The 130,257-nt window shown below is 43.9% G+C and overlaps 2 protein-coding genes, 1 non-coding gene and 1 pseudogene across 4 annotated transcripts; 2 read left to right on the plus strand and 2 right to left on the minus strand.

Annotated features, from left to right (window-relative positions):
* Positions 1-8,320: 8,320 nt before the first annotated feature.
* Zyg11b (zyg-11 family member B, cell cycle regulator) lies at positions 8,321-71,982 on the minus strand. Of its 2 annotated transcripts, XM_069987212.1 has the most exons (14): positions 71,789-71,982; positions 61,578-61,743; positions 54,806-55,560; positions 49,742-49,882; positions 44,814-44,990; positions 37,534-37,598; positions 33,450-33,549; positions 32,838-32,888; positions 24,756-24,917; positions 24,603-24,650; positions 21,794-21,991; positions 21,605-21,657; positions 18,520-18,617; positions 8,321-14,676 (listed from the first exon to the last, which is right to left on the minus strand). In XM_069987212.1, exons 1-14 carry the CDS (start codon positions 71,789-71,791, stop codon positions 14,486-14,488), a joined length of 2,208 nt encoding a protein of 735 aa, XP_069843313.1. In that variant the 5' UTR covers positions 71,792-71,982; the 3' UTR covers positions 8,321-14,485. The 2 variants fall into 2 exon arrangements, with proteins under 2 accessions (XP_069843313.1, XP_069843314.1); XM_069987213.1 differs by lacking the exon at positions 24,756-24,917 and having other exon boundaries at positions 71,789-71,939.
* Positions 71,983-108,674: 36,692 nt separating this feature from the next.
* On the minus strand, positions 108,675-117,256 carry LOC138803523 (cold shock domain-containing protein E1 pseudogene; annotated as a pseudogene).
* Positions 117,257-117,414: 158 nt separating this feature from the next.
* Positions 117,415-125,807, plus strand: Coa7 (cytochrome c oxidase assembly factor 7). The gene is made up of 3 exons (XM_069987053.1): positions 117,415-117,564; positions 119,268-119,408; positions 124,520-125,807. Exons 1-3 carry the CDS (start codon positions 117,459-117,461, stop codon positions 124,966-124,968), a joined length of 696 nt encoding a protein of 231 aa, XP_069843154.1. The 5' UTR covers positions 117,415-117,458; the 3' UTR covers positions 124,969-125,807.
* An 834-nt stretch (positions 125,808-126,641) lies between these two features.
* On the plus strand, positions 126,642-126,800 carry LOC138803532 (U1 spliceosomal RNA). Its single transcript, XR_011364951.1, has one exon. It is a non-coding gene; the product is annotated as a U1 spliceosomal RNA (small nuclear RNA).
* Positions 126,801-130,257: the final 3,457 nt, after the last annotated feature.

The raw sequence follows: 130,257 nt of genomic DNA on the forward strand, positions 1-130,257 counted from the left end.
CTCAGCCCAACGATTCACCTGAACCCCTACTCACCCCTTGGAGACCAGTCCTCGTCCCAACCACACCGCAGCGCTGTAGGTTGCTCCCCTCGGGGGCATTTCTAAGTATGGACTCTTGAGATTGGGGAACACATTTTGATTTTTCACTGCAGTGTTAAGCATCGATGCCGGGCCTTGTACATGGTAGGCAAGCGCTTTACTACCAAGCTTCTTTAGTCCTAGATACTTATGTAGTAGGTGCCCGTCCTGGGCTAGAACTTTTAAGGTCTGGGTACTGTCCCTTATCTATCCTTAAGTAAGAAAACTCAGGGACAATGCCCAGGGCCTGAGTTCAAGCCCTAGGACCCGCACAAAAAATAAATAACAATTAAAACAATGCAAAGTTGGAGGGAAATGGCTCAAGTAGTCGAGGGCTTTGCTTAGCAAGTGTGAGACCTTTAGTTCAAACCCAACTTCTTGGAATTTTTTATGCTCTACATTCAAATTTGACAATCATATTGGAAGTATACAGTTATAAACATGCCTGTTATAATATGTATTAGTGAAAAGTGAGTATAGGTAAGGAGTTGCTGTTCTTAGATCATAGATTTATATCCCGTTCTGGGACAGACACTCTGCAAATGCTGTCCTTTGAGTTACTGCAAAATTAGTTTTGTTTATTGAGGCAGGGCTTCAATCTGTAACCAGGTGAGATTCTCCTGCCTCAGCTTTAGTAGTGCTAGAATGCAAGTTTGCCCAACTCTAAATATTTTTGTTTTCGAATGATTTTAAATTTCTAAATGTTGAGTACAAGAAGCATTCATCTGCAACATCTGGCCACTGGTGCCATCTCCCCAAGCCCACTCCAAAAGGTTGCACTTGGAAGCTGATAGTTCTTACGTTATGACCTGCTGTTTTTGCGTTTGTTTTTTGGTGCTGGTCCTGGGGCTTGAACCCAGGACCTGGACAGTCCCTGAGCTTAAAGCTAGTGTTCTAGCACTTGAGCAAGCCACAGCTCCACTTCTGGCTTTTTTGGGGGGTTAGTTTATTGGAGGTAATATCTCAAGGCCATTCTTGCCCCAGTAGACCTGCTCTTTTATAGTCTGGAATCTATATAAAGGCCGTTTAGAAACTGAATTAGAAATCTGTAATTATGAGACAAAAAGATTGCATTCCTGGTGTCTGTGCATTGGCTTCCTTTTCTTAGTAGGAGACTTTTTTAGACTTCTATTATGCAGATTGAGGAAGCTGGAGGGTAGGGTAGAATAGACCAAGTTAATCATCATAACAAAAGCTGAAAGTTGAGGTAGAAGACCAGGTGAATACTTGTGTTATTTTACTTCTTTTCTTTTTCTTTCTTCTTTATTGCTTTTCTTTCTTACTCTTTCTATGGCTATTTACAATCAACAAGCTGGTTAAAAATTACTCTAAGAAATTTATCTTTCTGGGGCTGGGAAGGTGGCTCTGTAGAGTGATTGCTTTGCATGCTTGAGGCCCTGGGTTCCATTCCTCAGCACCACATAAACAGAAAAGGCGGGAAGTGGCACTGTGGCTCAAGTGGTAGAGCACTAGCTTTGAGCTGAAGAGCTAAGGGACAGTGCCCAGGCTCAGAGTTCAAGCCCCACAACTGAAAAAAAAAAAAAAAAAAAAGCAACCACTGGAACAGAGTGGGGAAATAACAGGATTTGACATAGTGAGATGGGTTGGTGGGTGGAGCTACATCAAGAGGAAGTTTGGGTTGGGGGGTTTGTCTTGTGAACTGCCTTTGCTTTGCTGTCCCTCCCACCCCTCTTCCTGCTCCATTTCCCCACTTCTGCTGTACCAACATCACAGCCAACTGACAGGGCTGCTCAGTAGCAGCAAGACAGACCAAGAAGAAGCTGAAGACAGCTCACACCTGTAATTCCTAGCTACTCAGGAGAGTGAGATCTGAAGTTCAAAGCAAGCCCAGGCAAACAAATCTGAGACACTTCCTTCCTTCCAATTAGCCACCTTAAAGCAGAATGTGGAGGCGTGTCTCTAGGAGTAGATCACCGTCCATTAGCAAAAAATCAAGAAAGTGAGGCCCTTTAAAAAAGAAAAAAAAAAAGGCCAAGAAGTGCTAGAAAACAAAGCTATTCTGAGCCATGGAGCATCTTTTTTTTTTTTTGGGGTCCAGTCATGGGCCTGAACTCTGGGTCTGGGCACTTTCCCCTCAGCTCTTCACCTCAAGGCTAGCGCCCTACCACTTGAGCCACAGCGCCACTTCCGGCATTTTTTTTCCTGCATATGTGGTGCTGAGGAATCGAACCCAGGGCCTCATGCATGCAAGGCAAGCGCTCTACCACTGAGCCACCTTCCCAGCCCCGCCATGGAGCATCTTGATGTCACAAGCAACTTAAAAGATGTTTTTGCTGAGTCCTGTGACTTTTAACTAGAATTCCTCCAACTTTGTACCTGTGCACTTTGTGTGCAGACCCTTTGCAATCACCTTGGGTTCTAGGAGGTAAGAGAAGATTGTAAGCATCTTGTATGGAAGACAAGCTGCTCCTTCAGTCAATACCTTCTTACTAAAAACAGCCAGAAATTCAGGAGGACCATATTCTTCCTATTCTGTTATAATAATAAAGTGTTAACTTCTCTGGAATTCCTCCAGAGAAAAGGACTGAGGTAAAGATCAACCAAGCCCCACCTGTGATTTGGGACTATTTTAAACTATATCTACCTTTCTTACTCTTGGCCCCCAGTTCTCCCTACTTAACCTTTAGCCAGTGTCTGTACCCCAGGAAGATGCCTGAAGATGTACTGAAGCTTCTTTCCATAGCTACCATGGTAATCTCTGTGTTCTACCCTCATCATGTCTATTTGGCATATGAAAATGACAAAACTTAACTTAGGACACCTGGACTTTGGTCACTGGGCTTTAAACCTGATTTCACCTATGAAACCTGGTTTCATCACTTGAGGGATGAACCTCAAGACAATGAGCTGAGCACTGTTCCCGTCTTGAAAAGCCTATCACTTATGCTGGGCACCAGTGGCTCACCTGGTAATCCAAGCTACTTAGGAGGCTGAGATTCTGAGGATTGCAGTTCGAAGCTAGCCCAGGCAAAGAGGTACCTGTATCTCCAATTAACCAGTCCAAAACCAGATGTGGCACTGTGACCAAAGTGGTAAAATGATAGCCTTGAGTGAAAAAGTTCAAGGACAGTGCCCAGGGCCTGAGTTGAAGCCCCACAAGTGATAGAAAAATAGATAGATAGTGGGCTGGGAAGGTGGCTCAGTGGTAGAGTGCTTGTCTTGCATGCATGAGGCCGTGGGTTCAATTCCTCAGCACCGCATAAACAGAAAAAGCCAGAAGTGACTCTGTGGTTCACGTGGTAGAGCGCTAGCCTTGAGCCGAAGAGATGAGGGACAACACCCAGGCCCAGAGTTCAGGCCCCACCACTGACGAAAGGAAGGAAGGAAGGACGGAGGGAAGGAAGGAAGGAAGGTGTAAGGTCCGCTCCTGGATGGCTAGCCGACTCCACCCTCCTCGCAACAAAGTCTCCACCCAGTACCTGCGTTACCTAGGCAACTGGGACACCTGGAAGAGGTCACATCTGCATCTGTTGAGGTCACATCTGAATTTGATGTGGCCACACCTTTCTCCGCCCTACCCTAGATAAGGGCTAGCCCAGGCCCAGACGCCCTCTCTCTGTTCCTCTCTGCTCTCTCTCTCTGCTCTTTTCTAGCTCTCTCTGTTCCTCTCTGCTCTCTCTCTGCTCTTTTCTAGCTCTCTCTGCTCTTTTCTAGCCTCTTTCCTCTCTTTCCCAGCTCTCTCTCATTCCCAGGCCTTTCCCAGCCATGTGGAGTGCCAACCTTGCTCGGTCCCTGCAGGTCTACTGAATAAATCTACCCCTTACCTGAATACCACGTGAGTGCTGCTGTTCTTACTCGGATACCTCTTTTTAAAAACCTAACAGAAGGAAGGAAAGGAAGGAAGGGAGGAAAGAAGGAAGGAAGGGAGGAGAAAAAAAGAAAGAAAAAGAAAAATAGATAGCTCAGAGCAAAATCAAGGTGGTCAATCATCTCTTCAATAGAGACCTCTGCTGGTGCTGGTGGCTCATGTAATTCTAGCTACTCAGGAGCCTAGGATCTGAAGATTTCATTTTGAATCCAGCCTGGGCAGGAAAGGTTGAGACTTTGATTTTCATTTAACCACTTGCAAGGGGGAGGAGGGGAGCCAGAGCTGAGCTATGGCTGTAAAGCACCACACTTTCCCGGGCAGGAAAGTCCATGAGACTCTGATATCCAATAAACCACTAGAAAACCAGAAGTGGCACTATGGCTCAAGTGGTAGAGTGCTTGCCTTGAGCTGAAGAGTACAGGGACAGTGCCCAGGCCCAGAGTTCAAGCCCACAACTGACAAAAAAAAAAAAAAAAGATGTACAGATGGGTTGCAGTAGGTGTTCTAATTCTTGTGTTGTTTTTGGTCGTTCATAGGGCTTGAACTCTGGGCCTGAGCACTGTCCCTCAGCTCTTCAGCTCAAGGCTAGCACTCTACCACTTGAGCTACAGCGCCACTTCTGGTTTGCTGGTGGTTTATTGGAGATGAGTTTCACGGACTTTCCTGTCCGGGCTGTATTTGAACCACGATCCTCAGATCTCAGCCTCCTGAGTAGCTAGGATTACAGGTGTGAGCCACCAGTGCCTGGTTGATGTTCTAATTCTTGAGCCATGTCTCCAGCTCTTTTTGCCTTAGTTGTTTTCCTAATAGGATCTCAAATTTTTTGCCTGGGCTGACCTGAACCAAGATGATAGGCAAGCTTGACTATAACCTGCTAACTTCACTATACTTCAGTATACCAACTTTTTTTTCTTTTTTGATATCAGTTCTGTGGCTTGAACTCAGGGCCTACGTGCTGTTTCAGAGCTTTTTTTGTCATTGTTTGGATTTAACTTTTTTTGTTGTTTTGCCTTTTCTTTTTTGGTACTGGGGATCAAACCCAGGATGTTGCACTTTGCTGGGCAAGTGCTTTACCACTGAGCTACATATATCTCGAAGTTCATCTCTGAGCTTTTATGCTCAAGGTTAGCACTCTACCACTTAGGCCACAGCTCCATTTCCAGCATTTGAGTAGTATATTGGAGATTAGTCTCATGAACTTTCCTGCCCTGGCTGGCTACAAACTTTGATCCTCAGATCTCAGGCTCCTGAGTAGCTAGGATAACAAGTGTGAGCCATAAGCACCTAGTATTATACCCTCTAACTTTTTGCCTGGGTTCATGAACTATGATCCTTCCCAATCTATACCTCAGAGTAGCTAGATTACAAATGCAAATCACTGTACCTGGCCTAAAACTACTTTTTAAGTGTAAAATAAAGGTTCTCAAACTAAATCACTAGTAATTTTCCCATCTGGTAATCCCCCTAAATGAACTTAAAAAGAATACACATTATGAGAAGATAAATCAGAGGAAATAATCTTGGAAAGCGAAGACAGGAATTCAAAGACACTGTATTAGTGAAAAGTATCAATGAAACAGGGCACAACTTCTTTTGCTTTAAGCTTCATAGTCTTTATAGTCAGCTAATTTCCTTATGATCTTGTATGCATGTATTAGTGAAAAGTATCAATGAAACAGGGCACAACTTCTTTTGCTTTAAGCTTCATAGTCTTTATAGTCAGCTAATTTCCTTATGATCTTGTATGCATGTCCAAATAGTACACTTTGGAAACTTAGCAAGGATATCTTAAAAGGTAAGTTATCCTTGGGTCAAAACATGTAAAATGACTTCACGTAAGTGTTTGCAAAGAAAAAAATACCTTAAGAAGGGACACTTGGCTTAAAAGGAGCAACTGAAACCTATCCTTTCTTTAAAATGATACTCAAGGTAAACATACATGTATGTCACAATGACCCAATTCAGTGGATGACTTATCTCTGTGTCCAATTGTTAATATCAAAACAGTGTAACAAGCCAGGTGCAAGCACCAGTAGCTCACACCTGTAATCTTAGCTACTCAGGGGGCTGAGATCTGAGGATCATGATTCAAAGCTAGCCAGGGCAGAAAATGAGACTCTTATCTCCAATAAACCACTCAAAACCAGAATTGGCACTGTGGCTCAAGTGGTAGACCGCTAACCTTAGCTGAAGAGCACAGGGACAGCGCCCAAGCCCAGAGTTCAAGCCCCAGGACTGACAAAAACAACAAAGTATAACATAGAAAACGATTGAGCCGGCGTCCATGGCTCACGCCTGTAATCCTAGCTACTCAGGAGGCTGAGATCTTATGATCACGGTTCAACAGCCAGCCTGGGCAGGAAAGTCCGTGAGACTCTTATCTCCAATAAACCACCAGAAAACCAGAAGTGGTGCTGTGGCTCAAGCAGTAGAGCACTCGCCTTGAGCTGAAGAGTGCAAGGACAGCACCCAAGCCCAGAGTTCAAGCCCCATGACTGACCAAAAAAAAAAAAAAAAAAAAAGATTGAATGTACCAGGTGTCCAGAACAAAGGGAAACACTCAGCCTAAGGTAAATTTAAGCCATCTCTTCTCCCAACCCACTTTCTTACCTTAGAGCACTCATGGTGCCCAGTCAGGTATTTCCGTACCCATTTCTGAGTGTGTACTATCTTTTGCTTTACTAATATAACTTTCTTGGCCTCTACCTTGATGAATCTTGTGTGTTTGACAGTGTCTTGAACCTGTACCCAACGACCAGCTACCAGTTAATTACTGCCATGCCTGTGTAAAGTTGGGCACTGGTGGCTCATGCCTGTAATCCTAGCTACTCAGGAGGCTGAGATCTGAGGATCATGGATGAAAGCCAGCTCAGGCAGGAAAGTTGTGAGACACTTATCGCCAATAAACCACCAGAAAACTGGAAGTGGTACTGTGGCTGTAGTGGTAAAGTACTTGCCTGGAGTTGAAGAATTCAGGGATAGTGCTTAAGCCCGAGTTCAAGCCTCACAAATGACAAAACAAACAAACACACAAAAACTTGTGTGAATGAGTGTCAACCCAAATCATATTTTTCCCCAGGAACCTTTTTTGTTCAGTCATGGGGCTTGAACTCTGGATCTGGGCACTGTCCCTCAGCTCTTCAGCTTAAGGCGAGCACTCACCACTGGAGCCACATCCCACTTCTGGCCTTTTCTGCTTATGTGGTGCTGACGAATAGAACCCAGGCCTCATGCATGAGAGGAAAGCACTCTGCCACTGAGCCACCTTCCCTGCCCGACCCAGGAACTCTTGTTGAATTGTGTGTCCACTGGGAATTAGGAGTGGCTTTTAGTCTCTACAGCAAGCACTGTGAAATGGTCAAAAATCCAGTTAATAATGTGTAATTTAACAATCATTCTCTATTAAATTTGAATTCTCCAAAGGATTTGTAAGTTAAATAATATTTTTTTTCGGTCGTGGGGCTTCAACTCTGGGCTTGAGTGCTGTCCCCGCGCTCTTCAGTTCAAGGCGAGTGCTCTACTGCTTAAGCCACAGGGCCACTTCCAGTTTTCTAGTGGTTTATTGGAGATAAGAGTCTCATGGGACTTTTCTGCCGGAGCTGGCTTTGAACTGTGATCCTCAGACCTCAGCCTCCTCAGTAGCTAGGATTACAGGCGTGAGCCACCGGCGCCCGGCTTATTAAATAATTATTTAATGAAATGATGTCCCAGTATTAGAACCTTCTGAAGTTTTTGGAAAGTAGTTAGTTCCAAGTGGCTCAATAAAGAATCCAAAGCTTTAGTTAATATTGTTTGTTTTTTTGGCAGTCCTGGGGGCTTGAACTCAGGGCCTGGGCACTGTCCTTGAGCTTTCTATTTGTTCAAAGCTAGCACCCTACCACTTGAACCACAGCACCACTTCTGGCTTTTTCTGTTTGTATGGTACTGAGGAATGGAACCCAGGGCTTCCTACATGCTAGGGAAGCACTCTACCACTAAGCCACATTCCCAGCCCTAGTATTAAGTTTTGTGTTTTTTTTGTTTGTTTTTTGTCGGTTGTGGGGCCTGAACTCTGGGCCTGGATGCTGTCCCTCAGCTTTTCAGCTCAAGGCTAATGCTCTACCACTTGAGTCACAGAACCACTTCTAGCTTTTTTCTGCTTATGTGGTGCTGAGGAATCGAACCCAGGACCTCATGCATGAGGGGTAAGCACTCTACCATTGAGCCAACTTCCCAGCCCCCTAGTATTAGGTTTTAAAAACAAATGTCTAGAATCAAAGTATATAAGACAAACTTTAGGGAGAAAAATGGAAGGATTAACATTGACCAAGATACATTGTACATATAAACTGACATATATACTGAACTGAAATCCCTTTGTACAACTATTTCAAGGTAATTTTTAAAATTTATTCTTAAAAAAGACACTTTACATAAAATTTGTAACATTTATTTATGAAAAAATTCCAAAACAATCTGTACACAGAACATTAATACTTTAGTGATGTCCTCATTTAATATATAGCATGATTCATGTACAGAAACTCTTCCATTCGTCTGACCACAATAAGAACTATGTCTTCAGTCCAGATAATTGAGTTTGAAATTTACATATAATATGCTTTTCAATAATTTTTCATACTCTTAAAAGAAGTTAAATTCCATCAGAATTTAAGCAAAAGACAGCTTTTCTATTATCACAGTCAGTGCACATTTGGCAGAGGGAATCCTACAAAAGTCAGGGATTAAAAAAATGTATTCTTTCATATTATCTGAGACTATAAATCTTGAAATGACATTTCCTCATTTTTAGAGAAAAAAATGCTATCAAGAGTTTCCTTTTATGAAAGTATTTCAGTTTTCATTAAATAGCTGATTTAAAATAAACAACCCAACTTGACGTTTTCCTCAAAGTAAGCTCCAAAGACATTCTACTAATAAACCATTTATTTCCTATAGTTTTGATTAATTTAGAAGTTTCACTTTTTTTTTTTTTTTTGCTGGTACCAGGGCTTGAACTCAGGGCCTCTTGCTTGCTCTGCTGACATTCTACAACATGAGCCAAGCCTCCAGCCCATTTTTGTTGTTACTGGGGTTTGTTTTGGTTTGTTTTTGGAGAGGGGAATCTCACTATGTTGCCCAGGTTGGTCTCCAACTAGTGGTCTCAAGTGACCTTCCTGCCTCAGCCTCCCTCGTAGCTGAGGCTACAAGTGTAAGCCACCGAGTAAAACTTTTTTCTTTACCTCTCCCTCTCCCCGCCCCCCTCCTCTTTTCTCTCTTCTTTTTCTTACTTTCTGGTTCTCATATCTCTTTTCTCTCTCTTTTTAGAGACAGGTTCCAAATATGTAGAGCAGAGTAAAACTGGCTTTGTAGCCAGGTCTGGCCTGAAACAATAACTGTGCCTCAGCCTTCCAAGTCCTAGGATTGTAGATAGATGTGTGTCACCATAGCTGTTATTTTTAATCAGCATTTATCTGGCTATGAAGTTAGGCTGTGCTGTCCAAAAGAGCTTCTGCTTCATTTAGACTAATGAGAAATTGCATCAATCTTGGTATAATTAACTCTCCCCAAAAAAAGTGGGGCAGGAGAAAACAGAATTTTTTTTCTTAGACTACCAGTAAGTCAATATAGTGTCTTGGGTTAAGATTTGAAAGTCAAAGAATGTATAATTAGGAATCATGCAAAGTCTATTAAGCACTAAATAAATGAGATAAAAGCACTCACTCATTTAAAGTTGAACCAGCAAATTTTCCTATCATACTGTTATTCTCATCACTGGACAAAGGTTATTTTGCATTATTCCTAATATAAACAGTTCTTGATGCACACAACATTAAAAATGTGTCAACTCACAGCAAATGATAAATATTAAACTGTTAAAAGGGATTTAAGAGAGAAACCAAAAGTTTGCAAACTAAAAGCTGCCTCAGAGCAGTTCTGAAGCCAGAACAATATGAAGTTCCAAATAAATAATATACAGATAAAATTAGAAGAGCCAAAGTATGATACTGCCTTTAACTTATGCCTTCAGCTTAGTAATACTGTTTATATGATATTTGAGTTTGTACAATAACCAAATAATGTAAACATACTGTAAGAGGGCAGGAGAGTGGTGATGCATTTTACTTTACTTAAACATTACCTTCCTGGGGATGGGAAGGTGGCTCAGTGGTAGAGCGCTTGCCTTGAATGCATGAGGTTCGATTCCTCAGCACCACATAAGCAAAAAGAAAAAAGTCGGAAGTGGCGCTGTGGCTCAAGTGGTAGAGCACTAGCCTTGAGCTGAAGAGCTGAGGGACAGCGCCCAGGACCAGAGTTCAGGCCCCACGACCTGACCCAAAAGAAAAACAAAAAAAAACATTACCTTCCTGTCACCTGTTATTGGCTACTGCAGCTGTTTTTGAGGAGGCAAGACAATACCAAAACACTAAGCCACATTGCCTCATTTACTTCAATTTGGCATATAAAATATTTTCATTAAAATGTGATCAAAGTCAACCAATGTTATTGTGACATATAATTAAAAACAGCCAAAGTGACTGAAGAACACAGGCTAACTAAAAAGGACTCATTTGTAAGAGTGGCTTCCTAAACTGGATATACAGGACTGATGGCTTTAAACATGAACCTGGGCTGCTCAGGGTCGCAGGTATCAGCTCCCGAGCCTGTGCTGCGGCCCTGACCGGTCAGTGTAGGAACCTTCTCAATAAAGTTGTTTCTTTAATAAAAAACAAACAAAAAAAACATGAACCTGATTCTGTCATAAAAGCAAACTCTCATAGTAGTCTTACTCAAAATTTACTAGCACCACTAAATGGCATTCCTATCAGAAGAAACAAGCAGCAATAACTTACAGTCAATTCCCGGGACTGTGGGTCTGATATGCTTTTTTAGAAATCCTCAATTGAGATCAATATCCTTGGACAGAGGATAAACTAACCCCCTATCATTACTTGATTCAGAGAGTAGTTTATTTTTGTTTTTTATTTTTGATGCTGAGGCAAAAGCAAGGGTTTCATGCTCCTAGCATTGAAGTGAGCCATACCCTCAACCTAAGGCAAAAAATATGTTTTTAAGAGTATAAAGACCATAGGGAAACTTACTTGATGCAAAGAATGAAATGCCTTAATTATATTTAGTTTACTTTCTGTTTTACTCAACGACAGCAATATATAACATTAAAATCTGAAACATCATTTCCCTTGTCTTTGTGGTGCTGGGGGATTAAACCTAGGGCCTTGTGCATCCATGTTCTTCAGTAGGTTCAAATTTTGCTATTGCTTGAAGACTAAACTAATGGTATTTTACAATATTCAGCACAGTGATTATTTGAACAATGAGTGTTCAACCCTTGTCTACATTGTGCTTAAAAGAGACCCCCTACGCCACCAAAAGGGAATCCAAAAGGGAATCTCTGAAGGCACCAGTACTCATATATTCACCAAGAGACTAGCAAGGTATACCTCCTAATTCCAAAATATATATCTACTGTATTTTAGCCAGATTTCAAACCTTATAGATAATTCTATGCCATAATTCCGCAACTTTAAGTAACCATCCCAACCATAAAGGCACCAATTTCTATATATTTAGGATGTGGTTATTTTGAAGATTCGGAACTAGGTGGTGACTACTGAGTTTCAAAGTGATAAAACTTTAAATAGTTTTTTTAACTGTTTTTTTTGTTGTTGTTGTTTTTGGTCGGTCGTGGGGCTTGAATTCTCTTCAGCTCAAGGCAAGCGCTCTACCGCTTGAGCCACAGCACTACTTCTGTTTAAATTTTTTGTTGTTGTTGTTGGTGGTCGTGGGGCTTGAACTCTGGGCCTGGGCGCTGTCCCTCAGCTCTTCAGCTCAAAGCAAGCGCTCTACCACTTGAGCTACAGCGCCACTTCCAGTTTTCTGGTGGTTTATTGGAGATAGGAGTCTCACGGTCTCTCCTGCATGGGCTGGCTTTGAACCGCGATCCTCAGATCTCAGCCTCCTGAGTAGCTAGGATCACAGGCGTGAGCCACCAGCGCCCGGCTACTTCCCTTTAAATATTTTTGAGGCTTCATGTATCATGAAGTTACTCTGAGTTTGTTTGTTTTTTTTTTTTTTAAGGGATTTACTGTTTTCTGTATATTTTAGGCCATTTTTATTTTTTGTGCCCATACTGGAGCTTGAATTCAGGGCTTCTTGCTCTCACTTGGCTTTTTCACTCAAGACTAGAGCTCTACCACTTAAGCTATACCTCCAATTCCAGCTTTTAGCTAATTAGATGGAGATAAAGAGTCTCACGGGCTTTCCTTCCCCAGCTGACTTCAAACCAGGATCCTTAGATCTCAGTCCCCTGAGTAAATGGAATTACAGGTCTGAGTCACGAGTGCTCAGCTCATTTATGCCTTTTTTGAGGGGGGGGGGCTGTCATTGGGCTTAATTCAATGTCTAGGCACTGTCCCTGAGCTTTTTTTGCTCAAGACTAGCACTCTAACACATATGCTACAGCTCTACTTCTGACTTTCCTGCTGATGGTTAACTGAAGATGAGAGTATCATGGATTTTCCTGCCTGAGCTGGCTTTGAACCATCATCTAAGATTTCAGCTTCCTGAGGAGGATTATAGGCATAAGCCATTGGTAGCTGGCCTCATTATGCCATTTCTGATGACTTACAAAAACAAAAAACTAGCAATAGTCTATAAGGAACATGCACTTTTGTTCTGAACAGTAGTATAGAGACTTGAAGCTACGCTTCTCAAGTAGACTTTCCTCTTATCTACATTAGACTTGGAAAGCGTTAACACTGCTAACAACTCTCAAGCTACTATAGACCATCCTATTTTCTGAATTTTTGCCTCAGAACTTAAAATTAAGGCAAAAAAATTGAATTTTCCATTTTTTTAAAAATAAAATTGATCTGTGAAAATTATCATTCCTATAAAATTCCTTAAACCAATTAGATCAGAATTAAAAGTTATGTTTTTAACAGTTGTAAATAATTTTTTATTATTTATATTTTTCATATTTTATATTAACCAACTCTAAAAATTTCAAGTATTGATTATTGGCATGAAACCATATGTGAGAAATATTATTAACATACTAATAAAGCAGCTCATTTCTAAATGAAAATGCTTCTGAATAACTAAATATCCTGTTTAAGAATTTCTATTGAAAATATTTAAACCATCTACCAAGAAAATATGGTCATGTAAGAGCTATGGTGCCCAGGTTGGCCTTCATATTATACCCCTCCTGTCTCAGCTTCCCAAGTGCTCAGATCACCAGATGTGTACCTCCATGCCCAGCTTTAAACGAAAATTAAATTCCTTGGAGACTTGCTATAATTTATTAGGAAAATGATCATTATACTGTATCAAATACTTTAGCAAAAAGGCAACTGTCTAAAAAATGATTCATTCCATTTTATCCAGAGTAAAATCATTACATTTAACCACTTAACAATAGTCTAATTTAGTTGTCTCTTGCTTTTGTTTTGGTAGTGAAATGCCAAGGTTTTTCTCCAACATGAACACATTAAGAAGGTACATGTATGAGTTCAATCACTAGTACCTCAAAATAAAACAAAGAAGACACATGATACATGTATTTGAACAAAATTTTAACCCAGGTTTTCACATGTGCTAAGCATATACTCTAGCACTGAGCTACACCCTCAGCTCAAATTTAACTTTTTGTGGCAAAATTTACTCTTGTCAACTATACTTTAAGCAAGTTAACAATACTTTCACTAAACAAAAATGGCTTTGAAATAGAAGAGAAAGATGGCTAGTGTTAACCAGAGATATATTTTTAAATTCACTTAAAAAAAAAAACAGTATGACATATAGAGACTCAGACAGACTTTATACAAAATGCTGTGGTACTTTATACTGTGATACTTAGGGAAAATATCTGTAGAGGAACCTACAGTCTGTGTAGGAAGTGGCAGTCCATGCTTCCAGCCACAGATATGGAAAACAAACAACTTACTGTCTCAAGAGAGGGGGCCTCCAGGTGGGTAGCCTATTCCACTTAAAAAACTCTACCATAATAGCAATTCTCAATTCCAAAACTCTCTTCTTCCTTAATAATTTTCTGCCAACAGTCCATTATCCAGACAGTAAGTATCTTCCACAACAACAATGCAGATTTCCATTCTTTCACACTAAGGGCAGCATATAAAAGTTACACAGAGAATAAAGGCATTTTGTACAGAAGTGGTATAAAATTTACAACTGAAGCAATGCCAGACAATAAATCAACAGCTCATCTGAAGCTGCAAATTAACTGGAAGGAACTGGAAGGATCAGGAAAGTCTGGCATAGAGGTTCGTGCAAACTTCATAAAACTGTAGAGTCTCAAGCACAAGTAAGTTTAAACACTGAAATAGATGGGAAAATTCCTAAAAGACAACAATGAAGGAAGATAGATACCTCTGTTGCCTCATAAGTTAAAAATCACAAGACAAATTATACTGTTCACATGGGCAGTATTGTACATATCAATCCCAAACTGATTTTATGACTCATAGAATGCCCGAAACACCACACAGAGTAAGATATTACAAACCAATCACAAAAAGGATTCCTACCATTCAATTATTCAACTATCTATGGCTCTCAATTTAGTCTGGCCTGAGGCTGCTTTTTACAGGGAGGAGGTCTCCCATGGCGCACAATGTGTTTTTCTAAACTGTCCAGAATGGCTACTGCAATCTGTTGGACATGGGGGTCAGTTTGTTCATGTTCTTTGATGTTGTATAAATGTTGCAGTCCTCCTTCTTCAATCAGCATGCTGCAATACCTTGAAGCTGAAATGAAACAACATTTTTATTAAAACACTTGTAGGGCTGGGAATGTGGCTTATGGTAAGAGTGCTTGCCTAGCATGCATGAAGCACTGGGTTCGATTCTTCAGTACCACATAAACAGAAAAAGCCCAAAGTGGTGCTGTGACTCAAGTGGTAGAGTGCTAGCCTTGAGCACAGAGAGGCTCAGGGGCAGTGTCCATGTCGTGAGTTCAAGCCCCAGGATTGGAAAAAAGAAAAAGAAAAAAAAAAAACACTTGTAAATTATCCACAAAAATATTATTAAGAGCTTTTTGAGGGGCTGGGAAGGTGGCTCAGTGGTAGAGTGCTTACCTTACATGTATGAGGCCTTGGGTTCTATTCCTCAGTACCACATAAGCAGAAAAAGAGGGAAGTGGCACCTGTGGCTCAAGTGGTAGAGCGCTACCCTTGAGCTGAAGAGCTAAGGGACAGTACCCAGGCCCAGAGTTCAGGCCCCACAACTGGCCAAAAAAACAAGGAGCTTTAAGAGCTTTTTGAATTTACATTTTACTTGTTTTGTTATTGAGCATGACAAGGTATAGCTTGAGAAATACTACTGTAATGATGTAATGTCCATAGTACTATTCCCACTCATAAGTAATATTCAAAACCAAATATTTCTTATGTTAAACTTAAGACAGACAATTTGGAAAACAAACACAAGTTTTCTTTTGTTTTGTCAGTCATAGGGCCTGAACTCTGGGCCTGGGTGCTGTCCCTCAGCTATTCAGCTCAAGGCTAGCACTCTACCATTTGAGCCACAGTGCCAGTTCCAGCCTTTTCTGCTTATGCGGTGCTAACGAATTGAATGCAGGGCCTCATGCATGCAACGCAAGCACTCTACCACTGAGTTACCTTCCCAGCCCAACGCAAGTATTTTTATTAGGTATCTGACTCACCTCAAATCAAATCACAGATAAATACTGGAAAAAAATTATTATTTACTATCTATGTTTATACATGCATGCATGTATGTATTTATGTGTTGCTAATACTAGGCCTTGAACTCAAGGCCTGGGCAGTATCCCTTAGCTTTTTCACTCAAGGCTAGTACTCTATCACAGCTCCAATTCTGGCTTTTGGTGGCTAACTGTAGGTAAGAATTTCATGAACTTTCATCTTACAAACAAAATTTCATTTTTCTAGAGACAATAGCTGTCTGTGGTGACTAAAGAATAAGGACTGGAACATATCACAAATAGCAGTAGACTACTTAAGATTTTTTTGGGGGGGGGAGGTTGGTTGTGGGGCCTGAACTCTGGGCCTTTGTGCTGTCCCTAAGCCCGTCAGATCAAAGCTAGTGCTCTACCACTTGAGCCACAATGCCACTTCCAGCTTTTTCTGCTTACGTGGTGCTGAGGAATCAAGCCTAGGGCATCATGCATGCAAGGGAAGCACTCTACCACTGAGCCGCCTTCCCAGCCCCTACTTAAGATTTTTATCACCAAGTCCTATTTACCATGGGATCTTAATTTTTAAATTGCTTGAGGATAGAACAGTAATCTACTATTGTCAGTGTTGCAAAGTTCATTTTTTTTTTGTTGGTCGTGGGGCTTGAACTCTGGGCCCTGAGTGCTGTCCCTCAGCTCTTCAGCTCAAGGCCAGTGCTCTACCACTTGAGCTACAGCGCCACTTCCCGTTTTCTGGTGGTTTATTGGAGATAGGAGTCTCATGGTCTCTCCTGCCGGGGCTGGCTTTGAACCACGATCCTCAGATCTCAGCCTCCTGAGTAGCTAGGATTACAGGCGTGAGCCACCAGCGCCCAGCAGCAAAGTTCATTTTAAAGAATCCATTTGTTTACTTGTTGGTCTGTTTTCTGGTATTTTGTTTATAATAAACTACAATTCTCTTAACTATTTTTATGCCAATACTGGGACTTAAACTCAGGGCCTTATATTCTTAGCATTTTGCTCTAGGGTGGTGCTCTACCACTTTAGTCACACCTCCACTTCTGGTATTTGCTGGTTAATGGCATAAGCTGGCTTTGAATCTTTTTTGGTTTTTTTTTGTTTCTTTATTTTTGGGTCTGGTCATGGGGCCTGAACTCTGGGCCTGGGTGCTGTCCCTCAGCTATTCAGCTCAAGGCTAGCGCTCTACCACTTGAGCCACAGCGCCACTTCCGGCTTTTTTCCTTTTTGCTTATGTGGTGCTGAGGAATCGAACCCAGGGCCTCATGCATGCAAGGCAAGTGCTCTACCACTGAGCCACTTTCCCAGCCCTGGCTTTGAATCTTAATCCTCAGTTTCAGTCACCTGAATAGCTAGGATTACAGCCACAAGACACCAGCACCCATCCAATTCTCTTAAAGTGAATATTTAAAAGTCAGTGTCCTAGTCTGGAGCCATAGCACAAGTGGTAAGGAACCTTTGTGGCAAGCCAGCAGTTCAAACTCTAATATTGCAAAACAGACAAGCAAAAATCCAACCCAAAACAAAAGTCAACAACAACTACAAACTCAAAACTACAACAAAGAAACATATTCTTTTATTTATTTTTGGTCAGTTGGGCTTGAACTCAGGGTGTGTGTTCACTTTCTCTAAACCTTTTTTTTTGGTCAATCTTTGGGCTTGAACTCTGGGCTTGGGTGCTGTCCCTGTGCTCTTCAGCTCAAGGCTAGTATTAATACCGTTTGGGCCACAGCACCACTTCCGGTTTTCTAGTGGTTTACTGCAGATTTTCCTGCCCTGGCTGGCTTTCAACCACAATCCTCAGATCTCAGACTCCTGAGTAGCTAGGATTACAGGCATGAGCCACTGGTGCCTGGCTTCTAAGCCTCTTTATGATCAAGGCTAGTGCTGTACCACTTGAGCCACATCACTATCTTTACAATAAAAAATATATTATTAAAAAAAACTTACAACAAGAATAAACCAGAAATGGCTTTTTTAACTGGGCTTTTGTGGCTCATGCCTCACTACTCAGCAGGCTGAGATCTGAGGATCAAAGTTCAAAGCCAACCTGAGCAAGAAAGTCTCTGAGACTGTTATCTCCAATTAACCATCAGAAAACTGGAAGTAATGCTGTGACTCAAAATGGTAGTGCTAGCCTTGAGCAAAAAGAGCTCAGGGCGGGCACCGGTGGCTCACACGTGTAATCCTACTGGGGAGGCTCATATCTGAGGGTTATAGTTCAAAGCCAGCCAGGGCAACAAAGTCCATGAGACTCTTATCTCCAATAAACCACTAGAAAACCAGAAGTGGTGCTGTGGCTCAAGCGGTAGAGTGCTTGGCTTGAGCTGAAGAGCTGAGGGACAGCGCCCAGGCCCAGAAGTGCCCAAGCCCAGAGTTGAAGCCCCACGACCGACAAAAAAAAAAAAAAAAAGAGCTCAGGGACAACAAATGCCTAAGCCCTGATTACAAGCCCTATGACCAGAATTCAAGCCTGGTGGCCCCCCAGCCCCCCTCCCCAAAAAGGCTTTCCTAGTTAGAAATGTAATTTTTTTATTTTTTTGTCGGTCATGGGGCTGAACTCTGGGCTTGGGCACTGTCCCAGCACTCTTCAGCTCAAGGCAAGCACTCTACCACTTGAGCCACAGCACCACTTCCATGTTTCTGGTGGTTTACTGGAGATAAGAATCTCCTGGACTTGAGCTGGCTTTGATTGGTGATCCTCAGATCTCGGCCTCCTGAGTAAGGTAGGATTACAGGTGTGAGCCACCAGAGCCTGGCTAGAAATGTAATTTCATAATGAAGTGTTTGCCTAGCCACTAGGCTGATCCTTAAGACGAGGGGGGGAGGGGAGGGGAAGCAGGGAGCTTTCTTAGGTTTCCTATAAAAGCAGAATTTCACTTGAACAGGAAAGCATGGTTCTCTTTTTTGGTACATACGATTCTTGCTGCAGACATGTTGCATGGCCCAAACTGCCCATAACTGGACTCCAGGTGTTGTGAAACAGCCAAGCAGTGGGAAAAATGGATTAAAGGACCTAAAGTTTAAAAGAAAAGAACCAAAGTTATATTCTATACATAGTGTCTTTTTCTTTTTCTTTTTTTTTGTGCCAAACTGGGGTTTGAATTCAGGGCTTTGAGTGTTGTCCCTGAGCTCTTGTGCTCCAGGCTAGAGCTCTACTACTTGAGTCACAGCTCTACTATTGGTTTGTTGTGGCACTCCTGGGGCTTACATTCTAAGTGTTGTCCCTGAGGTTGTGTTTTTTTGCTCTAGGTTAGTGTTCTACCAGCTGAACCACAGCTTTACTTCTGGCTTTTGGATGGTTAATTGGAGATAAGAATGTCACAACTTTCCTGCCTGGGCTGGCTTTGATTGCTGAACCTAAGATCTCAAGAGTCCTAAGAGGCTATAATAACAGGTGTGAGCTACTAGTACCCACCCAAGATACACTTATGAAGTAGTCAACAAAAATAAGTTGCAGCTAGGCATTGGTGGCTCATACCTGTAACCCTAGTTATTCAGGAGGCTAAGATTTAAGGGCTGTGGTTCAAAGGCAGTCCAGGCAGAAAAATCCAAGAGCTTCTATATACAATAAGTCAGTAAAAAAGTTAAATTGGAGGCATGACTCAAGTGGCTTTTTCAGGACAGCTACAACTGAAAAAGCTGAGCGAAAGTGTAAGTTCCCTGAGTTTAAGTGCTGGTAACAGCACACACACACAAAAAGTTGCAATAAAGTTAATTGTACAGCAATTGGAGTATTTCAGATAATGAATAAACTGCCTAACAAGTCACTTAATTGACATCATCAGGATTAGACAGTATGCACCTTATTATTGCAATTTTCTTTCCCAAAAAATGTGTACTTCTAGCTCCTCAATGTAGTCATATTATTCTAAAACTCCATGCCTTCTCTTCCTAAAAATCTCTTGTCTTTCTAAGTCAGTTTACAATTCACCTCCTTTGAAAGCTTTTTTATCGTCTTCTAGTATAGAATTAAGTGCTTTTTTTTTTTTTTTGGTTAGTGGTGGGGTTTGAACTCTGGGCTTGGGCGCTGTCCTTGCGCTCTTCAGCTCAAGGCGAGCGCTCTACTGCTTGAGCCACAACGCCACTGCTGGTTTTCTAGTGGTTTATTGGAGATAAGAGTCTCACAGACTTGGACTGGGAAGGTGGCTCAGTGGTAGAGTGCTTGCCTTGCATGCCTGAGGCCCTGGGTTCGATTCCTCAGTACCACATAAGCAAAAAGAAAAAAGTGGCGCTGTGGCTCAAGTGGTAGAGCGCTAGCCTTGAGCTGAAGAGCTGAGGGACAGCGCCCAGGCCCAGAGTTCAAGCCCCACAACTGGACCCCCCCCCCAAAAAAAAGAGTCTCACAGACTTTCCTGCCCGGGCTGGCTTTGAACCTCGATCCTCAGATCTCAGCCTCCTGAGTAGCTAGGATTACAGGTGTGAGCCACCAGCACCCAGCTAAGTGCTCTCACTTTTATAACATTCTCAACATCTAGCATAATACTGTTAGATATTATCCTATAGATCTTGTAGTTATCTTGATAGATATTATGATATCTTGATAGATATCTTGATTTATCTTGATAAATATTATCTTATAGACATTATAATCTATGCTAGATATTATGATTGAATATAAATATTATGCTAGATATTGTGATCTCCTTCATAAAATATAAAGTTCTTAGCTGGGAACCAATGGTTCATGCCTATAATTTTAGCTTCTTAGGAGACTGTGGTCTGAGGATCACTGTTTAAAGCCAGCCTGGGCAGAAAAGTCTATGAGACTCTTATCTCCAACAAACCACTAGAAAACCGGAAGTGGCACAATCACTAGAAAACCGGAAGTGGCACTGTGGCTTAAGCAGCAGAGTGCTCTCCTTGAGCTGAAGAGCTGAGGGACAGCGCCCAAGCCCAGAGTTCAAGCCCCAAGGCCTACAAAAAATAAAAGTAAAAATAATAGTAGTAATAAATAATAAAGTTCTTGTGTAGCATCATGTCTTAGTCACCTTTACATTTTAAGAACACGGAACAAATCCCTAGAACTTGTCAATACATATGAATTAAGGATGGAATAAGTGATAGAAAAAAGTTAAAATACATTTAAAAAAAAGCCAGTACTGAGATACTTCAAAGATTACATATGAGCTGGGCACCTGTGGCTCATGCCTGTAATCCTAGCTACTCAGGAGGCTGAGATCTGAGGATCTCGGTTCAAAGCCAGACTTTCCTGTCCCATGGTACTCTTATCTCCAATAAACCACCAGAAAACTGGAAGTGGTGTTGTGGTAGAACGCTAGCCTGGAGCTGAGGAGGTGAGGAACGACGCCCAGATTCAGAGTTCAAGTCCCATAACTGGCAAAAAAAAAAATTATATATGAATCATCTTCTTTTGGGCCAGTCCTAGGGCTTAAACTCAGGGCCTGAGCACTATCCATGAGCTTCTTTGTGCTGAAGCCTAGTGCTCTATCACTGGAACCACAGCACCACTTCCAGTTTTTGAGTGGTAAATTGGCAATAAGAGTCTCACGAGGACTTCTCTGCCTGGGCTGGCTTCAAAGCATGACCCTCAGATCTCAGCTTCCTGAGTAGCTAGGATTACAGGCAGTAACCACCAGACCCCGACTATGAGTAATCTTTTTTTTTTTTTTTTCAGGTAAGGGATAGGTTTATTCATCATTCCAGCTGGTACCAGGCCATCTTGGTCCCCCATGAGGTGGAGAAAGGCCTGGGAATGAGTAATCTTGAGATAAGAAAAATGATCAGAGCTGGGAATGTGGCTTAGTGGTAGAATGTTTGTCTTGTATGCATGAAGCCCTGGGTTTGATTCTTCAGTACCACATAAGCAGAAAAAGCTGGAAATGGCATTGTGGTTCAAGTGATATAGTACTAGCCTTGAGCAAAAGAAGCTCAGGTACAGTGCCCAGGCCCTGAATTCAAGCCTAAGGACTGGCCAAAAAAGAGAGAAAAGAAAAAGAAAAATGGCCAGGTTACTGGCTTATTATTAATTGTGGTAATTACCTGTATGCTACCATCTCACATTCTGGAGTTGGCCATTTCAATATAGCTGAGTGCTAGAAAAGACATAAAGACACACACACAAAAATTACAATGGTTATTTAGCATCATATTATTACATAATGGTGAACTGACATTTTAGCAGTTATGAATATTGTTTATATTCCTTCAGAAAACACTAAATGACCCTACCAAGTCATCAAGAAGAGAATTTCTCTGGCTACGGCTCAGTGTCCAAGCTTGTTCACCTCTGGATATTAAATGGGCAATAATTCCAGCTGCAAAGTAACTGACTTCCACTTCAACACTGTGTAGGAGACTACTGATGTGGTCTATAAAATCCTTCCACATTAATTCAGAATGTAATTCTTGTACTTCAGCTATATTGTTCTGAAACAAAAAAGAGGGTACAAGAGTTTAAGTGATTTGTATATTTGTAAGTGGTTGGGAGAACTGCTTTCCAACACTGAAAAAGACCAGAAGCTAATCAGAGTTGAAGTATTCAAATGGAGCAGTTTCCATCTTGCAATAAATGTAAGGAGAACCAAGAGTCAAAGAGAACCTGGCAATTTTGTTAAGCTGAGAAGGCAAAAATCATAGTTTAGGGTTGGCATGCTGCTAAACTGTGTGTAGAAGAAAAACATAAAAGTATCAGAATCAGAAAGGGATGGATATACACATACACAGAGGGAGAAAGACAAACATACGTATAAACACATGCACTGATGGACAGAAATGATATACCTAAATTTTTGGCAGGATAATAATATAATACAAGGTGAAGACGGGTGCCAGTGGCTCATGCCTGTAATCCTAGCTACTCAGGAGGCTAAGATTTGAAGATCATGGCTCAAAGCCAGCCTGAGCAGGAATATCTATGAGACTCTTGTCTCCATTAACTACCAAAAAGCCAAAAGTTGAGGGTAGCTCAAGTGGTAGAATGCTAGCCTTGGGCACAAAAGTTCAGGGATAGTGCCCAGGCACTGAGTTCAAGGCCCAGGACCTGTACACAGAATTTTTCCTTTCCTTCCTTCTTTTGCTGGTACTGAGGCTTGAACTCAGGGCCTCACACTGTTGCTGAGTTTTCTTGCTCAAAGTTGGCATTCTATCACTAGAACCACACCTCCAGTCTGGCTTTTAGCTGCTTAATTGGAGATGGGAGTCTTCTAGACTTTCTTACTTGGGTTTGCTTCTGAGATTCTCTAAGTCTCAACTTCTTGTATAGCTAGTATTACAAGTGTGACCCACTGGTGCCTGTCTTGATGTCTTTTTTTTTTTTTGGTAAGTTGTGGGACTTGAACTCCGGGCCTAGGTGCCATCCCTGAGCTTTTTTGCTCCAGGCTAGCACTGTACCACTCTGAGCCACAGCACCACTTCTGGTTTTCTGGTGGTTAACTGGAGAGTCTCATAGACTTTCCTGCCCAGGCTGGGTCTGAACCTCAACTCTCAGATATCAGCCTCCTGAGAAGCTAGGATTATAGGAATGAGCCATCGGTGCCCGGCTTTTGATGTCACTTGTTGATACCATCTTTTTTTCTGACTATAAAGTAAACCATGTTCAATATGAAATTTAGTATAATGCCCAGAAATGTGTTTTTATTATTCCTTTAAAAATGCCAAAATCCAGGCTGGGAATGTGGCTTAGTGGTAGAGTGCTTGCCTGGCATGCCTGAGGCCCTGGGTTCGATTCTTCAGCACCACATAAGCAAAAAGAAAAAAAGCTGGAAGTGGCGCTGTGGCTCAAGTGGTAGAGCGCTAGCCTTGAGCTGAAGAGCTGAGGGGCAGCGCCCAGGCCCAGAGTTTCAGGCCCCATGACCAGACCCAAAAAAAAAAAAAAAAAAAAAAAGCCAAAATCCAGGCTGGGAATGTGGCTTAGTGGTAGAGTGCTTACCTAGCATGCATGAAGCCCTGGATTCAATTCCACAGTATCACATAAACAGAAAAAGCCAGAAGTGGTGGTGTGGCTCAAGTGGTAGAGTGCTAGCCTTGAGCACACAGAAGCAGCTCAGGGACAGTGCCCAGGCCCTGAGTTCAAGCCCAGGATTGGCAACAAAAAACAAAAAACAAAAAAAACACTTGTAAATTATCCCACAAAAACTATTAAGAGTTTTTGGGTTTTTTTTTTGGTCTGGTCGTGGGCCTGAGCTCTGGGTCTGGGCGCTGTCCCTCAGCTCTTCAGCTCAAGGCTAGCGCTCTACCACTGGAGCCACAGCGCCACTTCTGGCTTTTTTCTTTTTGCTTATGTGGTGCAGAGAATCGAACCCAGGGCCTCAGGCATGCAAGGCAAGCGCTCTACCACTAAGCCACATTCCCAGCCCACTATTAGAGTTTTTTGAAGTTACATTTTAGCTGTTTTGTTTTTGAGCACTCACAAGGTATAGCTTGATAAATACTACTGTAAAGTGATGTAATGTCCATAGTACTATTCCCTACATAAATAATAAATTCATTTATGTGTTTTTTTGTTTTGTTTTGTTTTGTTTTGTCAGTCGTAGAGCCTAAACTCTCAGCCTAGGCACTGTCCCTCGGCTCTTCAATTCAAGGCTAGCACTCTACAACTTAAGCCACAGTGCTACTTGTGGTTTTCTGGTGATTAATTGGAGGTAATAGTCTCACGGAGGGCTGGGAAGGTGGCTCAGTGGTAGAGCGCTTGCCTTGCATGCATGAGGCCCTGGGTTCTATTGCCCAGCACCACATAAGCAAAAAGAAAAAAAGCCAGAAGAAGCGCTGTGGCTCAAGTGGTAGAGCGCTAGCCTTGAGCTGAAGAGCTGAGTAACTAGGATTACAGGCATGAGTCACTGGCACCTAGCTCCCTCTTTTATTTTATTTTATTTTTTTTTTTAGCTCCCTCTTTTATTCTTCACTTAAAAAAATTATTGTATGCATGTATTCTCCAATGCCATTAAGTATTCACAAATGCTACAGCAGCAACTTCCAATGTATTCCCTTAAACAAAAAATTATTACACATTGAGATGTAACAGGAAATGTTCGTATCTTACCAGAAGTCCTAGAACTTTCTGTTGAATGGATGACTCAGTTGGGAAGGACTGTAAAAGAAGAGAAACCTATAACTCCTCAAAGAATCAAATATAGCAAGTAATTATTGAAATAAGTTAATAAATGTTAAAATGAAACTAAATTCTGGTTCTGACCTCTAGAACCCTCATGAAAAGTTCTAACCCTTGGTTTTCAATAAAGTGTCTGCAAGTAGTTGGGGATTCATCTGTAAGGTTCCAAAGTGCACTCAGAGTAAACTTCAATGTAGTGTCAACTGAATTCTGATTGGTTTTCTGCTTCACTATTTGAAGAAGTTGCTGAAAGGAAAACAGAATTGTAAAATTATATTTAAGATAATTTATATCCACAAATCCATGAGGATTATCATAGGCTGGACTTGAATTCATGAATCTCTGCCTCTGTCTTTCAAGTGCTAATATGCCCAGCATGAAGGGTTTTTTATAAATACAACAGTCCCAAGGATCATACCTTGCTTTCAGTGGGATTTTGATAAATGCTCTATGTTTTTTTTTGCTGATGCCTGTAATTAATCATATGTGAATAATACTTAAAAGCACATGATTGAAACTTTGACCAACTATCATCTTCCTTTCCCTCCCTCCTTTCCAACCCTCCCTCCTTCCCAACTCTACTTCCCTCCCTCCCTTTTTTTTTTTCTTTCTTTTTATGGTGGTACTTGGGATTAAATCCAAGGCCTCTACCACTAAAGAGTGTGTCCTCAGCCCTGAAACAAGCTAAGCTTGGGATAAAAAAAGGTGGAGAGTAAAACTGATATTTACTAAGTACCAATAAATTACATTCGATATTATAAGGAAACAACAGTATTAGAAATATTAAGTAATGTGATCACAGTCAACTTAATAAAAGAAGTAAGGCCGGGCGCTGGTGGCTTACGCCTGTAATCCTAGCTACTCAGGAGGCTGAGATCTGAGGATTGAGGTTCAAAGCCAGCCCGGGCAGGAGAGACCGTGAGACTCCTATCTCCAATAAACCACCAGAAAACCGGAAGTGGCACTGTAGCTCAAGTGGTAGAGCGCTCGCCTTGAGCTGAAGAGCTGAGGGACAGCGCCCAGGCCCAGAGTTCAAGCCCACGGCCAACAAAAAAAAAAAAAAAAAGAAGTAAGAATTTCAAGACCTAACTGGCCTGATTCTAACAAATTCCACATTTTCCTTAAGAAAAAAATAACTGGGTACTGGTGCATCACTCTTGTAGTTCCAGCTATTCAGGAAGGTGAGTCCTGGAGGATCATGGTTCAAAGTCAGTCTGGGGAAGAAAAGCCAACCAGACTCATCTCTGATAAACCAGCAAAATGCTGGACAAGTGGTAGAGTACCACCCATGAAGAAGAACACACACACACACACACTAACAAGTGAATTACAATATATGCTGGATATCAGAATGACAATAGCCTTGAAATTCCAGTTGTAAACTATTTTTATCATAGTTTTACCCTAAGAAATTTAAGTTTGGAAGGTAAGTAGTTTAAGTAGGCATTTGTAATTCCATTTTTAGTTATAGTTTTGAAGTTAAAAAGGAATCTACTAAAATATATATTGAAGAAAACATAGGCTGGATGCTGGTGGTTCATACTGTAATCTTAGCTACTCAGGAGGCTGAGATCTAAGGATTGGTTCAAAGCCAACCCTGGCAGGAAAGTCTTTGAGACTCATATCTCCAATAAACCACTCAGAAAACTGGAAGTGGCATTGTGGCTCAAGTGGTAGAGGGCTAGCCTTGAGATGAAGAGCTGAGGGACAGCGTTTAAGCCCAGAGTTCAAGCCCCATGACCGACGACCAAAAAAAAAAAAAAAGCTAAGGGACAATGTCCAGGCTGAGTTCAAACCCCAGTAGTCCCCCACATATACATAATTATAGGCAATTCAGGAAAAAAAATTTAGAGGCACAAATTCTAGGTACAATTGAACTTATGGCTAGGAATGTAGCTTCAGAATTGAGTCACCTGAGCTTAAATGTAAACACTATATCTGACTAAATTAATTTTAATTATTGGTTTCCTCACCTATAGTATGGGGGATAAATAAAATTTTAAAAAAGCTTGGGGGGGGTGGGGAGGATTGGGTGGAAGGGTGGGGAGGATGGGAAGGGATGGGAAGGGGAAACAAAGGAGGAGGCTACAATGCTTGATAAGAAATGTACTCATTATCTTGCCCATGTAATCGTAACCCCTCTGTACGGTATTTTCACTTCCAGTTTTCTTGTAGGTTAACTGGAGATAAGAGTCTCACTGACGCCGGGCGCTGGTGGCTCACGCCTGTAATCCTAGCTACTCAGGAGGCTGAGATCTGAGGATCGCGGTTCAAAGCCAGCCCGGGCAGGAGAGACCGTGAGACTCCTATCTCCAATAAACCACCAGAAAACCGGAAGTGGCGCTGTGGCTCAAGTGGTAGAGTGCTCGCCTTGAGCTGAAGAGCTGAGGGACAGCACCCAAGCCCAGAGTTCAAGCCCCACGACCGACAAAAAAAAAAAAAAAAAGAGTCTCACTGACTTCTGGCTTGGAACCATGATCCTCAAATCTCAGCCTCCAGAGTAGCTAGGATTACAGACATGAGCCACTACGCCCAGCTGGAATGGTAACTTTTTTGCACAACTACTTAATGGCTTGGAAATATATGTATAACCCCCCAAAAAGTCATTTATATGATAACCAGCAATCAGGAAGATCACACACAGTTGAGGCCACTCAGATAACAGAGACCTTATCTCAAGAAAACCAAACAGGAAGTGGTAGTGCTCAAGTGGTAGAGCACTAGCCTTGAGCTGAATAGCTGAGGGACAGTGCCCAGGCCCAGAGTTCAAGCCCCACAAATGACAAAAAAAAAAAATTTCCTTGGTGGGGGGGGTGGGGGGGTGGGGAGGATGGGAAGGGGAAACAAAGGAGGAGGCTACAATGCTTGATAAGAAATATACTCAGGGCTGGGAAGGTGGCTCAGTGGTAGAGTGCTTGCCTTGCATGCTCAAGGCCCTGGGTTCGATTCCTCAGCACCACATAAGCAAAAAGAAAAAAGCCGGAAGTGGCGCTGTGGCTCAAGTGGTAGAGCACTAGCCTTGAGCTGAAGAGCTGAGCGACAGTGCCCAGGCCCAGAGTTCAGGCCCCACGACCGGACCCAAAAAAAAAAAAAAAAGAAATATACTCATTATCTTGCCCATGTAATTGTAACCCCTCTGTACAGTATTTTCACAATAAAAAAAAAGAAAACCAAACAAAGCCAGTAACAATAATGACAAAAAGTAAACCAACTGAATATTTTTTTATTGTTACTAAGGAGTTGTACAAAGGTGTTATAATTCTATATGTCAGTACAATACTTCTTGGACAATGTTACCCCTTCCTTCACTTTCCCCATTCTCCCTCACCCATCCCTGCTCACAAGTTGCATAATTCATTTTTTACATAATATATATCTGAATATAATGACTGCATTTGTTCACCTTCATCTCCATTCCTGTGCCCTCTTTTGTTTCCCCCACCAAAAAGATAAACCACCAAAACAAAAACATGTTTCAGTTTCTGGAACTCATTTTGAATTCCAATTGAAAGGGTTTTTTTTTGTGGTTTTTTTTTTTTTTTTTGCTGGTCGTGGGGCCTAAACTCTGTGCTTGGTTGCTGTCCCTCAGCACTTCAGCTCAAGGCTAGCACTCTACCACTTGAGCCACAGAACCACTTCTGGTTTTTTCTGTTTATGTGGTGGTAAGGAATTGAACCCAGGGCTTCTTGCATACTACATAAGCACTCTACTACTAAGCCACATTCCCAGCCCCTAAAGTATTTTTTTTTTTTTTTTTTTTTTTGGTCCAGTCGTGGGGCCTGAACTCTGGGCCTGGGCGCTGTCCCTCAGCTCTTCAGCTCAAGGCTAGCGCTCTACCACTTGAGCCACAGCGCCACTCCCGGCTTTTTTCTTTTTGCTTATGTGGTGCTGAGGAATCGAACCCAGGGCCTCAGGCATGCAAGGCAAGCACTCTACCACTGAGCCACCTTCCCAGCCCCCCCTAAAGTATTTTTTTTATCACAACCAAGAAACTAAGGTGACTTGCTCAAAATCATACAACTAGTATAAGACAGAATTGAGAGTAAATATAGTTTTGTCAACTCTGAAATTCCTGCTCTTTCTGTTATGTCTCAAAGACCTCCTCTCTCTCTCTCTCTCTCGTCACAGGGCTTGAACTCTGGACCTAGGCACTGTCCCTTAGCTCTTCAGCTCAAGGCTAGCAGGCTAGCACTCTACCACTGGAGCCATAGCACCACTTCTGGTTTTCTGAGTGGTTTATTGGAGATAAGAGTCTCAAGGACTTTTCCTGCCCCACTGGCTTTGAACCAGGATCCTCAGATGTCAGCCTCCTGAGTAGCTAGGATTACAGGCATGAGCCACCGGCTCCCAGCTTCTTTCCTTCTCTTTACAGTATTACATATTTCTATATCTATATCTATATCTATCCCCTGGGTCGGTCATGGGGCTTGAAACTCTGGGCCTGGGCACTGTCCCTCAGCTAGTCAACTCAAGGCTAGTGCTCTACCACTTGAGCCATTTTCTGGTGGTTTATTGGAGATAAGTCTCAGGACTTTCCTGCCTGGGCTGGCTTGAACTGTGATCCTCAGATCTCAGCCTCCTGAGTAGCTAGGATTACAGGCGTAAGCCACCGGCACCCAGCTTGGTTATATTTTTTAGGCTGGGTTCTAACCTATTTTCTCTACTATACTTTACATTTGTTATAAACAGGAATTATAGAGATGGTTCTGTGTAAATGCTTCTTTTGTTCAAGGCTAGCACTCTACCACTTTTGTTACAATACCCACTTCTGGCTTTTTCTGTGTATGTGGTACTGAGGGATTGAACCCAGGGATTCATGCATGCTAGGCAAGAACTCTACCACTGAGCCACCTTCTCAGGGCCTGTGAGAGACACATCTCCAAAAACCACCAGAAAACCAGAAGTGCCACTGTGGCTCAAGTGGTAAAGCACCTCAGGGGCAGCACTCAGGCCCAGAGTTCAAGCCCCATGACCAACCCCAACCCACCCCCCCCAAAAAAAAATACTGCTTCTACCTATAGTCTTTTCATTTTTGTTGTTTTAGGGGGTGATACTGGGTAGATATGGGCTTGCTGGGCAGGCACTTTACCACTTGAGGCCATGTCTCCACCCCTTTTGCTTTATTATTTTTTAGAAAGGGTCTTGTTCTTGCTGGGGTTAGTTTCAGACTCCAATCCTCCTACCTATACCTCCCAAGTAATTGAGGTTATATGCCTTTACTATATCCATCGTATGTGCGTGCCCACGCATGCACGCACGTGTGGTGAATGCGTGCACAAAGTGTGCTCACATGCTGGAACTAGGGTTTGATCTCAGGACTTGAGCTTTTGTTTATTGTTCTGCTCAAGGCCAACACTCTACCACTTGACCTAAACCTCCACTTCCAGCTCTTGATAATTAGAGGTAATAGTCTCCCAGACTTTTCTGCATGAGCTGGCTTTGAACACAAACCTCCTGAGTAGCTAGGATTATAGGCATGTGCCACAAGTACCTGGCTGACTGTTTTTTTTTTTTTTTTTTTGGTGCTGGTCCTCAGATCCTGTCCCTAAGCTTTTGTTTGCTCAAAGTTAGTACTCTACCACTTGAGCCACAACTTAATTTCTGGCTTTCTGTTGCTTAACTGGAGATAAGAATCATTCAGGCTTTTCTCCTGTGACCAGTTTTGAACCACATCCTCATATCTCAGCCTCCTAAGGAGTGGATTACAGGTCTAAGCCACAAGTGTTAGGCTTTGGTATGTTTATTTTTTGGTTGTTGTTTGCCAATACTGGGGCTTGAACTCCAGGCTTGGACACTGTTCCTGAGCTGTTTTTGCTCAAGACTAGCACTCTACCACTTCCACCACAGTGGCACTTCCGGCTTTTGTGTATGTAGTACTATGGAATTGGACTGGGAGCTTCATGCATTCTAGGTAAGCACTCTACCACTCAGCTACATTCCCAGCCCCTGGCATGGTTGTTTTTTTTTTGGTTTGTTTTTTTTTTTGGTCAGCCGTGGGGCTTGATCTCTAGGCTTTGGCGCTGTCCCTGGGCTCTTCAGCTCAAGGCGAATGCTCTACCACTTGAGCCACAGCACCACTCCTGGTTTTCGGCAGGCTTTGAACAGCGATCCTCAGATCTCAGCCTCCAGAGTAGCTAGGATTACAGGCGTGAGCCACTGGCGCCTGGCAGCTGGCATTTTTTGTTGTTGTTGTTGCTTTTTGGGGGTCCAGTCGTGGGGCCTGAACTCTGGGCCTGGGCGCTGTCCCTCAGCTCTTTAGCTCAAGGCTAGCACACTATCACTTGAGCCACAGCGCCACTTCCGGCTTTTTTCTTTTTGCTTATGTGGTGCTGAGGAATTGAACCCAGGGCCTCAGGCATGCAAGGCAAGCGCTCTACCACTGAGCCACCTTCCCAGCCCGATGCTGGCATGTTTTTTAAGGCAAGATCTTTCTAATTTTTTTTTTTTTTGTCCAGTCATGGGGCCTGAACTCTGGGCCTGGGTGCTGTCCCTCAGCTCTTCAGCTCAAGGCTAGCGCTCTACCACTTGAGCCACAGTGCCACTTCCGGCTTTTTTCTTATGTGGTGCTGAGGAATCGAACCCAGGGCCTCAGGCATGCAAGGCAAGTGCTCTACCACTGAGCCACCTTCCCAGCCCCTCTAACTTTTTGTCTGGGCTGGCCAGAACTGTAATCCTCAACTGATTATAAGTAAAATCATGTATCAGGTATTTAAATTATTTATTTCCTCAAATTATCTAGCACAATGTGTCTAATAGGCTGTACATTTTCTTCATAAAATAACAACAATCACAGAATTTTAGACTTAATTTTTTTTCTGGTGTTAGGAATTGAATCAGGGCCTTGTGCATGCTAAGCAAATTCTTTACCACTGAGCTACACCTTAAACCTCTAGATAAGATTTTAATGTTCAAGTAGGTCCTAACTGTTCAAGTAATTTGCCTAAATTTAAAGTGACTTTACAAGTTAGAACTTAGATCATCTATCAGGGAGTAAAGCTGCCTCTATGAAAAAACAAACAAACATGTCCATTTAGAATAAACAAAAATTAGCTGGGCGGGCACTGGTAGCTCATGCCTGTAATCCTTGCTACTCTGGAGGCTGAGATGTGAGGACTGAAGTTCAAAGCCAGCCTGGGCAAGAAAGTCTATGAAACTCTTTTTTTTTTTTTTTTTTGGTCGGCCATGGGGCTTGAACTCTGGGCCTGGGCGCTGTCCCTCAGCTCTTCAGCTCAAAGCGAGCGCTCTACCACTTGAGCTACAGCGCCACTTCCGGTTTTCTGGTGGTTTATTGGAGATAAGAGTCTCACGGTCTTTCCTGCCCGGGCTGGCTTTGAACCGCAATCCTCAGATCTCAGCCTCTTGAGTAGCTAGGATTACAGGCGTGAGCCACCAGTGCCCGGCAGAAACTCTTTACCTCCAATAGACCACTAGAAAACAGGAAGTGGTGCTGTGGCTCAGATAGTAGAGCACTTGCCTTGAGCTGAAGAGCTCAGGGACAGCGCCCAGCCCCAGAGTTCAAGTCCCACAACCAACAACAACAACAACAAAAAAAAAAAAAAAAAAGGAAAAAATTTATTTTATTTATTTATTCTTTTTACTGAACATGTCAGATTTTTACTTGTAATTATTCCCTGAATTATACAGTAAGCCACAAATTCCTTTTAAATATTTTTTTTTTTTTTTTTTTTTTTGTCGGTCGTGGGGCTTGAACTCTGGGCCTGGGTGCTGTCCCTCAGCTCTTCAGCTCAAGGCGAGCGCTCTACCACTTGAGCTACAGCGCCACTTCCGGTTTTCTAGTGGCTTATTGGAGATAGGAGTCTCACGGTCTTTCCTGCCCGGGCTGGCTTTGAACCGCGATTCTCAGATCTCAGCCTCCTGAGTAGCTAGGATTACAGGCGTGAGCCACCGGCGCCCGGCTTCCTTTTAAATATTTTAAATTATTTTAAAATAATGTTTAAAATATTTCAAATTATTTTAAATATAGGGACTATTTATGAAAAATACTGCCCAGTGGTAGAATACTTACCTAGGATGGGGCCATAGGTTCAATCCCAAGTATCACACACACACACAAAGTCAAAAGGTACAGAACACTGACACAACATTGCCGACAGCAATAAAAATGAATACTATTTTATGCCTGAATAGAGAAGGTAATGAACTTACCCTGACAATAAAAAGCTCAGCACCAAGCTGTGCAGTTTGTTCTGTAGAAAGCTGGAAAAAAAACATACAATAAAGTAAATGTCTAAGAACTAGACAGTGACTGGACTTCTGAATACTGAAGACAGCTTGAATAAGTAGACCAGCAGAGGGATTCTGGCACAAAGATTGGGAGGAAAAAGTAGTTAAAATGGGAAACAGCTGCCTGTAAAAAATCATTCAGCAGGGGCTGGGAATGTACCTTAGTGGTAGTGTGCTTTCCTAGTCTAGTATGCATGAAGCCCTGGGTTTGATTCCTCAGTACCACATAAACAGAAAAGGCCAGTAGTGGTGCTGTGGCTCAAGTGGTAGAGTGCTAGCCTTGAGCAAAAAAAACTCAAAATGATCTGTATAACTTGGGGGGGGGGGCGCGGAGGGGAGGAGGCGTGGGAGGCAGTTGGGGGGAGTAGGACAAAATTGAGGGAAGGGGTACCAAGATTGATAAAGAGCAACATTAAAAATTGGCAAGTGGAAAAGAAGAAAAAAAAAAACTCAGGGACAGCGCCCAGGCCAAGTTCAAACCCCAGGACTGGCAAAATAAAGAAAAAGAAAATCATTCAGCAAGAGATCAATTACCTTGGCAGCCAGAATGGAAATGATAGCAACAGCCATCCTTTGCATATTTTGATCCTCATGGTTGCAAAGCCACTGCATTACAAGTTTGGCAGCTTCAAACCTGAAACACATGGAAGGTTTCCTAGGTTAATCCTGGTGATCTAGACACAGTTTCTGAATTCTAGATGGAAGCTGATACTATGATTTAAGTTAATAAGAAAAAGGAAAATTTCTCTAACTTTATAGAGAATAATTGACACCTCGTGCTTTAGAGATTTAGTGAAGCAACAAGAGCTTATGGAAAAAATGGTAAAAAGTAGCATTTCCTTTTCTATAGTGATAATTATTTTCACCTTTGGTGATAGTCCTGTGGCTTAAACTTAGGACCTGGATGCTGTCCTTATGCTTTCAGGCTCAAGGCTAGCACTCTACCACTTGAACCACAACTCTACTTCTGGCTTTTTTGTGATTAATTGGAGATAAGAGTCTCATGTACTTCCCTGCCTGGACTGGCTTCAAACCATGATCCTCAGATCTTAGCTTTTTGAATAGCTAGGATTATATGGGGCCACTGGTGCCTGACATATTTCAGTATTTCTATACTGCTGCTTAAATTAAGCTTAAATTGTGTCTCCAGCACAATGGAGACATTTAGTGAACTCCTACTTTGAGCCAGATATTGTTCCTAGTGATAGAACAGCAAACCAAGTAACATATCTCTACTCTCATTACTCACATAAAGTTTACACTGTAGGAAAGAAGAAAAAATAATAAATCATATAAGTAAGTATATTTGACATATGCTATGAGAAAAACTGGGAAGAGTAGATATAAAATGTTGCAAGGAAGCCGGGCGCTGGTGGCTCACGCCTGTAATCCTAGCTACTCAGGAGGCTGAGATCTGAGGATCGCGGTTCAAAGCCAGCCCGGGCAGGAGAAACCGTGAGACTCCTATCTCCAATAAACCACCAGAAAACCAGAAGTGGCGCTGTAGCTCAAGTGGTAGAGCGCTCGCCTTGAGCTGAAGAGCTGAGGGACAGCACCCAGGCCCAGAGTTCAAGCCCCACGACCGACAAAAAAAAAAAAAAAAAAATGTTGCAAGGAAGCCAGGTGCCAGTGGCTCACACCTGTAATCCTAGCTACTCAGGAGGCTGAGATCTGAGGATCATGGTTCAAAGCCAGCCCAGGCAGGAAAGGCCGTGAGACTTGTATCTCCAATAAACCACTAGAAAACTGGAAGTGGTGCTGTGGCTCAAGTGGTAGAGTGCTGGCCTTGCGCTGAAGAGTGCAAAGACAGGGCCCAAGCCCAGAGTTCAAGCCCCACAACCGACCAAAAAAAGAAAAAAACGTCTCAAGGGCAGATGACACTGAATCTTTTGTAGATGACATTGAATCTTTTGTAGGCAATAAGACAGCTACATGGACCTCCAAGAGAAAGCATTCTAGACAAAGGGAATTAGAAATACAGTAGTACTGAAGTGGGAGTGTGTCTGAGAGGGTTTTTTGTTTTGTCAGTCATGGGGCTTGAACCCTGGGCCTGGGTGTTGTCCCTCAGCTCTTGAGCACAAGGAGAGTGCTCTACCACTACAGCCACAGCGCCACTTCCGATCTTCTGGTGGTTTATTGGAGATAAGAGTTTCAGAGATGTTCCTGCCCAGGCTAGCTTTGAACCACGATCCTCAGTTCTCAGAATTCTGAGTAACTAGGATTACAGGCATGAGTCACCAACCAGCACCCAGCTGTCTGGGAGTTTTGAGATAGAGCATGGAAGACAGGCACACCTGAGAGAACAGGGAAAGATTCTAAGAGGTGAAGTCAGAGGTGTGTAACAGGTCACATAGTCTTAGTAAAGAATTACTTTTTGCTGGGTACTGGTGGCTCAAGCCTGTAATCCTAGCACTCAAAAGGCTGAGATCTCAGGATTGAGGTTTGAAGCCCAGGGAGACTCTTATTTCCAATTAACCACTCAAAAAAACCAGAAGTAGAGCTGATGGCTCAATGTGGCAGAGCACTATTCTTGAGCAAAAGAGCTCAGGGACAGCACTCAGGCCCTGAGTTCAAGCCCCACAACTGACCAAAAAAAAAAAAAAAAAAAAAAAAAAACCCCAAAACCAAAAAAAAAACAGGAATTAGTTTTTTATTTCAATGAGATAGAGAGACATGGCAGGCTGGCTTCTAGAAAGATGTGCTTTAAGGGGCTGGGAATGTGGCTTAGTGGTAGAGTGCTTGCCTAGCATTCATAAAGCCCTGGGTTTGATTCCTTGAGTACTACATAAATAGAAAAAGCTGGAAGGAGTGCTGTGGCTCAAATGGTAGAGTGCTAGCCTTGAGCTAAAGAGCTCAAAGACAGCGCCCAGTCCCAGAGTTCAAACCTCAAGACCATCTAACGGAACAAAAACAAACAAAAAAAAAGAATGATGGAAATGGAAATGAAGAGAAATGGGTAATTGTGGATAGAGACTGATTTTGCCAAAGCATTGAATTGAAGGTACAAGAGAAATCAAAATGACAATATCTTATTAACAGTCTCATCCTTCAGGACCCTCTCAAATACTACTTCCTTTGAGGAGCTTCCTTTGTCAAGTTTATCGTGGCCCTCTTAGATCCATCTGCTTTTATTTATTTTATTTGTGTTTTTTTGTTGGTCATGGTTAACTGGAGATAAGAGTCTCAGAGACTTTCCTGCAAGAGCTCATTTTAAAACTGCTATCCTCAGATCTCAGCCTCCTTAGTAGCTAAGATTACAGGTGTGAGCCACAGTATCTGGCTATATCTGCTTTTAATTTGAATTAATAACTGTCAGGGATCAGGGATCATCTGGAGCCTCCTCTAAATCTCCCACTGGCCCATGAGGTCTTTATAAAAAGCACCCAATACAAGACTTTTCTGCCTAGAAAGGTTTCCAACTTAAATCCTCAGATCTCAGCCTCCTGAGTAGCTACTATCACAGGAATGAGCCACCAGCACCCAGTTGCAATATAAATTCTTTTTTTTTTTTTTTTGGGTCCAGTAGTGGGGCCTGAACTCTGGGCCTGGACGCTGTCCCTCAGCTCTTCAGCTCAAAGCTAGTGCTCTACCACTTGAGTCACAGCACCACTTCTGGCTTTTTTCTTTTTTGCTTATGTGGTGCTGAGGAATCAAACCCAGGGCCTCAAGCATGCAAGGCAAGTGCTCTATCACTGAGCCACCTTCCCAGCCCCGCAATATAAATTCTTAAGCAAAGGGCTTATGAACGAACATAGAAATCAATTTGCTATTAAGAATGTCAAAGCACTATATTTGGGGAAGACTTTTTTTTAAGCAACCACAATTCTATTGACTCAATCTTACACCAAGGATATTCTAACTGGTAAGTCATAATCAAAAACAGATTTTTGGGGGCTGGGAAGGTGGCTCAGTGGTAGAGTGCTTGCCTTGCATGCATGAGGCCCTGGGTTCGATTCCTCAGCACCACATAAGCAAAAAGAAAAAAGCCGGAAGTGGCGCTGTGGCTCAAGTGGTAGAGCGCTAGCCTTGAGCTGAAGAGCTGAGGGAAAGCACCCAGGCCCAGAGTTCAGGCCCCACGACCGGACCCAAAAAAAAAAAACAAAAAACAGATTTTTTTTTTAATTTAATTTTATTTTTGCCAGTACTGGGGCTTGAATTCAGGGCCGAGCACGGTCCCTGAACTTCTTGTGCTCAAGGCTAGTGCTCTACCACTTGAGCCACAGCGCCACTTCTGGCTTTTTCTGTTTGTGTGGTACTGAAGAATCGAACTCAGAGCTTCATGCATGCTAGGCAAGTACTCTATCACTAAGTCACATCCCAGCCCTCAAAAACAGATTTCTACAGGGCGCCAATGGCTCATGCCTGTAATCCTAGTTACTCAGGAAGCTGAGATCTGAGGATCACGGTTCAAAGCCAGCCAGGGCAGGAAAGTCTGTGAGATTCTTATTTCCAATAAAACACTAGAAAACCAGAAGTGGTGCTGTGGCTCAAGTGGTAGAGTGCTCGCCTTGAGCTGAAGAGCTGAGGGATAGCACCCAAGCCCAGAGTTCAAGCCCCATGACTGACCAGAGGGGGGAAAAAAAAATTGTAAGATTTTGAATTTTAAGTAAATACTTACCTGTTAAATGGAACATCTTGAAGGATCCGGTCACTGCAAAGGGAAAGGAGGCAATTCTTCTGTAACTAAAAAAAAAAAAAAAAAAAAATCAAAGGGACAAAAAAAAAATCTAAGTAAAATACCAATCTAATCTTTGTTTTCTGAATTATGGCAATGGGGCTTGAACTCAGAGCCTAGGTACTGTCCCTTAGCTCTTTCCACTCAAGGCCAGCACCTTACCACCTGAACCACAGCTCTACTTGCAGCATTTTGGTGATTAACTAGAGCTAAGAATCTCTTCGACTATTCTGCCTGGGCTGACTTTGACCCAATAATATCCTCAAATCTCAGTTTCCTGAGTGGGTAAGGATTACAGGTTTGAGCCACTACCACCCAATTTCATCCTAATCTTTTAGTTAAAGGCTGTCTCCATTAAAAAAGGAAGCGGACTAATGAAATTATACTTCTGTTTTTTACCTAAGAAAACATTCTTGGTTTGAACTTATATATTTAGATTTTGGCATAATACCAGTACATTAAATAAACTTACCAGTGTTTCAGTACTTTGACTTAAAAATAACTCAGATGTTTTATCTCTGCACATTGTAAGCACCTATCCCTTTGTATTTACCTAATTTATTTTTAAGTTCTATTTAATTTCTCAATAGAACCAAGATGTTAGAAAAGCACAGTCAGTACTTTATTTATTTAGAAAGAAAAAATAAAAAAGTTGCTGTACTTAAAATGCAGGTATCACTGAACATTGTATCTTAAAATCTTAAATAGCGAAGAAAAAAAAATTCTGATTGGCTAACCTAAGCTAAAATCACAAATTAAAAACTTTAAAAATTTTGGTGCCAGGTGCTGGTGGTTCACACCTGTAATCCTAGCTTCTTACGAGCCTGAGATCTGAATGAGGACTACAGTTTTAAGCCAGCCTGAGTGGCAAAGTCTGTGAGACTCTTATCTCCAATAAGTCACCAAAAAAGCCAGAGTGGAATAATGGCTCAAGTGCAGAGTGCTAGCGTTAAGGAAAAAAAAAAAGAATGCAAGCTCAGGAACAGCTCATCTAGGTCCTGAATTCAAGCCCCAGGGCTAGCACCAAAAACAAACAAAAACAACAACAACAACAACAAAAACCCAGGGCTGGGAATATGGCTTAGTGGTAGAGAGCTTACCTAGCACTCATGAAGCCTAGGTGCAATTCCTCAGCACCTCATAAACAGAAAAGGCCAGAAGTGGCACTGTGGCTCAACTGGTTGAGTGCTAGCTAGCCTTGAGCAAAAGAAGCTGAGGGATGGGCTGGGAAGGTAGTTCAGCAGTAGAGTGCTTGCTTTGCATACATGAGGCCATGGGTTCGATTCCTCAGCACCACATAAACAGAAAAAGCCGGAAATGGCGCTATGGCTCTAGTGGTAGAGCACTAGCCTTGAGCTGAAGAACTCAGGGACAGTGCCCAGGCCCTGAGGTCAAGCCCCAGGACTGGTAAAAAACAAAACAAACAAAAACTGTTCCATTTTAGCAACAAATTTAAATTAACCTGATTCATATGAACTTGAAAGCAATTGGGCTAATTTAACACTTTTAATTTATGGACACTCACCTATAAGCCAATTTAGTACCATGAAAACAATGTATGAACATAAGCACATACATAGATATAACGTATTAATACACATATATACATAGTCATACAAATAACAATGGTTGAAGGTTTTTCCTGGTGACACACCAGCAAGAAATTAAAGCCAATTGCTTTTTTTTTTTTTTTTTGGTTGGTCGTGGGGCTTGAACTCTGGGCTTGGGCGCTGTCCCTCAGCTCTTCAGCTCAAGGCGAGCGCTCTACCACTTGAGCTACAGCGCCACTTCCTAAAGCCAATTGCTTTTAAGATAGACTGATCTGCAGAGTGCCAGTGGCTCATGCCTGTAATCCTAGCTACTCGGGAGGCTGAGATCTGAGGATCACGGTTCAAAGCCAGCCGGGGCAGGAAAGTCCGTGAGACTGTTATCTCCAATAAACCACTAGAAAACCAAAAGTGGCACTGTGGCTTAAGTGGTGGGGCAGGGCTGGGAAGGTGGCTCAGTGGTAGAGCGCTTGCCTTGCATGCATGAGGCCCTGAGTTCGATTCCTCAGCACCACATAAGCAAAAAGAAGCCGGGCGCTGGTGGCTCACGCCTGTAATCCTAGCTACTCAGGAGGCTGAGATCTGAGGATCGCGGTTCAAAGCCAGACCGGGCAGGAGAGACCGTGAGACTCCTATCTCCAATAAACCACCAGAAAACCGGAAGTGGCGCTGTAGCTCAAGTGGTAGAGCGCTCACCTTGAGCTGAAGAGCGCAGGGACAGCGCCCAGGCCCAGAGTTCAAGCCCCACGACCGACAAAAATAAAAAATAAAAAAAATAAGCAAAAAGAAAAAAAGCCGGAAGTAGGGGCTGTGGCTCAAGTGGTAGAGCGCTAGCCTTGAGCTGAAGAGCTGAGGGACAGTGCCCAGGCCCAGAGTCCAGGCCCCACGACCGGACCCAAAAACAAACAAACAATCAATCAAGTGGTGGGGCACTACTCTTCAGCTGAAGAGCACAGGGACAAGGCCCAAGCCTAGAGATCAAGCCTCATGACAAAAAAAAAAGATAGTCTGACTCAAGTCAACCAGTAGCTCATGCCTGTAATTTTTGCTACTCAGGAGGCTGAAATCTGAGGACTGCAATTCAAGGCCAGCCTGGGTAAGAAAGTCATGAGATTCTTCAGTTAACCTCCAAACCTGGAAGTGGAAGTGTGACTCAAGTGTGTGACTCAAGCATCAGTTTAAGTGAAAAAGCTATAAGACAACACCTAGGCCCTGAGTTCAAACTGGAGGGGAAAAAAAAAGTCTGATTCTATCATAGCATTTATAGCATATGTTGGAAGTAGTCTATACTTGGCCACTTAAATAAAGACTAATATTCACTCTAACTTGTTTTCCCTTTTTTTTTTTTTTTTTTTTGTCAGTCCTGGGGCCTGAACTCTGGGCCTGGGCACTGTTCCTCAGCTCTTCAGCTCAAGGCTAGCACTCTACCACTTGAGCCACAGCGCCACTTCCAGCTTTTTCTGCTTATGTGGTGCTGAGGAATCAAACCCAGGGCTTCATGTATGCAAGGTAAGTACTCTGCCACTGAGCCATTTTCCTAGCCCCAGAATTATGTCAAACACATTTTGTTTGTTTGTTTGTGTCGGTCGTGGGCCCTGAATTCTGAGCTTGGGCACTATCCCTGAGCTCTTCAGCTCAAGGCTAGCATGAGCTACACTTGAACCACACAGCACCACTTCCAGCTTTTTCTTTTCTTTTTTTTTTTTTTTTTTGGGGGGGGGGTCCGGTCGTGGGGCCTGAACTCTGGGCCTGGGCGCTGTCCCTCAGCTCTTCAGCTCAAGGCTAGCGCTCTACCACTTGAGTCACGGTGCCACTTCTGGCTTTTTTCTTTTTGCTTATGTGGTACTGACGAATCGAACCCAGGTCTCAAGCATGCAAGGCAAGCGCTCTACCACTGAGCCACCTTCCCAGCCCCCTGTTTTCACTTTTTGAAACCAAGTCTCTCTCTTTTTTTTTTTTTTTTGGCCAGTCTTGGGGATTGAACTCAGGGTCTGGGCGCTGTCCCTGAGCTTCTCTTGTGCTCAAGGCTAGCACTCTACCACTTGAGCCACAGCACCACTTCTGGCCTTTTCTGTATACGTGGTACTGAGAAATCCAACTCAGGGCTTCATACATGCGAGGCAGTCTACCACTGAGCCACCTTCCTGGCCCTGAAACAAAGTCTCTTAATGTAGCCTGAGCTGGACTAGCACTTATAAGTAGCCAGGCTGGCCTCAAACTCATGATCATCCTGTCTCTGTTTGCCAAGTACTGAGATTATAAATCTGAACCATCACACCTAACTACTACTACTTCTTTTTTTTTTTTTGGTGTGTGTGTCAGTTGTGGGCCCTGAACTCTGGGCCTGGGCACTGTCCCTCAGCTCTTCAGCTCAAGGCTAGCACTCTACCACTTGAGCCACAGCACCATTTCCAGCTTTTTCTGCTTATGTGGTTGGTGCTGAGGAATCGAACCCAGGGCCTCATGCATGCAAGACAAGCACTGTACCACTGAGCTACCTTCCCAACCCCTTTTTTTTTTTTTTTGCCTGTCCTGGGGCTTGAACTCAGGGCCTGGGTGCCTTGAGCCTCTCTGTGCTCAAGGCTAGCACTTTACCACTTGAGCCACAGTGCTACTGCTACTTCTAGTTTTTTTCTGAGTGGTTTACTGGAGACAGTCTCATGGATTTTTCTGCCCAGGCTAGCTTCAAATCATGATCCTCAGATCTCAGCCTTCTGAGTAGCCAGGGTTACAGGCATGAGCCACTGGCACCTGGCTAGCTTCTATCTTTTAAATAAAGTTTAGACCAGTACAGTTAAAGAGGGATCCTGGTGGCTCACGCCTGTAATCCCAGCTACTCAGGAGCCTGAGATCTGAGGATCGTGGTTCAAAGCCAGCCCAGGCAGAAAAGTCCATGAGACTCTTATCTCCAGTAAACCACTAAGAAAACTGGAAGTGGCCCTGTGGCTCAAGTGGTAGAGCACTCGCCTTGAGCTGAAGAGCGCAGGGACAGGGCCCAAGCCCAGAGTTCAAGCCCCACAACTGATGGGGGGGAAAAAAAAAAGCAGGCCAGGCAGGAAAATCCATGAGACTTTTATCCAATTTGTTACCAAAAAAAGTCCAAAGTGGCACTGTAGCTCAAGTGAGCAAAAGAGCTCAAGGTCAGTGCCCAGTCCCTCAGTTTAACCCCTAGGACTAGCACCAAAAAAAAAAAAGGAGAAAGCCAGGCGCCAGTGCTTCACACCTGTAATCCTAGCTACTCAGAAGGGTGAGATCTGAGGATCACTGTTCAAAGCCAGCCTGAGTAGGAAAGTCAGTAAGACTCTTATCTCCAATTAACTACCAAAAAATGGGAAGTGGAGCTATAGCTCAAGTGGTAGAGTGCTTACCTTCAGCTGAATAGCTGAGAGACAGCACCCAAGCCCAGAGTTCAAAGCCCCAGGACTGAAAAAAAAAAAAAAAAAGTAAAAAAAAAAAAGGGGGGGGGGCGTGAAGGGAACAAACACATGAATCGTTCAACAACCAATAAAAGTATACCACTCGGTGCCAGTGGCTCACACCTGTAATCATAGCTGATTAGGAGGTTAAGTCTGAAAATAGTGGTTTAAAGCCAGCCAGGGCAGGAAAGTCTCTGAGATTCATTTCCAACTAATCACAAAAAACTGAAGTAGAGCTGTAGCTCAGGTGGTAGAGTGCTATAGCACAAAAGCTTAGGGACAGATCCCAGGTCAGAGTTCAAGCCTCAGGACTGGCCAAAAAAAAAAGAAAAAGGAAAGTACACCATTATAATACACAGGTTATTCCTGTCAATAATATCTTTTAATGGCTTATAAAATATTGTACGAGTTATAGGGGAAGATGCTATAAACCCTAATACACAGGAGGCAAATAGGAAGATAAAAGGCGAAGGCTAGTCTAAACAAAAGCACAAGACCTTATCTAAAACCAAACTAAAGCAAAAAGGGGACATAGACCAAGCAAGGTAAAGAAAGCACTTGCCTAGCAAGTAAGTACAAAGGCCTATGTTCAAATACTACCACCAAAAAAAATTCATATTGTATATTACTTTTTTTTTTATTTGGGAAGTTGCTTTTTAACATTTTTAAAAGCCGTTCATATGTGGTGCAGTTGGAAAATCTTTCATCTAAAAAAGACTTAAGATAGCCAGGCAGCAGTGATTCATACCTGTAATCCTAACTACTAAGGAGGTTGAGACTTGGAAGATCTCAGTTTGAAGCTAGCCTGGGCAGAAAAGTCTGCAAGACTCCATCTCCAGTCAACCAGAAAAATGCCAGACTGAGGCATGACTCAGGTGGTAGAGTAGTGGCTGTGAGTGAGCAATCCAAGTGAGAGCTCAAGGTCCTGAGTTGAAGCCCTGGCACCAAAAACAATTAGTTAATTAAAGGAGATTTAATATAAAAGAGTCCAACTACAGAAAACAAAATTCATATTAATGGAATATATAAAGCTAGTGAAGCTGGGCACAGATAGCTTAGGCCTTTAATACTAGGAACTCAGGAAGATAAAATCTAAAGATCCAGGTTCAAAGTCAGCCCAGGCAGACAAATCCATGAGACCCTTATTTTCAATTAACTAGCAAAAAGCCAGAAGTGGAGGCATAGCTCAAGTGGTAAAGTACCAGCTGTGAGGAAAACAGCTAAGCAAGAGACTTGAGTTAAAGCTCCACATGCACATGCGCGCGCACACATATACACAAACAGAGCTAGTCAAGAAATAGAAAAACTGATATAAAATCAATATCCTTGCAAGAAAGATATATGGAGATTATATAAAGAAGAAATGGTACAGAAAGACAAAATAGTATATGACACTGAACAAGTCAGGAAGTTTTATATGAATCATTGGTGGTGAGGTCATAGAATAGACTCTGCATTTCCCTCCCCTGAATTCTGAATAGTTTCTGACAGAAAAATGATTAAGAGGGATCAGGCTCCCATGTTACCTTTTTCCTCTTTTTTATTTTTCTCAGCAAATAAGCAAGAATTTGTACAGGATCTATGGAAATAAGAAGGGCAATAATGCTATTCCAATTACTTTGTGTGACAAGTCCATTCTTCCTCCTACTTTATCTTGAAAACTCCTAAATTTTCTTTGCAACCTAGCACAGGGACAATAGTACATTTATGAGGAAGCCTTCCTAATCTTTAAAACATAGGGCTAGGTGGTAGAGCACCTGCAGAGCCCTTGGTTCATCACAAGGCCCTAAGTTCAAACACAGTAAAGAAGGAAATAGAAACATAATGTCTTTGCTGACTTCTGAAACCAACATTTGGTTGTGCCTAGTCCAGAACATATTTATTTGCTTACTTGTTTAAAGTATCACAAACTCAACTTTGATGGGGAAGTCGAATTTTGTATGGCTTGTACTATACAATAATATATTTAAATGCCTTTAGGTGAGGCATTTACTTTTTTTTGTCCTGTGCTAGGGATAGAACCCACTACCTCCGAGCATGCTAGAAAAATGGTCTAGCACCTAGCTGCATCCCCAGGAAAGTATTCTTGTTGTCTACTTCTCTGTTGTCTTATTCTACACAAACCACAAATTCATAACTATCTAGCTTCCCAAAGCACTTTAAACTCCCAGGCTTGGTCAATTAAACTGAATTTTATGAAGATAGGAGGTAAAAGAAAAACATAGAAGGACTATTTGAAAAGGAGTTTATATGTACTTACCTGCTGGTGATTGGGAAAATGTTCCATGGCTTTAAGCAGCAAATGGGTTACATCAGCCAGGAGCCGGACAGGCATTCCTGCAGCAAGATCCTGCTTGGTTAAGTTAAAGACACAGGCACTTGCAGCCAGTTGCACTGGCAAGTTCATGGGGTGGTTTCTCATGCCAGTCACCACGAGCTAGGAAGAAAAAAAGCAGTCTTAATTTACTTTTTTTTTTTAAAAAAGCTTTTTTTTTGTCAGTCATGGGGCCTGAACTCTGGGCCTGGGCGCTGTCACTCAGCTCTTCAGCAAAAGGCTAGCGCTCTACCACTTAAGCCACAGTGCCACTTCCAGCTTTTTCTGCTTATATGGTGCTGAGGAAAACCCAGGGCCTCATGCATGCAAGGCAAGTACTCTACCACTGAGCCACCTTCCCAGCCCTTTTAGTTTACTTTATATATACAAACCTTCTATTTTTTTTTAAAGTTTTAACAAGGATTTATTTTAGTATAACAGGTTCAAGTTGGGGGGGTTTGGGGGAAGGCAAAGTTGGAGAAAAATGAGGGAGGGGGTAACAAGTTGAAAAGAAATGTACTCATTACCTTACATATGTAACTGTAATCCCTTTATATATCACCTTGACAATAAAATCAAATTAAAAGCTGGGCACGGGTGGCTCACACCTGTAATCCTAGCTATTCAGGAAGCTGAGATCTGAGGATCACAGTTTAAAACCAGCCCAGGCAGGAGAGGCTATGTGAAACTTTTATCTCCAATAAACCACTCAGAAAACTGAAAGTAGTGCTGTGGCTCCAGTGGTAGAGTGCTAGCCTTGTGCTGAAGAGCTAAGGGACAGGGGGCAGTGTCCAGGCCCAGAGTATAAGCCCCACAACCAATCAACAACAAAAATCCAGAAAGACGATTTGTGATAACATGAAAATCTGTATGTTGGTAAGGGGATATGTGGTCAGACTTTTCTGCCCAGACTGGCTTCAAACCACAATCTTCAGATCTCAGCCTCTTGAGTAGCTAGGATTATAGGCATGAGCCAAGGGTGCCTGGCTCCACATCATTTTTTTTTTTATTCTACACTGGATCAGTAGCATACAAAAACTATTATTCCCCCATCTTTTTTTGAGGGGGTTACTGGGACTTGAACTTGTATTCTTTCTTAGGTTTTTTTCACCCAAGGCTGGTACTCTACTATTTGAGCCACCCCTCCAACTTCCAGTTTTTTTTGTTGATTAAACAAAGTTAAGAGTATCTTGGATGTGTGTACCCAAGCTGCCTTTGAACTATGTATGATCCTCAGTTCTCAGCCTTCTGAGTAGCTAGGAATACAGGTGTGAATTGCTGGTACCTGGTTTATTTCCTCCATCTGTAAAAAATGAAGCACTGAAATGTGGAGATCATGAATACAGTTCAAGGCCAGGCTAAGAACAAATGTAGTGAAATGTCCAATCATGGTAGTTCAAGTCTGTAATCTCAGTTATGTGGTTGGTAGAGGTAGGAATATCATAGTGTGAAGCCAGATCAGACAAGAAACATGAGACTCTATGTGAAAAATAAATTTATAAAAAAGCTAGAGAGGCAGGGCTTGGTAGAGATCATTTATCTAGCAAACTCAAGGTAGTATTTCAGGGCTACCAAACAAAAAAAAAAAAAAAAAAGAAAGAAAAAAAAAAACTACTTCTTTATTCATTTTTGGTTGTTGTTTACCTTTGAAGCAAGATTTCTTGTTCACAAAGCAAAAAAAAAAAAAAAAGACAAGTACATAGTAAATTTCAATGTCCTCTGGTACCCATGAAGAGAGTGACAGGTGTAGATGATGATATACAAGCAATGTAGTTCCTATCCAAGCAGCCCATTCTCAAATTTTAAGGTACTTAAAGGGTGATTTCTTGTTTTTCCACTAACTTATTGAATTTGCACTCTCACAGACCCTCAGTTTCACAACCTGTAAAACAGATGATAAAGGGCTGGGAATGTGGCTTAGTGGTAGAGTGCTTGCCTAGCCTGCATGAAGCCCTGGGTTCAATTCCTTAGCACCATAAACAGAAAAAAGCTGGAAGTGGCACTGTGACTCAAGTGGTAGAGTGCTAGCTTTAAGCCCAGAGAGGCTCAGGGACAGAGACCAGGCCCTGAGTTCAAGCCCTAGGTCAGGAAAAAAAAAAAAAATCTTGTGTTCAATAAATATTAACAGCTGGGCCCCGGTGGCTCACGCCTGTAATCCTAGCTACTTAGAAGGCAGAGATCTGAGGAGTGCGGTTCAAATCCAGCCTGGGCAGGAAAGTCCGTGAGACTCTTTTTTTTTTTTTTTTTCCTTTGGTCCGGTCATGGGGCCTGAATTCTTGGCCTGGGTGCTGTCCCTCAGCTCTTTAGCTCAAGGCTAGCGCTCTACCGCTTGAGCCACAGCACCACTTCTGGCTTTTTCCTTTTTGCTTATGTGGTGCTGAGGAATCAAACCCAGGGCCTCATGCATGCAAGGCAAGTGCTCTACCACTGAGCCACCTTCCCAGCCCCGCCATGAGACTCTTATTTCCAAGAAACCACTAGAAAACCGGAAGTGGCGGCGTGACTCAAGCTGTAGAGTGCTTACCTTGAGCTGAATAGCACAGGGACAGCGCCCAAGCCCAGAGTTCAAGCCCCAGGACTGACAATAAATAAATAAATAAATAATATTAACGCCAAATATAATATACTCTCTGTTTTTCAAAGTTGTATGCTTAAGATTGATCTCAGGGACTCATCTAGCCATATTAAATTTAAATTTCTTGAGGCATTTATTTTGATGCCAGGGATCAAACCTTTCACATGTTAGGAAAGTACTGAGCTAGCTGTATCTGTAGCCACTCAAATGCCTTTTTTTTTTTTTTTTTTTTTTTTGCCAGTCCTGGGGCTTGAACTCTGGGCCTGAGCTCTGTCCCTGAGCCCCTGTGTGCTTAAGACTAGTGTTCTAGCTCTCTCTGCTTTTCTAGTTCTTTTTCAGCTCTTTCCTTCTCTTCTCTTTCCCAGCTCCCTTCTCTTTTCTAGCTCTCTCTGCTCTCTGCTCTCTCCTCTCTCTCTGCTCTCTCTCTCTCTGTTCTTTTCTAGCTCTTCTCTCTCTTTCCCAGCTCTCCCAGCTCTCTTTCTCAGGCCTTTCCCCACCACGTGGAGGACCAAGATGGCCTGGTGCCAGCCGGAACAATGAATAAACCTATCCCTTACCTGAAAAAAAAAAAAGACTAGTGTTCTACCAGTTGAGCCACAGTGCCACTTCCGGCTTTTTCTGAGTAGTTTACTGGAGTAAGAGTCTAACAGACTTTCCTGCCCAGGCTAGCTTCGAACTGCAATCCTCAGATCTCAGCTAGAAACAAATACCTTTTTTTTTGGTTGGTCATAGGGCTTGAACTCTGGGCTTGGGTACTGTCCCTGCGCTTTTCAGCTCAAGGCGAGCTCTCTAGCCACAGCGCCACTTCTGGCTTTCTAGTGGTTTATTGGAGATAAGAGTCTCACGGACTTTCCTGCCTGGGCTGGCTTTGAACCACAATCAGATCTCAGGCTCCTGAGTAGTGCAAACTGGCCTGGAACTGGTAATACTCCTGTTTTAGCATCCTGAGGGTTAAATTACAGAAATGTGCCACCACACTTGACCTGAATATGCTTTTGAAAATAGGCAATATTGGATGGGAATGTGACCTAGTGGTAGAGTGCTCGCCTAGCATTCACAAAGCCCTGGGTTCGATTCCTCAGTACCACATATGCAGAAAAAGCTGGAAGTGGTACTGTGCCTCAAGTGGTAGAGTGCTGGCCATAACAAAAGAAGCTCAGGAAAAGTGCCCAGGCCCTAAGTTCAAGCCCCAGGACAAGAAAGGAAGGAAGAAAGGAAGGAGGGAGGGAGGGAGGGAGGGAGGGAGGGAAGGAAGGAAGACAGGCAGGCAGGCAGGCAGGCAGGCAGGCAGGCCAGCCATATCTGGGAAGGAAGGAAAAATAGGCCATATCTCAGATTTCTAATGACCAAAAGAACAAATACTGCCCTAAGCAACTAAGTTGAGAATCTCCTTTTTTTATTCTTGTTAAAAGCTCTTTAGTTTAAAGCATCTTAATTGGAAAATAACGGGGATCAAATACTGAGGCATAGGAGGATCATTAATAGTGTAGAAAAGTGTCTTTGGGCTTCTTAATATTGCATTTCTAAAAAGACCTTTTTTTTGGTCATGGGGTCTGAGCTCTGGGGCTGAATGCTGTCCCTCAGCTCTTCAGTTCAAGGCTAGCATGAGCCACAGTGCCACTTCCTGCTTTTTCAGTTTATGTAGTGCTGAGGAATTGAACCCAGGGTCTCATGCCTGCAAGGCAAGCATTCTACCACTGAGCAACCTTCCTAGCCCCTCTATAAAGACTCTTTAAGTGGGAAGAAATATAAAGTTAATATACAATGCAATAAGCTGATTCCAGTCATATACGTCTATTTTCTACTACATGTACAAATAAAATGTGGTTACTGGTTTAATAGTTATATATGCACTAGAAAGCATTTATATTGTTTATTGTGACTACTATAAAACTTGAGTAATACTATGCAACTATCATCTTCCTCATTTATAGCTAATAATTGAAATAGCAGACCATCAATTCCATTAAAAATCAAGCCAAGTACCTGCGGCTGACATCTGTAATCTTAGCTATGCAGGAGGTGGAGGCCTAGAGGCTTTCTATTTAAAGCCATCCCAAAAAGAAAAGTCTGAGAGACTTCATCTCCAATTAACCAGCAAAATGCTAGATGGGAGGCATGGCTCAAATGGCAAAGCATCAACCATAAGAAAAAAAAGCTGAGTGAGAACAGTAGTCTCTGAGTTCAAGCTACAGGCAGGATAAATAAATAAACAAACAAAATACAAAATTTCCTTCAAAATCATCATCTGACCAGGAACATCATTTCAAAATTTTCATAACCAGTTTCTTTTTCTTACCTTCAAAATTTCTGGCTTTGTTTTTTCCATGACATGTGTCAGGCTAAAAAGGTGAAATAGAGCTTCGCGGACAAAAAAGGCCCGTTCACTGTACCGCTTTAATGCTTCCGCAATCTGAGTTTCATTGGCTTCACCAGACACCTTTTGAAAATAATCAAAAGATTAGTGCCCAGAATTATTATCAACTCTCTAAATTTCTTTACCTAAACATCAGTTGTAAAGATGCTACCCAGTATAGCTATGTAAGGCTTTAATTAAGTGGGAAAAATTACTTTTCAGCTCATCTAGAGATGTCTGTTAGCTAGACTCAGAACCTAGCACAAATACCTTTTCTGTACCTAAAATAAATCTCAAGATACTTAACGCTAATTACATGGTCTTATTATATAACTAGGCTCATAAGAAGGAGATAAACAAAAAGAAATCTCTACCCTAGCTCCCAATATTATAACTACAATGGCCCTTTTTCTTCTTCTAAGCTTTCAATAAACTAAGCTCTTCCTCAGAAAAAGGCCATTACATACATTATTGTCTAAGTGAAACCTCAGTTTATTTATTTTTTTTGGTCTGTCATGGGGCTTGAACTCTAGGCCTCAGCGCTGTCCCTGAGCTCTTACAGCTCAAGGCAAGCACTCTACCACTTGAGCCACAGCACCACTTCCAGTTTTCTGGTGGTTAATTGGAGATAAAAGTCTCATGAATTTTCCTGCCCAGGCTAGCTTTGAACCATGATCTGCAGATCTCAGCCTCCTAAGGATTACAGGTGTGAGCCACCAGTACCCAGCTCCCTCTGTCTTTTTTTGCCTAACTAACTTCTACTAGTCCTTTCTTTCTTTCTTTCTTTCTTTTTTCTGGGGGGGGGGGGAAGGGGTTCCGGTCATGGGCCTGAATTCTGGGCCTGGGTGCTGTCCCTCAGCAATTCAGCTCAAGGCTAGTGCTCTACCACTTGAGCCACAGTGCCACTTCCGGCTTTTTTTTTTCCTGCTTATGTGGTTCTGAGGAATCGAACCCAGGGCCTCATGCGTGCAAGGCAAGCGCTCTACAACTGAGCCACCTTCCCAGCCCCTCTACTAGTCCTAACTAAAGTTAAACACATCTTTGAGAGGTCTTCCTTAACATACAAATATAAATCAGGTCCCTCAAAACTTTTCATGGATTTCATAGTTATTACCATATTACTCCCACCAGACTGACCCATTCACCACTGTACCTCAACAGCTAGCATTATGCTTACTCAGAACAATAAATGTCCATCAAATAAACTCCCAAATAATTTCCCCAGATTCATCAACTTCTGTAAGAAGTTCTGCTCAAACTTAAGTCTATCTAGGAATTTTTCATTTACACCAGTTAATAATACACTTACATTACACACTATGATTCAAACACTATTAAGTAACCAACCTTTAGCTAATGGTAAATGATTATTTATAAATGTAACAAAATTAACTAGTGCAAAAGAAATGACTAAAACATTACCATAATGTTACCAATGAAATAATAGGTATAGGCATTATACATCATTAGAAACAACTAGACAGTATATACCTCCCAATGAAAGAGTGTACCACATAGGATCCTGCCAAAGATATCAAGTATTAGTGAATTAAACCTCCAAAATCTAGCTATTAATTTGCGAAACATAATATCAGAAATATGCAGCATTAAGCACATATAATCAATAAGATCCACATTGAGGAAAACTCCACAAGCAGGACATGTTTTGAAGGAAAGAGATGGGGGAGAAATTTATGAACTCAAAAGACATTAAGTTAGATGCGTGTGGCTCACGCCTACAATCCTACCTATTCACAAGGCTGAGAACTGAAGATCAAGATTCAAAGCCAGCCAGGCAAAAAAGCCTGTGAGACTCTTATCTCCAATTAGCTACCCAAAAAGCAGTAAGTGGAGCTGTGGCTCAAGTGGCAGAGTGCTAGCCTTGAGCAACAAAGGTCAGGGGACAACTCTCAGGTCAAGTTCAAGACCCAGGCCTGGCCAAAACAAACAAACAAAAAAACACTAAAGTGTTTAAATGAGAAAGCTGAGTCATAAAACTGTGAATGTAAGGACATAGTTACTATCCAAGTGAGGACAAAGAAAAAGGGAGTTGTAGGCTGGGAAGGTGGCTCAGTGGTAGAGCGCTTGCCTTGCATGCATGAGGCCCTGGGTTTGATTCCTCAGCACCACATAAGCAGAAAAAAGCCAGAAATGGCGCCATGGTTCAAGTGGTAGAATGGTAGCCTTGAGCTGAAGAGCTGAGGGACAGCATCCAGGCCCAGAGTTCAGGCCCCATGACTGACAAAAAAAAAAAAAGGAAAAGGGAGTTGTGTTCACAGGAGGGCTCAGAAAAGACCTTTGAGAAAGCTAACAAAATTCCCTGACTGATGGTCTCAGTCACCTTATTTTCACTCATAAACTATGCAACTGCTACTTATACTTTTAAATCTAGGTTTATTTGCAATAAGATAAATAAAAATAAATGCAAAAATGTCATTCAAAGAGATATAATCTCATTACAGGAAAGATGCAACCTCATTAACATAAAAATAAACAGGGGGGCAGGGAAGGTGCTCAGTGGTAGAGTGCTTGCCTAGCATGCATGAGGCCCTGGGTTCTATTCCTCAGCATCACATAAACAGAAAAAGCCAGGAGTGACACTGTGGCTTAAGTGGTAGAGTGCTAGCCTTGAGCTGAAAAGCTGAGGGACAGTGCCTACGCCCAGAGTTCAGGTCCCATGACCAACCAAAAAATAAATAAACAAACAGGGTAGGGTTGGGAGAATGATGGTCAGGGTGACACTGATACGCACTCTACTTATAAACTGATTTGTTGAATTGCAACCTTTCATACAACTAAAGATAATTTAAAATTTTTTTAATAATCAAATGCTTAAACTCAGTAAATTTTTTAATAATCATACTGGAAAATGTAGCCTTGAGGAAATGAATAGATGTACTATGGCTGATGTTTCACATTGTTATTGATGCTACAAAGGCTTAAAATAAACTCAATTATATGCAATGATATATATCATGTGTCATAAAAGCACACAATGGAAATTTCTTTACAAAATACTTTTTTTGTGTGTGCCAGTACAGGAACTTAGGGCCTGGGTGCTTTCTCTCAAATTTCTAGCACAAGGCTGGCAATGTACCACTTAAGCCATAACTACACCTTTGGGTTTTTGCTGGTTAACTCAGATGACTCTCATGTACTTTTCTTCCGAGCACGGCTGCAAACCATGATCTGCAGATCTCAGCCTCCCGAGTAGCTAGGATTACAGGCAGCCACAGTGTCACTTCCGATTTTCTGGTGGTTAACTGGAGATAAGACTCTCACAGACTTTCCTGTGTGGGCTGACTTTGAACCACAATCCTCAGATCTCAGCCTCCAAGGTAACTAGGATTACAGTCATGAGCCACTGGCACCCAACTTGGCTAATCTTTAAGAAAAGAAAAATTTTGACATTGTCCAAAAAGAAATGTACTCTTGCCAAGCTCAAGTGGCAGAGCACTAGCCTGGAGCAACAGGAGTTCAGGGACAGCACTCAGGGACAAAGTTCAAACCCCAGGACCAGTGCCAAAAAAAAAGAACGAACGAACGAAAGAACGAAAGAAAGAAAGAAAGAAAGAAAGAAAGAAAGAAAGAAAGAAAGAAGGAAAGAAAGAAATGTACTCTTTACTGACATATAATTATAACCCTTGTATACCACCTTTATAATAACAATAAAAAATTTTTAAAAATAAAAAAAAAAGAAAGAGGGGCTGGGAAGGTGGTTCAGTGGTAGAGTGCTTGCCTTGCATGCATGAGGCCCTGGGTTCAATTCCTCAGCACCACATAAGCAGAAAAAGCTGGAAGTGGGGCTGTGGTGCTGTGGTAGAGCACTGGTCTTGAGCTGAAGAGTTCAGGCCCCATGACTGGCAAAAAAAAAAAAAAAGGAAAAAGAAAGAAAAGGGGGCTGGGAATGTGGATTAGTGGTAGAATACTTGCCTTGCATGCATGAAGCCCTGGATTCAATTCCTCAGAACCACATATACAGTAAAAGCTAGAAGTGGTATTATGGTTCAAGTGGTAGAACGCTAGCCTTGAGTAAAAGAAGCTCAGGGACAGTGCCCAGGCCCTGAGTTCAAGCTCCAGGATTGGCCAAAAAAAAAAAAAGAAAAAGAAAAAAGAAAAGAAAATTTACCATAGCCCGGCGCCGGTAGCTCTCGCCTGTAATCCTAGCTACTCAGGAGGCTGAGATCTGAGCATCGCCGTTCAAAGCCAGCCTGGGCAGGAAAGCCCAAGAAACCACTATAAAACTGGAAGGGTTCTGTAGATCAAGCGATAGAGAGCTCACCTTGAACTGAAGAGCGCAAGAACAGCGCCCAAGCCCAGAGAGAACTTGATCTCAAATTAGGTATTTAATTGAACAATGAATATCCCTACTGAAATATCTCTACATGAAAATTTTTGTTTAAATTGCTCAAAATATATAAATACTGCCCTAACAAGTCACACTGCTTATCTGGGATAAACTATATGACTTGCCCTTTACATTTCCAGTTAGTAATCTTCAGGAGAATTATGCAATGATATCTACATTACAAATATTGATATGAAAATACAAAAAAGTAACCTTGTATCTTGCTCTGAGTCACAAACAAAACTGAGGTTTTAATTAGGATTCTGATCCTAATACAAGCCTTTCCACTAGAAAAAGCTCTGTTTTCAAAAACATATTACAAGCTGGGTGCAGATGGCTCAGGCCTGTAATCTTAGCTACTCAGCAGGCTGAGATCCAAGGATTGTAGGTCAAAGCCAGCCCAGGAAGGAAAATCTGTGTGATGCTTGTCTCCAATAAATCCAGAAAACCAGAAGTGGCACTGTGGCTCAAGTGGTAAAGCGCTCACCTTGAGCTGAAGAGCTGAGGGACTGAGCTCCCAGGCCCAAAGTTCAAGTCCCACAACCGACAAAAAAAAATTAAAAAGATATTACATATATTAGACATTCATCTTTATTAATAAGAGTCTTATGTAACTAAGACATTGTTCAGTTGGAGAAAATACATTTTAAATGTCTGACCTTCAAATGTCCTGCACCAGTCAGGAATTCAGAGTAACCAGCATCAGTAGCCAGCAAACCTACAAACTGCATGCTGGGCCGTTGTTGTATAAAGGCTTCAACAGCTTTATCTGTCACATGCTTTCTCCCAGAAACATCCAAAGAGACAAGATTGGGTAGGATATCCTTTTGTTCTAGTAAGCGAAGAGCTATGTCAGATGTAAACTGTTTATCATCGGAGATATCAAGATGATTCAGATGTTTTAGTTCTCGAACAACATCCAATATTTGGGTAGTTGTCATTTTTAAACATTTCAAGTGATGCATGGTTAGAGACTTGAGTCGGTCTTTGCAGGCCAGCAGAGCAGTGATGTCTGTGATGGAGGTATTAGAAATATCCAGGCTCTCTAATCTTGGCAATGAGGCAACTTCAGCCAGGTCTTCATTGTAAAACAGAACATTGGTGATGCTTAGAGCTCGAAGACCAGAAAGTCGGCTGAAGCACCGCTCATAAGGATCTTCCAAAGAGAGAGTTAGTGAGTTCAGCACTAAGCACTGGAGATTTTGCTGGATCCACTTATTACTGCCAAGACCACTGATAATATCTGTGATAGTAATATCAGCATTCACACCTGTGGCATCAAGTTCTACTAACTTGTGGTGGCAGAAGGCTTTCCGGAAAGCAACAGCAGATATCTTGGCTTTGCGAATGCAAGCTCTCTTTAACCGCATCTGGTTCCCCCTGAAAATACCTACAGTACCATCATTCAGTAAACCTGGGGAAAATAAGCAGCACTTTAACTTCAAGAAAGTTCAATAACATTTCTATCATACTTTTCATTTCCAAAATGTTCCCATGTAATGCTAACTCATTTGATGCTCACAATTCAGTGAGCTGAGTATAACATTTTCGGAAAGGGGCTTTCCAAATCACAAAACCTCAAGTTTGAACTCCAGTACTAACAACAACAAAAACAAAAATTCTAATGCTGGAGGGATTTGGATAAGACTCACTAGTATAGCACTTGCTTTAGCATGTTCAGGGCTCTGGGATTCAATCACCATCACCATCACCACCACCACCACCCCCCACCTACCGTCCCCCCACAAAGGTGGCTTTCCAAGATTATAGAACTAACAAGTGGCTCAAGCAGGACTGTGGTAGACAGGATATCCACTAACACTGGGTTCTCACTTTACCAGACATTGGCAACTATATTTTGTAGCCCTTCCTTAGTATTACATGAAGCTATGTGATAGTTCTGGCAGTGGGCTGTAAGTTGAAGTGCCTGAGAGCCAACGCATAATTTTCCATGCTATGTTGTCCTGCTGTGACAAAGAAAGAGCCTTCAATGCTTGATAAGAAATGTACTCAGTATCTTGCCCATGTAATTGTAACTCCTCTGTACGGTATGTTCACAATAAAAAAAAAAATGTATTAAAAAAAAAAAAGAAAAAGGAAAAAGGCTTCAAGTTCTAAAGAGGTTTGGAAGGGTTGAGCTTCTATTAATCTGAATACTAAGGTGGCTATGGATCAGACCCTTAATGGATTTGCAGAGTTTATGTACCACAGTGAGGTTTAAACTGTGTGAGAAAGTATTTGATTTCTTATCACTGCACTTCTAACCTATCATTTAAATTCACAATGTATTTTATACACACAAATATGTATAAATATATATCTAGCAAATATATAATGCCTATAACTTATTAAACTGCTAGCCTGATTTGAAACTTACTTAAAGGATTTAGTAGTTATACCCTTTCTGTTAGATGAACGTGAGTAAAAGCAGACATAGTAATCTTCTGAGGAAGGCTTTCAATATAAAATATACAGCTAGGGGCTGGGCAGGTGACTCAGTGGTAGAGCGCTTGCCTTGCACACATGAGGCCCTAGGTTCAATTCCTCAGCACCACATAAGCAAAAAGAAAAAAACCGGAAGTGGCACTGTGGCTCAAGTGGTAGAGCGCTAGCCTTGAGCTGAAGAGCTGAGGGACAGTGCTCAGGCCCAGAGTTCAGGCCCCACGACCGGACCCAATAAATAAATAAATAAATAAATATACAGCTAGTGGTGCTGTGGCTCAAGTGGTAGAATGCTAGCCTTGAGCTGAAGAGCTCAGGACAGCACTCAAGACCAGAGTTCAAGCCCCATGACCGACAAAAAAAAAAAAAAAGGAAGTAAAATATATACCAGATTTTGAAGACATAGACTTATAAAACATAAAAATATCAATATATTTTATAGTAACTACATGTTGAAATTATAATAACAGAAAAAATTTTGAAGCCGGAGGCTGGTTGCTCACGCCTGTAATCCGAGTTACTCAGGAGGCTGAGATCTGAGGATCATAGTTCAAAGCCAGCCTGGGCAAGAAAGTCCATGAGACTCTTATCTCCAATAAACCATTCAGAAAACCGGAAGTGGCACTGTGGCTCAAGAGATAGAGAGCTAGCCTTGAGCTGAAAAACTGAGGGACAGCACCCAGGCCCAGAGTTCAAGGCCCACAACTGACAAAAAATAAAATAAAATAAAATAAAAATTGAAACTAGTTTCATCTATTTGTCTTTTTTTTTTTTTTTTTTTTTGCTAGTCCTGGGGCTTAAACTCAGGGCCTGGGCACTGTCCCTGAGCTTCATTTGCTCAAGGCTAGCACTCTACCACTTGAACCAGAGCACCACTTCCAGCTTTTTCTGTTTATGTGGTACTGAGGAATTGAATCCAGGGCTTCATGCATGCTAGACAAGCACTCTACCACTGGGCCACATTCCCAGCCCCTATTTCTTTTTTCTTCTCCTTCTTCTTTTCCTTCTCCTTCTTTTTTGTTGGTCCTGGAGCCTGAACTCTGGGCCTGGGCATTGTCCCTGAACTCTTAAGCTCAAGGCCAGCACTCTACCACTTGAGCCACAACCCCACTTCCAGCTTTTTCTGCCTATGTTGTACTGAGGAATCTAATCCAGGCATGCAAGGCAAGCACTCTACCACTGAAGCTTAAGTGGTAGAGTGCTAGCCTTGAGTTGAAGAGCTGAGGGATAGCACTCAAGCCCAGAGTTCAAGCCCCATGACCCACCAAAAAAAAAAAGAAAACGCTTCTTGTTTCCCATTTCCTAGAGTTCATTTCAGTAAATATTATTTTATATGATCAGAGTGGACAGTGATACTCTAAAGACATTCCTTTTTTTAAATTTTTGGTCAGTCATGGGGCCTGAATTCTGGGCTTTGGATGCTGTCCCTCAGCTCTTCAGCTCAAGACTAAACTCTTTTCTGGGGTAAGGGAGTTTCATGGTTCTGACAATTGAATAACCACTAAGCAAACACTGTAAGTAAAGAACTATTAAATGTGGGGCTGGGAAGGTGGCTCATTGGTAGAGCGCTTGCCTTGCATTCCTAAGGCCCTGGGTTCAATTCCTCAGCACCACATAAGCAAAAAGAAAAAAAAAGCCGGAAGTGGGGCTGTGGCTCAAGTGGTAGAGTGCTAGCCTTGAGCTGAAGAGCTGAGGGACAGCGCCCAGGCCCAGAGTTCAAGCCCCACGACCGGACCCCCCCCCCAAAAAAAAAAAAGAACTATTAAATGCTGTAGATACAAAGAAAAACAAGACACACCTCTACACTCAATGTATAATTCTATATAAGGTGGTACCTATAATCCTAGTACTCAGAAGGTAGTAAGAACCACCTTCACCCCTCTGGGGTGCCAAGACTTTGAAACCTACCCAGCGGTAAAAAGATCCTCCCTGCTCCCTGCTGGGGCAGTGTAAGAAGAACCTCAGTGAAAAGTGAACACTCTCACAGTTGACCAAGAGTAATAAAACCATCTCCTCCCAACATGGTGTCAGTGGAGGCCAACTGGGAAGCGAAGTGTCACATTCATATCCCTTTCAGCTAGAAAGGTATTGGTAGGGTTCTAAAGGAGAGCCAGAATTCCAATTCCTACACAGTAGTAACAAGTAGCCCCACACAAGTTGTCAGTAAAAGTCAAGTGGAAGCTAAATGTCTGCTGCCAATAATGAGGCAGTGCTCCTACTTTCCATATGCAGAGACATAAACTAAAAAAATAAAAAGACATAATATCCCAAATGTCCACATTTCAGCCAAAAATCATCATGGTACAAAGAAACTGAAAGCAAGGTAATAAATATCAAAACTGAGGTAACAGAACATTAAGATTATTTGACAATTATAAAGAGGGAATCATAAAAATGCAATTACATTTTCAAAAGTGAACAATTACAAGCATCCTTGAAAAAAAAGCTTTTTCAAACATAAGGAACTGAAAAAAATACAATTATGATTGAGGTCACTAGTTCTCTTTAAGGGAAGAAACATAAGGAAGGAAAAAAAACAAAAAGCTGTAAAAAGAGCTATGGCTCAAGTGATAGAACATTAGACTTGAGAGGAAAAAGCTACAGGACAGCACCCAACCTCTGAATTCAAGACCAGTACAGCACCAAAAACAAAACAATAACAACAACAAAACTCTAACAATATAGATCCATGAACTTATACATAAACATAAAACTGCAAAATTTTCAGAAAAATAGAACCAAGTCTGTTGTAATATAATGTTAGACAAAGGGTCTACATTTGATACCAAAAGCATAATCAATAAACTCACTTTTAATTTAAAAAAATCTTTTAGGAAAGATAAAAAGATAAGCTAGAGTGAAACTATTTGCAAACCACATCTCTAACAAAGTACCAGCATCAAGAAAATAATTTTAAAAATACAACAGCTTAAAAACGACAGCTAGGGCTGGGAATGTGGGTCAGTGGTAGAGTGCTTGCCTGGCATGCATGAAGCTCTGGGTTCAATTCCTCAGTACCACATAAACATAAAAAGCCAGAAGTAGTGCTGTGGCTCCAGTGGTAGAGTAGTGACCTTGAGCAAAAGCTCAGGGACAGTGCCCAGGCCCTGAGTTCAAACCCTAGGATCGGGAAGGAAGAAAGGAAGGAAGGAAGGAAGGAAGGAAGGAAGGAAGGAAGGAAGGAAGGAAGGAAGGAAGGAAGGAAAGAAAGAAAGAAAGAAAGTAAAATTTGCTGGGCTGGGAAAGTGGCTCAGTGGTAGAGCGCTTGCCTTGCATGCCTGAGGCCCTGGGTTCCATTCCTCAGCACCACATAAGCAAAAAGAAAAAAGCTGGAAGTGGCGGTGTGGCTCAAGAGGTAGAGCGCTAGCCTTGAGCTGAAGAGCTGAGGGACAGCACCCAGGCCAAGTTCAGGCCCCACGACCAGATCCAAAAAAAAAAAAAAAAAATCATCTAGATCATCATTTTAAAAGTTGAAGAAGGGCTGGGAAGATGGCTCAGTGGTAGAGCGCTTGCCTTGCATACATGAGGCCCTGGGTTTGATTCCTCAGCACCATATAAGCAAAAAGAAAAAAGCCGGAAGTGGCGCTGTGGCTCAAGTGGCAGAGCGCTAGCCTTGAGCTGAAGAGCTGAGGGATAGCACCCAGGCCCCACAGAGTTCAGGCCCCATGACCGGACCCAAAAAAAATAAAAAAATAAAAATAAAAGTGAAGAAATTTCAGTGAAGAAATAATGTAAAGCCAAACTGGGCGCCAGTTGCTCACACCTATAATCAAAGCCAGCCCCAGCAGGAAAGTACATGAGACGCTTATATCCAAATATCCACCAAAAAACTAGAAGTGGTGCTGTGGCTCAAGTGGTAGAGCACTAGCCTTGAGCTTAAGAGCTGAGGGACAGCACCCAGGCCTAGAGTTCAAGCCCCAAGACATACAAAAAAAAAAAAAAAGTAAAGCCATATCCCCACATCTACCCTCCCTCATCTCAAAGGACTGGATTCACTGGGAGCACAGACAAAAACAATTACAAATCTTTTTTTTTTTTTGGTCAGTCTGAGGCTTGAACTCTGAGCCTGGGTGCTGTCCCTCAGCTCTTCAGCTCAAGGCTAGCCCTCTACCACTTGAGCCACAGTGCCACTTCCGGTTTCCTGAATGGTTTATTGGAGATAAAGAGTTTCACGGACTTTTCTGCCCAGGCTGGCTTCGAACTTCAACCCTCAGATCTCAGCCTCCTGAGTAGCTAGGATTACAGGCATAAGCCACAGGCACCAGCCCACAATTGCAAATCTTACACAGAGTATTTAAATGAATAGAGAAAAGGAAGGAATGAGGGAGGGAAGGAGGAAGGAAGCATTTGCCTGTATTAGAAAAGAGAAATAAAAATTCTTAAACTATACAGTAAGAGCCAGGATGTAAAAATAAATTACTTGGAGGTGTGGCTCAGATGGTAGAGTATTAGCCAATGAGCAAAAGCATCAGGTATCAAATTTAAGTGCTGGGAAAGAGGAGAGGGTTCCTTTTCTCAGAATCAGGTTCATTTGGCTTTTTGTGTTATCCTTTTCTCTTACTCTGTGGTGGTGGGTTTTTCATTTTTTTGTTTGTTTGTTTGTGGTCCTAAAGCTTGAACTCAGGATGTGGGCTCTGTCATTGAGCCTCTCTGTGCTAAAGGGAAGAGCTCTACTACTTGAACCACAGACCACTTCCAGCTTTTTCTGAGTAGTTTACTAGAAGTAAGAGCCTTGTGAACTGTGATCCTCCCTCAGTTCTTAGCCTTATGAGTAGTTACGATTAAAGTCATAGGCCACCAGCGCCCAGCTTTTTCTCTAGTTTTTGTTTTTGTTTTTAAGCTAGTGCTTTTAATTTATGGCCTTCACTCTACACCAGCTTTATCACTCATACCTGATGCTCTATCATTTTTGTTATTTCTAAGATAATATTAAAGCACTATTGTACTTAAAAATCTAATGCCAATTAGGTACACATAGTTTTGTTTTACCATGAAATGCCATGGTCTGAAGCAGGCGATCTGCCACCTCCTGTGGAAATACTCCAGGTTCCTGCAAACACAATGTTCCATCTTGTCTTGCTGAACAGAACTTTTCCAGGTGAGTGGTCAGGAAACTCAAGCAGATATCAAGTAAGGAATAAGGAGATGCCTCCTCCTTGGAGTCCAGGAAGAAACATAAAGGGAAACAAAAATGAACATATTAATTTCCAGAAAAGTAGACAGAAAAGCATTACTCATTCAATAAATATTTACTGAGTGTATATACAGTAGACATGTGTGACCCATTTTCTAAGAAGAAAGAAAAGAACCACATGGCCTGGGAATGTGTCTTAGTGGTAGAGTGCCTGCCTAGCATGCATGAAGCCGTGGGCTTGATTCCTCAGTACCATATAAACAGAAAAAGCCAGATGCAGTGCTGTAACTCAAGTGGTAGAGTACTAGCCTTGAGCAAAAGCAGCTCAAGGACAGTGCCCAGGCCCTGAGTTTAAGCCCCAAGACTGGCAAAAAAAAAAAAAAGAAGAAGAAAGAAACAAAGGAAGGAAGGAAGGAAGGAAGGAAGGAGAGAGAGAGAGAGAGAGAAAGAGAGAGAGAAAACCACTAAAATAAACATTTCCACATGATCTTTTAAATACCATAGAGGACATACTGGTTACTATGAATGTACATTGTGGTTTCTAGCACTAGCCTTGAGAACAAAAGCACAAGACCACACCGGCCCTTGAGTTCTAGTGCCAGGATGGGCACACAAAAAAAATTTTTTTCAATCAATAAGCCATATGTGATGGTAAGCATATGTAGTCCCAGGTACATGAATAGTCACAGGTGAGAACTGTGGTTCTGGGTGGACCTGGGCAAAACCATCAGATCCTATCTGAAAAGTGACTAAAGCAAAAAAAGGAGCCGGGTGCTGATGGCTCACTCCTATACTCCTAGCTACTCAGAAGGCTGAGATCTGAGGATCACAGTTCAAAGCCAGTCCGGGCAGGAAACTCCGTGAGACTCTTTTTTATTTTTTTAATTGTGAAAAAACTGTACAGAGGGGTTACAATTACATGGGCAAGATAATGAGTACATTTCTTATCAAGCATTGTAGCCTCCTCCTTTGTTTCCCCTTCCCATCCCTTCCAAGCCTCCTCCCTACCCAATCCTCCCCCCACCCCCCCACCAAAGTTGTAAAGTTCGTTTTCTTTTTTTTTTTTTTTTTTTTCCGTCGTGGGGCTTGAACTCTGGGCCTGGGCGCTGTCCCTCAACTCTTCAGCTCAAGGCGAGCGCTCTACCACTTGAGCTACAGCGCCACTTCCGGTTTTCTGGTGGTTTATTGGAGATAGGAGTCTCACGGTCTCTTGGCCGGGCTGGCTTTGAACCGCGATCCTCAGATCTCAGCCTCCTGAGTAGCTAGGATTACAGGCGTGAGCCACCAGCGCCCGGCTGTAAAGTTCGTTTTCCACATGACAACTTGTACTTCTCATTGTTGCTCCGTGAGACTCTTATCTCCAATAAGCCACCAGAAAACCGGAAGTGGCGCTGTGGCTCAAGAGGTAGAGCGCTCTCTTTGAGCTGAAGAGCTGAGGAATAGCGTCCAAGCCCAGAGTTCAAGCCCCATGACTGACCAAAAAAAAAAACAAAAAAAAGACCACTGTGTAAGTGAAAACCTTGAATCACAAAAATAATAATGGGTGAATACCCAAATAGAACCATTTAGAATACAACACAATTAGTCCTTGAACCTTGATTCCAAATTATTTTCTCCTACCTATTAGCTAAAGGAGAGGAAAGGTAGAAGATGGGGAAGCTGGGACATAAATTCAAGGCTTAAAATAGTAATCAGGGGTGCTGGGAAGGTGGCTCAGTGGTAGAGCACTTGCCTTGCAAGCCTGAGGCCCTGGGTTCGATTCCTCAGCACCACATAAGCAAAAAGAAAAAAAAAGCCAGAAGTGGCACTGTGGTTCAAATGGTAGAGCGCTAGCCTTGAGCTGAAGAGCTAAGGGACAGCGCCCAGGCCCAGAGTTCAGGTCCAACGACCAGCAAAAAAAAAAAAAGTAGTAACTAGCCTTATAATTAACTACTTGAAGTATAACATTGTCTTTGAACAATGGATGAAAAAGTATCTGTGGAAAATATAAACTATTCCAGGCTGAGGGAACTGTGCAGTCCATCTTTATTTTTTTTTGTTAGCAGAATACTTTCTGGATATGAAATAATCCTGATAACTGTGAGTTACTCAACATTTTCCCAAATGGGGGTCTCTCAAACACTGCTAGTCAGAATATTAATAGGCAGGCTGGGAAGGTAGCTCAGTGGTAGGGTGCTTGCCTTGCATGCATGAGGCCCTGGGTTCGATTCCTCAGCACCACATAAGCAAAAAGAAAAAAAGAGCCAGAAGTGGCTCAAGTGGTAGAGTGCTAGCCTTGAGCTGAAGAGCTGAGGGACAGCGCCCAGGCCCAGAGTTTAGGCCCCGCGACCAGACCCCCCCCCAAAAAAAAGAATATTAATTGGCATAAGCTTGTTTTCTCATCATAAAAAATTTGGTAATAGTCTCTATGACACCCATACTAGGCTAGGATTGTAGCTCAGTAGGAATACCACTTTGCTGATAGGAGCATTGATGTGACAAACAGGGAGGAGAAAAGAATTTTCTTGAATAAATTTCTCCTTGTCTGCTCAAATATCCTATATACTTAAGTCTGGGAACTCAGTATTCCACATTATGCCTTTAGTTAAAAGGCAGGAGGGCAACCCTCTCCTTAGTTTAATAAGGCATTTGGGATTTTGTTTTTTGTTTTGTTTTGTTTTGTTTTTTTTAATTTTATTTTATTTTATTTGAGAACATACTGTACAGAGGGGCTACAATTACATGGGCAGGATAATGCATACATTTCTTACCAAGCATTGCAGCCTCCTCCTTTGTTTACCCTTCAGCATTTGGGATTTTGTGACTGGAAGATCCCCTTTTCCTGTCTGACATGCAGATTTCTGAGATTTCAGAAATTTCAAGGTAATTGTTGAAAGGATAAGAAAAGCTGGCTTAGTGGTAGAGTGCTTGCCTAGCATGCATGAAGCCCTGGGTTCCATTCCTGAGTACCACATAAACAGAAAATGCCAGAAGTGGTGCTGGGCCTAGCTGGTAGAGCACTAGCTTTGAGTACAGAGAGGCTCAGGGACAGAGCCCAGGCCCTGAGTTCAAGCCCCAGGACCCGCAAAAAAAAAAAGAAAGAAAAGAAAAGAGAAAAAAGAAAAAAATAATAGAGTCTTTAAAAGGATTAAAGAATTTTACTACTGCAAACACTATAACCACAATGTAAGCTGGGTAAGGGAGAAAACTAGCCTATAAATGGGAGCTTTGGTTTTAATACTGTTCTCCAGCTAGGATTGCTTTGTAAAAGCCAGGGAAACTGGTCTGAAAACCTCTATACACAGCCTTTTCTGATGACACAGAGACCTTAAACTCAGAGAAAAATGTGATTCTGTATGTTCCAGCTTCCCCTCTGGGAAGAGGGTGATATGGGATGAATTGTGAGGAGATCTCCTCCATGGGCATCCCTGTTCTAGATGCTACAGAATTTTAGAAGGTAGCCTCTCCCTCTGCCTCAATTATACTAGAGCATCTAGTTCTTATCTGTATCTCCCACATTATTTCCTACCTCCCCCCACTTATGTCAACAAATATCCTTTTACCCCTTTGATAGAAATAAACTCTGAGGGCACCACACACAGTGGTGCATTATACCACCAAAACCAACTAAAATGCAGTTATAGATGAAGGCACTAAGTAGGCATGTGTACTCTTTTCATGAACAAATTATCTCAAAGTAAAGGGAAACTTGGTTTTGACAACCTGGAAGGATTTACGTGTTCTCTTCTCAGTTTGTGGCATTCCTGAAAAGAAGCATGGCATTTGAACAGTAGATCAGGTTTATGCTGAGGCTGTCCATGTCAAAGCTAAACTAAACTGGTTGGAAATGTTCCCATTCCCAATGATGAACCATACTGGATTTACTGAGTTGGGAATGCCATATTGAATTAGGAAATTACACTATTAATTGCTTAATTGAAAGAATAAACAGTGTCAAGGCTGTTAATTATAATAGATTAAGAGATCACTTAGGAAAAAATGAAAAATTAAAATCCTAACCTTTTTTCTACAATGAATAACTGAGACCCTGGGAAAACATACCAATCAGCCCTAGATTCAGTAGAAGGACAAACACTTCTAGGAACAGATTAGGTAAATAGCATCAGATATCAATTGTAATCTTAAAAAACAAACAAACCAACAAAAACAGAACATGGAGACTCCCACAGACCTCACATAAAGAATTAGTGGGGGGGGGGTGTATTTGTGGAAGTGTGTGGGAAGGGATGGTAGGGGAAAAACAAAGGAGGAGTCAACAATGCTTGATAAGAAATGTACTCATTACCTTGCTCATATAACTGTAACCCCTCTGTACAGTATTTTCACAATAAAAACCTTAAAAAAAAAAAAAAGAATTAATAGGGGGCCAGCTGCTGCTGGTAGCTCATGCCTGTAATCCTAAATCCTAGCTATTCAGGAAGCTGTAATCTGAGGATCACAGTTCAAAGCAAGCCGGAGCAGGAAAATCCATGAGACTCTTATCTTCAATTAACTACCAGAAAACCAGAAATGGCGCTGTGGCTCAAGTGGTAGAGCATTAGCCTTGAGCTGAAGAGCTGAGGGACAGAGCTCAGGCCCAGAGTTCAAGCCCCATAATCAACAACAACAACAAAAAGGAGATCAGGAACAGTGTCCAGGCCCTGAGTTCAAGCCCCAGGACCAGCATGCACTCAAAAAGCTACCTTCTGGCTAGAGGCATGGCTCAGCAGGAAAGCACCTGCCTAGTAAGCTCAGGGCCTTCAACCCTCTAGTACTAAAAAAAGAAAGAAAAAAAAGAAAAAGAAAAAGAAAAAATTGATAATCCTGATACAAATTCTAAGGAAAGTCATTGTTGCCTAGTAATTATTTTCTTGCTGTAGCTTTGCACACTTTTTCTTATAACAAGGAAATTATATTCATCATATCCTAACACACTCTATATCTGAAGCCTTAGGCAAATACCATGTACTCAGAAAATGACCAAGACATGCTCCTGGAACTCCAACCTTACAAGAGAACACTGTCAAGAGTGCTCTTACCTGACTTCCAGCTTCCTTATACGCACACATGTGAAAAAAATGTGTCTGTGGATTACTGTACTTTTCATATGGTAAATAATGCTCAATATAATCTATATTCAGCCATTATAGGGCAATAAAGATGGTATTAGCAACCAAAGCACTGGAGACATAACTCAGGGCTAGAGGTCATGCCTAGTATAAACAGGACCCAAATTCAATCCCAAGCACTGAAAGAAAAAGAAAAGCAACCAAAATATTAATGAGTTAAAATGTTGGTTCTCTAATATATGACCTTTGAGACACTGTGAAGGGTTTTAGTTTTAATAATTTATTTTGATATTTTCATAAATCCACAAAGATAGCATATATCAAAAACAGAGATCGATAGGCAAAACTGTAACACTGTTAGTGATTCTAAACCTCTCTAATAACACAATAATCTGTCTTTGGAAAGTTCACTAAGTCAAAAAGTGGTGTGATATATCGTCATATATTATTTTCTTATACTCTTTCCTCCAACTTAAATAAACATTACTATGACAAAGCAAGGATAAAAGACTAGTACAAAGTGCTCTTCATTCCCAACTGTTTCATAATGTAGTTAGAATGACCATCCTCAAAATCTTTAATTATTTCACACAAGAAATAGGTATGGTGTCCTTGCCTATAGTCTCAGTATTTAAGAGGCTGAGGCAGGAAGACAACATAGCAAGATCCTGTCTCAAACAAACAAAAACATCTTTTGGGGGCTGGGAAGGTGGCTCAGTGGTACAGTGCTTGCCTTGCATGAATGAGGCCCTGGGTTCGATTCCTCAGCACCACATAAGCAAAAAGAAAAAAGCCGGAAGTGGCGCTGTGGCTCAAGTGGTAGAGTGCTAGCCTTGAGCTGAAGAGCTGAGGGCCAGCACCTAGGCCCAGAGTTTAGGCCCCACAACCGGACAAAAATAAAATAAAAATAAAAAAATAAAAAAAAAACATCTTTTGGCAGGGCACCGGTGGCTCATGCCTGTGATCCTAGCTACTCAGGAGGCTGAGATCTTATCACTATTCAAAGCTAGCCGAAGCAGGATAGTCCCTGAGACTCTTATCTCCACCACCAGAAGACCGGAAGTGGCGCTGTGGCTCAAATGGTAGAGCTGAAGAGCCCAGGCCCAGAGTTCAAGCAGTATTACATAGGTTCTTGTCAGAAGTTCAAACTCTCAGGCCCTAATCCAAACCTAATAAATCAAACTCTAGAGATGGGAGCAGCCAGCAAGCCCTCTAAGTGGTTCTGATGTGCAGCAAAGTTTGAGAAAGCCCTGTGTCAGACTTCTCAACTACTCATAACAATACATAATATTTGAAAAATGAGTATAAAAAAAGCAAAACTGTGTATTCATTCAATTCTATTTTGTCAAATGTCTACTAAACATATTGCACAAGTAAAAAAATAGTCTCAGGGGCTGAGAAGGTGTCTCAGTGGTAGAGCGCTTGCCTTGCATGCATGAGGCCCTGGGTTCGATTCCTCAGCACCACATAAGCAGAAAAAAAAAAAAGCCAAAAGTGGTGCTATGGTTCAAGTGGTAGCGTGCTAGCCTTGAGTTGAAGAGCTGAGGGACAGTGCCCAGACCCAGAGTTCAGGCCCCACGAACCAAAAAAAATTTAAGAAAAGAAAACAGTCTCAGCCGGGTGCCGGTGGCTCACACCTATAATCCTAGCTACTCTGGAGGCTGAGATCTAAGGATTTCGGCTCAAAGCCAGCCTGGGCAGGAAAGTTTGTGAGACTCTAATCTCCAATATCCACTAGAAAACCGGAAGTGCAGCTGTGGCTCAAGCGGTAGAGCACTTGTCTTGAGCTGAAGAACGCAGGGACAGCACCCAAGCTTAGAGTTCAAGCCCCATGACTGACCAAAAACAAAACAAAACCAGCCTCTACAAATTCAAGCTCAGAATAAACTGGTATTTTTTTCTCTTTGTACTCTTTACTACATTTATGTACATGTTTTCACAAGTAATGTTTTCACATTAGTTAGATGCAAAGTCTGAAACATAATGCCTAGTAGACCTGAATGTTTGTCTCTCCCAAATAACAAATGAACTCTTAACCCCCAAGGTGATGACATGGGAAGTAGGATTTTTTTTTGGGGGGGGGGGTCCGGTCGTGGGGCCTGAACTCTGGGCCTGGGCGCTGTCCCTCAGCTCTTCAGCTCAAGGCTAGCCTTCTACCACTTGAGCCACAGCGCCACTTCCGGCTTTTTTCTTTTTGCTTATGTGGTGCTGAGAAATCGAACCCAGGGCCTCATGCATGCAAGGCAAGTGTTCTAACACTGAGCCACCTTCCCAGCCCCGGGAAGTAGGATTTTTGAGAGGTGAGGTGACAAGATCACCAAGTCAGTACCCTCCTGAATGAGATGTCAGACCTTCAGACATATGGAAGACGACAAAGGGAGAAAGTGCCATGTGAGCATAGAAGAAAGTTTTCATCAAACACTGAATGTTCAGGTACCTAGATCCTGGACTTCCTAGCCATCAGAACTCTGAGAAATTTCTGTTGTTTATAGTCAATTTATGGTATTTTGTTATAGCAGCCCAAAAAGATTTAATAAACTATCTTTCTAGATTCACTTCTTACTATACCTCCTGACTCCTGCATCTTTCCATATTATATAAAGGCCTTCCTACAACACATCCTACTCTTTCAACTCCCATTCACAATAAAACATTCTTCCTCATACCTCTAATGACACTCTGGGATCCTAAATACCCAAAGGGAAGTTCATAGCCAAATGCTCTTTCTCAGTACATTTCCAAAAATGTGTAAGTTTGATGCTACCTTTTTGTCCTGGATGTAATGGCTCACCTCTTACTATATTCCTTTTCATATAAAAAATAAGATGCTCAAGTAGTGCTGTGGCTCAAGTGGTAGAGCACTAGCCTTGAGCTAAAGAGCTGAGGGACAGCACCCAGGCTCAGAGTTCAAACCCCACAACCAACCCCCCCCAAAAAAAAAAGATGCTCAGCCAGGTGCCAGTAGCTCCTACTTGTAATCCTAGCTACTCAGGAGGCTGAGATGTGAAAATCACAGTTTGAAGCCAGCCTAGCAGGAAACTTTGTTAAACTCTTATCTCCAATTATCCTCAAAATGCCAGAAGGGGAGCTGTGAGTGGTAGAGCACTAGCTTTAAGCAAAAGAGCTTAGGGACACCATCCAGGCCCAGAGTTCAAGCCCCAGTATCTGCACAAACACACACAAATAATCCTAAAATGCTCAACTCACTCTGCAGTCCACTAGTTGCTTCAAATTACAGTTTGAGACTATTTGGTAGGAAAATGAGACCATAAAGGAAATCAAGCACTCACTCATTCCTGGAATAACAGGAATAAGTAAGGCACAATTGCTTTAAGAACTTGCATTCCCTAGAAGAAACAGGTTAGAACACAATGACAGTGTGGTGGGTTGTAAAAGTGAAAGAGACAGACACAAGAGATTACAACCTATAAATACAGGAGTCAATGAGTCAGGAATGTTTATAGATTAAGTGATACGTTAATACACCACTTTCCTAAAAATCAGATGGAAGAAAAACGAAGTGACTAATCTAGGAGAACATGATTATTAGGACTTACTTGTCTAAAATGTCTTATCCTTCCCAGAGATAAAAATTATACCTACTGTATATAAAGCCATGTTTTCAATTTAATGTATTGCAAAACACTTGCAGTCCAACGCAATGAAAAACCAACTGAAGTCACAATCTATTTTGAAACAGGAAGAAAATTTGCAAATAAAAGATTCCCTGGGGCTGGGAAGGTGGCTCAGTGGTAGAGCACTCGTCTTGCATGCTCAAGGCCCTGGGTTCAATTCCTCAGCACCACATAAGCAAAAAGAAAAAAAAGCCGGAAGTGGCACTGTAGCTCAAGTGGTAGAGTGCTAGCCTTGAGCTGAAGAGCTGAGGGACAGCGCCCAGGCCCAGAGTTCAGGCCCCATGACCGGACCCAAAAAAAAAAAAAAAAAAAAAAAAAAAAGATTCCCTGAAGAAAGGGCAGGAAGGGCAAAACAAATGAACCCTTCAGAAGGTATTAAATAGATTGTCAGTCTGACTGCCAAGTTGATTTTCAGTCCTCAAATGCCCTTGGTCTCTGCCTCCAAACAAAACCAAATCAATTGTTCTAAGTAATTATCAGTCAAAATTGCAATTAAAAAAAATTCCCAAACCCTATCTCCACATCCAAGTAGACTCAAAATAAAAATAAATTTAAAAGCATTTTTAAAGACTTCTGTCAAAAGGCTAGATTCTTATAAGGTCACAACATACATGAGGGTCATCACTCAGTTTTGCAATGACACCAGACGGCACAGCTTCCAGACTCTCTTCCTTTACCTCCCTTCTCCCCTTTCCACCCTCCGAAAAAGAGGGAGATGCGGAGGGAGGAAGGGGGGGGGGGAGGAGGAAGGGAAGGAGGGAAAGGAGGGGAGAGAGAGAGAGAGAGAGAGAGAGAGAGAGACCAGAAATCCTATGAATCGTTTGTGTGCTCAATCACAGCTCCTGAAAAGCAATCGCTTACAAATTGTTCCTGCTGAGCCCCCGCCCTCAAAGCGGGTGGAAGGAAGTGAGGGCAGCTGGAGAGCCGAGGGGCTAGGAGATCCGAGAAGGGGTCAAGGAAATGTGGATCGTGGTGAAAGGGAGAAGGGGAGATGGAAATCGGTGAGGGGAGTGGGGGACAAACTACAGGAGCAAAACATGGGGAGGGAAACAGAGAAACGCTAAAGATCACAGCTGAGGAAACAGGCAAAATGATAGAGAAAAGAAAGAAGGGTTCAGGATGATGGGGGGTCGGCAAAGGAGGCTATCACTGGGGGTGACAAAAGGGTGTCACCGGAGGGCTGGGAGATTAAGGGGGTGTCACCGAAAGGGGTTCGCCCAGCAGGTGGACAGGGGGCACTAGGAAAGAGGAGCTGGACGCTGAGGGTGAGGGAACGAGGGGTGAGGCGAAGCGGGAACCCGAGGGACACCAGGGGAGAGGCAGGCCCGCGGGGGTTAGGCGGGCGGCCGGGCGGCTACGCCGAGGCAGGCCTAGTTCCCTCACCATGGCTGCGCCGGCCTGGTCCTCGCGCACGCAGCCTCGGTCCTGGGTGCTGCGACGGGCCGGACCCGAGCCCACCCCCAGGCTCAGCCGGCGCGGGGGCTCCAGGAGGCTCCGTCGAGCAGCGGCTCTGGGATCAACCCAGGCCTCGGCCTCCAGGCCCTCAGAAGAGCAGCGCTGCTGCAGCAGCCGCAGCCGCAGCCCCAGCCGCAGCCGCAGCCCCAGCCCTAAGCCAGCAAGGCTCCGCCCCACCCCCAGGCCCCGCCCCAGCGCGAGGCCCCGCCCCGGCTCCAGGCCACCTTACCCCCGCGTCCGCTTCTGCGCAGACTCGCTGCGGAGGTCTGCAGCCAATTACACCTCTAGCTTTTCATCCGCCAGCCCTTAAAGGGGCGATACCCCCTTCAAAGCCGCTTAGCCCCTTTAATTAGAAGAGCTTTAAACACTGCATAGTCCATTAGAGTACTCGCTTTCGTCTCCAGACTTACTGTGCCATTCGCCTGCGTTCCAGCTACTTCTGATTCTCTGACATTCATTATGTGGCTCCACTACTGAGCCATGTCTACAATCCCTGTAGCCCAATCCCCATATATTTATTCTAATTTTTCCAATGCAACCTCCAGCAGCATTTCAGCATTCCAGCACTCCAACTCCAATTGTTCAACTGCACTGAGACTCAAAATCAATTGAGTGCTTTCTCACTACTGCTCATACTGCCCTCATCTGTTCACTTCATTCCTTTAAATAGTTTAGATCCTACTGCCCACCTTGAAGTATTCACCTTCATTTTCAGTCCTAGTTGGGTCTTCCTCGGTCCCACGAAAGACGGACGGGGTCCGAGGAAAGGTAAGTGCAGTGCTCGCCCGTTCCCCAGCCTCCCTCTGCCCAGGAGACAATCAGACACAGCGGGGAGCCAAATCCAGCAGGTAGAAAAACTCGTTTATTAACAGAGCAGCCCCTTTTAAAGACAAAAAGGATGGGTGGTATGGTAAGGGAGGAAGAGGAACCAATCACAGTCAAGGTCACACCCTATCATTCACCTGAACCTTCACGGGCTGGCTAGGTACTGATCAGAAGATCAATTGGGGTCTGCCCACTCAACCCCCTCCCAGCGCCATCTTTGCTGCCCATGTGCTCCACAGAGTCCCCCTTTTTTTTGTTTTAATGGCAGACCCACCTAGCACAGTAATAAACATCAGTCCCACCAGTTAGAAATGTCCGAAGCAGTTCAATTAATTCCTGGGCACCTGGTGTCTTTTAAGTAAGTCAGTTCCTTGTACATGACTTTAAGCTAGCACAGGAGTCAAGATGACCTTTGAGCTTTACTGTCAGCTCCCAATTGCTCCCAACATCATCTCCCCCGGTCTTTGCTTAAAGAAGCGAACCCGCCGGGCACTGGTGGCTTACGCCTGTAATCTTAGCTACTCAGGAGGCTGAGATCTGAGGATCCCGGTTCAAAGCCAGCCTGGGCAGGAGAGACCGTGAGACTATCTCCAATAAACCACCAGAAAACCGGAAGTGGCGCTGTGGCTCAAGTGGTAGAGTGCTCGCCTTGAGCTGAAGGACAGTGCCCAAGCCCAGAGTTCAAGCCCCACGACCGACAAAAAAAAAAAAAAAACAGCGAACCCGCCTGTCTTAGGTTGGGTGGATCACCTTGTCTGCCTTGCCCGTCATCGGGAACTTCTTCAGAGCGAAGCTGAAGGCCCTGTCTTAGGTTGGTCAGACTGACACTCCCTCTTAACCGTCTCTGGCTGCGATTCCTCTGGGGGGGCGGGGAACTCATTTATTTGGAGCTTGATAACTGGCTGGCTAAGCTCATAATGCAAGGAAGGCATAGAAAAACCATCAGCAAAAGCATTCCCAGGCCAGGAAATGTCACCACTAGTCCTTTAACCTTGGTGAAGGATGGGATAGCAGTCTTTGCCACTTTAGAGTCCAGAGGTGGAGATTGTTCTAATCCAGCTATTTGCCTGTGGGGTTGGACAAGAACTAAGCAGGAAGCATAACAAAAGGTGTTGTTTAACAATAAGTATGGATTCAATAATGCTGCTATACAAGCAATTAGTAAAAAGAACAATTAGAGCAGGTAATATTAAAATAATTAGCTCCTACAAAAATATTAAACAGTCCATAGGGTGGTGATCAAAATGAAGGTCAGGCCACCAGGTCGAAGGGACAGCTTCTCTTGTGGTGCTCCTGACGATTTCTAATGCCAGCGTTGATCACCGCCCTGGTCACCCGTTGAGGTTGATGCAGATTCCATAGGTCCGTTCACAGGATTGGGAGAGTCAGGACAGCCAACAGCTGGAGTATCACCATCTGCAATTGTTAGAGAACACAAGAGCTTCTCAAGGGCTGGTTGCCCTTGGGGATCGTTAATAATTGTCTTTCTGGCTTTTGTCTTTAAAACACTAGCCTCGGCCATGGCCTTTTTTCTTTCCTTGTTGGTTATCTTATTCTTGGGCATCCTCCTGTATAGAGGAAATGGTAAAAACTTAAGGTTCCTGGCAGGGATCCAAATGGGAGCAGACTCCCCTATGGGAAAAACACATCCAAATCCCCTGATCATAGTAACTAGGGGGTCAGGTCCTCTCCATTGTTGTGTCAGGGGGTCCTTCCACCTGACTTTCACTTGGGGCTTAGGGTTTAGTTGTCCCCAGTGCTTCTGAAATCTGGATTCAGTTGCCCCTTTTGACAAATTTAAAAACAAAGCTATCTGTAACTGTATATGGGGGCTAACTCCCCCTTTTTTGTTTTAATAATTGCTCTTTAAGACATTGATGATTTCTTTTTATAATTGCTTGGCCTTGGGGATTATAGGGAATTTCTGTAGTATGATTAATATGCCATTTGTCAAAAAACTCTGACATTGCTTTGCTAACAAAACAGGGTCCATTATCGGTTTTAACTTGTGCTGGTAGACCCAAGGTGGCAAAGCATTGAAGAAAATGTGCTTGTGAATGTTTAGTTCTTTCTCCTGTATGTGCTGTGGCCCAGCATGCTCCTGAGTAGGTATCTATAGAGACAAAGATATATTTAAACTTACCAAAGGCCAGGAAATGAGTGACATCCATTTGCCAGAGGACGTTAGGTTTAAGGCCTCTGGGATTTACCCCCGGGGGGTTGTAACGGGGTACTTTTAAAAAAGGCTGACATGGCCGGGCGCTGGTGGCTCATGCCTGTAATCCTAGCTACTCAGGAGGCTGAGATCTGAGGATTGCGGTTCAAAGCCAGCCCGGGCAGGAGAGACTGTGAGACTCCTATCTCCAATAAACCACCAGAAAACTGGAAGTGGCGCGGTAGCTCAAGTGGTAGAGCGCTCGCCTTGAGCTGAAGAGCTGAGGGACAGCGCCCAGGCCCAGAGTTCAAGCCCACGGCCAACAAAAAAAAAAAAAAAAAAAGAAAGGCCGACATGTTTTACAGGTATGTACTATCCTTTTAAGGTCCTTTACAGGAATCTGAGGAAATCTATGCTGAAGACCTCTCCAATTAATATGGGTTAAAACATGCAAACAGGTAGCCTCTTGTAATGTTAGTGCTTGTGGGCCAGTAGCTAACTGGTCCACCCGCTTATTGCCTAGGGAAAAAAACCCAGGAAGTTTTGAATGCCCTCTCAAATGTTGAATATGAATAGGGGCTCCCCGCCCTTCTAATAGGCCCTTAAGGGTAACCATAAGGGGGGAAATAGGGTTTTCATCCAGCTTAATATGTGCCTGGGGAATATAAGGGAGCAAGTTAATCATATATAGGCTATCAGAATACAAATTAAAGGGTTTTTGAATGTCCTGAAGAGCCATAATTAGGGCCAGCATTTCCTTATATTGTGCTGACCCTTGACAAGGTTGAAATCTTTGCTGGCTCGGGGTCTTTTGTTGCTCCTCCAAGGCTGCATATGCAGAGCCCGCTTTACCTCCATCAGTAAAAACATGGAGGGCGCCAGGAATAGGTGTAGGAGAAAATAGAGATGGTATTTTGAGGGGAAGTCACCATAACATGACAGTCCATTTGGATGGCCCGTAATGGCAGTCAATTTGGCCTAGAAACCCCTCCAAGGAGAGAGCAAGACGAGTGAGCCACTCAACGTCTGCCATCTGAAAAGGAAAAAACAATGGAGTGAGGGTCGAATGCCTTTGGGCTTGCGTCCTTTCCTTCACAATAGCATCTGCAAGTTGGTCTGCTTGAGAGTACACGGAGGTGTGCCCCCCCCAGGGGAGTGTGAACCCACTCTAATGGCTCCCCATTTTGAGTTAAAACTGCAGATATTAATGTGATCCCTGCAAACAACCAAAGGGAAATGGGCTCACTAATAGAATACCTCTTTAGAGAAACTTTATCCAGGGCTTTTTGGAACTGCAAAAATATTGCCCTATGGCTGTCTGTAATTGTAATAACTTCTTGTGGCGTCCTGTCTTTTAGCAGGGCAAATAAGGGCACAAGACTATCTTTAGGGACAGAAACCCATGGCAACAGCCAATTGATTTCCCCTAAAAGACTCTGAAGTTGGGTTAAGGTTAGAGAGGCTGGAATATCCAGCAAAGGCTTAAGGGGGCTGGCCTGAATCAAGGTAAGGTGGGTCCCGAGCACCTTAAAAGGAGCCACCTTTTGAATTTTATTAAGGGCTATGGTAAAACCCCCCTTTTTTAATATGGTGAGAACCTGGGCCAGAAGGCCCTCCAGGCAGCTTGGGTCTCTGTGCCCCAGAATTATATCATCCATGTAGGCATAGGGAAGGGAGGTATCTGAACCCAGCACAGGCTCTAAAAGTGTGGCCAAGTATTGTTGGCAGAAGGCCAGGCTATTGGCCATACCCTGTGGCAGCACCGTCCATTCAAACCTCTGATCAGGCTGAGAAAAATTAAGAGAAGGTATAGAGAAAGCAAACTTCTCGCAGTCATCTGGATGCAGAGGGATAGAAAAAAAAACAATCTTTAATATCAATCACAACCAAGGTATATTCTAAAGGTATAGCAGGAGTCCAGGGCATGCCTCTTAGGGGCCTTCCTACTAGCTCCATCCTTTTATTTACCTTTCGTAGATCTAGGAGCATCCTCCAAGCCCCGGAGGCTTTTTGAATAACAAATACGGGTGTGTTCCAAGGACTTATAGAAGGGCGGATTCTGTTCCTCCACCAGAAGGTGGGGGGCTTCAAGTTTAGGTTTGGTCAATGGCCACTGCTCCACCCAGATTGGGCTTCCTGGCTTCCACCTAATGGGAGGTACTTGGGGGGCAGTGGCCTTTAAGATGGGGGTGCACCCGAGTGGGTCCCTTATGTTCTTCTCTGTAATTATGAAAGTTAAAAAAAAATCCCCTTCCTTAACTCCCTCTAGATCCTGTTTAAGCCTTTGTGCTTTTTCCCCATCCAGGATATCATCATAGGATGCTCGATGGTCTGTAGTGACCACGGCATCCATTTGTCTTAGCATATCTTGCCCTAGTAAATTGGCAGTGAGGTTCTTTGCCACTAAAGGGCGTATCTTTCCCTGTTCTCTGTCTGGGCTAGTCCATGTCATAAGGGCAACCTTCTCTTTGCTCTGGGAGTTGCCCCCCTACCCCCAATATCGGGGGCCCAGGTGCAAGCTTCCAGTCCCAGGGCACTTCCTCCTCCCTGAGTATGGTTCGGTCTGCCCCAGTGTCAATTAAGCAGTGAAACCTCTTTTTGCCTATGAGAATACTCATTTTAGGGCGGAGTCCCTCTACCAGGGGGACGGTCCAATGGGCCTGGGCTGCCCTGCCACGAGGCTGCCTGGGCCTCACAGCAGAGGGAGTTCCTCCTTGAATTAACGGGGCTAGAGGATGCCCCTCCCCAAGTTTAAAGACTTCCCCTCTAAATCAAACTTGTATCCCTCCATGCCCCTGGGGCAGGATTTAGGGGGCGGTTTGCCCTCAGGCCTGTTGGCGGGTGATTGTTGTAAACAGTCCCTCTTAAAGTGCCCCTCCTGCCTGCACTTAAAACAAGTACCTCTTCCCGATAGTCGGGGTTCCTTGGCCCTGGGCTGCCAGCGCCTGAGTAATAGCCTCAGTCATTGTAGATACCTGAGCCTGTAAAGCTAAAGCTAGTGATTGGGACTGGTACTGTTGCGTTCCCACATCCTGCAAGGCCACCACCCATCTGCTCAGGGAACTCTCAATCCCGCGCAGGCCATGCGGTGGTCTGCATTCATTCCTTCCCAGACCAGCAGCTTTACAAACTGATCTCAGAGGTTCCCTGCCGGTAGCTTGCGGTGAATGCTCTGTTGGACTTGGTCTATGAAATCAGGTAGGGATTCACCCTGTTTTTGTCTCACTCCTGCTATGGGGGACTCAGTAGGCCCATCATCTAGTTTGTACCACGCGGCAAGTCCTGCCTGCCTCACCTGGTCACGGTACGGGCCAGGTATCGCAGCCTGTTGGACGCCGGTGGAGTACCCTTCCCCCGTCCCTGCTAGCATGGCATAGGTAATAGGTATCGCTGGTTGAGCCTGCCGGTTACTCTCTGCTCACACCCTGCATTCCTCCTTAAAGAAAGCACACCATTTAATAAACTGAGAACTAGTAAGAACGGCTTTGGCCACATCCATCCAGTCCTTAGGGACACACGGGTGATAGGCAATGTCTTGTAATAGGGTCTGGGCCCAGGGAGAGTTTGGGCCATCCTCCGCCACTGCCTTGCGGAGCTCTGAGATCCTTAGCTTCCCATGGATACCATTCCACCCTGATGCTTGGGGAAGCGAATCCTGTGGCCAAGAGTCTGGGTTCTTGGGTGGCCCTTCCTTTCCAGAGGAGGTCTCCGAGTAGGTTACTTTACCGGCCCTCGGCCCCTCCAATGAAGGTTGGTAGGGGTCTGGGTCTTGCAAGTCCCTCTCGTAGGTCTCGTAGGGCGCCGTACCTCCCCTCCAATCGGGGGAATAGGGAGGGAGCCTAGGACCGTCAGTATCAGCTGGGTCAGAGGGGGTAATTTTTACCCCCATTTTGACTTCTACTGTGCACGTCTCAGTGCGTTCTCGATCTGATTTGACCCTTTCCTTTTCCTTCTCATTTCCCAAGTCCTCCTGTACTCCTTTTAGGCCTAATGTTGCCTCCTCCTTCTTCTGTGATATAGCATTACCCATATTTAGGGTTTCACTTACCTCGAGAGACCGCTTAGCCTCGGCCGGTATCTTTTCCTTTCGGGCCCCACATTGGGCGCCAGATGTTGGGTCTTCGTCCGTCCCACAAAAGACGGACGGGGTCCGAGGAAAGGTAAGTGCGGTGCTCGCCCGTTCCCCAGCCTCCCTCAGCTGAGACAATCAGACACAGCGGGGAGCCAAATCCAGCAGGTAGAAAAACTCCTTTATTAACAGAGAGCAGCCCCTTTTAAAGACAAAAAGGGTGGGTGGTATGGTACGGGAGGAAGAGGAACCAATCACTGTCAAGGTCACACCCTATCATTCACCTGAGCCTTCACGGGCTGGTTAGGTACTGATCAGAAGATCAATTGGGGTCTGCCCACTCAACCCCCTCCCAGCGCCATCTTTGCTGCCCATGTGCTCCACAAGTCCTCACCTTCATTTATTCTGAACTTGCAGCAAAACCTAGAGGTGAGAGGAAACTTTTTTAAATTTGACATTAAAGAGGGGCCTTAATGCTAAATCACACTACATTTTGTCAGTTGCATATGCTCTCCTACCCTCCTAAATAATTATTTCAAACCTTCAACATTTCCTCTCACAGTCTAATTTCCTTGATACTTTTTTCTTCCCAATCACTGAGAAAATGAAAAGAATAAAAGAGAATGTGGCCTGGCACGGGTGGCTCATACCTATAATCGTAGCTACTCAGGAGGTTGAAATCACAGGATAATAGTTCGAAGCCAGCCTGGGCAGGAAACTCTGTGAGAATCTTATCTCAAATAAACCACTAGAAAACCAGAATTGGTGCTGTGGCTCAAGTGGTAGAGCACTCCTCTTGAGCTGAAGAGCTGGGGGACAGTGCCCAGGCCCAGAGTTCAAGCCCTATAACCAACAAAAAGAAAAAAAAAATGGAGCTGTAGCACAAGTGGTAGAGCACTTGCATTGAGCAAAAGAAGCTCAGGGACAGTGCCCCACCCTGCTCAGAGTTCAAGCCCCAGGACTAACAAAAAGATAGGAGGGAGAGGTGTACATGTTTCTACCACCTGGGCTGGGAAGGTGGCTCAGTGGTAGAGTGCTTGTCTTGCATGCATGAGGCCTTGGGGTCAGATTCCACAGCACTACATAAGCAGAAAAAGCCAGAAGTGGCACTGTGGCTCAAATGGTATAGCACTAGCCTTGAGCTGAAGAGCTCAGGGACAATGCCCAGGCTCAAAGTTCAAGCCCCAGAGCCTACCAAAAAAAAAAAAGTTTCGGGGCTGGGAAGGTGGCTCAGTGGTAGAGTGCTTGCCTTGCATGCATGAGGCCCTGGGTTCTATTCCTCAGCACCACATAAGCAAAAAGAAAAAAGCTGGAAGTGGCACTCTGGCTCAAGTGGTAGAAGGCTAGCCTTGAGCTGAAGAGTGAGGGACAGCGCCCAGGCCCAGAGTTCAGGCCCCACGACCAGATCCAAAAAAGCAAACAAACAAAGTTTCTACCACCTACAGCAATTTCCAACCTACCTATACTCTGCTTTCCTTTCCTTCCTGCATGTAAATTTTAGTTCCCACCACCCACTGCAAATTTATACACCACCACCAATTCCAAACCCTGATTTCAGGCTGCATGACCAGCAAAAAAAAAAAGAAAGAAAGAAAGAAAAGAAAAAGAAAGAGATGATGTTAATCAAGCTATATTGTATTTATAAACTGCATTGTTAAATGACAATTCTGTTGTACAACGAATAATCATAAAAATAAAATAGGGGGGCTGGGAAGGTGGCTCAGTGGTAGAGCGCTTGCCTTGCATGCCTGAGGCCCTGGGTTCAATTCTTCAGCACCACATAAGCAAAAAGAAAAAAGCCGGAAGTGGTGCTGTGGCTCAAGTGGTAGAAGGCTAGCCCTGAGCTGAAGAGTGAGGGACAGCGCCCAGGCCCAGAGTTCAGGCCCCATGACCGGCAAAAAAAAAAAAAAAAGAATATGCTTTAATACTGAGTCTACTACCTCAGATCTTATATGCTTCCTTGCCTGCTTTCTTTCATTTTTTCCTTCTATTCTTATATTTCTTTCCTTCTCTCTTCCTTTCTTTTTTCTTTCTTTCTTTTCTTTTGCCTTGAACTCAAGGCCTACTTGCAGCTAGCTTGCTTGACTGGCTATACCACTTTAGCAACCTCTACCTTGGCTTTTTGCTGGTTATTTTGGAGATTGAGTCTCTGGGACTTTTCTACCAAGGCTGCCTTGCAACTGTAGTCCTCTGGATCTCAGCCTCCTGAATAGCTAGCCATTTATTTATTTTTTTTGGGGGGGGGGGTCCAGTCGTGGGACCTGAACTCTGGGCCTCGGCACTGTCCCTCAGCTCTTCAGCTCAAGGCTAGCGCTCTACCACTTGAGCCACAGCACCACTTCCGGCTTTTTTCTTTTTGCTTATGTGGTGTTGAGGAATCGAACCCAGGGCCTCATACATGCAAGGCAAGTGCTCTACCACTGAACCACCTTCCCAGCCCCAATAGTAGCTAGCCATTTTTAAGGATACAATTCGGTGTCATTAAGTACATATCCATTATTGTACAGCAATCATCACCATGCAGCTCCAGAAATTTTTTCATCTTGCAAAATGGGAGCTTTGTATCCAGTGAACAATAACTTCATTCTGTCTTCTCCCCCTCCATTCACTGATAGGCATGGTCTATCTTTGTTGTTGGGTTTTCATGTTGGGAATTAAACTGAGGACCTCAAGAGTGCTGTGTGAACTCTACCTCACTCTAAGTGGCTGCCACAGACAACTCCTCCTCCTCTTCCTCTTCCTCCTGTTCTTCTTCCTCAGAAAAATTTGTTTTAGCTATTTCAGAGATGTCAGTCCATGAGACCGAGAAGACATGACAGAGCAGAGCAGAGCAGTTCACATTATAGTAGTGGAGGATGCATTAGTCTCTATGAATTATTCTATATGAATTTGACTACTCAGCTATAGATTAGAATTTTTTTTTTTTTTTTGGTGATGGTACTGACGATGGAAGTCAGGATCTCTTTTTTGGGGGGGTCTGGTCATGGGGGCTGAACTCTGGGCCTGGGCACTGTCCCTCAGCTCTTCAGCTCAAGGCTAGTGCTCTACCACTTGAGCCACAGCACCATTTCTGGCTTTTTCCTGCTTATATGGTGCTCAGGAATCGAACCCAGGGCCTCATGCATGCGAGGCAAGTACTCTACCACTGAGCCACCTTCCCAGCCCCGTCAGGATCTCATACATTCACTTTTTTTCTTCACTCAGAGCTGGTGTTCAACCACTTCAACCACTTGAGCTACCTTCAGTCCATGTAGTCCAGCTTTTTTTTTTTTTTTTTTTGTCGGTCGTGGGGCTTGAACTCTAGGCTTAGGCACTGTCCCTGCACTCTTCAGCTCAAGGCCAGTACTCTACCGCCTCAGCCATAGCACCACTTCTGGTTTTCTAGTGGTTCAATTGAGATAAGTCTCATGGAGTTTCCTGCCCAGGCTGGTTTTGAACCATGCTCCTCAGATCTCAGCCTCCTGAGTAGCTAGGATTACAGGCATGAGCCACCGGTGCCCGGCTCAGCTTTTTTTATTTTGTTTTTGTTTTGTTTTTTTTATTTGGTCCGTTCATGGGGCCTGAACTCTGGGCCTGGACACTGTCCCTCAGCTCTTCAGCTCAAGGCTAGCACTTGAGCCACAGCGCCACTTCTGGTTTTTTTCTTTTTTGCTTATGTGGTGCTGAGGAATCGAACCCAGGGCCTCATGCATGCAAGGCAAGTGCTCTACCACTGAGCCACCTTCCCAGCCCTCAGCTTTTTTTAAATTAATTTACTTTATTGTTACTATAGAGGTGATGTACAGAGGGATTACAATGACATGAGTTAGATAAGTATATTTCCTTTTGTACAGTGTCTTCTGTTCCCTCATTCTCTCCCAGTCCTTGCCTTCCATTTCCACCCACAAGTTGTATAGTTCACTTTCATCAGTGTCCAGTGAGCTCTACTGCTACACTTTCTCACCCTTTTTCCTTTGAGTTCTGTACCCTCCCCAAAACCCCTCCAAAAGATGTACATTTGAATACACCATACATAAGGTAAAGAAGACATAATCATCAAAACAGTCCAGCATTTTTTATCCTCTAAGAATTTTCTGCCCAGGCTAGTTTTCAATCTTGGTCCTCTAGTTGTCAATCTCCTAATTAGCTAGGATTATAGGTGTGAGCCACTGGTGCTCAGCTTAGGTCTCAGGATATTTTTTGTGATTTGTATTTGTTTGTTTGTTTTGGTTTTGTTTTTGTTGGTCATGGGGCTTGAACTCTGGGCCTGAGCACTGTCCCTCAGTCTTCAGCTCAAGGCTAGCCCTCTACCACTTGAGCTACAGCGCCATTTCCAGTCTTCTGGTGGTTTATTGGAGATAAGAGTCTCACGGACTTTCCTGCCCAGGCTGGCTTTGAACCATGATCTCGGCCTCCTGAGTAGCTAGAATTACAGGCGTGAGCCACCAGCGCCCAACTTATTTGTTTCTTTATGTTAGGGGTTACATCCAGTGCTTTGAAGGTGCTGGGAAGGCTGCCAAACACTGTACCACTGAATCACAACGCAAATTCCAGATTATTCTTATTATTATATAATAATAAATATAAACAAACAAACAAACAAAAATTTCTGTCTAGCCAGGCGCCAGTAGCTCACATCTGCAGTCCTAGCTACTCAAGAGGTTTATGTCTGAGGATCTCAGTTCAAAGCCAGCCTGGACAGTAACATCCATGAGACATTTTTTTTTTGTCGGTTATGGGGTTTGAACTCTGGACCTGAGCACTGTCCCTCAGCTCTTCAGCTGAAGGCGAGTGCTCTACCACTTGAGCTACAGTACCACTTCCAGTTTTCTGGTGGTTTATTGGAGATAAGAATCTCATAGACTTTCCTGCCCCGGATGGCTTTGAACCGTGATCCTCAGATCTCAGGTTACTGAGTAGCTAGGATTACAGGTGTGAGCCACCAGTGCCCAGCTCCATGAGATGCTTACCTCCAATAAACCACCAGAAAACCGGAAGTGGCATTGTGGTTCATGTGGTAGAGTACTTGCCTTGAGCTGGAGAACTGAGGGACAGCACCCAGGCCAGAGTTCAAGGTCCACAACCAAAATAATAATAATAATGATGATCATGATGATGATAATAATAATATCTGTCTAGTGGGCCCAGAAGCTTGATGACAGCCTAGGCAACATGGTGATCTATGTCAATTTTTTTTTCTTTAAGTTTTCAGCTGGACACCAGTGGCTCACATCTATAATACTAGCTTCTCTGGAGACTGAAATCTGAGGATTGCTGTTTGAAGCCAGTTTGTGCAGGTTAATCTCCAATTAACCACCAAAAAGGCAGAAGTGGTGCTGTGACTCAAGTGGTAGAGCAGTAGCCTTGAACACAAAACTCAGGGATAGCACCCAGACCTTGAGTTTAAAAGCCCCAGGACTGGCAACAAGGGGGAGCACCAAAAAGCCAGAAGTGAAGCTGTGGCTCAAGTGGTAGAGAAGTAGCTTTGAGCCAAAAAGCTCAGGGACAGTGCTCAAGCCCGAGTTCAAGACCCAGTACCAGCACCATAAAGGAAAATGACTTAAAAGCACTTACCTTTCCCCTTGACAGCCATATCTTAGAACTGTCCTCGGTATACACAGAATCATCTCCTCTTCTAATGCACCTGCACTCAGAGATCTGGGAAGAAAGCCTGAGACCAAGGCCAAGGTCTGGTGCTGACATCACTGCCAAAGGAATGCAGATGCTGTCCAGACCTTGAAACTCTGCTCAAGATAACGTTGCAGCTGGGCACCAGTGGCTCACGCCTGTAATCCTAGCTACTCAGGAGCCTGAGATCTGAGGATCACGGTTCAAAGCCAGGCCGGGCAGAAAAGTCGGTGATACTCTGATCTCCAATAAACCACTAGAAAACCAGAAGTGGCGCTGTGGCTTAAGAGGTAGAACGCTCACCTTGAGCTGAAGAGCGCAGGATCAGCACCCCGGCCCAGTGTTCAAGCCCTACAACTGACAAAAAAAAAAAAAAGATAACTTTGCTCCCAGCCTCCAACTCACCCACCTCCATGTCACTCTGAATCTATCTGCATAATAAAAAGACCTTAGTAGTTCTGAAGGCCAGGCACTTTTTCTTCAGCCAGACTGAAGGAGACTTAGTTGCCTTATTCAGATTTTTCAGCCCGAAAAAAAAAAAATCTGTGGGTCTATTGAGTACACCTTTCAGGTCCTTTTTTGAAAAAAAATTAGTCCATCATGGGGCTTAAGCTCAGGGCCTCAGCTCTGTCCCTGAGCTTTTTCACTCAAGGCTAGTGCTCTACCACTTTGAGCCACAGCATCACTTCCAGTTTTCTGGTGGTTTTTGGAGATGAATCTCATGAGGACTTTCCTGCCCAAGCTGGCTTCAAACCACAATTCTCAGATCCCAGCTTTCTGAGTAGCTAGGATTAAAACATGAATCACTGGTGCCTTTCTTTCTTTCTTTCTTTTCTGTCTTTCTTTTCTTTTTTTTTTTTTGTCGGTCGTGGGTCTTGAACTCTAGGCCTGGGTGCTGTCCCTCAGCTCTTCAGCTCAAGGCTAGCGTTCTACCACTTGAGCCACAGCACCACTTTCTGTGCCTTTCTTATTTATACTTCTAGTACTCAAAATATTTACTCACACACCAAAACAGAACAACAAAAAGTCAGCACTGCATGCTAGTGACTCCTAGTGACTCATACTTGTAATCCTAGATACTCAGGAGGCTAAGATCTAAGGATCAAGGTTCAAGACCAGCCCTGGAAGAGAAGTCCAAGACAGACTACCTCTAATGAACCAGGAAAAAAAAAGAAAAAGAGTAAAAGCATGGCTTATGTAATAGCAATCACCTCCCCTTCCTCTGAGGTCACATCCTAGGCTGCCCCAAGCCATGAGGTCATATCCAGCATGACCACCTCTCCCTGACACCTGGCCCACCTGGCCCCACCTTCTCCCCTGCCCCTTCCCTACTTAAACCCTGGGAGGACATCAGCTACCCTTACTGGCCATGTGCTTTCCACCATTCACAGTGGGACAACTTCTCTTTCCTGCCTGCATACTGCATGGTATTCTCTTCATTGCCTACCTAATTAACCCTGTAAAATGAGAAATCAGAAACAGAACAAAATTATTGATTATTAAAAATAAGACAAAGCTGGGGCTGGGAAGGTGTCTCAGTGGTAGCGCGCTTGCCTTGCATGCATGTGGCCCTGGGTTCGATTCCTCAGCACCACATAAGCAAAAAGAAAAAAGCCGGAAGTGGCGTAGTGGCTCAAGTGGTAGAGCACTAGCCTTGAGCTGAAGAGCTGAGGGAAAGCACCCAGGCCCAGAGTTCAGGCCCCATGACCGGACCCAAAAAAAAAAAAAAAAAAAGACAAAGCAGCCAGGTGCTGGTGGCTCACACCTAATTCTGGTTACTCAAGAAGCTAAGATCTGAGGATCATAGTTCAAATCCAGCCTGGGCAAGAAAGTCCATGAGACTCTTATCTCCAATTAACCACCAGAAAACCAGAAGTGGTCCTGTGGTACAAGTGGTAGAGTGTTCACCTTGAGCTAATAGCTGAGGGACAGAGCCCAGGCCCACAACTGACACACACACACACATAAAAAATAGGACAAAGCATTTAAGGCAGAACCTCTTTGTAGAGAGAAAGTCCAGATTACACAAGTTAAACATCAACTTACTGAAATGTGGTAAATAACAGCAGAATTAAGGAAAAGCCCAGAAACCCGGAAGGTGGTTTGGCCTTAGATTTGGCAAACAAGAAATTTAGGGTGTGTGAGATGTGTTTGAAATGTATTTTTGTTTAGAATATGTGAAATGTGTTTGAAATGTATTTTTTTTGTAAATAGGAAGTTTGGGATGTGTTTTGGTAAACATCAGTTAAACCCTGGAAATTGCTATTTGTGATTATTGACTGCTTCTGTCACATACATCTTCACATACATGTGGCTCTGTCACATGTACTGCCACCTGCATGGGGCCTCTTTCTTTTATGCGCCATGCTGTGAGAGAGCTTGGGCACTAGGCTTCACTACCCAATGAGTGGGGTGTAGCTGCCACACAGCTAATAAAAAAAACTCCTTGGGCTGAGATGGTGGCTCAGTGGTAGAGTGCTTGGCTTGCATGTGTGAGGGCCTGGGTTCAATTCCTCAGCACCATATAAGCAGAAAAAGCCGAAAGTGGTGGTGTGGCTCAAGTAGTAGAGCGCTAGCCTTGAGCTGAAGAGCTGAGAGACAGCACCCAGGTCCAGAGTTCAGGCCCCATGACCGACAAAAAAACAAACCTTGCCTTTTTATTTGAGTTGGTGGATAAATTTGCAGGAAATACATTTGCAGGAGCAGGGATTCTACAAAAGCTACCTATTTAATTTACCTTACAGGAATATTAAGAACAATAAATCAGGGTTCTGCCATGGAGAGTAGAGAGACAGACACCAGTGGCTCGATTCTGTAATACTAACTACTTGGGAAGGGGGGGGGGGGTCATAGGATAATAGTTCCAGGCCACTTCAAGTAGAAACATCCAAGAGAGGCTGGGTGCCAGTGACTCACGCCTGTAATCCTAGCTACTAAGGAGTCTGAGATCTGAGGATCACGGTTCAAAGCCAGCCTGGGCAGGGAAGTCCCTGAGACTCTTATCTCCAATAAACCACCAGAAAACTGGAAGTGGCTGTAGCTCAAGGGGTAGAGCGCTCGCCTTGAGCTGAAGAGCTGAGGGACAGTGTCCAGGCCCAGAGTTCAAGCCCCATTACTGACAAAAGAAAAAAAAAAAGAAGGTCCCTGTCGAGTCTGGGACTCGAGTGTACTCGGAAGGGTCGCCTCCGGCTTCACGCTACTCGGAGGTGTTCGGCTGTCTCCGGAGCGGGCGCTGGGGCGCCTGGGTGTTTGGGGCCCCATCCGAGGCCGGAAGTGCGTGGGCAGCCCGGCTGGCCCTGTGCAGGGTTTTCAGGAAACATGGAAGCGGCGGCTGTAGTTGGAATTGAAGGACTTTTGTGGTGATTCCCCCGGGTGCCCTCTGAGAGGAAAGGGGAGGATGCCACTGGAATCATCTTCCTCTTCACTGCCACAATCCTTGCCTTCTCCATTACCCTCAGTACCAGACAGTATTACCAACTCCTCCCCTCCTCCAATGTCTTATATCACTTCCCAGGAGATGAAGTGTATTCTTCACTGGTTTGCCACTTGGTCTGCTCCCCAGCGTGAACGTTTTCTACAGGACATGGTAGCTAAAGCAGTGCCAGGAAAATTACAGCCCCTGCTGGATAGTCTGGAGCAGCTTAGTGTATCTGGGGCAAATCGACCACCTTGTATCTTTGAATGTCAGCTACGTCTCTGGGATCAGTGGTTTCGAGGTTGGGCTGAGGAGGAACACAATGAGTTTGTCCGGCAGCTAGAAGTTAGTGAACCAGATTTTGTGGCAAAGTTTTACCACGCAGTGGCTGCTACAGCTGGAAAGGACTGATAGATATTCAGATGAAAGAAGATACCATAGCTAATGGAGCCAAGGCCATAACTCTACAGTGAACCTCTGTTCAGATTTGCCATTTGAAGATTCTGGGGTGGTATCCAGTGAACTGACTGAACTTGCTGATAAGCACAGACATGCTTATTTCAATGTTACCAGTTTATCAACTGGACTTTTAATGGAAATGTTATTTGTTTAAGCAAATCCAGATCATAACAATCTTCTAGTTTGCTTTCCAAGTGATGCCAAACCTCAAGAATTCAATGACTTTCACAGCTATAACCAAAAAGTACCTACTGTTAATAACTAGTCTATGGTCCATAATGAGAATAAAGTAAAAAAAAAAAAAATCTCCCTTCAGCAACAGGAAAGAAGGAAAAAAAAAGGTATTTTTCTAGTTTAGCTGTATTCATATAGCTTTTTGTTGTTGTTGTTTTGTTTTTTGTTGGTTGTAGGGCTTGAACTCTTGGCCTGGGTGCTGTCCATCAGCTCTCCTGCTCAAGGCTAACACTACCAGAGCACCACTTCCAGTTTTCTGAGTGGTTTATTGGAGATAAGAGTCTCACAGATGTTCTTGCCTGGACTAGCTTTGAACCAGGATCCTCAGATCTCAGCCTCCTGAGTAGCTAGGATTACTGGCACCTGACTCAGATGGCTGGTTTTATACTCTCTTTATCAGACACTAGCATAATTATGTCACTTGCCAACCAATGGATTTGGGTTTTTTTTGTTTTTTGGTCGGTCGTGGGGCTTGAACTCTGGGCCTGAGCACTGTCCCTCAGCTCTTCAGCTCAAGGCTAGTGCTCTACCATTTGAGCTACAGCACCACTTCCAGTTTTCTGGCGATTTATTGGAGCTAAGAGTTTCAGGGCCTTTCTTGCCAGGGCTGGCTTTGAACCGAGATCTTCAGATCTCAGCCTCCTGGGTAGCTAGGATTATAGGCATGAGCCATGGACACTCAGCTCAACCAGTGGATTTCTTAGTGATAATTTGAAAAATTATAGAAAATCAGTGGGGATAGGAGGGAAAAACTAAGAGAGCCAGGGAAGGGGCAACATTGTCCAAAAAGAAATGTATACCTAACATCTAATTGTAACCTCTCTGAACATAACCTGTATAACAGTAAAACAATTTAAAAAGAAAAATCATGGAAAATCAGGAGAGGGAGATAATTAGTTACTATCTTCTATGCTCTTTGATTCACAATAGCAATGCAAAAAAGTAAAAATATCTGATAGCAATTACCTGAAGTATATGTGATACCCTTGATGTTGGTAGCAGATGTTCCTATTCTGTTCCTGTTCTAAAACAGTATAAAAGTGACACTTTATAATTTAGGCAGTTTTTTTAATATCAAAATAAAGAATGGATCTTTATAACCATAAAAAAAAAGAAGGTATGAGCCACACTGATCTACAATTAATGAAATAGAATACAAAGGCCATCCAATACATATGGAAATGTATTATGATCAAATCAGTAAGCAAAGAGTGAGACTATATTTATTGTCAGAATGGCTGGATAGGAAGTGGCGCTGTGGCTCAAGTGGTAGAGTGCTAGCTTGAGAGGACAGGGAGCAGAGGGACAGGGCTCAGGCCCAGAGTTCAAGCCTCAAGACTGACAAAAAAAAATATTCTACAAAGCTTCTTTTTCATGCAATTGTTTCTAACATACTTATAAGATGATTTCTATGTTGCTTTGTATGTCCCTCCCCCACGGTATAACCCCTGCTTTCACTTTATTTTATGTTGGTATAATTTGTGGAGGGGAAGGGCAAAAACAAATCGTTTAACTAGGGATACAGGTGGATCCATAGCAACAATGAGATGTACAAGTCGTTATGTCGAAAAACGAACTTTACAACTTTGAAGGGTGGGGGGAGAATTGGGTAGGGGAAAGTAAGGGGAGTATAGGAAGGGATGGGAAGGGGAAACAAAGAGGAGGCAACAATGCTTGATAAGAAATGTACTCCTGGAAGTGGTGCTGTAGCTCAAGTGGTAGAGCACTAGACTAGAGCTGAAGAGCTGAGGGACAGCGCTCAGGCCCAGAGCTTAAGCCCCACGACCGACAAAAAAAAAAAAAATGTACTCCTGGGGCTGGGAAGGTGGCTCAGTGGTAGAGCGCTTGCCTTGCATGCCTGAGGCCCTGGGTTCTATTCCTCAGCACCACATAAGCAAAAAGAAAAAAGCCAGAAGTGGCGCTGTGGCTCAAGTGGTAGAGCGCTAGCCTTGAGCTGAAGAGCTGAGGGACAGTGCCCAGGCCCAGAGTTCAGGCCCCACGACTGGACCCAAAACAAACAAAAAAAAGAAATGTACTCCTCATGGGGCTGTAAGGTGGCTCAGTGGTATAGTGCTTGCCCTGTATACACAACGCCCTGGGTTCAGTTCCTCAGCACTACATAAACACAAAAAGCTGGAAGTGGCACTTTGGCTCAAGTGGTAGAATGCTAGCCTTGAGCTGAAGAGCTCAGGGACAGTGCCCAATACTAAAGTTCAAGCCCCACGACCAAAAAAAAAAAAAAAAGAAATGTACTCATTATTTTGCCCATGTAATTGTAACTCCTCTGTAGGTATTCTCACAATAATAATAAGAAGAAAAAGAATGGCTGGATAGCCACCTACACAGTACATTATCCAGCATGATAAATTTAAATGTTAGGGGGAAAAAAAGCAACAAAATAAATATACTGGAAGGAATCATGGGAGAAGTTTTTTTTTTTTTTTTTTTTTTTTGGTCGGTCGTGGGGCTTGAACTCTGGGCCTGGGCGTTGTCCCTTAGCTCTTCAGCTCAAGGCGAGCGCTCTACCACTTGAGCTACAGCGCCACTTTCGGTTTTCTGGTGGTTTTATTGGAGATAGGAGTCTCACGGTCTCTCCTGCCCGGGCTGGCTTTGAACCGCGATCCTCAGATCTCAGCCTCCTGAGTAGCTAGGATTACAGGCGTGAGCCACCAGCGCCCGGCTCCGATGGGAGTTTTTTAAAAATAATCTCAAAGTGGAGAAGATCTTTTTAAATACAAAATAAAACTTAACATAAAAAAGAAGACAGATACATTCAGCTATGTAGAAAAAAAATGTATGTAAGGCAAAATTCAATAGAATCAGATGACAAATGACATTATACATATATTTGCATTTCATATCTTAGGAAAATGGATAATGGTTATGTTAATATACATAAGTTAAGCCAGGCGCCGAAGGCTCACACCTGTAATCCTAGCTACTCAGCAGGCTGAGATCTGAGGATCGAGGTTCAAAGCCAGCCCGGGCAAGAAAGTCCATGAGACTCGAATCTCCAATAAAAAACACTAGAAAACTGGAAGTGACACTGTGGCTCAAGCGGTAGAGTGCTCGCCTTGAGCTGAAGAGCACAGGGACAGTGACCAAGCCCAGAGTTCAAGCCCCATGCCGACAAAAAAGGGGGGAAAAAAATATATATATATATATACACACACACACACACACACATAAGTTAGTACCACAAAAAAAAAAAAAAAAATGTAAAGGAAACCAGGTGCTGGTGGCTCACGCCTGTAATCCTAGCTATTCAGGAGCCTGAGATCTGAGGATTGAAGTTCAAAGCCAGCCCTGGCAAGGAAAGTCTGGGAGAGTGTGACTCCAGTAAACCACCAAAAAACTAAAAGTGGTTAGCCTTGAGCTAAAGAGCTGAGGGACAGTGCCCAGGCCCAGAATTCAAGCTCCATGACAGACAAAAAAAAAAAAAAAAAGATAAATCGAACAGGAGACTTGAACTGATACAAAGAGAAACAGAAGCCAGAAGCCAGGTATGGTGGACATGCTTATAAGCCTATTAGAAGCAGGAAAATCACCAGTTCAAGGCCCACCTCAGCTTCATAAAAAGACTGTCTAAAAAAAAAAAAGCCATAAAATAAAAATAAAAGAGTACTCTCTATTGCTCGGTGCTGATGGCTCAGGCTTATAATCCTAGCTATTCAGGAGGCTGAGATCTGAGCACTGTGGTCCAAAGCTAGCCTGGACAGAAAAGTCTGTGGATCTCTAATGGCTAATTAATAATCACAAAGAAAGAGAGAGAGTGGGTGTGGATGTGGGTGTATGTGGGGGTAACAGACAGAGAGGCCAGAAGCGGAGCTGTAGCCCAAATGGGAGAACATTAGTTTTGAGAAAAAGAAGATAAAATGCCAGGTGCCAGTGGCTCAGGCATGTAATCCTGGCTACTAAGGAGGCTGAGATCTGAGGATTGCAGTTCAAAGCCAGATGAGCAAGAAACTCCCTCTTTTTTTTTTTTTTTTTTTTTTTGTTGGACATGGGGCTTGAACTCTGGGCCTGGGCACTGTCCCTCAGCTCTTCAGCTCAAGGCGGGTGCTCTATCACTTGAGCTACAGTGCCACTTCCGGTTTTCTGGTGGTTTATTGGAGATAAGAGTTTCACAGACTTTCCTGCTTGGGCTGGCTTTGAACCTGGATCCTCAGATCTCCCTCCTGAGTAGCCAGGATTACAGGCCTGAGCCACCTGTGCCGGCTTCCTTGAGACTCTTAACTCCAATAAACCACTCAGAAAACCAGAAATGGTGCTGTGGCTAAAGTGATAGAGTGCTTGCCTTGAGCTGAAGAGCTGAGGGACCCAGGCCCAGAGTTCAAGTCCTAGGATTGACCAAAAAACAAGAAAGAAAGAAAGAAAGAAAGAAAGAAAGAAAGAAAGAAAGAAAGAAAGAAAGAAAGAAAGAAAGAAAGAAAGAAAAGAAAGAAAGAAACCTAAAAAACAGCCAAGGTCCTGAGTTCAAGCCCCAGTACTGGCACAAAAAATTAAAAAAAAATACTTTCTCTTAAGCCAGGAACCAGTGGCTCATGCCTGTAATCCTAGCTACTCAGGAGTCTGAGGTCTGAGGATCACAGTTCAAAGCCAGCCTAGGCAGGAAAGTCTGTGAGACTCTGATCTCCAATTTACCACCAGAAGACTGGAAGTGACGCTTTGGTTCATGTGGTAGAAAACTAGCCTTGAGCTAAAGAGCTGAGGGACAGCACCCAGGCCCTGAATTCAAGCTCTACAACCAACCTAAAAAATATATTTTTTTTAAAATAAAATATTCTCTTAATCAAAAGAAAAATAAGAATTTAGTTTCAAACAGAAAGCCATGTAACTGATAAGATGTGTAATAAGAAAGAGGTGATATTTACCATATATGTTCTTTTTTTTCCAAATATTTTCATTTTATTATTGGGAGTGTAAGTTGGAATAATTTTATTATTATTGTTGTTGTTGTTATTTGTGTTACTGGGATTTGCCTTGCACATGTTAGGCAAGCACTCAACCACTGAACTACATCTTTACCCCTACATCTTTTGGACAGCTTACTGGTGACTTGAACTTTTTTTTTTTTTTTTGTCAGTTAGTGGGGCTTGAACTCTGTAACCAAATGTTTCTGGGTTTTTTTTTTTTTTAACTGCAAATACTCTAACAAATATAATTCTTGGGGCTGGGAAGGTGGCTCAGTGGTAGAGTGCTTGCCTCACATGCATGTGGCCCTAGGTTTGATTCCTCAACACCACATAAACAGAAAAAAGTCAGAAAGTGGCGCTGTGGCTTGAGTGGTAGAGCCCTAGCCTTGAGCTGAAGACCTCAAGGATGGGAAGGTGGCTCAAGTGGTAGAGTGCTCTAGCCCTGAGCTGAAAAGCTGAGGGACAGTGCCCAGGCCCAGAGTTCAGTCCCTATGACCGACCAAAAACAATTGTGTGTGTGTGTATATATATATATTCTTCATAACAATTCTTTTTTTGGGGTGGTTTGGTCGTGGGGCCTGAACTCTGGGCCTGGGCGCTGTCCCATATATATATATACACACACACACAATTGCTTTTGGTCGGTCGTAGGGACTGAACTCTGGGCCTGGGCGCTGTCCCTCAGCTCTTCAGCTCAGGGCTAGCACTCTACCACTTGAGCCACAGCGCCACTTCCAGCTTTTTTCTTTTTACTTATGTGGTGCTGAGGAATCGAACCCAGGGCCTCAGGCATGCAAGGCAAGTGCTCTACCACTGAGCCACCTTCCCAGCCCCCTCTTCATAACAATTCTTAATAACAATTCATAATTTCTTCCTGGCAATTCATATTTCAAAAATACAAATAAAATGTGTGGGAACTATTAAACTTTTTTTTTGTTTTTGAAAGCTCTGCTTTGTTTTGATTAACACAGAAACTCAATTTTATAAGGAAGCATTTAGCAGAAGTAGATCTTTGACATAAATTCAATGATAGAGGGAAAAAAACTCAATTAAAAATAAATGAACTCTTCCTTAACTTTTTTTTTTTGCCAGTCTTCAGGCTTTAATTTAGGGCCTGGGCTCTGTCCCTGAGCTTCTTTTGCTCAAGGCTAGCATTCTACCACTTGAGTCACAGTGCCACTTCTAGCTTTTTCTGTTTATGTGGTACTGAGGAATCAAACCCAGGGCTTCATGTATAGGCAAGCATTCTACCACTAAGCCACATTTCCAGCCCATTCCTTAACTATTTAATAAAGAACACAAACTAACAGGATGATGAAATTTCAACTTCTACTGCCAACTTATGAAGGCTAGCTCCAGCTACTTAGCAAACCAGTCTCAAAAAAAAAAAAAAAAAAAGGGCTGGGAAGGTAGCTCAGTGGTAGAGTGCTTGCCTTGCATGCATGAGGTCCTCAACACCACATAAGCGAAAAAAGCTGTAAGTGGTGCTGTGGCTCAAGGAGTAAAGCACTAGCCTTGAGCTGAAGAGACAGCACCCAGACCCAGAGTTCAGGCCCCACAACCGAAAAAAAAGCCAAAAAGAAAGGCTTTTAAATACTCTCTTGCTCGGTGGGTACTATGGCTCAGGCCGGTAATCCTAGTTAGTCCCAACAACTCACAGAACACAAGACACAGAAGTTTCCAGCAAACACCATCTATTTAAAGAATGCCTGTAGTTTGTGGGCTGGACTATTCTCTGCTGAATTAGGCATAGGCGTAGCACAGGGTTTACCAGAACTGAAAAACAGCAATCCTTTTCAGAGTCATAGCAGATAGTTACTTTGTTGTTTGTTGCTGTTTTAAATCATATAAAGTATCAGCCATGTATAGGATAAGAAGTTTTTGTTCTTGAGGTCACTCCCTCCTGGGAATCAAACTCAAGGTCTTGGGCATGCTACACAGCACTTTACCACTGAACTATATCCCCCTTCTTGTTGAAGTTTCATTTGTTTAAGACAAGGTCTTGGATTGAGCCCAGGCTGGCCTCAAACTCTGAATCTACTGGCCTCCTAAAAACTGCAATTACAGGTATGGGCCTGCCACCAGTTTTTGTTTTGGGGGGTGTTTGTTTTGATTTGACTTTATTTAAAAAAAAAAAACTTATCAGCCAGTCCCATAACAGTTCTTTGTTGCTGAGAAAAGGTGCTATTGTTGCATTTGGCAGATCTTTCCTATGAAAGTAGGTTGTCTATCAATCTTGTGACGACTGTTTTTCTGAAAAGTTCCTGCTTTGGCCTGGAGGCTTAGCCCTTGTTGATTACATTTTAGTTATATCCTTTTCCTGCTGCTCTTTAAGTAAAATGTCCTGTTAGAAGCTCTTTGAATTTTAGTTACATCCTGTTAATTAAGACACATCTTTATGCAGTTTGTGAACCTGAGCTTTGCCAATCTGAGCAGAGGGGCAGGGCCTGCTGAGTTAGGGACAAAAAGGGAGAAACTTGCCTGTTCTGTGTGATTGCTTGCCAGGTTTTTAGGCTAACCTTCTGCAGAAGTGAACTTTGCATTGTGAGCTCCTGTCAAGTTGATGTCCTTGTTCCTACACAACACCCCAACATCCAGAGCCATTTCTAACAATGAGAAAATGCAGTCGCAGAGAAAGAAACCTTCACAAGTCAGCTGACCTCAGAATTCATAGTCTTGTTGTGAGTCTCCAGGGATGAATAAGTTTCCACTACTTGAAGCCTGACAGAGTATTGCTGCAACCTTTTTACTGGCCACTCTGCCACAAGTAATAAATTGCATCCTTTGTGTATATGTGTGTGTGTGTGTGTGTTTGTGCACGCACCCGTGTGCATGTTCCCATTCTGGAACTTAAACTCAGGGCCTGGGCACTGTCCCCGAGCTTTTTGCCGAGCTATTCCTCCACTAGCAGCTTTTTGGTGATTTATTGGAGATATGAGTTTCATGGACTTTTCCAGCCTGGGCTGGCTTTGAACCATGATCCTCAGATCTCAGCTGCCTGAGTAGTTTAAGATTACAGGCATGAGCTACCAGAGCCCAGCAAATCTCATTCTTTTAAAATGTATCATTCAGTGGCTTTTGCTGATATTTACAAAATCATACAATTATTACTACTACCTTCAGAAACCCATATTTAAAAGCAGTGATTTTTTTTTTTTTTTTTGGTCAGTCATAGGGTTTGAACTCTGGCCCTGAGCGCTGTCCCTCAGCTCTTCAGCTCAAGGCTAGCGCTTTAGCAGCAGTGACTCTTATTACTCCCCAGCCTCTGGTAACCACAAATCTACTCTATTTCTGTGGATTTGCCTACTTTGGACATTTAATAGAAATGTAATCATATAACATGTAATTTTTTGTGTGTGTCTGACTCTTTCCACTCTGCATTATATTTTCAAGGCTTTTATCAGGATTGAATTCCTTTTTACAGCTACATATTATGTATATGATTGGCATTTGTATTATGTTTACTTTTTTGGAGATTATGAATAATACTATGAGTACAAATGTTTATTTTCATTTCTCTTGGACAAGAAGCAAAACCACTGTGTCATATGGTTATTCTGTTCTATTTGTTTATTTATTTTTTGCAAGTCCTGGGGCTTGAAGTCAGGGCCGGAAGTGGCGCTGTGGCTCAAGTGGTAGAGCGCTAGCCTTAAGCTGAAGAGCTGAGGGACAGCGCCCAGGCCCAGAGTTCAGGCCCCACGACTGGACCCTGCCCCCCCCCCCCAAAAAAAAAGTTATGTAGTTCTTGTATTTTGTAGGTCATGGGGTTTGAACTCAGGACCTGGACACTGTCCCTGAGCTTTTTTACTGAAGGCTAGCACTCTACCACTTTAAGCTACAGGGCCACTTCAAGTTTTCTGGTAGTTAATTGGAGATAAGAGTCTTGAGGCTTTTCCTGCCAGGGCTGGCTTCAACTGCAATCCTCAGATCTCAGCTCCTGAATAGCTAGGATTACAGATGTGAACCACTGGTGCCTGGATTATATTTCATTTTCAACATGTTGTCCAGTGAGTACAACTGCTACATTTGTTCACCCTTTGTCCCTCCATTCTGTGCCCCCTGCCCTGGCCTCTTTATCACCCAGAGATAGATGAGAAGGAGATTGTGAACTCCTGGTAGACAGAAAGCAAAGCGAAGGAGAGGATATCAGCGACCTTTTTCCTCCCATTGGGTTCTACCTCCTGAGGGTTCAAGAACCTTCCCAAGTAACACTACCCGCTGGGAACCAAACATTCAATGACATTTGAGCCTGTGGGGGACATTTCCAACTCAAATTCTAACACTTGATTATCAACACCTTCACTCCATGTCTTACAGCTCTGCCCTGCCACCAAAGCTGTAACTGAATTACTCATAGTTCTTAGAATATACAATGCTATTTCAGGGCTCTGTGCATTTGCTCATGGCATTCCCTCTGCCAATAAACTTGGTCTTGCTTTCTTTAAATATGCTTTCCACTTGCCTTTTAATACTAGATTCATGTCTCTTTTGGAAGACTTTTCCTGATCATTCCCTGTATAATTCATTTAATCATCCTTTATGGCCATCCTGCTATGGATTTCACTGTATTGTATTGTCCTTTTTGTTTCTTTTTCCTTTAGGCTGTGAGCAGCTTGAGAGCTGGATTTGATTTATATTCATCTTCAAAACCTAGAACATAGCCTGACTGGAAGGAATTTATTTCATATGATGCCAGTGTCCTCCAAGTGCCCTCTGGCTCAAGTACTAAGAATTTCTTCCAATTTCTCAGAAAGCAAAACCAGCTTGCCTCTTTAGGCATATTAAAATAGCCATAGGCAGCCGGGTGCTGGTGGCTCACGCACGTAATCCTAGCTACTCAGGAGGCTGAGATCTGAGGATAGCGGTTCAAAGCCAGCCCGAGCAGGAAAGTCTGTGAGACTCTTATCTCCAGTAAACCACTAGAAAACCACAAGTGGCGCTGTGGCTCAAGCAGTAGAGCCTAAGCTCAGAGTTCAAGCCCCACGACAGACCAAAAAAAACCAATAGCCATAGGTAGAAAAACAAGAGTGCATAATAGTTGAAAGGCTAATACATTCTAGTTGGATGCCAGTGGCTCAGGCCTATAATCCTAGCTACTCCAGAGGTTGAGATCTAAGGAACAAGGTTCAAAGCTGCTCGGGCAGGAAAGCATGTGAGACTGTTTTTTTTGTATAGGTGATATACAGAGGGGCTGCAGTTACGTTTTTTTGTTTTGTTTTGTTTGGGTCCGGTCATGGGGCCTGAACTCTGGGCCTGGGCACTGTCCCTCAGCTCTTCAGCTCAAGGCTAGCGCTCTACCACTTGAGCCACAGCGCCACTTCCGGCTTTTTTTCTTTTTGCTTATGTGGTGCTGAGGAATCGAACCCAGGGCCTCAGGCATGCAGGACAAGCGCTCTACCGCTGAGCCACCTTCCCAGCCCCGGGGGCTGCAGTTATGTAAGTCAGGTAATGAGTACATATCTTCTGAACAGTGTCACCTCTTCCCTTGTTTTTTTTTTTTTTTTTAATCGGTCATGAGGTTTGAATTCTGGGCCTGGGTGCTGTCCCTCAGCTCTCCAGCTCAAGGTTGGCACTCTACCACTTGAGCCACAGTGCCAATACTGGTTTTCTGGTGGTTTAGTGGAGATAAGAGTCTCACAGACTTTGCTGCCCAGACTGGCTTTGAACCACGATCCTCAGATCTCAGCCTCTGAGTAACTAGGATTACAGGTGTGAGCTACCAGTGCCCAGCTCTTCCCTAGTTTTCTCACAGTTTTTCTCTCCTGTAAGACTCTTATCTCTGATTAAGGATCAAAAAAAGCTGGAAGTGGGGCTGGGAAAGTGGCTCAGTGGTAGAGTGCTTGCCTTGCATATGCCTGAGGCCCTGGGCTCGATTCCCCAGCACCACATAAGCAAAAAGAAAAAAAGCTGGAAGTGGCGCTGTGGCTCAAGTGGTAGAGCGCTAGCCTTGAGCTGAAGAGCTGAGGGACAGTGCCCAGGCCCTGAGGTCAGGCCCCACGACCGTACCCAAAAAAAAAAAAAAAAAAAAGCTAGAAGTAGAGCTGTGGCTCAATTAGTTGAATGCTAGCCTTGAGCAAAAAAGCTCAGGGACAGTGCCCAGACCCTGAGTTCAAGCCCCAGGACAAAAACACCACACACACACACATACACACACACACACACACACACACACACATAGTGCCCAGACCCTGAGTTCAAGCCCCAGGAAAAAAACACCACACACACACACACACACACACACACACACGCGCACACACACACACACACACACACACGGACAGTGCCCAGACCCTGAGTTCAAGCCCCAGGACAAAAACACCACACACACACACACACACACACACACACACACACACACACACACACACACACACACACACACACACACACACACACACACACACACACACACACACACACACACACGGACAGTGCCCAGACCCTGAGTTCAAGCCCCAGGACAAAAACACCACACACACACACCACACACACACACACACACACACACACACACACACACACACACACGGACAGTGCCCAGACCCTGAGTTCAAGCCCCAGGACAAAAACACCACACACACAGAGAGTAATGTTAATATTTTACCTCTTAATCTCAGTCTATTCCATCTCATCAACTATAAATACTGAATTACCTTTTTGTTTCTCAGTATTTGCTATGGGCCAGACACCATCCTTTTCAGATAATTATTTTATTGGTGAGGCAATAGACCACAGTCTTCTTTAGAAGCATGCCCATCTGGGGCTGTTGATGCAGCTCAGTAATAGAGCACTTGCCTAGCATGTGGGTTGGATCCACAGCATCAGACAAATCTTAAACAAGGAAGGGAAAGAAAGAGACAGGAAGGGAAGCCAGCCTGGGCAGAAAAGTATGTCATAATCTTATCTACAATTAACCACAAAAAAGTGGTGGAGGTGTGTCTCAAGTGGTAGAGCACCAGCCTTTACCAAAAAAAAGCTGAGAGAGTGTACCCTGGCCCTGAGTTCAAAGCTCAGCACCAACCCCCACAAAAGAAAAAGAGAGGGCTGGGAAGGTGGCTCAGTGGTAGAGCCTTGCCTTGCATGCATGAGGCCCTGGGTTTGATTCCCCAGCACCACATATGCAAAGAGAAAAAAAGCCGGAAGTGGCGCTGTGGCTCAAGTGGTAGAGCGCTAGCCTTGAGCTGAAGAGCTGAGGGACAGTGCCCAGGCCCAGAGTTCAGGCCCCACGACCAGACCCCCCCCCAAAAAAAAACAATGGAAAAAAGAAATATGATTAGTTCTCCAAAAAAGACATATTGTGCTGGGCAATGGTGGCTCACACCTGTAATCCTAGCTACTCAGGAGGCTGAGATCTGAGGATCATGGTTCAAAGCCAGCCCGGGGAAGGAAACTCTGTGAGACTCTTTATCTCTAATAAACCACTAGAAAGCTGGAAGTGATGCTGTGGCTCAAGTGGTAGAGAGCTTGCCTTGAGCTAAAGAGTGCAGGGACAGCGCCAAAGCCCAGAGTTCAAGCCCCACGACCGACACACACACAAAAAAGACATATTGGTAGGCTGGTGTGGTAGTGTGATCCAATAGTCCCATCTGCTTGGATGGTTGAGATGGAGGTTTGATAGAACACAGGAGTTGGACAACAACCAGGGCAACATAGACAGATTAAGGAAGAAAAAAAATTCAAAGAAAGAAGAAAATGGAATAATGAAATGAAGCCTGTAGAATTCTTTTAAGAAGTAGGGAGAGCGGGGTGCTGGTGGCTCACACCTGTAATCCTAGCTACTCAGGAGGCTGAGATCTGAGGATCGCGGTTCAAAGCCAGCCCGGGCAGGAGAGACCGTGAGACTCCTATCTCCAATAAACCACCAGAAAACCAGAAGTGGCGCTGTAGCTCAAGTGGTAGAGCTCTAGCCTTGAGCTGAAGAGCTGAGGGACAGTGCCAAGGCCCAGAGTTCAAGCCCCATGACCGACCAAAAAAAAAAAAAAAAGTAGGGAGAGGGGTAAGAGAAAAAAAGTGATGGGGGTGAGATACAATGTATGCATGTATGGAAATTAAGCCCTCCAGTAAACTAATGTATGTTAACAAAAATATAAAAAATAAAATAAAAAGAGCCTATTATAGACCTAGGCATTCTACCCAGGTTGGGGTGGGGGTGGTGATCAGAACAGGTTTCTTTACAGAGTTACTGCAAGCTTGACCTGGATTTTGAAGGACAAATAAGAATTACTTCAATTAGGAAAGGAAGGAAGAGCATCCTATGTATAGAGAACCATTTATGTGAAGGCACTGGAGCATGAAACCAGATGATGTTCCTAGGGTCTACAAATAGTGTGCATGGATAAGGAAAGAGATGAAGCTGGGAAGGCAGGCTGGGGGCAGATTACTGATAAAGGTAAACAGCTGATAGTTCATCTTTCATGCTATATGACATTTGGTTACAAATTCTCTTCTGGCACAAGAGCTTTTTTTTTTCTGACCATCAGCATTTGGTTACATTTAGAAGGCATATTAATTTACTCATTTATGCACATGCTCTGAGCTCTTATATCCGTTCCTAATTACAAGTGAAAGGCTTCAGAAATAGAAATCATAGTTTAAATCCTTGTGAACATTTTTAGAAGGCACTAAATCTCAGCCCAGAGTTGTAATCTGGGGAACAAATAAATCAGACCTGGTTCCTTTTTTTTTCTTTTTGGCCAGTCCAGAGGCTCCAACTCAGGGCTTGGGTGCCATCCCTGAGCTACTTTTGCTCAAGGTGAGTGCTCTACCATTTGAGCCACAGCACCACTTCTGGTTTTCTGAGTGGCTTATTGAAGAGTCTCATGGACTTTCCTGTCCATGCTGGCCATGATCCTCAGATCTCAGCCTCCTGAGCAGTTAGGATTATAGGCGTGAGTTATTGGGTGCTCAGCTGATTCCTTTCCTTAATGAGTTCATAGTCTGATAAAATAGGTACTGTAGGGCTGGTAATATGGCTTAGTGTTAGAGGGCTTGCCTGGCATGCATGAAGCCCTGGGTTTGTATCCTCAGCACCATATAAACAGAAAAAGCAGGAAGTGGCACTGTGGCTCATGTGGTAGAATATCAGCCTTGGGTGAAAAATTTAAGGGAGAGCACCTAGGTTATGACTTTAAAATCTCAGTACTAGCTAAATAAGTAATGAAAAACAGGAAGGGGGCTGGGAAGGTGGCTCAATGCTAGAGTGCTTGCCTTGCATGCATGAGGCCCTGGGTTCCATTCCTCAGCACCACATAAGCAGAAAAAGCTGGAAGTAGAGCTATGGCTCAAGTGGCAGAGCTCTAGCCTTGAGCTGAAGAGGTGAGGGACAGTGAGAAGACCCAGAGTTCAGGCCCCATGACTGACAAAAACAAACAAACAAACAAAAAACAGGAAGTTGGGCTGGGAAGGTGGCTCAGTGCTAGAGTGCTTGCCTTGCATGCATGAGGCCCTGGATACAATTCCTCAGCACCACATAAGCAAAAAGAAAAAAGCTGGAAGTGGCACTGTGGCTCAAGTGGTAGAGCGCTAGCCTTGAGTTAAAGAGCTGAGGGACAGTGCCCAGGCCCAGAGTTCAGGCCCCACGATCAGACCTCCCCCCCCAAAAAAAAAACAGGAAGTTATCTTAATGTCTCAGGAAGAGGAAGTCTTAGTTGGCTAACCTCTGCCCAGGGTCAGTGAAGATTAGGAAGGCATCTTAGGTAAGGATTGAGGTCAAGGGTGGTACAGCTTAAGCTGAGGCTGGAGGGAAGTAATAGGGTAGCCTTCAGAGAAAGCCTGAGTAGTTCAGAGAAGAGGAGTCATTTGGAATGGTTGGTTCATATTGTATAGGTGGGGAAGTATCCAGTGATGTGGTCTCCAGTGGAGGGATGGCAGGGATGCTGAGTATGTGTCTTGTGGAGCCTTTGATTTCCAAATAGTGGCAACAGAGCTTGCTCTGCCTTTCAGAAAACCAATTTGTCAGGCCTGGTGTGCTATAAAATGAAGGAGATGATCATTTTCAATTTTTTTTTTCAATGCATGTGTCTCAGGAGTCTGATTTTCTCATACTTTCTCACCTGTCAAGTCAGCTGGAAGCCTTGTTAAAATGTAAATTCTGATTTTCTCATTTTAGTTTGATAGGTTTGGATTGGGGACCCAAGATTCTCCATTTCTCAAATGATACCTATGCTGCATTTTGAGAGCAAGGCTTTAGAGTCCTTTCAGTGTGTAAGTTCCACAAATTATCTGGCTAGAAATAGTATTTTATTTATTTTTTACAGTATTTTGAGGATTACAAAGAGATATACTGAGAAAGGGAGAACAAGCCACACACAAGTAAGGCCCTATCTCCTTTACTGCTTTCAGCAGTACATCCCAATACCCATTTGCAAGAAGTAAGATAAAGAGACAACACAATTTGAGTTATGCAAAATACCTTTAAGACTCAGGTATTAAGGTTGATCTGTATTTTCCTAACTATGTTAGAAAAACTACCAAAGTAGTTTGCTTCCTTTCTGTTAATCTTGAGAGAATTGTTTTTCTGAAGGGTTCCTGCTTTGGCCAAGTGCTTTGGCACTTGTTGATTATGTTTGGGTTACATACATCCTTTTCCTGAGCACTTTAATTAAGACAACTTGTTAGAAGCTCCTAGAATTTTAGTTGTATCCTGTTAATTGGACCACATCCTTTTGCAGATTGTGAACTTGAGCTCAGCCAATATGAGCAGAGGGGCAGGGCCTGCTGGGTTAAGGATAAAAACAGAGCAGGCTGTATGCTTACTTGCCAGCCTTTTGGCTGATGGCACACCCTCTGCAGAAGTAAACTTTGCCCTGCTGAGTTCCTTTGGAGTTGGTCTTGTTCCTATGTGACACCCCAACATCCAGAGCTATTTCTAAAACTTTGGAGTGGGGAAGGGAATATGAGTCCTATTTTACAGGAGACTGGGTATCTGAAAAGGGAAAGAGTCAAAGAGTATAGAACTGGCAGAATAGAATTAGAACCCATGTCTCCTGAAACATATTCTCATGTTTTATAATTGAAGTGTTCACTCATTGATTTAGCAACTATATTTTAGATGAAGTCACAACGTATGACTGCTAAGGATGTGAATACTGAACTCTTAACTGAAAAGAATAAAATATACAAATATAGGGAAGAAGGCTATTAGAGCTTGTGGCTTACACTTGAGCTGTTAGCACAAGGAAAAATTATAACTTAGTCTAATTCAACGGTTTTTCTGTTTATAAACTCTTTTCCCATGAATAACAATGCCATTTACTGAGTGCTTAATATGGGCAGCATTGAACTAAACTTCATGCATTTTAGTCATAATTATTTTAATTAATCCTCAACTTCACTATAGTGTGCAGAGAATCTTCTTTACTGGTGTAACCTTAGAACCTAGAACATGGTAGACATTATTCTTTTTTTGTGTGTGTACTGAGGCTTGACTCTTGAGTGAAAAAGCTAAGGGTTTTGTTGTTGTTGTTTTTGTCGGTCATGGGGCCTGAACTCTGGACCTTGGCACTGTCCCTCAGCTCTTTGGCTCAAGCCTAGCACTCTACTACTGGAGCCACAGCGCCACTTCCTGCTTTTTCTATTTATGTGGTGCTGAGGAATCGAACCCAGGGCCTCATGCTTGCAAGGCATGCACTCTACCGCTGAACTACCTTCCCAGCCCCGTCCCAGATTATTTTTTTTCCTCGCTTTTCCCTTCCTTCCTTGCTTCCGTCCTTCCTTCCTTTTCTTTCAATAGGTTCTAGCTACATAGTCCAACATGTCCTTCTGCTTCAACATCTCAAGAATTGGAATTATAGATGAATATCATCACTCCTGGCTGGCATTAAAATCTTGTTGTCAAATGAATAAACAAGCTTGTTAGATAAATATGACTTTTACCTCTGTTTCACATGAATGTAAACTAAGGATTATGTTGGTAAAAAGTTCTCCTTGAGGCCTCCCAACAGTAAAAGGTAGAACCAAAGTGCTTTTAGAATCCAAGATTGTCTGATGGTGTCAACCGAGGGACTCTGGGTCTATCCCTGGTTCTCAAATGCATGCACCATAATTATGCAGGAGTGTGTGTGAGGTCCCCACACCAAGAACATATAATTCTGTTTTTGTTTTTTTTTTACCGGTCATGGGGCCTGAACTCTGGGTCTGGGCGCTGTCCCTCAGCTCTTCAGCTCAAGGCTAGTGCTCTACCACTGGAGCCACAGTGCCACTTCCGGATTTTTCTGTTTATGTGGTGCTGAGGAATCGAACCCAGGGCCTCATGCTTGCAAGGCATGCACTCTACCGCTGAGCTACCTTCCCAGCCCCAAGAACATATAATTCTGTAGATTGAGGGATTTTCATTCCTAACAATTTACCAGATGATTCTGATGGTGCTCATTCACACTTTAAAAACCAGCGCCCCCCCCAAATAAGGCCAAAGTGGAGATTCGTGTTCTCTAGCAGATGAGGGGGGAAAAAAACGAAGCCAGAAAAGTAACACAGTTTCCAAGATCCCACAGCAAATTAACAAAGGCCCTATCATCCCCTGCTGAAACTGAGCAAGGTAGAAGATTGCCCAATATGAGCTGAAGATTAAGTTGAAATGGATAGCACCCAACTTGCTGCCCTGAGGGGAGACTTTGGGTCTTGTCACTAACTTCTTGCGTGCCCTGGGGCAATCCCCCTCTCCCCCTTTCCTATCATCCTTCCTCTCCTTTGAGAAGCGGGAGAATTTCCAGTTTACAGCGCAGTGCACAGCCTCATTGACAAGCAAGGCAGAGGAGCAGAGGTTGTAGTGAGCCCAGTTTCTGGCTCTGCACTGGATCCAGGCCAGGCAGGTCATGTAAGGATTATGCGCTGTGCAAGCAAGCATCCCTGTGCGGATCCGTCTGGGCAGGGGTGGCAGCTGTTACACCCTTAGTCTGGGGTGAGGGGGGAGTGGTGCCGTGAGGGAGGGGTGCAGGCTCCGGCGACTGGCCAGAGCAGGAAGGGTCTCCTGCACCTCTAACTCACTGAATGCTGAAGATTCTCGGGAGATTTGCCAGAGCTTGGGAGATGGGCAGGACCCTGAGTAAGCCCCAGGGCCAGCCAGTGCCCAGCTTCCTCCGGGAGCAGCACCAGCTTCCGGGAAAGGCAGCTCAGAGCACCAATCCCAGGCCTTTAAAGTGATCTCACCGCAAACATGATTGGTCCTGTTTCTCTGCAAGGGGTGGGTCCTGTTAGCTTGCTGCCTGGGAATGCTTTCTTAGACCTCGGTGTGACCTTGAGAAAATCACTTTATTTCTTTGCATCTTCTTTTAAAAATGGAAATACTAATAACCTGTTCTGAAAGAGCCAATATGACAATGGACACGTCTAGAAAAATATTTGTCTTTAAAAGGTACTGTTCTTATTTTACAAAAATAATACATGAGGGCTGGGTATGCGGCTTAGTGGTAGAGTGCATACCTAGCATGCATGAAGCCCTGGGTTCGATTTCTCAGTATCACATACACAGAAAAAGCCAGAAGTGGCACTGTGGCTCCGGTGTTAAGAGTACTTTTCCTTTGTTTCTGACCTGCACACTTTTTTTTTTTTTTTTTTTTGGTCCAGTTGTGGGGCCTGAACTCTGGGCCTGGGCGCTGTCCCTCAGCTCTTCAGCTCAAGGCTAGCGCTCTACCACTTGAGCCACAGCACCACTTCCGGCTTTTTTCTTTTTGCTTATGTGGTGCTGAGGAATTGAACCCAGGGCCTCATGCATGCAAGGCAAGCGCTCTACCACTGAGCCACCTTCCCAGCCCATGACCTGCACACTTTTAAGCTGTTTACAGTTTAGTATATTTACCTCAAGTTTAACCTTTTATTTTCAATACTAGAAGTTGAATACAGGGCCTTGTACATGCTAAGCAAGCAATCCATCACTGGGTTAAATGTCCAGCTCACAAAGTTTAATCTTTATTTTATTTTCAAAATGGAATTAAATGTGATTTTTTTTTTTTTTTTGGTCCGGTTGTGGGGCCTGAACTCGGCCTGGGCTCTGTCCCTCAGCTCTTCAGCTCAAGGCTAGCACTCTACCACTTGAGCCACAGCGCCACTTCTGGCTTTTTTCTTTTTGCTTATGTGGTGCTGAGGAATGGAACCCAGGACCTCATGCATGCAAGGCAAGCACTCTACCACTGAGCCACCTTCCCAGCCTTTTTTTTTTTTTTTTTTTTAAGATGTCTTCCTGCCTTTTCCACTCTGTCTTGGACTTCCTGAGTTCAAGCAATCCTTGACCCTCAGCCTCCAGGGGAGATAGAATTACAGGCTCATATTACCATGTATGGCTAAAATTTTAATTTTTAAATAATTCAATTTTAAAACTAAATTATACCATACAATAATACATTCAGCCAGGCACCAGTGTCTCACACATGTAATCCTACTCAGGAGGCTGAGATCTGAGGATCATGATTCAAAGCCAATTTGGGCAGGAAAGTCTGTGAGACTCTTATCTCCAATAAACCACCAGAAAACTGGAAGTGGCACTGTGGCTCAAGTGGTAGAGCGCTAGCCTTGAGCTGAAGAGCTGAGGGACAGTGCCCAGGCCCAGAGGTCAAGTCCCACCACTGACAAAAACCCCCCACAAAACAGGGCTGGGAAGGTGGCTCAGTGGTAGAGCGCTTGCCTTGCATGCATGAGGCCCTGGGTTCGATTCCTCAGCACCACATAAGCAAAAAGAAAAAAGCCAAAAGTGATGCTGTGGCTCAAGTGGTAGAGTGCTAGCCTTGAGCTGAAGAGCTGAGGGACAGTGCCCAGGCCCAGAGTTCAGGCCCCATGACCGGACCCCCCCCAAAAAAAACAACCCCCCCCACAAAACAATACATTCAAACCTCTCTCTCTCCCCCTCCCTCCTTTCTTTCCTTCCCTTCCTTCCTTCTATTTCTTTCTTTCTTTCCCCAGTCCTGGGGCTTGAACTCAGGGCCTGGGCACTGTCCCTGAGCTTCTTTTTGCTCAAGGCTAGCACTCTACTACTTGAGCCACAGCACCACTTCTGGCATTTTCTGTGTATGTGGTACTGTGGAATCAAACCCAGGATTTCACGCATGTTAGGCATGTACTCTACCACTAAGCCACATTCCCAGCTCTCTTCCTTCTTCCTTCCTTCCGTTCTTCCCTCCCTTCCTCCCTCCCTCCTCTCTGTCTCTTTCTCTTTCTTTTTTCTTTTTTGCCATTCCTAGGCTTGAACTCAGGGCTTGGATGCTCTCCCCAAGGGATGTTTGCTCAAAGCTAGCACTCTACCACTTGAGCTACAGTTCCACATCTGGATTTTTGGTGGTAACTGGATATTAAGAGTCTCATGGGCTTTCCTGCTGTTTGGTTTTGAAATGTGATTCTCAGATCTCAGCTTCCTGAGTAGTTATGATCATAGGCATGAGCCACCTGGGCCTTGCTCTGATTCTTTTTAGTATCTACATTGTAGACATTCACTATTTCACTATTGTGAATTCACTAATTCACTATCATGGAACTTGTTCTATTTTAAGACCACCAACAGTGCAACAACAAAATCTATAGCAAATAGTACTTGTGCAAAAGTATGATATATTCAGGGAAGTTGAATTTCTAGGTGAAAAACACAGTGTGTGTGCATGTGTGTGTAAGTGATACATTCAGGGAAGTTGAATTTCTAGGTAAAAAACGCTGCAGCCAGGCGCCAGTGGCTCATGACTGTAAGCCTAGCTACTTTAGGAGACTGAGATCTGAGGATCCTGGTTCAAAGCCAGCCGGGGCAGGAAAAGCCGGTGAGACTTTTATCTGCAATTAACCACCAGAAAACCGGAAGTAGCTCTGTTGCTTAAGTGGCTGAGTGCTTGCCTTGAGCTGAATAGCTGAGGGACAGTGCCCAGGCCGAGTTCAAGCTCCAGAACCAACAAAAAACAAACAAAACAAAAACACTGTGTGTGTGTGTGTGTGAACTTACTGGAAGTGGAGCTTTAATTCAGGACCTTGAGCTCAATGTATGTTTAGAATCACTGAGAACCCCACCTTGTCTTCTGCCTGTAGCTCAGTGCTATCCTAAATTTTTTTTCACATAGATAATATTTCACATGGAAATGTTTTTCCTATTCTGATCCTACTTCCTAGTTAATGAAGCCAAACTGATCTCACACAGTCCTCCAGGGCCCAATGTAGGGTGAATGTAGTCATAGTCTGTTGTGGCCTAGGAGACAGTAGAATGTGACGCTCACCTTTCTGCAGGCCATCCCCTTTTCTGGTCATCCCTATTATGCCTAAGGCATAGATATCACCTTTCTTACCCTCCCCTCCCACATTCTCTATAATCTCAAATAATTCCTTGATATCCAGTCTGGGCTACATCAACAACCCTCAAGAGGTAAGCAGTAGGATCAACTTCCTGAGTAATGTCATTCACTGAGTGAACTTTATTTTTTCAGCACTGACTCTATTGCCTTTGCTTATGGAAAAGCTGTATGTGACTCGGATACCCAGTTTCAAGCTATCCACATCACCAGAGAACTCACTATAATGGAAAATGATTTCCTTATCATGATTGGCTGAGTGGATGAATCCAAAATTATGTTTCTAAGTTGCCACATAACCCAAGAACCTTTTGAAACTGGAATTATGACTTAGAAGTTGCTCATAAATTGTAATCCTCTATCCAGAAAATAAACTCAATCTTATTTGAGGAGAAATAGTTCCTTCCACATCTCTGGCTTGAAAAGCAACTGCCAGTTTTACTTATATAATCATCATAAGCAGCAAGCAGTAGTAATACCATCCCCTCCTTTTGGCTCTATTTGGGCTAGTGGTTTTAGGATGGGAAAAGTAGCTTTGTTTTCCATAGTGCTCAGAAACAATGATCTAAAAGGGAATGGAATGAAACCATACCACGGGGATGTGCTTAACAGGATGGTTTCTTTGGGCAGAGAACATATCAGGACCAGAGGAGACTTTATTTTATCTGCAATATGGAGCTAGTTCTCATCTAGAATTTCACTGAAGTGGAAGAACCTACAAGAACCACAAACCACACATTTGATGAAACCAAAACCATCTCTCATGCTAGCAATCATACCCATTTCTTCAGCTTCACTGGTGAACTGAAATATATTTGATAGAACTTTTATGCTGATTGCTCTTCTTTTTCAGCACAAGTTTTAAAGGATAAAAGCTGTTAGTATTAAAAAAAAAAAGGCTGGGAATGTGGCTTAGCAGTGGAGTGCATGCTTAACATGCATGAAGCCTTGGGTTCGATTTCTCAGTACTATATAAACAGAAAAGGCTGGAAGTGGTGCTGTGGCTCAAGTGGTAGAGTGCTAGCCTTGAGCAAAATAAGCTCAGGGACAGCACCCAGACCCTGAGTTCAAGCCCCAGGACTGGCAAAAAAGAAAAAAAATAGTGCCACGAGTCAGTGGCTCAACAGGTTTAATTCTAGCTACTCAGGAAGCTGAGATTTGAGGAGTTAAAGCCAGTCTAGGAAGAAAAGTGTGAGATTCTGATTTCCAATTAATCACCAAAAAGCCAGTAGTCGAACTGTGGCTAAAGTGGTAGTGCACTAGCCTTAAGTACCAAAGCTCTAGGACAGTGCTCAGGCCCTGAATTCAAGCTCCAGGAATAGTGCGGATGCACATGTGTGCACACACTAGAAAAATAAAATGATCTACGAAGCCAATAAAGAATACAACTATTGGGCTGGGAAGGTGGCTCAGTGGTAGAGCGCTTGCCTTGCATGCTCGAGGCCCTGGGTTCGATTCCTCAGCACCACATAAGCAAAAAGAAAAAAGCCGGAAGTGGCGCTGTGGCTCATAGTGGTAGAGCGCTAGCCTTGAGCTGAAGAGCTGAGGGACAGCGCCCAGGCCCAGAGTTCAGGCCCCACGACCGGACCCAAAAAAAAAAAAAAAAAAAGAATACAACTATTGCTGGGCACCAGTGGCTTACACCTGTAATCCTAGCTACTCAGGAGGCTGAGATCTGAGGATCATGGTTCTGGACAGGAAAGTCCATGGAACTCTTATCTCCAGTTAACCACCAGAAAACCAGAAGTGGCACTGTGGCTTAAGTGGTAGAGGGTTAGCCTTCAGCTAAAGAGCTCAGGGCCAGCACCCAGGCCCAAAGTTCAAGCCTCATAACCAACAAAAACAAACAAAAAAATACAACTATTGTTGCACCAAGAAATCTCACAGTACAGCACTGAAAAAAAAAAACTACTAAAACTACTAACAGCATTGTGGAGTGTTCTTTCAAAGCTGTTGAGTAGACACAAACTTTGTGTTTTAGATTTAGTGTTGATCTTCAATTTAATATATAATCCTTTGGTCTTGTTGGTTGATAAGAGGTTTGTTCCTTGCCTGATCTGAACTTAAAGGAGCAATTAGAGGTGGTAAAGTCTGTTCTGTTATACTTCATCCTCAAAAGGTCATACCTCTCTCCAGCACTGGCATAACAGCACTGCCAGGAGCAGCACTGTTCAGTACAAAAGGAAAATATCTTATAAACATTGTAGATGTTTATTAACCAGTGTCTTTCCTTTTCAAAGAGCATGTTCTTGAACTTTTCAAAATTGCATCCCTTAAGCCCTATTCATTATTGAGCACTCAGAATATCTGTGGAATGAGTGAAAAGTAGAGTTCAAGCCGCACAACCAATCAAAAAATGGGGGGGAGGGAGTTGGAGGGGAGAAGGAAGAAGAGTATTGGGAGACAAAGAGGAGGAAGGGGAGAAGAGGAGAAGTCTGCCCCTTTTCTTTTTTTTTTTTTTTCCAGCCCTAGGCCTTGAACTCTAGGCCTGGGTGCTGTCCCTAAGCTCCTTTTGCTCAAGGTTAGCACTCTACCACTTGAGCTATAACACCACTTCTGTTTTTTTTCTGTGATTAATTGAAGATAAGAGTCTCATAGACTTTCCTGCCAGGGCTGGCTTTGAACTGTGATCCTCAAATCTGAGTAGCTAGGATTACAAGTATGAGCCACTGGTACCAGGCTCAGAGACTGCCCTTTCAAAGATCTAAAATTTCTTTTTAAAGTATGACTTCAGCCAGGTGCTGGTGGCTTATACCTGTAATCCTAGCTACTCAGGAGACTAAGATCTGAGGATCACAGTTTGAAGCCAGTCTAGGCAGGAAAGTCCATGAGACTCTTACCTCCAATTAACAAGCAAAAAGTTGCAAGTGGAGCTGTGGCTTAAGTAGTAGGGTGCTAGCCTTGAGCAAAAAACTTCAGGGACAATCCAGGTACTGGTTACTCACACCTATAATCTTAGCTACTCAGGAGGCTGAGGTCTGAGGAGGATCCTGTTTCAAAGCCAGCTGGGCAGGAAAATCCATGAGACTTTTATTTCCAATAAACTACTCAGAAAAGTCTGAAAGTGGTGCTATGACTCAAGTGGTAGAATGCTAGCCTTGAGGAAAAAGAAGTTCAGGTACAGTTCAATCCCAGGGACCAGCATTTCATACTTGGCTCAGCCTCTTTTCCCTTTTACCAACTCTCTGTTGTCCTCTACTGTTCAAGTGATTTCATTTCAAAGAAATTCAACTGAAAAAATGATTAAAAGCATTACTTTTAGTCGGTCTGAGTGCTTGACTTGGTTATCTTATATCATCTCTGAGCTCTCAGAAGTATATGTGTGTTTGTGTGTCTTTGCATATGTGTGTGTTACTGAAGTTTAAACTTAGGGCCTTAAAAACAAAGGAGGGGGTAATCATGCTCAATAGGAAAAGTACTCAGTACCTTACTCATGTAACTGTAACCTCTCTATACAGTATTTTTACAATAAAAAAACATTAAAAAACAAAACCAAAAAAACCTTAGGGCCTTTCACTTGATAGGCAAGCCTTCTACCACTGGAAACCCACCCTTTTCTGATTTAGTTTTCAGGGGGGCCTCCAGGATTTACCATGGGCCAGGCCTGACCTCAATCCTCCTACCAAGATCTCCTACATAGCTGAGAACACAGGTGTATGTCATAACATTGACTTTGTTGTTTAAGATGGGAGTCTCACTAACTTTTTGCATGGGTTAGCCTCAAACCATGATTCTCCTAATCTACACCTCCCAAATAGCTGGGATTATAGAGCTCAACCACCTCATTTACCCATACTTTCTTTTGTTTTTTGTATTGTGGAATTGGGAACTGAACCCAGGATTTTTCACATGCTAGACAAGTACTCTACTGAGCTATACTCTCAATGCACTTCTGTATTCTTTTTTTTTTTTTGTCAGTCCTGGGGCTTGAATTCTGGGCATGGGCACTGTCCCTCAGCTCTTCAGCTGAAGGCTAGTGCTCTACCACCTGAGCCACAATGCCACTTCTGGTTTTCTGGTGATTAATTGGAGAGAAGAGTCTCATGGATTTTCCTGCCCAGGCTGGCTTTGAACTGTGATCCTCAGATCTCAGCCTCCTGAATAGCTAGGATTACAGATGTGAGCCACCGGTGCCAGGCCACTTCCAAGGGTCACAGTGATCACAGTATGCTGAGAGATACAGACTTTCATGCAATGACAAGCAAGACAAGAAACATTTCTGGAACAGAATTATTCTAAGCCAGGTACTGTGCTAATAAGCACATTGTTACAGTATATTAGACTTTGCCAGAAAACCAAGCAGACATCCAAGTACAAAAAACAAAGGAAAGGTTTATTGCCAATAAAGGGACCAGCAGACCCATTAAAGGGACCAGTAAGACCCACTCTCACAAGAGAGAAGTGAGAAGTGCCAGCTATTGTCCAAGGTGACTATATAACCTAGAAGTCTAGGAGGGGCTAGACGGTAAAGACCCTGATATGGACGTGAGGACCAGTGGCTTCATCATGGCAGGCTAGGATTTATGGCTGCCGCCCAAGTAGTAGATAAGGAGCCCTGTAGCTGCCCAGACCTGAAGGTCACTCTAAGGGGCTCTTGTTGCCTTTTATGGTGGTAGCTGCCTGAGAGGAGTATCATCCCAAGGTAAAGGGGTGAGGAGGTTGGAGGCTGATTATTTATTGCCTTTACTAAATGGGCTTAATGTTGCCTAGGAAAGGAGCATCCTAAGCTATGGGAATGGAGCTCACTGGGCTTACACACATTACATCTATAAAAATATACTTATAGGGCTGGGAAAGTGGCTCAGTGGTAGAATGCTTGTCTTGCATGCATGAGGCCCTCAGGTTCGATTCCTCAGCACCACATAAGCAGAAAAAGCCAGAAGTGGGGCTGAGGCTCAAGTGGTAGAGCACTAGTATACAGTTGAAGAGCTGAGGGACAGCGCCCAGACCCAGCGTTCAGGCCCCACAACCGACCAAAAAAATAAATGGTTGGTGGTAGAGTATATCAGACTTTACTAGAAAACCATGCAGAGATCTAGGTAAAAGAACAAAGAAAGGTTTATTACCAGGAAAGGGGCTGGCAAGACCTCTTCTCACAAGAGAGAAGTGAGAAGTGCCAGCTGTTGTCTAAGGTGACCTATATAACCTAAGAGGCAGAAACCCTGGAATGGACATGAAGACCAGGGACTTCATCTTGGTGATCTAGGATTTATGGCTGCTGCCCTAGTAGCAGATAAGGAGCCTTGCAGCTGCCCAGATCTGAAGGTCACTCTAAGGGGCTCTTGTTGCCTTATATGTTGGTAGCTGTCCCAAGGTAGAGGGGGTTGGAGGCTGATTATTTACTGCCTTTACTAAATAGGCCTAGTGTTGCCTAGGAAAGAAGCATGATAAGTTGTAGAGAGGGGAAGGAGTGTGCTAAACTATGGGAAGCTCATTGGTCTAATAGTTGGGAATATGGCTTAGTGACAGAGGGTGAGCTTTGAGCAGAAGCAGCTCAGGGATAGTGTTGATGCCCTGAGTTCAAGCCCCAGGACTGGCAAAACTTTACTTCCAGTCTTGACCAGCAAATTTTGTGAAGGCAGGAACTATAGTTCCTATTTTCAGGCCCAAATAGATGGTGAAGTACACAGAAGGTGAAGCCGGATAGACTAGGAAAAATGAGGCACGGTCAGCTAACAGCAAATACAGGAGATATTTGTTCACATACTTCCCTTAAGATTAAGGGAACAGGGCTGGGAAGTTGGCTCAGTGGTAGAGCACTTGCCTTGCATGCTCGAGGCCCTGGGTTCGATTCCTGAGCACCACATAAGAAAAAGCCGGAAGTGGCGCTGTGGCTCAAGTGGAAGAGCACTAGCCTTGAGCTGAAGAGCCTGAGGGACAGTGCCCAGGCCCAGAGTTCAGGCCCCACGACCGGACCCAAAAAAAAAAAAAAAAAAAAAAAAAAAAGATTAAGGGAACAGGGCTGGGAAGGTGGCTCAGTGGTAGAGCACTTGCCTTGCATGCTCGAGGCCCTGGGTTAGATTCCTCAGCACCACATAAGAAAAAAGCCGGAAGTGGCACTGTGGCTCAAGTGGTAGAGTGCTAGCCTTGAGCTGAACTGCTGAGGGACAGCGCCCAGGCCCAGAGTTCAGGCCCCACGACCGGACCCCCCCCCCCAAAAAAAAGATTAAGGGAACAAAAGTCATTTTGGGGGAAATGAAGCAGGATAACTTAAGGAAACTGAGGCCTCATGTAGGCAACTCAGAAATATGGTATCTAAAGCCAAGCACCAGTGGCTCACACCTGTAATCCTACTCAGGAGGCTGAGATCTAAGATCATGGTTCAAAGCCAACCCAAGCAGAAAAGTCCATGACTCTTTATCTCCAATTAACCACCAGAAAACTGGAAGGGATGCTATGGCTCAAGTGGTAGAGCACTCACCTTGAGCTGAAGAGCTCAGGGACAGTGCCCATGCCCAGAGTTTAGGCCCCACGATGATGACCACCATCACCATATGGTATCTAAAAACTTATAAATGCTATCATTGCTTCAGAGAGGCATTCTTTCCTAAGGGATGCAAGAATTCACAACTGCCTGACAGGATGCCCCAAAATGCAGACAACAGGGTGTCTACCTGTTTCAAGGATAAGGATCTGGCTGGGTGCTGGTGGCTCACGCCTGTAATCCTAGCTACTCAGGAGACTGAGATCTGAAGATTGCGGTTCAAAGCCAGCCCGGGCAGGAAAGACTGTGAGACTCTTATCTCCAATAAACCACCAGAAAACCGGAAGTGGTGCTGTGGCTCAAGTGGTGGAGCGCTCGCCTTGAGCTGAAGAGCTGAGGGACAGCGCCCAGGCCCAGAGTTCAAGCCCCATGAGGATAACGAACTGTTTTATGGCAGGATGCATTCTTACCGGGAAACTCAGAGAATAACACCAGGTGTCGTTAAAGCAAAGACAAAGCACCTGGCTTTGTATAACTTAAAGCCAGATCTCCTGCCTTAACCCTATAAATACCCAACAGCCCAAGGAGCTGTTTGTCTCTCTAGGTGTCTCCTTGTGTGTGTGTGTGTCTCCCTATGAGAGCACCCATACTCTGCTAGAGTGTGCCTCTGCCCTTCTGTTTGCCTGCTTTTTTTGTCTGCTCGTCTGTCTCCTTGCTTGTTTACTTAATAAAGCTCTGCCAAGTTTTCTTACCATTGTGATGTCCAGAAATTCTTACTCTGCGCTGGAAGTCAAGGACCCTAAGTGAAGAGTTCCTATATTTAAAGGGTAGCTTCCCTAAACCTCACCTGTGTCCGGTGACAAAGACACCTAAGGCACTGCTGAAGGAAGGAAAGAAAGGTACGCTGGATAAAGCGCTGCAAGGGACAGGTCAGGTGCCGCTGAAACTCAAACCCTTCTTTGTAGACACCAGACTGTCCTAAGATTTCCGGCGCCGGGAGACCCGCACAGCGCAATGGCTGACGGGAAGCTCCGCGCATGCGTGCCGCGAGCTCCCAGGAACTTCCGCGGGGTGTACAGGCGTCAGCGCCGGCCCTCCCCCGCCCCGCCTCCAAGCCCCGCCTCCAAGCCCCGCCTCCACGCCCCGCCTCCACGCCCCGCCTCCACGCCCCGCCTCCCCGCGCCGGCTCACGTGACCGTAGGCGGGACGCCGGGGCAACGTGGGTGGAGGAGAGCCGAATCATGGCTGGTCCAGTGGACTTCCAAGACGAGGAACAGGTGAAGTTATTCCTAGAGAACATGAAGGTGGAGTGCCACTACCAGTGCTACAAAGAGAAAGACCCGGATGGTGAGCGGGGTTCGCGGGGGAAGGGAGTGGGGGGAGAGGAGACCTGGCGGGTCCCTGTGGGCGCCGCGCGGTCTGGTGCGGAGTGGGCGCGGCGTTGCGTGGTGGTGGGCGTGAGGGAGAGCGGGGCCCGGGCGTCGGCGGTGTGAAGCCTGGAGCTGTCTCGGGGAGCTGACCCGGGGAGATGGTCCTGGAGTCGGTCGTGCCGCCTGGGCGTGGGCGCGAGCGGCAGCCGGGCGCGGCGTGCGCCTGTCACCTCTGCGCTCGGAGGCCGAGGCCGCGCGGGCACCGGCGCGCAGGAGCTCTCTCCCCAGCTAGTGATTCTGCGGTGCGAGGGGCTGAGCACAGAGGTTGTTTAAACTGTGATCCTAGCTCCTCCCAAGACAGAGAGTTAGAGGATCACAGTTCAAGGTCAGCTCAGGGGGAAAACAAAGTTCTGGAAACTCTCCTCTCCCCGTAAAACCTTGCTGTTACTGTTGTACTTGGAATAGTATCCTAACTCCTGGGTTGGAAATGTAGAGTGTTTGGCCTAGCATGAAAAAGCCCAGATTTCAGCCGTAAGCTCATGCACACACACAAACACACACGCTCACGCAGCTGGCTCAGGCCCTAAACTTTGCTACTCGGGAAGCTGAGATCTGTAGAATCAAAGAGAAGCTAATTTGGGACAGAAAGCCGGTGAGACTGTCTCTAAAGTAACCAGCAGAAAGTCTGGTTTGAAACATGGCTCCAGCCTAGCACGCAAGCTGGAATAAGAGGGCCTGAGTTCAAACCTCAATATTTACAAGAAAAAGTCCTAACTCCAAGGGTTGATCTGGTCTTCTGGTTTCCTTTCCCACTTTATTTTTCCCAGTCCTAGGTCTTGAACTCAGGGCCTGGGCACTGACCCTGAGCTTCTTATGCTCAAGGTTAGCACCCTACCATTTGAGCCACAGTGCCACTTCCAGTTCTTTATGTGTATGTTGTACTGAAGAATGGAACCCAGGGCTTCATGCATGCAAGGCAAGCACTCTTACCACTAAGCCACATTCCCAGCCCCTGCTTCCACTTCTCTTTAGGATCCACATAGCAATGAGTCAAAGGCATGAGGACCAGTCATTGTTGCATTTCATGCTGCTACAAGATTAGCCCAGGGGCTGGGAAGGTGGCTCAGTGGTAGAGCGCTTGCCTTGCATGCATGAGGCCCTGGGTTCGATTCCCCAGCACCACATAAGCAAAAAGAAAAAAAAGCCGAAAGTGGTGCTGTGGCTCAAGTGGTAGAGTGGTCGCCTTGAGCTGAAAAGCTGAGGGACAGTGCCCATGCCCAGAGTTCAGGCCCCACAACCGGACCCCCCCCCAAAAAAAAGACTAGCCCATTACGTTTTTTAACTATCTTACTACTAAATTTCATGAGACGTTCTCAAGCTAGTAGATTTTCTGAAGCAAGTCAGTAAGTCTTGAGCCAGGCTGATCAGGAGCAGAAAAGCTGGAGAGTTAGTGGTAGAGACACTGCAAGGACCTAGGTTTCCCCAGTCCGTATATTGCTCAGTCCCTAGCTAAGGAGACAAGGCTACTTGTGGGAGTGGATGATCACCACCTTCCTTCTTTGTGGTAAGGTCAGCTTGCCATACTTAAAGGGATAAGGGCTAGTTCTACATAAAAGATTCAATTTCACCTTCCATGTCTTGGCCCTCTGCAACCCAGACCTGAACAGCTCTCTTTCACAGGTTGCTACCGGCTGGTGGACTATTTGGAAGGGATCCAGAAGAATTTTGATGAGGCAGCCAAGGTGTTGAAGTTCAACTGTGAAGAGAACAAACATAGCAATAGCTGCTACAAACTAGGAGCCTATTATATGACTGGAAAAGGTAAGGGGAGGCCTACTTTCTTTGGTCCTTGTTAAGGAGTGTTGGCGTCACATCTGAATCACAAATCTCATCATTTGAAACAGATTTGAGGTTCCAGAACCCAACTCCAGAGATTGCATATCACAGGTCTTGACACTTGTCCCACAAGCCAAATAAAGAGATGAGTAATAGAAAAGAGCAGAATAAGGTTTGTTGTTTCCCCCCCTCTCCGCACCTCCCCCCCCCTTTCCTTCTTGTTTGGGTTTTTTTAACTGTATTTTTTTTGTCTTTTCTTTTTTGGTACTGGGGATCGAACCCAGGACCTTGCACTTGCTAGGCAAGCGCTTTGCCACTGAGCTACATCCCAGCCCCCCCTTTCCTTCTTGTGCCAGTACTGGGGTTGAACTTAGAACCTGGGCATAGTCTCAGAGTTTGTTTTTGTTGTTGTTGTTGTTTTTGGTCAGTCAGGACCTGAGCGCTGTCCTTCAGCTCAAGGCTAGCACTCTACCACTTGAGCTACAGCACCACTTCCAGCTTTTTCTGCTTATGTGGTGCTGAGAAATTGAACCCAGGGCTTCATGCATGCAAGGCAAGAGCTCTTACCACTGAGCCACCTTCCCAGCCCTTTGATTTTTTTGTTTGGTTTTTTTTTTCACTGTATTTTTTTTTTGTCTTTTCTTTTTTGGTACTGGGGATTGAACCCAGGACGTTGCACTTCCTAGGCAAGCGCTTTGCCACTGAGCTACATTCCAGCCCCCCTTTGAGTTTTTTTTTTTTGCCAGTCATGGTGCCTGAACTCTGGGCCTGGACACTGTCCCTTAGCTCTTCAGCTCAAGGCTAGTGCTCTACCACTTGAGCCACAGCACCACTTCCAGTTTTCTGAGTGGTTTATTGGAGAGAAGAGTTTCACGGACTTTCATGCTCAGGCTGGCTTTGAACCGTGATCCTCAGATCTCAGCCTCCTCAGTAGCTAGGATTACAGGCGTGAGCCATCAGTACCTGGCCCCCTTTGAGTTTTTTAATCAAGGCTAGCACTCTACCACTTGCCACAGTTCCCTTCCAGCCTTTTGCTGGCTAATTTGCTGACTAATTGGAGATTAGTCTCATACTTTCCTCCCTGGGCTGGCTTCAAACCTGGATTCTTAGATCTCAGCCTCTTGACCTTTTAGGATTATAGGTGTGAGTCACCAGCTCCTAGTTGAAAGGAGATTTTCTTTTTCTTTTTTTCTCAGTTGTGGGGCTTGAACTCTGGGCTTAGGTACTGTCCCTCAGCTCTTCAGCTCAAGGCAAGCACTCTACCACTGGAGCTACAGCGCCACTTCCAATTTTCTAGTGGTTTATTGGAGATAAGAGTCTTGTAGACATTCTTACCCGGGCTGGCTTTGAACCATGATCCTCAGCTCTCAGCCTCCTGAGTAGGTAGGATTACAGGCATGAGCCACCAGCGCCTGGCTTGAAAGGAAATTTCTTATGTATCAAATTGTAGGAAGAAGCAAAATAAGCACTTCATCTTTAGGATGCAAATATGATCCTTAGGTTTAAATAGAGAAAGACTTTAGATCTGGAATAAAAGGTATGCATAGTTATTATTTTCTGGTTGTTTTGGGGAGGGGTTCTAAATAGAAATTGTTCCTAGGTTTATCACTTGAGAAAGCAATATATTCAGGATGTCTTTGTTTCCTGGTGGATGGTCTGCCCTGCAGAGGCTCTGCTCTTTTATGGGGCAGTGTCCTTCATCCTACCTTTAAAGATGTTGATCTGTCCTGTGCTTCCTGGAATCCAAGGTGGTAAATGGATTATAACGAAGACTGATACTACAGTGGAAACTTATACCAAGCTTTTCTCCCTGCATTTAGTTAATTCATAGGTCTAAGAAAGGAGCAAGTCAGTACTTTTTATCAAAAGCAGTTTCTCCTCTTTTCCTTTTTCTTTTTCTTTTTTCTTTTTAATTTTTTATTGTGAAAATACTGTACAGAGGGGTTACAATTACATGGGCAAGGTAATGAGTACATTTCTTATCAAGCATTGTTGCCTCCTCCTTTGTTTTCCTTCCCATCCCTTCCCATCTCCTTCACCCCCCCCCCTTTTTTTTTTTTTTTTGTCGGTCGTGGGGCTTGAACTCTGGGCCTGGGCGCTGTCCCTCAGCTCATCAGCTCAAGGCGAGTGCTCTACCACTTGAGCTACAGCGCCACTTCCGGTTTTCTGGTGGTTTATTGGAGATAGGAGTCTCACGGTCTCTCCTGCCCGGGCTGGCTTTGAACTGCGATCCTCAGATCTCAGCCTCCTGAGTAGCTAGGATTACAGGCGTGAGCCACCAGCCCCCCCCCCCCCTTTTTTTTTTAATCGGTCATGGAGCCTGAACTTGGCCTGGGCACTGTCCCTCAGCTCTTCAGCTTAAGGCTAGCATTCTACCACTTGAGCCACAGTGCCACTTCCGGTTTTCTAGTGGTTTATTGGAGATAAGAGCGTCCTGGACTTTCCTGCCTGAAATGGCTTTGAAACGTGATCCTCAGATCTCAGCCTGCTGAGTAGCTAGGATTATAGGCGTGAGCCACTGGAGTCCCGCTCTTCTCTTTTTCTTTATGTTCGTTGTGGGGCTTGAACTCAGGGCCTGAGCACTGTCCCTGAGCTTTTCTGCTCAAGGATAATACACCACCACTTCTTTTTTGTTGTTGTTGTTCTCTTTTTCTTTTTTTTTTGGGTCCGGTCGTGGGGCCTGAACTCTGGGCCTGGGCGCTGTCCCTCAGCTCTTCAGCTCAAGGCTAGCGCTCTACCACTTGAGCCACAGCGCCACCTCCGGCTTTTTTCTTTTTGCTTATGTGGTGCTGAGGAATCGAACCCAGGGCCTCAGGCATGCAAGGCAAGCGCTCTACCACTGAGCCATCTTCCCAGCCCTGGTCTCTTTTTCTTTACGTTTGTTGTGGGGCTTGAGCTCTGGGCATGGGCTCTGTCCCTGTGCTCTTCACCTCAAGGCAATCACTCTACCCCTTGAACTACAGTGCCACTTCTGGTTTTCTGAGTGGTTTATTCAAGATAAGAGTCTCATGGCTGGCTTTGAACCCATATTTAGCTTTCTGAGGTACCTCCAGACTGTTTTCCAAAGTGGTTGTATTAATGTACCTTCCCACCAGCAATCGTCCTTGAACCTTTTCCCAAAAGCTAATACTACTCTATCACATGAGCCACACCTCTACTTCTGGGCTTTGCTGGCCAGATAAGAGATAAGAATCTCACTGACTTGGGCTGGATGGTGGTTCAGTGGTTAGAGTGCTTGCCTTGCATGCATGAGGCCCTGGGTTCGATTCCTCAATACCATATAAGCAGAAATAGTCAGAAGTGGTGTTGTGGCTCAAGTGGTAGAGCACCTGCCTTGAGCTAAGAGATGAGGGACAGCATCTTGGCCCAGAGTTCAAGCCCCCCACCCAAAAAAAAAAAAAAAAAAAGAATCTCACTGACTTCTACTTGAGCTAGCTTCAAACCTTGATCCTCAAATCCTAGGCTCCTGAGTAAGATTATAGGCATGAGTCACTGCACCTATTTATCAGATACTGCAGTATGTGTGTATATGTGTGTGTTGGTCCTAGGAGTTAAAATCTATGTCAAGGTCCTGATAGGTTCTCATAGTACCCTGTGCCCTTGAATATTTTTATGGTTGTTTAATATGTCTTATTAGATGATAAGATCCACAGGACCAGACAGTGGCCTATTGGCCAGGACCTAGCGCAGCACATGGCAAATAATAGGTATTTAGTATATGTTCAACCATTGGTATCTCGGCGATTGCTTCTAGGGGCCCTGCAACTGTAATAATAGGCTGTAGCTATATCCTAGGCTGCATAAGTCCCTCTTATAAAATGTATTTTCAGCGGGCTCCAGTGGCTCACGCCTATAATCCTAGCTACTCAGGAGGCTGAGATCTGAGGATCGCAGTTCAAGCCAGCCCAGGCAGGAAAGTCTGTGAGACTCTTACTCCAATAAACTACTAGAAAACGGGAAGTGGCCCTGTGGCTCAAGTAGTAGAGTGTTGGTCTAGAGCTGAAGATCTGAGGGACAGCGCCCAGGCCGAGTTCAAGCCCCACAACCAACAACAACAAAAAAAAACCCTAGTATTTTCATAAAATTTGCACATTCTCTCATACACTTTAAATGATTCTTACGCTACTCAATGCAGTATAAATGATAATGTAAATAGTTATATTTGAATATTGTTCCTGTAATAATGACAGTTTTAGACAGTGTTGGGATTTAAACTGCGTATTGCACTTGCTATACTGGCAAGTTGGACCACGTTTCCAACCCAGACATGGTGGGGTTTTTTTCCCCCTTAATATTTTCGATCAGGGGTTGGTTAAATTTGTACATGAATTGCAGTGATACTTTCACATCTAATCAAATTAGTTGTAATCATTGTGGATATGGAGGGCCAACTGTATATCTAAATGAATGTATGTTTAATTAAGCATTAAAAAATTCTGTGTGAGGGGCTGGGAAGGTGGCTCAGTGGTAGAGCGCTTGCCTTGCATGCCTGAGGCCCTGGGTTCAATTCCTCAGCACCACATAAGCAAAAAGAAAAAAGCCGGAAGTGGCGCTGTGGCTCAAGTGGTAGAGTGGTCGCCTTGAGCTGAAAAGCTGAGGGACAGTGCCCATGCCCAGAGTTCAGGCCCCACGACCAGACCCAAAAAAAAAAAAATTCTGTGTGAGCTGGGTGCCAGTGGCTCACACCTGTAATCCTAGCTACTTAGGAGGCTGATATCTGAGGATCATGGGTCAAAGCCAGCCTTCGAAGGAAAGTCTGTGAGACTTTTATCTCAAATAAACTACCAGAGAATCGGTAGCTCATATGGTAGAACGCTAGACTTGAGCAGAACAGCTGAAGGACAACACCCAGTTCACGCCCCACGACTGACAGAAAAGAAAATTTTCTGAGTTCTCACTATAACCTATGAGGGCTGATAATACTCCCAGTTTTCCCCATCTTTACCTGAGTGGGCTCCCTTACAAGATAGCATTTGAACAGAAGAGTCCACTGCTGAGAAACCTAAAATGTAGGTGCACTGTGCCTTAGCTTTGACCTGAGACAAATAGGTTCTTCCCTTGAGTTTTTACTTTTTCCTTCCTCTCTGTCCTTACAGGTGGACTGACCCAGGACCTGAAAGCTGCCTTAAACTGCTTTCTAGTGGCATGTGAGAAACCTGGAAAGAAGTCTATGGAAGCATGTCACAATGTTGGTCTCCTGGCCCATGATGGACAGGTCAATGAGGATGGCCAGCCGGACCTGGAGAAGGCCAGAGACTATTACACACGAGCCTGTGATGGCAGCTATGCCTCCAGCTGCTTCAACCTCAGTGCTATGTTCCTGCAGGGCGCCCCTGGCTTTCCCAAGGACATGAGCCAGGCATGTAAATACTCACTGAAGGCCTGTGACCTGGGCCATGTGTGGGCCTGTGCCAATGCCAGCCGCATGTATAAGCTGGGAGATGGTGTTGAAAAGGACGAGGCGAAGGCTGAGGTGCTAAAAAATCGAGCCCGGCAGCTGCATAAAGAACAGCATAAACGAGTCCAGCCCTTAACATTTGGGTAGCATGGCCTAGCCCCCTCCCAGGGTATATTCTATGAAGAAATGCACATTTATGGGGCTTAATTTTCAAACAATGAGCCCTAAAAAATTGGAACAAACTTGAAAGCCATAGAGATTTGGAGGATGGGGGGGGCGCAGGAAGTTGTAAAAATCAGCAGTCACCATCATCATTATTATCCTGGAAGGGCTTGAAAATCAGAAAATACCCTAATTTACATAACAGAGGTCTTAAGGGAGTTAAGAACAGTTAAATTGTCACGACTGCCACCCTCTGACTTACATAATCATTGGTGTGGGCTTCCCTTTTGCCTTTACAGTCAGGTCTTCTATTGCAGCAATGAGAAGGGTTGTGTAGCATACAGGTTAAAGGTTGTTAAAAAGGTGAAAGGTTGTTAGGCCTCTGGGTTGCTAAAGAAGGTGAAACTAGCCTGCTTTCCTCTAGGAGAGCTATTCAGTTAAAATGTAAAACCTCATAGTGATCACCTGGCACCACTCCTCATTTAGAGAGAGCTAATTATTCCCAGCAAGACTCCAACAAGGATTTTGTGGCACATTTTGCCCACTGCAACTGGGCAACTTTTGGAGACAAGTCTTGGTATTTAGCACTGACCTCAAACTTGTCATTCTCTTGCCACGGCTTTCCAAGTGCTGGGCTTATAAGCATGTGTCACCACACTGGTGGAACAATTTTTTTTTAATGTTTTTTATTGTAAAGATACTGTACAGAGGGGTTAGTTACGTGAGTAAGGTAATGAGTACATTTCCTATCACGCATTGTTACCCCCTCCTTTGTTTTTGGAACTGAACTTCTTTAACTGTGAATAAACTATTGTGACCAGTTTGTCCTTTGTGTTATTAATGTTCTCTCCAGATTGCCGATAGGAGATGGTTTTCATTTGCTTTTTCTGTTATCTTAGCTTGTCACCAGGGGGCGAGCTTGTCATTTTCATGCTGATAACAAACTGGGGGTTTTTTGGCTTCCAGTTTTGCAGCTGTCCTAGAAGCTGTCCTGGTAAAAGTTTGTGAATATAGCTGGCTAGATTCTTAAGATGATAGAGGAGAAGGACTTGCACAAGTGTGGAGAGGAGTTTTAGAAGTTCATTTGGGGGCTGGGAAGGTGGCTCAGTGGTAGATTGCTTGCCTTGCATGCATGAGGCCTTGGGTTTGATTCCTCAGCACCACATAAGCAGAAAAAAGCCAGGTGTGGCGTTGTAGTTCAAGTGGTAGAGCGCTAGTCTTGAGCTGAAGAGCTGAGGGACAGTACCCAGGCAGAGTTCAAACCCCATGACCGACAAAAATCATTTGTAAAATGTAAGGTAGTTTTGGGTGTGCTAAAAATTGTTGGCTAACAGTCATGAAAAAGATGCACAATATTAGTAATCAGTCGTGGGAATTGAACATCAAAGTGACAATTGACTTTGGTTTGGTTTGGTTTTCTAAGACAGGCTCTTAACTGTGTAGCCTCAAACTCATCCTTCTTGCCTCAGACTCCCAAGTAGTAACTGGGATTACAGGTATGAACCAACATGTCCAGCTATCATGAACTCTTTGTTTTGTTGTTGTTGTTGGTCGTGGTTCTTGAACTCGGCCTGAGCGCTGTCCCTCAGCTCTTCAGCTCAAGGCGAGTGCTCTATCACTTGAGCTACAGTGCCACTTCCCTATCATGAACTCTTAAAATTTCAACCTGGCAGAGGAAACACCATGATCACGCAGGTGGTTTCCCAGGACGAGGCGCATCCATTGCACTTGGGACGCGCTGACTCCTGCGATTTCTCCACATAGGAGAAACTCGACTGCGTAATTTGTGGTAGTGGGGGACTGCATGCGCGCTTAAAAAAAAAAAACAAAAAAAACAACCATAAGAAAACAGAGGAGTTGGCTGCAAAATAGGCCAAAGACCTTAATAGAAACCTGACTATAAAGAAGATATATATCTCACGCCTGTAATCCTAGCTACTCAAGGGGCTGAGATCTGAGGATCGTGGTTCAAAGCCAGCCCGGGCAGGAAAGTCTGATTCTTACCTCCAATAAACCACCAGAAAACCAAAAGTAGTGCTGTGGCTCAAGCATTAGAGCACTAGCCTTGATCTGGAGAGTGCAGGGACAGCACCCAAGCCCAGAGTTCAAGCCCGCCACGACCAACCAACAAAAAAGAAGATATATAGGCTGGGTGTTAGTGACTCATAATCATAACTGCTTTAGAAGCTGAGATCAGCAGATTGTGGTTTGAAGCCAGCTGGGACAAGAAAGTCCATGAGACTCTTTATCTGCAATTAACCACCATAAAGCCAAAGTACAACTGTGGCTCAGGTGATAGAGCACTAGTCTTGAACAAAAAAGCTTAGCAACAGTGCCCAGGCCCTGAGTTCAAGCCTTAGGACCAAGACAAAAAAAAAGGGAGAAGATACACAGATGGAAAATAAGCATATAAGAAAGAATGAGGGCTGGGAAGGTGGCTCAGTGGTAGAGTGCTTGCCTTGCATGCCTGAGGCCCTGGGTTCGATTCCTCAGCTCCACATAAACAAAAAGAAAAAAGCCGGAAGTGGTGCTGTGGCTCAAGTGGTAAAGCGCTAGCCTTGAGCTGAAGAGCTGAGGGACAGCGCCCAGGTCCAGATCTCAGGACCCATGACCGGGCCCCCCCCCCCAAAAAAAAGAATGATAAACTAGGCGCCAGTGGCTCACACCTGTAATCCTAGCTACTCAGGAGGCTGAAATCTGAGGATCTCGGTTCAAAGCCAGCTCAGGCAAGAAAGAAAGTCTGTGAGACTCTTACCTCGAATAAACCACTCAGAAAACCGGAAGGGTGCTGTGGCTCCAGCAGTAGGGCACTAGCCTTGAACTGAAGAGCTGAGGGACAGCGCCCAGGCCTAGAGTTGAAGCCCCACAACGGACAAAAAAAAAAAAAAGGATAAACAACACTGACAAATGCTGGTGGTGATGAGGAGCAACAGGAACTCTCATTCATTACAAATGCCTGGTACAGCCAGTTTGGAAAACAATTTATAGTTAACAAAACGTTTAACAGTGTGTTCCAACATTCTTCCTCCTTGCTGTTTACCCAGAGGAGTTGAAAACATGTCCCTACAGAAACCAGCACATGGATGCTTATAGCATTTCTTTATAATTGCCCAAACTTAGAAGCAACCAAGATGTCCTTCCAAAAAAAAAAAAAAAAAACAGCAGGGCGCTGGTGGCTCACGCCTGTAATCCTAGCTACTCAGGAGGCTGAGATCTGAGGATCGCGGTTCAAAGCCAGCCCGGGCAGGAGAGACCGTGAGACTCCTATCTCCAATAAACCACCAGAAAACCGGAAGTGGCGCTGTGGCTCAAGTGGTAGAGCGCTTGCCTTGAGCTGAAGAGCGGAGGGACAGCACCCAGGCCCAGAGTTCAAGCCCCACGACCGACAAAAAAAAAAAAAAACAAAACAAATCCAGCCAGGTCCCTCTGGCTTATACCTATAATCTTAGCTACTCAGGAGGCTGAAATCTGAGGATTAAAGTTCAAATCAGCCCAGGCAGGAAAGTTTGTGAGGCTCATCTCCACTAAACCACCTGAAAACCAAAGGTGGAACTATTGCTCAAAAGGGTAGAGCACTAACCTTGAAGGAAAAAAAAAGCCAGAAGTGGAGCTGTGACTCAAGTAGTAGAGTAATAGTCTTGAACAAACAAAAAAACCTAGGGACAGTGCCAAGGCCTTAAGTTCAAGATCCAGGACTGGCATAAAAATAAAGTTATATTTCACAAAAGAAAAATGTAAAGAATAATTACTGTTCTGAGAAGTCCAAGGTACCTTTCTAGAGAGGCTGTTATGGGAGATAGTAGGAGCCAATGTGAATGGATTCTCACTTTTTGTGGCCTTTGAAACAAGGCTGAAAATGAGGTTTCAGAGTGTACACTGCATGCAGCATTGCTGTGCCTTCTGGCCAGTGGACATTTAAACCATCTTCAGCTACTATTTCCTACATTTTTCTTACATTCCAGGCTTGGCCTGGATACAGGGATTCAGAGAGGGTGGGATAATGTAATGGGATAGAAGATTCCCAATTGTCTAATGGTTCATGTTCTCATTAAAATCTGAGTTCAGTGCTTAAATTTGGTGAGAAAGAAGAGCCTCTGCTCCTTCTGTAGAGACTTGCTCTCTAGGGATTTGAGTTTTATCTTGTATGCAATTCAGTTTTGTGCAAGACAAAGACATGATCACATCTGGAAAATAGTTCATCCCAGCTCGTAAAATAGAAGGTAAAAGAGGAAGCAGAGCTGGGCGTCGGTGGCTCATGCCTGTAATCCTAGCTACTCAGGAGGCTGAGATATGAGGATCGTGGTTCAAAGCTAGCCCGGGCAGGAAACTCCATGAGACTCTTATCTCCAATAAACCAATAGAAAACCTGAAGTGGTGCTGTGGCTCAAGCAGTAGAGCACTTGCCTTGAGCTGAAGAGCACAGGGACAGCATCTAAGCCCAGAGTTCAAGCCCCAAAAAATAAAAAATAAAAAGAGACAGGAAGACCAGCTAGGAGGAAGGTCAAAGTAAGCCAAGCACTAGTGGCTCACACCTGTAATCCTAGCTACTAGGAAGCTGAGATATGAAGATTGTGGTTTGAAGCCAGCTGGGGCAGAAGAGTCCATGAAATTATTTTATTTTATTTTATTTTATTTTTATTTATTTATTTATTTATTTTGGGTCCGGTAGTGGAGCCTGAACTCTGGGCCTGGGCACTGTCCCTCACTCTTCAGCTCAAAGCTAGCTCTCTACCACTTGAACCACAGCGCCACTTCCGGCTTTTTTCTTTTTGCTTATGTGGTGCTGAGGAATCGAACCCAGGGCCTCAGGTATGCAAGGCAATGGCTCTACCACTGAGCCACCTTCCCAGCCCCACCATGAAATTCTTGTCCCCAATAATCTACTCAGAAAAGGCTGGAAGTGGTGCTGTGGCTCAAGTGATAGAGTACTAGCTCTGAGGGACAGTGTCCAGGCCCTGAGTTTAACCCATAGGACCAGAAAAAAAAAAAAAAGGCAGAGGTGGAGCTGTCTCTTGAGGTGCACCAGCCAAGTAAGCACAAGATCCTGAATGCAAATCTCAAAACTGCCAAAATATATATTGTAAGAAAAAAAAATCATGGAGGTGAGGAATGGAAGCTGTTGAATTTCTAGCATTAATTTTGCAGTTTGTCTTTTTTTTTTTTTTTTGGTCAGTTGTGGGGCTTAAACTCTGGGCCTGGGCACTGTCCCTCAGCTCTTCAGCTCAAGGCAAGTGCTTTACCACTTGAGCCACAGCACCACTTCTGGTTTTCTGG

The sequence above is a fragment of the Dipodomys merriami genome, unplaced genomic scaffold, assembly GCF_024711535.1.
Source record: "Dipodomys merriami isolate MVZ:Mamm:240054 unplaced genomic scaffold, mDipMer1.0.p SCAF_34, whole genome shotgun sequence".
Lineage (NCBI taxonomy): Eukaryota > Metazoa > Chordata > Mammalia > Rodentia > Heteromyidae > Dipodomys > Dipodomys merriami.

What these genes read in the sequence shown, in the direction of transcription:
- Zyg11b (XM_069987212.1), bottom strand. An exon ending in CAAGATGTTCCATTTAACAG is followed by an intron (nt 33,550 to 37,533) that starts GTAAGTATTTAC and finishes CATGTGTTTCAG; the next exon opens with GTTTGAAGCTGCCAAACTTG. An exon ending in TTTTCATGAGGGTTCTAGAG is followed by an intron (nt 24,651 to 24,755) that starts GTCAGAACCAGA and finishes CTTCTTTTACAG; the next exon opens with TCCTTCCCAACTGAGTCATC.
- Coa7 (XM_069987053.1), top strand. Translation starts at nt 117,459, where the DNA reads ATGGCTGGTCCAGTGGACTTCCAAGACGAGGAACAGGTGAAGTTATTC. An exon ending in CAAAGAGAAAGACCCGGATG is followed by an intron (nt 117,565 to 119,267) that starts GTGAGCGGGGTT and finishes TCTCTTTCACAG; the next exon opens with GTTGCTACCGGCTGGTGGAC. An exon ending in CTATTATATGACTGGAAAAG is followed by an intron (nt 119,409 to 124,519) that starts GTAAGGGGAGGC and finishes CTGTCCTTACAG; the next exon opens with GTGGACTGACCCAGGACCTG.